The sequence below is a fragment of the Leucopleurus acutus genome, assembly GCF_964270905.1.
Source record: "Leucopleurus acutus genome assembly, chromosome: 21".
Lineage (NCBI taxonomy): Eukaryota > Metazoa > Chordata > Mammalia > Artiodactyla > Delphinidae > Leucopleurus > Leucopleurus acutus.
Window position 1 is genome coordinate 18,384,831 of NC_139163.1, and position 144,179 is coordinate 18,529,009.

A 144,179-nucleotide genomic window follows, 5' to 3' on the forward strand; every position below is an offset into this window, starting at 1 on the left:
CTTTATCTGCCCCAAAATGTTAGCAAACTAATTCAGCAACCCAATGACAAATAAAATAAATTGTTAGGAAAAAAATTTGGTTTCCTCTAGGATTGCAAGGTGTTTTTCATGAGAAAATGTATTAAAATAAATTACTCAAATTAAAAATTAAAGTGAAAAATCATATTATTATATCAATAGACCCAGTATAACAGCATTTAATACAATTCAATGCAATTATGATAAAGACTGTCAGTAAACTAGATGCAGAGTTGAATCTCCTTAATCATCAAAGATATCTACCAAGATGCAGAGAAAATGTAACTCAGAAATGTTAGAAGCATTCTCTTTAATATCAGAAACAAGTAAGGATGCCCCCTATGAATACTTATATTCAACCTTGCACTTGTAGACATTGGCAGCCTCCAAAACAGGATAAATGTCTATATTCTAAAATATTTTAAAAGAAGTAACAAAATTGTCATTATTCACAGCTAATAAGCTTTTATATAGAAAACCGAGAGAATCAGCAAGAGAATTTAGTAAATCATTGGTTACAAATCCAATATATAAAAACTAAATTCATTTCTACACACAGGAAACAATTATAAATGCTATACTAAAGGTTGTATTTGCAGTAACAAAAACTCCAGTATGTTACCTATGAATAACTCTAATGAGAGTATGCATCATCTATGGAGAAAATGAAAACTTGACTTAAGAACATTGTCCTAAGTAAATAAATGGAGAAACATACAATAGTTATTGATAGGAAGGCATAGAATTTTCAAGATGTCAGTTGTGCACAACTGGATCTATAGATTTAATGATATTCTAGTTAAAGTACTAATAGATGTTTTTGGTAGAATTTATCTCTAAAATTTATATCAGTGAGTAAAGAGCCAAGCAGAACTATAATATTCCTAAACATGGATGAAACTCAAAATAATTACTCTGAGTAAAAGAAGCCTTAAAAAACAAAAAGAACAGTACTATATGATTCCATTTATATAAAATTCTAGAAAATGTAGCCAAGTTTATTGACAGAAAGTAGATCTCTATTGCCTGGTTAACAAGAAAAATGTGGAAAATGGCAGGAGGGAAGAATTACAAAGTGGCATGAGGACATTCTAAAGGATAATAGATAATAGATAGGTTTTTTATCCTAATTGTGGTGATGTTTTCAAGGCTGGATGCAGGTCAAACATATCACATTTTATACTTTATATATTGATAGTTTATTGTATGTAAATTATACCTCATTAACATTTTAAAAATAAGTAATCACAAATTTTTTTTAAAAGTAGATGCCCTTGTTTGTTTGATCTTTTTCTATACAAGATAAACGGCCAGGGAAGTATGCAAGCAATGCAAAATTTTAGAAAGGCACAGTAAAGCTGCATCCCGCTATCATCCTCAGAAGTGCAAAATGATGACTAACAGCGCTTTTGTTTGTCAACAAGACCATGAGAAACTAAAAGCAGCTACAGATGCTCAGTGGAGCCAGTCTGGACCATAGCTAGCAGGTGGAATGCACTGCCCTGTTGCCTGCAGCTGTGTGAATATTTATGGGTCTTGACTGGAATCCATTCTCATTCTTATTTTAGATTTGCATGCCTAGTAACTGAAGGAAAGTTCTAACTTTCTGAGAGACATATCACAGAAACTGTTATTCACTTTGAATCCTCTGCTTATATATTATCCGATCACAGAAACAGTTTTACTGTAGGTGCAATATTACAGTGGTCTAAGAAGCATCATATACAATGGGCTTATCGTATACCTATATATGTGAAAAGAAGAGGATTGATTAAAAATCAGAATAGTTGTTGAAATACCTACTTACTAAACCATCAGGATAAGAAAAGACTGAAGGGATGGCTTGCACAATTAAATGAAAGTGTGTTAAAATTTAATATGCATGGAAATAAGGAGGGATCATCATTGGTTAGATTGTTGAAATATCGTGGGAAGATAGGGAAGAAGTGATAAGAGATGACACAAGAACTTACCAACACATAAATTTCTTGCCTCCTCCTATTTTTTCTTCTCTTCCTAATCCTGTAGCACCAGGATCTGGATTGTATTTATAAGCTCCGGATGAAGGATTGGTTTCTAAATATTACCCATGGCATTTCCTCAAAATTTTACTATCCCAGTTATTAAGCATGTGATAGCATGGGTTGTTTCCCTCACCTGCCTAAGCTGAGATCAGTGATTTCTGCCTCTCTCCCATGTAGGAGATGAGCTAGTCCTACAAGTTTGTACTTAATCCAGATTAACCAGATTCATATTGCTGCCAACTCCGTGCATCAGTCCTTTGATGGAACCTGATGGTCCTCCCCACAGGCTCTGGTGAAAATTAATGCTAAATGGCAGGAAGCGGCAGTGACTGCTCTGAGAAAGGAAGCCCAGAAGTAACCATTCAAAAAGGTAATGCCTGTATTCACTTGGTGCCTTTTGAGAGGCTGAAAACAAGATTATTCTCTCTTAGCTATATTTGTTAATGCCCGAAAGACTTGGGCTATTTGCTCACAGAAACCGCCTCATTTGTTTTGAGCCAAAAGTCTAGTGTGGAGATTTAAGCTGATTTAAGTCGCATGCAACCTGGAGTCGCCCATATGCTATGTGTCAATGACACTAACAACACCTTGTGAAGAAACACTGGGAGTAATTCTAATGCTACTTCATCTGTTCAAGGGTAATGGCCTGGGATCATGACAGTAGAAGCACAGGGAATGATTTTATAAGAGATTTATTGTCCCTCTAGCCTATGAGAATTCATAATTGGACAGTGTAATTTTCATAGGTGCTTTCTAACTGCCAAGGTCCACTTATAAACAAAAACCATATGCACTCAGCAGTGCGATCAAGTTATTAAACTTGACTAGGATTTTTACCAGTGAGGAGAAATGGGCATTAATTAAAGATTAGACCCAGTGAGAAACCATATTAGTACAACTTTATGGCATGAAACAAGGCATATGTCTACACCCATAAGTGATCTAGAATCCAGAATTAGCTGAAATTTACTTTTGATTTAGACCCTAATTCCTGACAACATTTCTTATATGGATAAGGGCTCCTTTGAAAAGGCTGGGATAATGCTATTATATTTAAAACTGACTAATGTTGTAAATGATCTTTTTCTAACTCATAATGGGACTGCTTTTAATCCTAATATTGGTGTAGTTGGTGCAATTAAATTGGATTGATAATACTGATATTGATATCAAATGGAATGGGAGATTGAATTAAAACCTTCACAAAATATTCTTCTGTTGGAAGCTGATTGGAGAGAGTAACTAGCTTTAGTTAATAATTGAATAATTATTAATTAGTTGATCTATTGATAGCATTCCCAAAGTTCAAATTTTGGTAGTGAAAGGAAGTAAAAGAGTTGTCAAGTTTTGCATGATTACAAACAAGTAGGGCTGGAATATTTGGAAATGGACATGTTTCTCTGAAGCAGTATACATTTCATTGAATGATACAAGTAATTATCATTTTTGTTATTGTTCTTTGCTTTTACTGTTTTGTAAGTGGTGCAAAAGTTACAGAAATGTGATGATGAACAGTTTATAATTTTAAAAATGTGAACATGAGTCAGAAGTGGGGAATGTATAAGGTAAAGGAATCCTGCAGCTGGATTGGGGCGGCTCTATGCTCATGTTTGGAGATGCCTGGAATTCTGGTACTGTCCCTAGGCCAAAATTAGGATGAGATGCGCGAACTAGTGATTGATGATGTGCTGTTTAAAGTTCAAAACTGTCCTTCAGACACCAGGGGCTAGCCTTTTTTGTCTTATTTTAGGATATATGGAATGATGACTTAGACCTGGTCATACAAGTTTTACAGCCTGGCTTGGCTATGTGACCAGTTGGGCATGAAAGATCCCACTGGAAACTTTTGCTGAGGCTCCCCTGGAGCTAAGATTTCTGAGGCATATCTTGGTGTTTTGCAACCTGAAGATGAAACACCTCCTGTGCTCCCAAGAAAGGCCCCTGTGGGGCTGAGCCTGAAAATCTCTCTAATTACAGTGCTGCCTGCGCTCACTTTCTCCTCTTCTCCTCTATCCTTTTGTCTTTATTAAGAGCCTGATGTGACTCAATGGGCACTAAGAAGTCTGTGATTATCCCCAACCGGTGTAAGTGACACATTTCAGTACAATTTTATCTCTATGAAATTTGTTTTTGTGCTACATACAGTTACATCTATCAACAGTTTTATGGTTTCAGATTTTGCTAATATTAGTAGTAGCTAATATTTAGTTGAATGCTTATTATGTGTCAGACACTGTTCTAGATACTTTTTAAAATATTAATTCATTGCTCCTCAAAACAACATTGCATGCAGGTTAAAAAAAAAAAGAGGAAACTGAAGGGCTGAAATCCTAGGAGTAGATTCTTCCAGGTCTCTCTTATTAAGATACCAGCCAAAGCAGCTGGGTCTGCGTAATTCCCTTCCATTCTTTGCTGCCTAATATGGTATCATGGTATCAGGCTTAGAAAGCTTTTTCTCAACCCCAAATTATAAAAATATTTGCATATATTTTTTCTGCTGTCCTCATTTCTTTCATACTCAATTATTTGCAGTTTCTTAAACATTTAATAGTTTCTTATTTTGTTCGTTTTTCTCTTTACACAGAAGACCTTTTTCTGTGCCAAAGCCCCCTTTTATTTAATTCTGCTTGTTAGTTATGACTCTCCCCACCACAGCAGTCCAAGCTCAGTGCCCCTATGAAATGTCCCTGTGACAAACTCTGAACTCAGGTGCTATAAGGACTCTTAATGCTAGATTTTAACCTTTTTTTCCTGATGTGCATATATTTTCCTAATGTGTATTTTAACCTCAAAATGGAAGCTTCTGAGATCAGAATTATGCCTTAATTTTTGCATCTGCAGGGCTCAACACAATTTCTGAGACATAGTAGTTGTTAACGAAATACGTGTTAGCTAAGCGTGCCAAGGTTTATATTTTTGTTTAAAACAATTCTGTCCGTTTGACAAGTTTTTACCATTTACCTTTATTATTTGGTCATTTACTTTCCCCTGCTTTCTATTCAATCAAATACCACTGGTTTACTTAGGTTTTTCTTTATGGGGATTGCAACCACTGAACCATCAACATTCACTTTACTTTTTTTGGTTGAAACAAATGGAGTGTGCAATAATATATAAAAATGATTATCTTAAGACATAAGCAAAATATAGCAAAACATAAATTGATATTTGTAGCAGAACATAAATTGATATTTATATATGTTAAAGTTATAATTTTCTAAGAGGAAAAAAACAGATACTACAGGTCCTACTTTGGGGGAAATGCTGAGTTTCCTGTTCTGTTCTAAACTCTAAAATCTCTTTCAGCTCATTCCAAGAATATGTACCATGAATTTCCTAAAGAATATTGTCAATTATTTCTTCTTTAAGAAAGGTGAAATGAGAATCTCAGTGAATATAATTAGGTTCATTTATTAGGTATGCTTGAGTTAGAATGCTAGGTCTTGAATTAATGAGTTGGAGACAACTTTGGACTGGTTTTAATCAATCAGGAAACTAAAGCAATTCTGATCTTGTTTAAGAGTCAATAAATCAGTGAGATTTCAGACCTGCATCTTATGTAACATCCTTTCAGTAGATTGCAGTTCTTAGCTTACAACATTCATTCTGTTTGGATACGACCCAATCCTACCCACTTATAATGGAAGCCACAGATTGGCCAAGAGAGCACAGCCAAGTCATATCCAAGGTAAGCCATTAGCATCACACTTGTCACCATTCTCATTTGGGTCAATATGAATAAGTACTTCAGTTAGAAGAGTTTCCTGCCCTACTTCAGGTGAGAGAATAATGCCATCTCTTATTCTTTGTATTCATAGGAGACCCCTTTGCTTTTTATTTCTACTTATTTATTTTTTAATCTTGATTTTTTTTCTTAATAAGTATTTAACTATTGTAGGGACCATCCTTAGCAATTGGTAACTTCATTTTAAAAATATTTCTCACTTTTTATAATCTCTTTCACTCTCCTTTCCTAAGACTCAGTGTCTATCCTGAAATCAATGAGGCTTCTCTGGACATACACATGGGGATTTCTCTAAGCTGTGTCAGGATGCCTGCTGTCTCTTATGGGAGGGAGACAGACACATCTTTAAATATCCCTGTTCATGGGATCTAGCAGCATTGGAGCTACTTTCCTCAGTAAATACAGGATCCCATGACACAGCTTAACTATCACCTGCAAAACTTCCATTTTAAAGTTGGGCTTCTTTTCTCCTATGATCCAAGTGCTTTTGTCCTTAAATCCCTTCTCCTGAAATATTTGTAAAGTGTGGAACTTTGCTGGTTTCACCTTTACTCTCACTTCCACCCATCTGTCAGTGAACCACTCTCTCAAGAGCAGTTCCTCTCTCTGCCAGAGGTCTGGGTCTTTGACTCTTGGTCTCTCTCTGCAACTCATCCAGCCAGGCTGTCCCCTGGTACCATTATCAAAACAATGTGGTCATGCTCATATCAAGATCCTCAGGGGCAACAAACAAAATCTGCCCTGTAAGCCAGTTCGCGTTATTATTCCCCTTTCTGTGCTCCTCTGGCCTCACACGGCAGGAACATATTTTCCTGGAGTGGCTTGAGATGCTCCTTGGACTCATTCATTTCTAGATGGAGGAATTGTAAGAAGGTCTAGTGGCCTTTTTTCTCTGGTCTGGTTATCACTCTTAAGTACCCTCACAGGATATCTAAAAGTGTGAGTCTAAGGAAAATGCCATTACCTAGGAAAGAGCACAGCTTCAGACCAGCTGAGAATTGAATTTAATTGTTCAAATATATTTCTCTGTAACTTAACCAGCCTTTGGCCTCATACACAGGAGGGGAGCCTTAATCTTTCATTGCATTTCGAATGCAAGATGTGAACACAAAGGAAGCGTCACTAAAATTCCCACAGCAATTCAGAAGTTAATGACTTGTAATAAGGTCTGGAGCCACCAATCCCCTGTTCCCCAAGCCAGGCTGTGATCTATGGGATCCTTTATGAAGTACATCTAGGATGTCAGGGGGTCACAGTAGGAGCAAGGAAGATTCACCCTGATGAAATCTCATTCCCTGAAGTCTTTGTCACAATTCCAAAAAGAGAGTCCTGGAAAACTTGCTCTCCAATCTAGAGATTGGAATGAAATAAACTCAGTTCCCCTGTGATAGGAATGCATGTAAGTTTATTCATGCTTGCTTTGTCTTTTCTTTCCCACAACAGCAGGCTTTTGTAAAGATTTTCTGCATCCAGGAACTGTGCCAAGCCCTCTACAGGCAAGGTTCTAAAGGACTCCGCCAGTACCCTATGGACTGACATTGTTAACACTTCTGTTTTAAAGATGAGGAAAATGATGCTTATAGAGGTAGTGTCTCCATTTTTTCAAATTCTTATTTAGAGTTCAAAATGATCATCATCAAGAAGTTAGAAGTAGACTTTATAATAATTTTTTTTTCCCATTAGGGCACTTCAAAGTGCTACATTAGATGAGAAAAATAATATATGTGCTTGTGTACGTATGTATATATGTGTGTGTGTGTATATATATATGTCGTTATAATAGCATTCAGAATCATAAAGTAAGTTTCAGTTTGTGCTTACCCTTTTTTAGCTCCTGTCCTAGCAAATATAACTGGCTTCCAGTGAACAGACTTAAAAAGGATTTTGTAGGGGCTTCCCTGGTGGTGCAGTGGTTGAGAGTCCGCCTACTGATGCAGGGGACACGGGTTCGTGCCCCGGTCCGGGAGGATCCCACATGCCGCAGAGCGGCTGGGCCCGTGAGCCATGGCCTCTGGGCCTGTGCGTCCGGGGCCTGTGCTCTGCAACAGGAGAGGCCACAACAGTGAGAGGCCCGCGTACCGCAAAAAAAAAAAAAGGATTTTGTAAAATTTTACTTGATTAGTAAACTTGCCTAGGAAGGTATGGGAACAATTCTTTGCTTCAGTAATGATAAAAATTTAGGCAAAGAGGAAGGCAAGAGGCCTAGATTTATTGCCTACTCACGACTCTGGAATTTAATCACTGTTAATCCTGAAAGCTACCATATTTCCTGCTCCCTGTCCATGCCCGTCAGCTAGGAGAACCATTTGCTAAATCTTAGGGAGATTCAGCCCATGAGTGTCATCACCTCTGTTAGATGTGGCTGCATGGACCCAGCAGAAAATGCCATTGAGTGAAGTAAAAAGATTATGATTCTATTCTACTTACTGAAGTGTTCCACAGTGAGAAGTCCAGTGACTTGGAAACCCAGCCATCTCCTTGTTCCTTTGTTCAATTTTGTTTGTCTGTTTCATAGGCTGGCTTACATCACAACATGGACTCCCATATACTGGGAAAGACCTGGGCTTGGCTGGCTTACATCACAACATGGACTCCCATATACTGGGAAAGACCTGGGCTTTCCTCCTACCCTGAAGTGCCACTGAGGCCAAAATTTCCAGGCTAACTTACTAAGATAACTAGTTAGGTTTTTATTAACCTTGAAAAGTAGTCCTTATTTCAAATGCTGCCGTATCTTCTCTTAAATTTAGTGAGATTTATTTTCCTATTTCTTCTTCATTCACACAATCTAAAATATTTCCTCATCTTGATTTAATTCAGTTGAAATTCAGAATTCTATAGACAGAAAATGTGGACCAACTATCTGGCATCATTTAATGTGAGAAATGTATCCATTTGCTTAGATTTATTCTTAACATAAACTGTATTTTCTTAAAGCTAAAAATTTGGATAAATACCCAATTTTGAATCAGTTGATAAAATAATAGAAAGTAAAATTATGCTGCAAATTTTCACTTTAATAAAAGTATGAAGGAGCAAATCCAGATTTCTTTACTTCCTGGGATCAGTTCATTTTTCCAAATCAGTCCTCTTAATCACCAATTGCTTATTCTTGATGATAATGGGAAGGGAACATATAAAGTACATAACCCTATAAAAGATTGTCATTCTCTATGAACATGAAATAAAGTTATATTATGATTCACTTTTATCTGATTCTTTATATTTAGACCATCCCACTAATGGTTTTCACACAGAATCAATCAAAGAGCTAACAGGCATCCTAGCAACTATGTGAAGACATACTTTGGTCTAAATAACAGATTTTTATAAAAGTTTTGAAAGTTGCTCCTAGATTGTTCTTTACAGAAACTTACACAAATATGTTAAAAGCAGACACCCAAAAAAGGGAAGACTGCCATTCAGCAAAAGTTGGAGGCAGGTTTGTGCGATTCTAGGCCAAAGAAAATTTTAAGAGGGAATGATTAACGGGTCAAGGATGTGGCATTAAAGAGCAGGTCTCAACTATATTTAAATACAGAGTGAAGAACAAGCAACAGTAACAACTGCCTGGTCTCCTCACCCCACCGCCATTCCCTCCATCATCTGCTGAGTCCTTTACAGGTTCCACAATTTACAGGTTCTTCTGCTTTGGGTTAAATCATTCGTGCTCCTCCCTGCACTTCTGCCAGACAATAGGCCAGGGCAACCGGGCAACCAGGCAACCAGATTCCCCTCTCTCAGGGATCATTGTCTTGTGCTGCCTTGTGTCTATTATCTGAAAACTGTTTTCATGTATTTTATCTAGTTTTACAATTGTTTCAGGCAGGAGGAGAAATCTAGTCTCTATTACTCCATCATGACTGAAAGCAGAAGTTCTGTTTATTTTCCATCTTAGGAAAAAAAGAAGCAAGAGAAAATTAAAATTTACATCTGTGTTTTATATTCATATTGAAAGTGGCAGTTTCATTTAGTCCTTCTGTCACATGCTGTATCAGGGGTTATCTTGAGATAAAAATGTTTCTTAACGCAGGGGGTTGGTAGTGGCCTTATTTCCTTTTCAGAGTATTGAAATTAATATAACATTTCTGATTAAGAATATCAGGAGTTTCTGTTTTCTAGTTTTAACTACCATGAATGGCCTAGTATTTGAAAATATTCACCAAAACAAACCATATATTGAAGATCATTAAGGACAAGGGAATAATAAAAAAAAGTCTTTTGTTGTCATGTCTACGCTAAGTATGAACTCTTCATCAGCCTCATTATGAGGCAAAAACCTTGATGACCTAATAGAATATAAGAAGTTACAAAAAAAATAAATTATTGAGTGTTCTGAAATACAAAATTGCACATATTATTGTGAAAAATAAATTGGATTGTGAATGGATTCTGTGTTTGAGATATTTGCTAATAATACAATGAAAACTTCATGATTAGCAAGATATTTAAAGAGTACAACAAAAAGACCAATAAAACAGAACAAGAGCCCAGAAGCAAACCCATACACAGAGGGTCATTTGATCTGTGACACAGGTTACAATGCGGTGCTGTTGGGTAAAGAATATCTTTTAAATAAGTGGTACTAGGTTAATTAGATCTCTACATGGAAAAGACCAAATCAAATCTCTATTACACAAAATACAACAATCAGTTCCAGGTGTATTATACAGCTAATATTGCAATAAAATAATAAAGCTTTTAGGATAAAGCATAAGAGAATACCCTCAAGACCTTGATGCAGGCAAAGATTTCTTCCAAAAGCTACAAAGTTAAAGAAGAGTTAAAAGAAGAGTCAACTACTCTCCTGAAAGAAGATTATTTTCTATATATGTTTGACAAAGAACTTACATAAAACATAGAAAATCTCCTATAAATCTAAAAGGCAAAGTATCAACCCAGTAGAAAAACAGACTAAAAACTCAAATAGCATTTCACAGATGAGGATATCCGAAAGCCAATAAACATATAAAATGGTGCTCAAATTGATTAGTCATCAGAGAAAGGCAAATTAAAGTCACACATATAACAGAGTGTCTAAAATGAAAATGGCAGAAAATACCAAATTAATGAGAATGAAAAGCATCTGAAAACTAATTTCCTGATAGCATGGGTGCAAATTGGTACTAATAGTTTGGAAAATTGCTCATCATTACCTACTAAATCTGAATATTTGCATACTCTGTTATCTATAAATTTCACTCTTTCATATTCACACACACACAAAATTTTAGTGTTTGTAGATACTTTTTATCTCGAGATAACCCCTGATATAGCATGTGATAGAAAGACCAAATGATACTGCCAATTTCAATATGAATATAGATGTAAATTTTAATTTTCTCTTGTTTCTTTTTTTCCTAAGATGGAAAATAAATAGAACTTCTGCTTCCAGTCATGATGGTGGAACATACCAAACACATATACAATAATATTTATAGCAACATTATTTATATTAACCCCAAATGAAAAAAAAAAGTAAAAGTCAATTTAAAGAAAATTGTACAACAATTCAAATGATTTCATTCATTTAAAATTTGGTGTTCAAAATAGCAGAGGGAATCTTTCCATAGGCGAAGCGTTAGAGATCCTTCATGGGTACAACCAAGAAAAATAACTATCAAGCAGGGGCATCTGAGCTGAAGTTGAAAAACGTTATATGACAACGTGTGCTTGAAACAAAATGTTTTAAGAGAAACATATAATATTTTTAAATATTATAAATGTATTAGAATAGAAATGTGTAAGAAATAAAACTTTGTTTTTAACTTATATTGTGGTTAGTTAGAAATAGTTGAAGAGATGAGAAAATGAAAAGGCAAAATTAATGGTACATTTTCTCTGACATGGATTTCAAAACTAAAAATCTGACCCCTAACACCTATGGATTATATCCTACATTGAGTCTGATCATATGTAAACATGGAGTGAATAGAAAAGGGACCAGGCAACAGCAGTATGTCCAAATTTCTAGAGAAGAGCTAGATGGAAATGAGAAGTTTGGTGCTTCAAGTGTTCTGGTTTCTTGAGCAAACTGCCTGCTGTTAGTTCTGTTTTGAGTCAGAAAATAAAACAGCCTGGAGATGGGACAATTTACATGGAACCGTGGAACAAACTAAATTATTAGACTCCAGTGCTAATCTTTCCATCTAATATATTTGCTGTGATTCTTGCTAATAGAGAAATGGTCTGAGACCAGGGTCCCCCTCAACCTTGCCTCTTTTTTTCCATCTTCTGTACATGGGATGAGGAAGATTTGAGTGGGGAAGTTGTATAAAAATAGAATCAGGAGATACAAATCAGTAGTGAAGCTAAAAGGAGGAGTTCTAAAGATTAATTTGGAGAAAAATGACCCAGAGGCATTTGATCCACTTTAAAATACATCTATTTGTATGTGTATAAAAATACCTGAAATACAGGCAAAGTTCATTGCAATAGTATATTCTTAGTAGTTTTGTGGATAATTTAAATTCACTTGTTTATAACTTCTCTATTTTCCAAATTTTCATAAATGAAGAAAACAAGAAAGGTTACAAATGTTATTTTCTTTTCTCATCCATTTGTTGTATATGAAACCATAAAGACTTGGAGTGAGTATTAATATATACTTTCTTCACAGTAAGGCGAGTCAAGACAATTGTCTTGGGAATAAAATCTTGGTGTAGATATAGATATCTTATACATTTTGTATGATTTAGCATAAAATTTTTATTTATTTTTCATATTCTTTTCCATTATGGTTTATTACAGAATACTGAATATGGTTCCCTGTGCTATATAGTAGGACCTTGTTGTTTATCCATTCTATATGTAATAATTTGCATCTACTAACCCCAAACTCCCAATCCAACCCTCCCTCGCCCCCACCTTGGCAACCACAAGTCTGTTCTCTATGTCTGTGAGTATTTCATAGATAAGTTCGTTTGTGTCATTTCACATGTAAGTGATATCATGTGGTATTTGTCTTTCTGACTTACTTCACTTAGTATGATAATCTCTGGGTGCAAATAAATTTTTTATTGATTTTAATTTTTAAATTGTCACATTAAAGTACAGTTATGGTGTTTTAGGAATATTGAACCATAATAAGCTACAAATAAGCCAAAAGGTCAAGTATTTTACTTCCATCCTAAATTTTTAGGTAGACTTGGCCTCATTGTTCAAGTTATTGTTTTTAATATTTATTATTTTATTTATTTATTCATTTTGGTTATGCTGTGTCTTAGTTGTGGCTCTCATGCTCCTTAGTTGCAGCTCATGGGCTCCTTAGTTGTGGCCAGTCGGCTTCTTTAGTTGCAGCACATGTACTCCTTAGTTGCATCATGTGTACTCCTTAGTTGCAGCTTGTGGGATCCTTAGTTGCAGCTCGCCAGCTCCTTTAGTTGTGGCACATGAGTTCCTTAGTTGTGGCAGGTGGGCTTCTTCGTTGCGGCTTGCAGGCTACTTAGTTGTGTTTCACAAGCTCCTTAGTTGTGGCACGTGAACTCTTGGTTGTGGCATGCATGTGGGATCTAGTTCCCTGACCAGGGATCAAACCCAGGCCCCCTGCATTGGGAGCACGAGTCTTAACCACTGCACAACCAGGAAAGTCCCTGGTTACATTATTTTGAGATTAAAGATCCATCCCACTACATATACATATATATTTGCATAAAGCTATATGTTAATATGCATAAACACTCTAATATGGTGACTAATTCTGCATAAAGTTAAAAACTTTACAAATTTTCATTTAGTGATTCTTATTCATGATGTGGTAATGCTCATTCTTCCATCTAGGTGGAAACTTTCTTATTTATACCTTGCAGTTGCCATATAAGAGTTCATAAATTTAATATGACAATTTTGTCTGTACTAACATTTTAAGATACAGTTTCCTAATTGGTTACAATGTATTGCTGTCATGTTTCTAGAGTGACACTTAACCCCAAACAGTTATAGCCAATTACAGTAAAACCTATTGAAGCACATCTTGCAATCTTCAATAAAGAAGGAGGATAATGAGGGAAGAAGACACTCCATGTTCTTCTCAGAAATTTTCCTTCCACCTGGACTATCATTCAGTGGAGGAAGAAAAATTAATTTAGCTCCTTGCTGCCTGAGTGACTACCTAAGATTGAGTACAATTATTTTTTGATCCATTCATTCAAACATTTGTCATTAACATTTACTCTGGACTGTTCATAAAGAAAGGTGAAAGATTAAAAAGATATGGGCAATATAGCTGATAGTCTACTGTTCACCTTGAGACAAAGGACTTCCCTAGCTCAGCAAGTGAAGAACCAGTTGACACAGGCCAGATAAAAGTGCATGGAGGATTTGAAACAGTGGGAGAGGAGGGTACAGCAGGAGTTGTCTGGTGAGGAAAGATTTCAACTTGATAAATAGCTTGTGATCATTCTCATTCATTCTTTAGTTTCAGCTTCACCTCAGGCAGAGGAATAAAATGTGCACATACAGGGAGCAACTTAATGCCATTTACTTTATTTTAGCTGCCCTCCCCCACTCCCCATGCCCAAGGTAAACGTGATGCAAACGCTCATGTGCAAGCAGTTTTTTGTTTGTGTTTGTTTTAGTTTTAGGTTTTGGCTGATCCTAGGAAGAGACCTGGAAAGAGAAAAAAGGAAGGAGTTAAAAGAGTACAAGGATATTTTATCAGGTTGGCCAGTATTATAGCTATGTCTATGAGACTCAAGCCCAGGCCTGAAGAGACTTAAATGATGTGTCTCAGAGTAGTCTACCTGAAGAAAGGGAGAAGACCATTTAACTGCCAGTTTCTGTCCCTGTTGGTCAAGGCTAACCTTACTTCCTTAAAGAACCCTCCAAGGTTCCAGCTAATCCTTGTATCAGAGTGACATCATCAGCAAAACTCTGGGATACAAAGCAAGAGGTACCTGGTGAGGACTTTCGGCAAATCTGGAGGGGTGTCCAGTTTGTGGGTAAAGCCCACTGTGAGCTGGATGCTTCAGTAGCAGCCAGAGCAAAAATTGTGGCCCAGACTGTGCACTGGTGCAGAGGTATCTAATGAAAATTTCAAATATTGTACAATAAAGCATTACTTTTAAGAGCATACCTCTCTAGTAAAGGGAAGCCTAATAGAATATTATTTGAACTTAATATGAACTTAGTATGATTTTGTCAGTGTGCACATTAGGGTGGAGGAAGAAAGGGAACAAGCCCTACTTCCACCTCATAGTTTTCCAAAAATGTGCCTTATTATTTTCCAGAATGATTTCTAGACTAATTTAAATGTCCAAACTGGGGTTTAGAATGTTGAGTAAATCAGATGGTGCCACATGTCTTTGTTTCTCTTTAAATTTAGACAACATAATGTGCCATACACATTTAGAAACTGTAATAATTTCAACACAGAAATGCTAAACCAGTTATAATAAAGAAGCCTCAGATCTAGTCTACTCAAATTTATTTTCAAATTTTAATAGGAGTATAAGGAATGTGCAGTGAACCAGAGACTCAGATCACAGAAATGCTAAAAAGAGCTTTACAATTCTATGACATAAAAGCAGGCTGGGGACAAAGCAATCTCATAAGCTAGGGAATTAAAACTCACTTGTCTTTTAACCTGTGTGCACACATCTGCAAAATGCAGAGCAAATGCTATAGTGGCACCATGGGAAATTGTCAATATTGATATTGCTTATAGATAAAGGGAACTCACAATGTGAAAACAGCCTCAGCAAATCAACTTAACTATGTCACAGAATTCCAATTAAATCATTTTTGAGAACTGCTCCATTTGAATATTTACCATGCCTTTGATTAAATGTGTCATTAAACCTATATCAGTTTAATTTAATTATAAATTGTTTGATTTTAAAAATGGTAAGTTTGTATTTAGCTTCTTGATCACACTGTTTCAGATCACAACTCATAAAATGGTACCATCTTGCTGGCAGTGTTCAGCGAATCAGAGCAATGTGTTTAGATTGTTTTTTTCTGTCATTATGTCTGATATTTTAGAAGGAAATTGTCTACAAATAACATTTTTCTTCATGTAGACTATCATTATCATATCTTCTGTTATGTTTTCACAATATGTGCAAACTGTCAATTGGATAAAACACCATTTCACCATCTTATAAAAACAACCACTTAGGAATATAGACAGTGCTCACTTTGAATGGTAGTGTGGGACAGGGAAAGGACTGTGCCAGTTGAAAATGTTATCAGCAAATTTAGTTAATGAGAAAAGACACAAGAGTTCCATTAACTTTATGCTTTATTTATTTTTTTAAAATTCTGAATGTCAGCTATAATACTTGTTAACATTTTTGGAACTATTTCTTTATGAATTTTTTTTATTATTTTTACCCTCCCCTTCACCCATTTCTACCACCACCCACCACCCACCTCTGGCAACCACCAATCTGTTTGATGTATCTACATGCTTGTTTCTTTTGTTTTTTAATAGATTCCGTATGTAAGAGACCACAGTATTTTTCTTTCTTTGTCTGACTTACTTCACTCAGCATAATGACTTCGAAGTCCAGCCATGTTGTCATAAATGGTAAGATTTCATTCTTTTTATGGCTATATAATATTATATTCTCTATATATACCACATATTCTTTATCTATTCATACATTAATGGACACTTAAGTTGCTTCCATGTCTTGAAAATTGTAAATAATGCTGCAGTTAAAGCGGAGGTGCATATATCTTTTAAACTTAGTATTTTTGTTTTCTTTGGATAAAAACCCAGAAGTGGAATTGCTGGATGATATGGAAGTTCTCTTTTTAATTTTTTTAAGAACTTCCATTTTGTTTTCCGTAGTGGCTCCACCAATTTACATTCCCGCTAACAGTGCACAAGGGTTCCCTTTTCTCCATATCCTCACCAACACTTGTTATTTCTTGTCTTTTTGATAATAGCCATTCTAACAGGTGTGAGGTGATATCATACTGTGTTTTTGTTTTGCATTTCCCTGGTTATAAACAATTAGCATCTTTTCATGTACCTGTTGGCCATCTGTACATCTTCTTTGGAAAAATGTCTATCCAAATCACCTGCCCATTTTTTCATCGGATTGTTTTTTGCTGTTGAGTTGTATGAGTTCTTCATATATTTTTGGTTATTAGCCCCTTATCAGATTTATGATTTGAAAATATTTTCACCATTCGGTAAGTTGCCTTTTAATTTTGCTGATGGTTTCCTTTGCTGTGCAGAAGCTTTTTTACTTTGTTGTAATCCCAACTCATTTATTTTTGCTCTTATTACTTTTGCTTTTGGGGTTAGATTTAAAAAATCATCTCAAAGACCTATGTCTAGGAGATTACTGCCTATGTTTTCTTCTAGAAGTTTTATGGTTTCAGGCCTCATGTTTAAATCTTTAATCCATTTTGAGTTAATTTTTGTGTATGTTTTAAGAGAGTAGTCCAGTTTCATTCTTTTGTATGTAGCTGTAACTGTAGTACAGTTTTTCCAACACCATTTATTAAAAAGACTGTCCTTTCCCCATTGTATATTCTTAGCTCCTTTGTGGTAAATTAATTGACCATATATGTGTGAGTTTATTTCTGGGCTCTCTATTCTGTGGCATTGATCTATGTGTCTTTTTAATGCCAATACCATACTGTTTTGATTACTATAATTTTGAAGTATAGTTTGAAATCAGGGCACATGTTGCCTCCAGCTTTGTTCTCCTTTCCCAAGACTGCTTTGGCTGTGTGGGCCCTCTTGTGGTTCCACACAAACTTTAGTATTATTGTTCTATTTCTGTGAAAAATGTCATTGCAATTTTTATAAGGATTGGATTGAATCTGTAGATTGCTTTGGGTAGTATGGACATTTTAACAATATTGATTATTCCAATCCATGAGCGTACAATATCTTTCCATTTATTTATTTCATCTTTAATTTTTTTCATTACCATCTTATAGTTTTCAATGTATAGGTCTTTTACCTCCCTGATTAAATTTATCCCAAGGTATTTTATTCTTTTTGATGCAATTGAAATGGGATTGTTTTCTTAACTTCCTTTTCTAATAGTTTGCTATTAGTGTATAGAAATACAACAGTGTTTTGTGTATTGATTCTGTATCCTGTAATTTTACTGAATTTGTTTATTATTTCTAATCATTTTTTGATGGAGTCTTTATAATATCATGTCATCTGCAAACAGTAGTAGTTTTTTTTTTTAACTCTTTATTTTATATTGGAGTATAGCCGATTAACAATGTTGTGATGGTTTCAGGTACACAGCAGAGAAACTCAGGCATACATATACATGTATCCATTCTCCCCAAAACAGTAGTAGTTTTACTTCTTCCTTTTCAATTCGGATGCCTTTTTATTTTCTTGCCTAATTGCTCTAGCTAGGACTTCTAATAATATGTTAAACAAAATTGGTGGGCTTCACTGGTGGCACAGTGGTTCAGAATCCACCTGCCAATGCAGGGGACACGGGTTGGAGCCCTGGTCTGGGAAGATCCCACATGCCGCAGAGCAACTAAGCCTGTGTACCACAACTACTGAGCCTGCACCCTAGAGCCCGCGTGCCACAACTACTGAAGCCCATGAGCCTAGAGCCTGTGCTCTGCAACAAGAGAAGCCACCACGATGCGAAGCCTGTGCACTGCAATGAAGAGTAGTCCCTGCTCACCGCAACTAGAGAAAAGCCCACACGCAGCAACGAAGACCCAACGCAGCCAAAAATAAATAAATAAATACATTTAAAAAAACAAAAAAAAAACCCCAAAAGTGGTGAGAGTGGGCATCTTTGCCTTGTTTACTGGACATTTACCAATTGGTTAAAGCTGGATAACTTTCCTTACATGGAGCAAAGAGAAGTCTTGGAGCTGGGTGAGGTAACTTGTGCCGAGCAGGCAATTGCTGATTGGTTGGCATAGGACCTCCTTTTCTGTGACAGCTGAGCATAGAAAGTTAGTTAAATTTTGGTTTGCTAATGTGGGTCTTAGCATGAGTGACTTCATCTTGTTCCAATCTGGTTACTTTAACGATGATAACTAGAAATCATATCAGAATCATTCAAAGTGAAGATGACCCATTCAAAGACACTAGTAGGTTAAAAGTTAAAGGATAGACAACAATATTCCATGTCAATACACACAGACACACACACATGCACACATGCACATGGACACTGGATATAATAATATCAAAAAAGTAAATTTTAAGAAATAGTAACAGGCTTAAGAGAAATTGTTCATAATAATATGGTCAATTCAGGACATAAAAAACATAAATATGTAAAATCTAAAAAAAGATACAAAATACATGAAGCAAAATCTCTTATATCTGGAAGAAGAAATAGATAAATCTATAAGCATAGAGATTTGAACATCACTTTCTCAATAATTCAAAAAAAATTGGTAGGAACATTTGAACAACAGACCTAGTTGACATTTATAGAATAATTCACCAAACAACAGGAGAATACATATTCTTTTAAAATGCACACAGATTATATACCCAGATAGATGATACTTGAGACCATAAAACAAGTCTCAATAAATTTATAAGTATTGAAACCATAAAAATATGTTCTCTGAGAGCAATAGAATAAAAAAAAAACAAAAAAGAATGTCACTAATATTCCCAACACTTGGAAATTAAACAGCATGCTGTTGCATAACTCATGGGTCAAAGAGAATATTAATGGAAAATTAGGAAATATTTGGAACTGGATAAAAATGGAAATACTACCATCAACAATTTGTAGAATGCAGCTAGACCACATCATTAGAAATAAATTTGTAGCAGTCAACATTGTATTAAAAAAGAAGGGCAAACTTAACCTAAAAAACAGGAAAGAAAAGACTAGAAATTAGTGAAATTGAAAACAGAAAAACAGTAGAGAAAAATCAGTCAAACTGAAAGTTTTTTCTTTGAGAAGGTGAATAAAAGAATAATCCTCTCACCAAACTAATCAGTATAAAAATGGAAAACACATTAAAAAGTTGGGTGAAGAGGGTTAAAGATACAAACTTCCACTTATAAAATAAATGTCATGGGAATGTAATGTACAGTATGATTAACAACACTGTATTGCATATTTGAAAGTTGCTAAGAAAGTAGATCTCAAAAGTACTCATTACAAGAAAAAAAATTGTAACTGTATGGGGATGCATGTTAATTAGACTTATGTGATGATAATTTTGAAATATATAGAAGTACTGAATCACTATGTTGTATACCTGAAACTAATATACTGTTATATGTCAATTATACCTCAATTTTTTTAAAAAAGTCACTGGATACCTAAAGAAAAGTACTTAATCCTAGTAACTTCATCAATCTTCCTTACCAAAAAAAAAACCAAAAAGGGAAAACACAAATTATTAATATCTATCACGATATCTAGCAGTCAGGGTCTAAAGACTTTAAAAAATAAGTGGGAAATAATATGAATATCTTTAAGACAATATATTTGAAAACTTAGAAAGAATAAATAAATATCATAAATGACACAAACTAACAAGCTTCACAGTGGAGAAAATAGATAACCTGAAAAGCTCTATAACTTTTTTAAAAAAAACTGAATATAGTTGATGTACAATATTATATGTTACAGGTAAACAATATAGTGATTCACAATTTTTAAAGGTTATACCCCATTTATAGTTATTATAAAATATCGGCTATATTCTCTATGTTGTACAATATACCCTTATAGCTTATTTTATACCTAATAGTTTGTACCTCTTAATACCCTACCCCTACATTGCCCCTCCCCACTTCCCTCTCCCCACTGGTAACCACTAGTTTGTTCTCTCTATCTGTGAGTCTGCTTCTTTTTTGTTATCTTCACTTGTTTGCTGTATTTCATAGATTCCACATATGTGATAACAAACAGTATTTGTCTCTCTCTGACTTATTTCACTTAGCCTGTAATATTTATCCTCTAATCAAATAATTTTAATAAGCATAATTGTTGCTTTTATTACATGATCAGGTGGATTCTCAATATTGGCTCACGGAAAGTCTGTCCATTCTACCCTTCTTCTAGATGAAGATATTGAAAGTAAAAAACAAAAAACTACATTTCACATTTTCCAGATTCCCTTGTAGATTGAGCCTGAGTAAAAATTATCCAGTAAGAATAACTCCTTTGCAAATTAGAAAGTACAATAGGTAGAGCCCATCTTCCTGGAGTCCTTGCCTTTTGCTTCTGAGAAGCAAATACATGGGTCTGTACAACTTTCCTGCAGCAAAGTTCTGGAGAATGGTATTCATTATTCAGCTCTTTGGATGAGAAGCAGTTGAAGAGGCAGAGTCCTGGGTCCTCTTCTTTGGGCCCAGATCCCTCCTTTGGATACCTCAGAGGTAGTAGGTACCCTGAGAGTTCACTCCTAAATTGTCTGGGAGACATTCCAAGAGCCCCAGCCTAGATTTGGCCCCTTCAAACCTTTCAACAATTTTGTAGATATCTTATTCCCTGAATTAAATACCTTTCTGCTTAAAACTCCTAAATACTTTAAAGATCATTAGGTCTCTCTTTTGGTGCACTGAACTCCTGAGTGAAATTCAAAATATTTAAAAATGAATAAATTAATAGAAATTCTTTATAAGCAGGGGCTAGCAAACTTTCTCATATAGGGTCAAATAGTAAATAATTTAGGCTTTGTGGGATATGCACTCGCTGTCACAAATGCCTAATTCTGAAGTTGTAGCAAAAGCAGCCATAGACAATATGTAAACAAATGGACATGACTGCATTCCAATAAAACTTTATTTATAAAAACAGACCATAGTTTACTATAAGGATAACTCAGGTTTTAATAAATATTTGATTCAAATGTCTTGAAAAACAAGTCTATTTTTTAAATGACATTATTTTATTAAATTCCATGACTCAAAATAGATGCACATACATTTCAACAATTTTCCTTTTGTTTTAGTAAATAACAGAAAATAGGATTTGAGTTCTTGTGATTCATGAATAAAATGTCATTCTTTTTTGCAGAATCTGTGAATATCACGAAACTGATTCCATTCTAAAGATGTCAAAACATTTCTGAGAGTTCTATTAAATTCATTTTGTTTGGAATTTTATAAACTATTCTTAATTACGTTTTGTGAAATTCTCTAAAATTAAGGTGTTTTATTTTCTTTGAAAAGAGACAAAGTTATTAATCTAACAAACAAATTATCATACTAAGAAATAGTATTTTCAATACTAATTTAAGTATGTTATGTTTTGTGCATGTTATGGCATGTTATTTTTGGTGTCATGTCATTTTCTTTATAATGTGTAATTTGATATTGAATAATCTTTACGATCTTAAGATTCCATTATGCCTTTCTGCTTGAACTTGCACTTTTCATTGCCTTAGCCCCAAAGTGACTCATATTACTCTGTTCGTATTTTTTCAGCCATAGCAGTCACATGACCCCAAAAGTGGGCTGGAAAGTTTGATCTCCCAAACACCCAGGAAGGAAAGGAGAACTCACTGTTGATGAGTCCTAGCATGCCTTCCACATGCCCCTTCTAGATTCTAAACCCAAGCACAATGAGTGTTTTATTGTTATATTTATTCCACCTACGTGTCTGTCAAAGCAGCTAACTCATAACAGATCCTCAATAAACATTTTTTTGAAATATTGACAATGTCAAAGAAATTGACATCCACAAAAAATTACAGAAAGTATGTATTTCACGGGTCCAAAAATGGACACAAAAATTAAAATATAACGATGTCACAAGAACTATTATAACAATACCAATTATAACTGGTATTAGAATAATACCAATGAATACTTATGATTACCTGCTCTGTGAAAGCACAGCTATATAAACTTATTCAATTTTCACCATAAAATAAGAGATAACGTTCTCTTTCATCCTGTTTTAGAGATGAGGAAGACTGGCACAGTGAGGTTAAATAACTTGCCCCAAATCACGTAGCTAAATAGAGTAGATCTGGAATTTGAAGCCAGGTAGTTTGGCTCTAGAATGTGTGACTTTTTTCCCATGTTGTCAAAATGCTAGAATTCATGAGCAAATCAACCATGATGGTATACATAACAAGAATCTTTCCAACCATTTTAAGGTTTAAATGGTTCATTTAAATTGCTGAATTTTCAAGGACAAAAATAATTCAGGAGAGAAGTAAATAAGAATATAGAAAATATAACAATCCATCTTGCTGACATCGAAGTGTACTCAGGTGAATGTACTAGGTAAAATAGCATGCCAATATTACACATGAGTTATCAGAGATGAAAGAAATTTGCTAGTCAGTTAGTCTTTCCTAAGAGATTGCTGTTTTAAGAAAAAGTATTGTAATATTAATGAAGAAGATTCAATGTTGGTTTTACATTTTCCAATTCTAACCTTTTAATTTACTGTATACAATGTAACAATGTACTCACAGAGGACATACCAGATGCCAAGCACTGTTATACGTGCTTTACAACTATGAACTTATTCAATTCTAATAGATCTTTTTGAAAATCAGCTTACAGATGAAAAACTGAGATAAAATAACACGCCTGATGTCACAGTTAGCAAGTACCAGAGGCAGGATTCAGAATCTTGGCAGCCATTCTTATTTTTATTTATTTTTTTGCAGTACGCGGGCCTCTCACTGTTGTGGCCTCTCCCATTGCGGAGCACAGGCTCCGGACGCGCAGGCTCAGCGGCCATGGCTCACGGGCCCAGCCGCTCCGCGGCATATGGGATCTTCCCGGACTGGAGCACGAACCCGTGTCCCCTGCCTCGGCAGGCGAACTCTCAACCACTGTGCCACCAAGGAAGCCCTTGAATAGCTTTTTACTAGCTGATTTATACTCTATCTTTGAAGACCTCATCTTGCTTGTTTTTTCCTATGTTGTATGAATATAGCAAGTGATTTGGATGCAAAGAGTTTATTTTGAGACATAATAATCTCAGTAACCAATTTTCTAACAATTCTCCTTAATCTGTCTCAGCTAAGTAGGTATTTTGAAATGTAAGAAATACAGTGTTTGGGGTATAGGTTTTGGAGACAGGCTGGAATATTTGATATGCCACTGTCTCCCACAGTAAAAACAAAATGAAATGAACAAATAAACAAAATCTCTTCCATCTGATGTAAAAGCAGCCAGGGAAGACTATTCCCTTTGGTTAAATCAGTGCAATGTGAAGTCTGTGTAAACTTGTTGTAAGCATTATGACAGATGGGAAAGAACTCATTTAAATTTAAAAAACCTTTTGCCTTGCAAAGGAATTTTCTTAAGATAATTTGTATTCACATCTAAATAGTAGGAGCCTGAAGATTAAGCATTGCAATTGCCATTTATATTACAGAGAAAAATGCAATCTTGAGCAGGTTATATGAATTCCATTTCTTCGTTTTTCTGAATCATCCTCTTCTTTGAACTATTATTTGGAAGATGGTGTTGCTTTTTGTCTTTTATGGGGTTTCTTCACTTTGGTTGATGATAAAAAGTTGCCATTTCCTTTCATCCTCATCATGTTCATTGTTCTCCTTAGTTGGGTGCTTTTTGGATGTTCTTGTCCTGCAGAGAGCTGCAGGACTCCCTCAGATCTGTTCAGGCATCAGAGCCCAATTAACAACGTTCTAACTATTCTTTTCATCTTAGATATGGGTAAATTAAGGTGTTTACCTCTAAGTAGCTAAGGATTGAGTGCATATTTTTAAGTGGGTCTTTACTAAAGATCACAAAGCCTATCTCCATATTACATATCTAATGAAGAGAAATAGAATATGACCAATTTTTATGTAAGAATTCATTTATTCATACTGCCCATGATTCAGTAGAGACAGCATTCCATTTATAAAGTTACCATTGAAATCATGTAAACTATTAAACTTTGAACTCTTAACAACTGAACTGGGGAAAAGAAAAAAGTCCTAGACAATGGTGATTAGCCAGAGAAGAATATGTATTCTTGAGACCATCTGGTTTCTCTACATCGGCTTCTATTTGGTTATCATCATCATTGTAGTAGTAAGAACTCTGGCTAATGTAAGCAGCAAAAAAAAGGACTTAAAGACTCTCTGGTCCCTCTGATCCAATTAGTGGGAAGATTGGAGAGTCCAGCTTGAGAAGTAAAGTGGGCTAAGCACGCAGGCCCAAAGCCACCTTCAGTTAAGGATGTTACTCATAGCATCACCCACACGGGATCCTTGATAAGAAACTTTTCTCTGGACTCTCATTCCCACCGTTGCTATGAATTGTTTCCTACCTATCCTAAAGTCTTTGTCTTATTTTCTCATCACTCAGAATTCAGGCAGGATTGAGTCACTGGCCTGGCCTCCAGTTTTCAAGGAGCAGGAAGAGAAACCTTCTTGAACTTGCAGCTTTGTGGACCCTGGCTCCCCAGAAGATATATACTCACAGTGGGGGATTTACTAGCAACCAAAAGTGTTTCTAATGCTCTTTAGCCAACCTCTTTGGACCCATTTCAGTCATCATTATCATATTCACAGGTAGTACAGTATTGCAAAGAATGATCAGTTAACAAACAATTTGGGTTCTAATTCAGTCATTTACCATCCTGATAGTTTTGGCTAAGGAAGTTATCTTCTCTGAGCCTTTGTTTTCTCAGTTTTAAACTGGGATAATACTATTCTGTCTAGAATGTAAGGTCATTGTAAGGAATGATATGAGATAACCTGTGTAATATTTCTTTCGATTTTTGTCCATTCAAAAAAAGTATTAAGGGCCTACTAGGTGTGAGACCGAAAAAAAAAAGTAACAATATGTGTCCTAAAGAATATATTATTGTGGGAGTTCCCTGGGAGGCCAGAGCTTAGGACTCCACACTTCCACTGCAGGGGCATGGGTTCAATCCCTGGTCAGGAAACTAAGATCCCACATATCGTGCAGCACAGCCAAAAAATAATAATAAAATAAAATAAAATAAAAGTTAATCAACATTAAAAAAAAGAAAGTATTATTGTAAGGTATTTTAATTAACATTTTAATTAAAAATATATTGAGAATATGCATGTTCTTATTCTGTTTGAAAAATGGGACAAATAGGTGAAAAGTCAAACAACACTATGATAAATAAGAAATTTAAGAGAACAGAAAATTATTGCTAGGATATTCCTCCACCACCAATGCCTCTTCTGAGACATATTTCTTATCCTAATCCAACCACTTTATTTGTGAGAGAGCTGGCATTCTTATAAAACCCCACCTCTAGGGGAAAATGAATGGTCAAATGTAACCAATCAGAACCCATTCCTGAAGCCTTTGAAGTTGGAACCATTTATAAAATATGTGCCTTGGTCAGAAAAAATCTTGTGTAGAATACATCAGTGTTGAATAAGGGATTCAGTGTATCTGTTAACTGGTGCTGGGGAAAGCACTGAAAGCAGGAAAGGCAAATCCACATCCTAAGCAAGTGTTTATTCCAGTGAGGATTAAACATTCTTCCCTGGAAGAAGCCAGATTAGGTTTTAGCATGAGCCTCTGCTGTTGAAATATTGGAAGCTCATTTGCAATATGCAGATCATCCTTCTTGAGAGGAAGCCCATGTTGTTCAGCTCAGGAGCCACTTTCATCTCTTTTGCAATATGACTTATACGTGTACTAACTGGGGGGAAAAACTGGCTGGCTTTCACCAGAGAAAGTCATTTTGTCAGTCAGATTATTCAGTCCCGCAGTGGGTGCCCTCTACTGGACATTTACACCGGAAATGAGTGTTTTCACGTTTCATTCATATATCATTTCCCCAGAATCACAGCTTTGCGACATTAATATTTGATTGTGCCCTGATCTCAAGAGTTTTCCTAGTGATGCAGGAAAGCTTTTGGATGACTATCCTGATAGGGAGGGGAAGTTTCATTAGCTGCTATTTGACCCTTTCCACCGTAAGAGGTTTTGCCCAATAGATCAAGGAACCAATGTGCATTCGTCCAATTGTTAAATATATCTATTCTCAATACACATTTATGACTGGAGAAATAACCATAGGATGGGTCTGTAGTCCCTTAGGATCCACTGTGAAATGGACTTGGGCCAAGAATGGCATGAGCTCTAAGTCTCTATTTAACAGACACCAGTAAATCACCTTGGTTTATTGCCTTAGCAACCTCTGGAGAGGGCATCAAAGGAGGTTTACGATACAGTTTTTGTTAATAAATGGAATCGTGTTCTCCCCAAATTCATATACTGAAGTCCTAACCCCTAGTACCTGAGAATGTGGCTGTATTTGGAAATAGGGCCTTGAAAATGGTGATTAAGGTAAAATGAGGCCTTAATCCAATATGACTAGTGTCCTTATAAGAAGAAGAAACTTGAATGATAGACACCAGGGGAATGTGAGCATCAAGGGACAACCATGTGAAGGAGAAGCAAAAGGGCAGCCATGTGTAAGCCAAGGAGAGAGGCCTCAGGGGAAACCAAACCTGCTGACACCCTGATCTTGGACCTCAGCCTCCAGAGCTGTGAAAAATAAATTTCTATTGTTTGAGCCACCCTGTCTATCTAACTCGGTGTTTTGTTATGGCAGCTCAAACAAACAAAGAGTCCTGGGTTAGTTTTCTACTGCTTCAATAACATATTAACAAATTTAGTGGCTAAAAAGAATACAAGTTTATTTTCTTACAGTCCTCTAGGTTCGATGTCCAAAATGAATCTCACTGGGCTAAAATTAAGTTGTCTTCAGGGCTGCATTACTTTCTCAACACTTTAAGGGAACATCTATGTTCTTGCCTTTTACAGCCTCTAGAGGGCACTCACAGGCTTTAGCCTGTGGCCTTTTTCCTCCGTCATCAAAACTGGAAACTTCCTCTGACCCTCTTCTTCTGCCTCCCTCTCCTACTTTTATGGATCCTGGTTATTACCTTGGACCCACTCAGATAATTCCAGAATAATTTTCCTAAGTCAGCTGATTAGCAACCTTAAATCCATGTATAAACTTAATTCCCCTTTGCCTTGTAACATAACATTCTTCTGGGAATTAGGATGTGGATAGCTTTCTGGGGGAGGACATTATTCTGCCAACCCTAAGTCCTATCACCAGCCATTGGTTATTCTTAAAAGGTAGTGGATATTTTAGCTATCACAGTTCTGGAAATGGGTATGATACTGAAATCTCCACAGTAACAAGAGGTTTCTGCCTAACAGAAATTTTCTGCTTATATAGGTCAAGTAGCCCTTAAGAGGCCACCAACATTCCCAGGTAATAAGTATTTATTTCATTTCTAGACAATTAACATGAAGAACCAACTCTCCTTCCTTTCACAAATCTCCTGCTGGGCTGCCATTTGCCAGACCTCATCGGAAGCCAGAGATCAAGAGAGCTGTGTGTTTCAGCCCAAAAAGTCAAGCTCTTGGGGAAAATAGAAGGGTAGAGAAAGGTGGAGAGTGGATCTGGCGTAGTAAATGAGAACAATTTAAGCCCACCATCTCTCACCATCAAATCCATTATCAAGTCCCATTAAATTCGCCTTTTAATATCTTTCTCCACTTCTCCCCTTTACCACTGACACCACCCAAGTCCAAGCTGCCATCAACTTTCCCAGACACCATTGCAGTAATTTCCTAACTAGTCGACTTGTGCTCAACCACACTGCCCACATCCAATTTGTTCTCCATGTTGCGTTCAGTCAACTTTTAAAACCCAAATATGGCTCATTCATCCCACTTCAAAATCATTAATGTCTTTCCACTGCTGTTTTTGTTTTTTTTTTTAATTTATGTTTTTTGGCTGCGTTGGGTCTTCATTGCTGCGTGCGGGCTTTCTCTAGTTGGGGCGAGCAGGGGCTACTCCTCGATGTGGTGCGTGGGCTTCTTATTGCGCTGGCTTCTCTTGTTGCAGAGCATGGGCTCTAGGGCATGTGGGCTTCAGTAGTTGTGGCATGTGGGCTCAGTAGTTGTAGCTCACGGACACTAGAGTGCAGGCTCAGTAGTTGTGGGACGTGGACTCAGTAGTTGTAGCTTGTGGGCTCTAGAGTGCAGGCTCAGTAGTTGTGGTACACGGGCTTAGTTGCTGTGCGGCATGTGGGATCTTCCCGGACCAGGGCTCGAACCCGTGTCCCCTGCATTGGCAGGCAGATTCTTAGCCACTACACCACCAGGGAAGTCCCTCCACTGCTCTTAAGATAAAGAAAAACTCCTCAGTTCATGGCCACCTACCCAACGCTCAGCCTTAGCTGGAACCTTGCTTGCCATTTTTTCCGTTTTTACCCCGGCCACATTGGCCTTGCTCTGGTCTTTGACACTCTTCATGTTCCTGTCTTTTTCAGGCATTTGGATGACTGTTTTTTGCACCCAAGGCAGTCTTTCCCCCTTTTCAGCAATTCAGTATCCACTCCCTCTTTGGATGGTAAGTGTCCTTTTCTGAGTTGTCAGACTACATAGACATCCACTATTGCTTTTTGCCTCACTACACTTTTACTATCTTTCCTGTGCCCAACGGGAGATGCCAGGAACTACATTGCTCAGAATCACCTTCCCCATACGATTCCTGGTTAGAATCGGCTAAGGAGTAGTGTTTTCAAGAGATCTGGAAGTCAAAGAGAGAGCCCTTTATTCTCTGAAAGCTAATGGAGGCAGATCAAACAGGAAAAGACAGATCTGAGCTTTGGAAGCACTCCTGGAAATCATCAGCCATAGCTTCTGAAGATATGGGAGAAAATGGAGATGTAGAGATTAGTAATTATGTGTGTTCATGAAAACTAAGGATCCAAGTGGCATAGTGGAAAGAACATCATAGAATATAGATTCTAGTTCATGCTCTGTCACTGGCCAGGTGTCCCTAGATAAATTTTTTGAAGAGTCTTTAAGTTCTCTCATTTTAAAATGAAGAATTTTTTTGCTGTGAGTAGGAAAGAATGTGGCACATGTGAAGTTGCTATAAAGTGAGTGATACTCAGTTTGCTGCCATCCTCTTAGCTGTGGTAGAAAGTTCTGTTCTCTTTTGAGCCCCTAGCCTGACATCTCATAATGATTCCAGGAGACTTCTGGATAAGAATTTGCTTAAGGAGGGAATTCCCTGGTGGTCCAGTGGTTAGGACTCCAGGCTCTCACTGCTGAGGGTCCAGGTTTCATCCCTGGTAACTAAAATTCCACCAGTCGTGTGGTATGGCAAAAAAAAAAAAAAGAAAGAAAGAAAAAGAGGAAGAATTTGCTTAATGAATTTTGCTCAAGCTTAAATTGACACTTTTACCACATTTAAGCTTATTTAAACTACATGGGTCTGTCCCTCTGAAGCCAAACTTCCCTAAATTCAGGGCATTCATGTTTTAAAAGTATCACTTAAAAATATCACAATCACTTTTTTCTTAACTGGCATTTTTGTGTCTCACGAGGAAGGGGTGATTTGTTAATGTTGCTTGAGGGAAATTAGTCACTAGTATTTTGTACATACTCTACCCACCCTTACCCCTCACCACTTCCCTAACTATCCAAGGAACCTGTGACTTTTAGGGCCGTCACACACTTTCTTGACTTGCAGCATGTCTTTTGTTGAAAACTGGAGTTGATACGTCAGGTCAGGTATAGGAACTGAGGTGAACAGAATGTTAGTGTGAAGTTTTATGGGAACCTCACTAGGAGTTGGGCTGTGTTTAATATTTGCTGGAGCTGTAGCTGTCAGAGGCTAAAATTTCCTCCAGTGTCTGTTTCTGTCTCCTCTGTAGTTTGGGGGTTTCCCTACAAACTTCCCTTAAAAAAGAACCTTTTGCAGGTCTTTCCGCTCTAATCCACTCTTATCCTACTGGAGCCCAAGAGGCGGTAAGGTATGGGGGAGGGGAAGTGTTCTATAACTGATTAAATCCCAGTCTTTCACGGGACATTTAAAAATGCTTACTTTCCCCTCCCTCTTCCAGAGGCGCCAATTGAGGTTTTGAGTTTTCTTGGCTCTTCACTGTAAGAACCTGGTGGGGTTCCTGGGGATAGAGCCCAGGAAGTTTGGGGTCCCCCCGAGACTGCAGCCCCAGGAGTCCCTCACTCTCACACTGGCCCTCACTCAGCCTCCAGCAATTGGTCCAAATTACAATTTAAGTGTTCTCGCTGGTTTAGGATTCTAGCGGCTCTGCTCCAAGTAAGCGGAACTCAGCTGTGAGTTTGCACTGTTCCTGCATGCTCTCTACCAGGCATGTTATCTCCTGGGGGCAGGTAGTGTTCTGTGGTGCCCATGGGCAAGGCAAGGTCATTTTGACCATCTTTTGGTAGAAAGTAGATCCCTCCCTGTTTGGAGCACCAAGAAGTATCCATGGAATATAAATTAAACACCTTCCCCCAAAAGAATCGATCTAAAAATTAGCTCATTCGTGTAATGTTGTGTGTTTTTTATTATACGTGTCCTACTGGAACTTGAAGTGATTAAATAAATGAGATTAAAAGTGTAAAACTCTGACAGGGGTAGAAGATGAAGGTCATTCCTTTGCTCTGATTCTATGCCTGAGACCCCTTTCCTCTATTATACTCTTGGGGAAATAAGTAACTTTTTAGGTGCTCGAAAGAGATCGATAGATAATGCTAACATCACTATAGACAGAGCTGAAGTGAGTAGTATGGGATTACTACTTTTACTTCGTAGGAATCCTTTCCTCCTGTGTTTTGTGTTTGAAGCTAGAGATAAGGGATATAGGGAAAAGGATTAAGAAAAACAAATCACTTAAACATAGAGTCTTCCCTCAAGGTTATATAGTACGAAAGAGATCATGAGAATTAGTGGAAGATAATGAGATTAACAGAAGATAAATAATAATGAGAATGTTATAGAAGGCAGACATATCTTATTAAAAGGAAAAGATCAGTCTGCCATACATTACGTACCCTGTTACATTAACTCCATTTCTTTTTCATTTTACTTCTCTTTTTCTTCTGTGAAGTCCTAGATGGGAAGAGGAATGAGTTATCTGACAAATTTAGATTTTGCAAACTTGTGCACTGAGGAGAGTACTATTGAAATACATTGTTAAGAAAGATTTCCAACATACAAATGTGTCATTTCCTTTTTCATGTGGCCTGCTGAAATATTATGTGGTAAAGGTTTTAGGTTTCAATTGTTAAGAGAGGGAAGTGGATAAATCAGTGCTGCCGTCTTTAGGACACGGTAAAAGAAGTTTACTTATGCTTTTCCCAAATTGCTTCTATTGAGCGTATGTGTCTACTCTGTGTGTTTGTGTGTGTCTAAGCGTATGCGTGTATGTGATATGTGAGAGATATATACATATGGGATCAATAATTTGTGGTCGAATTTTTTTATCGTATCCCTAATTATTTGATTTGATTGTTTCAGTGATAGATATTTCTGCTAGATTTTCTGTGGGTGAAAAATGTATATGTGTGCTGAACTAGCAAGAGATTTTTGGCATATAATTTTGCATATTTTATTACAAATTATTGACTTTATTCAAAATATGACTAAATATATTTTAATTAGTCTCATCTGCTTAGTTTTTACATGATACTTTTGACTTTGTACTTCATATCGTCTTTACTGCTCGTATAGCAAATCTTGGTTGGGCATCTATTATGTGCACTTCCCTGAACTAGATATAGGGAAAGGACACGAAAAATAAAATATAGTCTCTGTCTTCAAGAAGATCATGACCTAAGGCAAATTGGCATAATATAATTTGAGCACTGTAAGTGGTGTGAAAGTGCTCTATATAACTACTGTGGGGGTACAGGAGGGCCAAACCTACTTCAAGAGGAGAAAGAAAAATCTTCATGGAGGTGTTAGAATTTAAGTTCACCTTGAAGAATGATTAAGATTTACACGACATAAAAAATGGGGGTTAGGCGTCTCATTGGCAATGTGAGAATAGTGATAGAAAAGTCATAAAAGTGAGATTATAAATGTTTTACACAGGGTTTAGGAGCCATTGTTCTGGTAGTACACTGCCGACCTTCAGGCCCTAGCTCCCCCTCTCCCTAGCTGTGTTACGTTAACTAGGTCCTTCAGTGTTTTAGCTCTTGGTTTCCCAACCTGTAAAATAGAGAAAATACCTCATGGTGCTGCTGTGAGGATAAAATAAGAAAAGTTCATGTTAAAAAAAAAAATTGGTGTTTTAAAATAATGGTGATTCATTTATTGGTTGTTCTCTGTGTACTAGACAATTTACAAAAGTTATTTTTAATTCTCATAATCTTTAAATTGATATTATAACCATATAAATGGTTATATATATAGTCATGTGTATATATATATATATATATATATATGTATATATATAAAGAATCTGCAATCAAATAAATTAAAATATTTGCCAAAGATCACATGGCAAGGAAAGGACACAGCCAGCATTCAAATCTAGATCTCACATTAAAGAATTGATGCTCTTTCTCCTTCACTGCAGAGGATGAATATGGGTAGCATCAGGGACAACATGGATGTTTCCAGGCCTTACCTTAATCCCTCTTATGGATGTGTCTGTAAGTGTAGAGCCACTGGTTTCACAAACATGTTAATTTTATGTTCACTTCATGTGGGTTTTTAACTGTTCATAAAATCAGAGTTTTTGTTTTTAAATAATAAGATTACAAAGTTATTATTTACCCCAAATCTTAACAGTGAAATTAACATTGAGAGTTTGAAGATAAATTCAAATAAGACATAGTCTTAGAAAAAAAGAATGTGCATTAAATTATATTACGTAAAGAAAGTTTTTTTTCATATCTATGTAAAGAAAGATACCCTGGGGAATGTATGAGCAATTGATATGAATAAACAAAAACTCAAGAAGAAAAATAAATAGTAAAAAATTACATGGAAATAGCCTTTCTACACTAAAAGTAAAAAAATGCAAATGAAAGCCACCTTAAGGTATCATTTAACTCTTACTAAAATCTAATTCTAAAATAAACATTGTTACTGAATAGTGGTGAATTTGGTTTAAAACATAAGTGACTGGAATCTTTGTAAATGTGTACGATCTTTTTAAAGAGCAGTAAGACAGTAGATACTAAGAAGTTTGAGATAGTCTTCCTGTCACCTGGTAGTTCAACATATAGTGAATTATCCTAAAGAAACATTTCAAAAGAAGAAAGCTAAGTTATAAAAATATTTACAGCATCATCATCTATATTAGTTAAACATTGCCCTCCAAAGAACAGGGAACATTTTTTTAAAAAGAATTATAGGAAAATGACTGCATAAATAAGATACATATATTTGATGAATTATTATATAGCCCATCATTTTAAACTTGAAAAAATAGTTCAAAGTATAAAGTTATTGATATGATTTTAAGGGAAATGCATAAGACCAAATGATAATGTACACTATGGTATCAATTTGTAACATGTATACACTCAATGTTTTTCTTCTGTTAGGGTGATGGGATGATAGAAGTTTTGTCCCAACTTATCTTTAATAGTGTTACAGTGTTTTTGTAATAAAAACAGGAAAAAAGAAGAGTGTGTTTTCAAACAGAAAAATACTGAAATTCTTTCATTGTTTTTCCTGTTGTAGCTTCTCTAAACTTTTCACCCATTTCATGAAAAGCTGATATTGCAGAGATGTGTTTCACTTCTCATGAGAACATGATTTCAGTAGATTATACAAACTCAAACGATTTCATAATTCTTTATCAGTGCATTGACATTTGTTAGGAATAAATTTATGTGAAGTTACTTTTCTTCTTAACTTCGGAAAAGGCACTTAAAGGCACACGTAGATTATGTGAATTGTTCACTGGCTGATAACAAGGCCTCACATGTGTGTATTCTCTAACATTACTAAAAATGTATACTATGGAGTAAGGAACTGGAGGAATCTGGTGAGTCTCACGAATGTCTTTGAGGCAAAAGTGGGAACCTTGGGGGTGAGATTTTTTGTTTCAGTTTCCTATTTACACACAATTCAGAGAAAAACCTTTTATTTCCCAAAGTGTAGCAGAAGAATTTTTTATATTTCTGCATTAGTGAAATGCAGACTTTTCTTGAGGCATAACCCCAGGTCTAAAATCCAGTCATCTTGCAAAATATTTTGTCTTTCATTTATTTATGGAATTTCTCCTAGTGATGAACACATGCTAAGTGGCAGGAACTCTCTAGTCATTGAACCAAAGAGATAAAAACTCCTGAGTCATGGATCTAACTTGTGCAAAAAGAGACAGACAATAGACAAGATAAACAAGGGAAATGTATTTCATGTTAGACGGTGGTAAGTTTGGGGCTGGGAGTCAAGGCAGGAAGGAGAAGAGGAAGTGAAAGAGGTAGGCTGCCATTTTAAATCTGATGCTGGAGAATGGTCTGTCTGAGCTAGTGAGCTTTTAGTCAGGACCCACGCGAGATCGGAGAGTGTTCACATGTTTTGAACAGAGGAGTGATATGATCTGACTTACTTTTTTCAGAGGAACGTTCTAGAGGCTGTGTGGAAAGTAAAGTGGAGGGAACTGAATGAAGCTGAGAGACCACATAGGGAGCTATTAAAATCGTCCAGGTGAGAAAGATGATGGGGCTTAAGCCAGGATGGCAGGAGGGGAGGTGACGAGAAGCAGTCAGTTTCTGCTTAGGGTTTGAAATCAGACCAGCAAGATCTGATGGTAGATTGGATGTGGAGGATGACAGAAAGTGAGTGACAAGGAGACCCCTAGGTTTGGGCCATATTAGAAATCCAGATGGTGGTGTTGTTAGGGAGATGCATATCCAGGTCTGGAGTTAAAAGGAGTGGCCTGGGTGGGAGATGAAGATGGAGAGTCATCAGCCGTATAGATTGTATTTAAAGCAATGAGACTAGTGAGCTCACCGAGGGAGTGAATAAAGGTAAAAAGAGGACAAGAACTGAGACCAGGCACACTCCAGTGTCAGTAGTTTGGGAGATGAGAAGAACAAGCAGGAAAAAATAACGCTGTCCTCAGTGTACTACCTCAGTACTATCTTCAGCATCTCTTCTCAACGGAAAAGCAAGAACATGACTAGATTTCCAGTATACACTCAAGGCATTTCATTTTTATACATTTGCTGCTTCTTGATTTCTCAGCATCTGCTTCTGCCCCTACCATATGAGTAATACAGCTCAAATTCCGTGTGGCAGGTTATGGGTGACCTGCATGTCTTGACATTCTTTTCTTCTTTCCCTGACCCTGACTTCCTGTTCTACCGTAGTGTCAGAGTTTCTTCCTTATTTTTAGTACTGCCATTCTTTCTTTACTAGCCTACTAAATATGTTTGTTTGTATCTGCCATATTTTTTCCCTGAAAAATAATTTCTACTCTTTGATTTTTTTCTCCTAGTCTTTGTTAAAGTGCTACATTTTGATGCTTGTTCATCAATTCTTTTGAATTTCCTCCTCCTTCTTAATGCCTCTTGGATTCGCCCCTCAATTGCCTACCCCACTGCTACTATCTAAGATGCCTGGCTGGGTAGATAAAAATGAACTGAAATCTAAAAATTGGGATCGAGTGGAAGGAATGGCTTTGAGGAAGTGAGGAGTTGCTATGCTACCAGATACGGGTCTTTGGGTGAGAGTGATCTAGAATGAAGTCCTGGCCTCTGGTTTGAATGACCATGCTTTTCTAGCACTGCCATATTAATTTTGTATTGCCACACACCTGATTATGTCATGTATGCCTTGCTACACAAAAAATAGTAAAAAGTAGTAAAAAAAAAAAAAGAATGATTATAATAATAAACAGGTGATATAAATGGGTGGCATGCCAACATTAAAAATCCTGGAAAAAGAAAAGTTAGGTTGATGTGGAAAGTACACCATTGTAGCTAGCTGTATTATTAAAAAAAAAAAATCTGATTCTGAGACATGAGATCTGAGCTGGATATATTGTCTGGTCAGGACGCAGGTAGTGGTTCTGCCATGTAAATAGATGAGATTCTCAGCGAGTATGGATACTAAGAATAAAAGAAAGAAAGAACAGAAAATGCCAGCAATGTTATGACAACGTCATCTATGATTAACTTAATCTATTTTTTAATAGAAAAAAGTATACTGATATTTAATACAGATCATGATTAACCCTTGTTTTACACTGCTCCAAAAAACAAACAGAACTCATGGTGCGCCCAGAGTAGCCAAAGGGAAGTATTTTTCATTCATCATGCCACTCAACAGATTTTCGTGTTCATCTCCCTTTCAGCCCTCTATACCTCTATAGCCCAGATATTTATTTATTTATTTGTTGGCTGCACCACCCAGCATGTGAGATCTTAGTTCCCTGACCAGGGATCTAACCCATGCCCTCTGGAGTGGAAGTGTGGGGTCTCTTCTCTTACTGCGCAGTGCGGGCTCTAGGCACGCGGGCTTCAGTAGTTGTGGCGTACGGGCTCTAGAGTGCAGACTCAGTAGTTGTGGCGCACGGGCTTAGCTGTTCCATGGCGTGTGGGATCTTCCTGGACCAGGGCTCGAACCCGTGCCCCTGCATTGGCAGGTGGATTCTTAACCACTGCACCACCAGGCAGGTCCCCCAGTTGCTTTGAACTGTAGTTTTAAAATGCATTTAGCTAAGTTTTATTGTCGTCTCATTTTAAAAACTTACTTGTTTGTTCATTTGTTTTCCATGGCAAGTAAAAAACTGTCATCCAAATCAAATAATAGAGTGAATTAAAAGGGGGGAAATGGCAGGAGAGTCTGGACCTGAATTAATCAATTTGGTTTCCTATAATAGTGAATGTTCCCAGATAATCGTTTATTTAGCTTCACCTCTGCCTAAGAAAAGAGAATGTAGGTTCTATAAATTCCCCCTCTGCCTGCTTCCTCCAGAGTGGCTGAAGCATTTAAAGAACACACTCCTTGGTCAGATCAATAGGATTTACAAAAAACTAAGATCAGGTTACGGAATGATACAGGTACAAACTGCAAAATAAAGAATCTCCTTGGTAATATTTTTAAAAATATATTGACAGGAGTTGAGTCACATCCTTACTTGTCAAAACCTCTTCCCAAAGTAGGATGAACGTTTGCATATGAATGATTGTCCTTCAGTTTCTGGAGGAGACATGAGTTTGATGTCCTGGAGCTGCCAGTGCACTCAGTTACAACTTCAGCTGTGCTAAATCCATAACTCATCATTAGAGAAAATAAATAATAATCAGAAGATGTTGGCTGTAGGCTAAATTTATCAATCAAATGAACTGAACTGTTTCCAAGAAAAAGTCATACAATTTCTCTTCATGGGAAATGTTCTTAAAATGCAGTCCTCAGATGGGCAGCAACAGCATCACTAGAAAACTTGTTGGGTTTGCAAATTCTTTACCCCTACCCTAAATATCAGAAACCCTGGGGGTGGGGCCCCTCAATGTGTTTTAAAGGAAGCCCTTCAAATGATTCTGATGCACCTTAAAGAGACATAGACATAGACTGAGTCATAAAATATAATAGATTGTGCTCAAAAAGTTACAAGCACATATTTGAGATGCTGCCAATGTATATAGTGAAGGAAACCCTGAAAGAAAAATATGTGAGAAAGAAAAGAAAAAAAGTAAGTGAAGGGAAGGGAAGCGAAGGGAAGGAAAGGAAGACAAAGGAAAAGAAAAAAGCCGGCTCCTAATCTGTGACTAGACTTTGTTAAATCTTTCTAAAGGAATAAAGCTGATGCCTTGGCAAAAGAAAACTTGGCTCATGAAGCTCTGATAAAAGATCACAGGAAACATTTGTTCCAAATTTTGCATAACTGTTTGCTCTATCTGGAACCTCTGATAAAAGATCACAAGAAATATTTCCTTCAACTTTTCAGCTACTGTTTGTTCTAAAGGAAATGCTTTTTTTTCTTTTCGGCTAAATGGTTGTTTTCTGCCAGTTGGGTTTTTTTTGTTTTTTGTTTTGGCTAAGAGAGCAAAGTTACCTCTCACTCTAAAAAAACACACATCTACAATCACAGGTACACATTTGTACATAGAAAGATACATGAGTGGATTCATGTAAATCTGTCCTTTAATGTTAAAATTAAAACTTATGGGTAAGTATAATATGTTGCTATATAGGGCAGATATGTAAATTTAACTAACTAATTATACTTGTTCCCTTGCTAAAATTAGATTTTAATTATAAATGTCAATTTGAAACTTTTTGCCAAAGGGCCCTAGCAATTCCATGTGTATTTATCATATTTCTCCACGTGTTTGATAGAAGTATGGAACCGTGGGAGAGCTTTCCCAATCAACAGGAGGACACTAATAGCTGTACAGAATCTGTGAAGTTTGATGCTCACTCAATGACTGCTTTGCTTCCTCCGAGTAAGTAGAATAAGAGTGGGGTGCTCGTGGAGATTGTCCTTAGAGTTAGTGACACTATGTAAAATTATGGTCTTGAGACTTACCCTAAATGTGTACGTTCCATCTGCCAGGTTGGATTTCAAATTTAGTCACCTGACAGATGGAATATCCCATCTTGCTTATAGTGTGGCTGCTTCTTCTCTTTTTAAAAATTTATTTATTCATCTATTTATTTATTCATCCATTTTTGGCCGCGTTGGGTCTTCCTTGTTGCGCATGGGCTTTCTCCAGTTGCGGCGAGCAGGGGCCACTCTTTGATGTGGTGTGCAGGCTTCTCATTGTGGTGGCTTCTCTTGTTGTGGAGCATGGGCTCTAGGCATGCAGGCTTTAGTAGTTGTGGCTCGCAGGCTCAGTAGTTGTGGCCCACAGGCTTAGTTGCTCTGCGGCATGTGGGATCCTCCTGGACCAGGGCTTGAACCCATGTCCCCTGCATTGGCAGGCGGACTCTCAACCACTGCGCCACCAGGGAAGCCCTGCTCCTTCTCTTTTTTCCTTCAATTTTCCCCCTTTTCTTTATTGTTTTCTTCTCTTTACTTAATTCTTTTCTCCTTTTTTGTTCAATCCCTCATAGAACGTTATTGAACAATGTCTAAACTTTTGTTTTAATTTAGGAGTTTACAACCTGAAAACAAAATTTCCTTCTTTTTGATTAAACAATAAAAACAATGGCCATAGGAAAGAAATTTGTATTCACTTAATCAGAGAAATGTCTTCCTTTGCTAGTAAGTTTCCCCTCTACATTGAGTTATCTTTTCTACAGTTAGCATCCCATTATGTGAATTGGTGTTCCATATAAACAAATAATACTAAAATATTACTATGTTCTGAAATATCCAGAGAATGGGCTTCATTGATCCATTCCAAAGTTTAATCAAAATGTGAGTCATTTTATTTCTTTTTTTTCACATTATATTCAAATCATAAGAAGCATCCAGATACAAAACTATTGAGATGGAATTAGGAGAGACAATTTGCATAATTATCATTGACAATAATGTTTCTCTTATCTCACTTAAAATCTGAAAAAATGGTATAATTACATAGTTGCATGAAGAATTTTATTTTCACCCAGAATATATTCCCATGTGAAATAGAAGAATGAAATTTAGGTTTGCATGTATGTTGGTATGGTATCAATACTAAAGTTTTCCAGCTAGTGCCCCCAAATGAGATAAGTACAACTTGCAGAGAATAGTAACTTTGTCCTGGATGTTTAGTTAATGGATAAGACAATCAAATGTCCATACTGATACCTGTATTGGCTTCTTCTGTGACTGTCCCTTTTGCTTTGTACTGAATAAATAAGAACCTATTTTTTTGTTCCCTTTTTATTCTAATAGGTTTGATACTAGCAATGTAATTGGAGATTTCAAAAATTTTAAGTAAGAAGAGTAAGTTTTCTAACAGTAGGTTGGGCTTTTGTTTTTCAGATCCTAAAAATGGCCTAACTCTTCAAGAGAAAATGAAGTCTTTCAAAGCTGCACTGATTGCCCTTTATCTCCTTGTGTTTGTAGTTCTTGTACCTATCATCGGAATAGTGGCAGGTACAGTATTCTAGAGTTCTGAAACTCAGCAACTCATCCTGTGAATTAATTATTGCAGGAGCAAAAAGAAGCATTCAGTCTTTTGTATATGGGAGATTCATAAGGGTGACTTCACATCACAAAGTGTTCCTCAGAGTTATTTCATGAAAAAATAGATTCTGCAAAGTTATTAAGTAAAAAAAAGTGTTTTTAAATAGCATAGAAAATGGAAGTTTGAGATAAAAATATAGATATGGAAAGGTAAGATGGAAAGAATTAGACCATTTCAAAAATATTACCCCCTGAAGTCCTATATATTTCTAATGATGCATCATAAATTTCATGGTAAGTATTCTAGTTGCCAATGTGAGGATATAAACATGATCATTTGCATTAATGATGCCTAAAATATAAAAATAAGCCAGTTTTCAAGAAATACACTTCTACTCCTAGTATTGAGAGCAGAAAGTATTCCTGTGAGTCTTCAAACAGAGGAAACCTCGTAAAATAATGGCCTATCCCTCAGTAATATTTGTACAGTTTATATGGCCACATATTTCATAAGGGTATTATTTAAAACATCTCTAAAAATAACCTGCCAGCATCCTTTCAAAGAAAAATAAAAATAGAACACTTTGCTTGGGTTCTACATGATGTTTTTCAGGTACATTTTTTTTTTTTTTTTGGAGAGTTTGGCTTGAATTGGGGATAAATTTGAGGATTTCTACAGAGGTGGATGGCTTGCATATAACTCAAGCAAATCTGTAAATATTGTTTTCCTCAGGAGCATTTTTGAGGGATTTGATTGGCATTTGAATTTATATACCTTGTAGCTCTCCTCTTTGTGAGTGGCAAAATGGACATATGCTCGAACAAGAGATAGGCTGGGAGGAAGATATATTTTTATGTGCATACTAATCAGATTAATAAGAAAATTCTCCTAATAAAGGCCAAACCTCCTCCACCAAGAGACAACCTAAAGAATATTCCAAGAGAAAGCCAAAAATTCTACTAAGAAAGAAATGATAATGAAAACAACAATAACTGTAACATTTTTGTAATGCTTCTGAGCATGTACTATGTTCAGGCACTAGGCTATATGTTTTCCACAGATTATCTCAATACACCTTAAGTTACCCTTGAGCAGATGTATGCTTACCCTTATCATCCACAAAAGGAAACTGATCAGCAATGGAGTTGGAGTTCCCACCCATGGCTCCTGACTCCTAACTTCTGGGGTCTATTATCTCCCAGTGCAATCGGGGTTTTAGAACAAAATATGGTTGGCCAATAAAAAAACAAAACAGAGTTGTCATAATTTTAGGCAGGAAAATATTTTCCATATGTAAAAATCAACTCCTATTGAAACAAAAACATTAGCCAACCACAACAAACGGAACCAATCAGCCATCTAAGTAAAAGAACCTGATATGTTTGTCATTAAACAACTAACTTCCTGATGAACTGAGATTATCTGTGTGCTGTTCATGTATATGCTTATCTGTAGTTTGAAATGCATAACTGAAAGATGTGTCATTGTTAGGGATCATTAGCTAACAGCCAGTTAGAATTTGGTACATTTCATCACTTTTATACAAACCGTGGCCTACAGAGCCAACCTCAGGGAGTGCAACTTCTTTCTACTAGGCCCAGGCAGAATACGAACTGAAGTCTGGAAAGACTTCAGGGTTCTAACCAAGTTCAAAAATCTCTGGGCTGTTAGAAAATACTACCAAGTCAACACATTTTTTCTAGGGTTGACAATGATTGATTTGAAGTAGCTTTGTTTCCTAAAGCTGTAGCATGTACCTATTACGACTGACAAAAAGCTAAAAATGTTCAAATCTTATAAGTTCACATTAGCACCCAAATTCACCAGAATTTGAAACAGATCTCCCTATGTCTATCATACTTGAATAATAAACACTGACAATCCATTTACAGCTGTAAGTTGTAGGTCAGAATATTTTCCAAAAGAAAACTAAAATGCAATACATATCTCTACTTGATATCCAAAACTTTCAAATATAGACAAAATGTATCCCTGAAATGATAGAAATTACTCTGTTTTGGCAAATATAAATCAGTAGATAAAATAAAGTGTTATACATGAAAACTCTATTTAAAGTCTTATACATTGAAAGATATTTCTTAATTATAAAATCTCCTCCATGCGCTACCTTTTCTTCAAGAAGCTACTAGATCACTATCACAGTACAGTGACATAGAATAATGTCTCTGAAGAATAAGGTATAATCTAAGATTAATGTATATAAATTGTTACTGATGCATTGAAGATCCTTTAGCTCAAAATAATATAAATTTTTGGTAGAAGAAGGTTTTGCCAACATGAAAGAGCAAATGTGATCTGTAAAATCAAATATAACTCTCTCCCTAGGTCTTTGCACAAGCCATAAAATTTGTCTCCTTTCAAATGTAAAATAGAAAAGTCACAAAATGTCATCTCTCTGATGATAATGAAAGAAATGAACATTTGAAAATATGAACTCTGTCATTCTTTACCTAGATTTCTGATACAGTATTAAATTTTTTAAAGAAAGTAAGGATTAAATTAGTTTTCATTCAAGATTTGGGAAAATAAGCAATATTGTGTTTTTAAGTCTATAAGCAAAAAATAGCCTTTATTGTCAGTTCATGTTGAACTTGGTATTAAAGAAAAATCCTTGGTTACATGACATTTTGTTAAGTCAAATCTTCCCCTTCTATACTGTGAAGAAGTTTTGCTTTACCCATATGAAATAAAAAGTATTTCCAGTGAAAATAAAAATTATATGGTTGAGTAATTAGATCAATATGTCTGTTAAAGCACATATGTGCATTAATATATGATATTTGTTTTTCTCTTTTGGGATTGACATATATATACTACTATGTATAAAATAGATAACTAATGAGAACCTACAGTATAGCATAGGGAACTCTACCCAGTGCTCTATGGTGACCTAAATGGGAAGGAAATCCAAAAAAGAGGGGATATATGTATACGTATGGCTGATTCACTTTGCTGTACAGCAGAAACTGACACAGCAGTGTAAAGCAACTATACTCCAATAAAAAATAAATAAAGCACAGATACTACCTTTCTCATAGAATACTCAATGTCCTCCCAATTTTTTTATATTACACATTAATTCCCCTTGTTATCAGTATTGGCCATACAGATATTGAATCTGAAATATTAATAATAATTAAAATATTGAAAAGTATCAAATGTGTATTATGTGCCAGGAAAAGATCTAAGCACTTTGCATATATCAGCTCATTTAATTATTTAAACACTGACTATTAGTATCCCATTTATACAGATAGTGAAATGGAAGCATGGACCAATTAATTTGCTCAAAGGCACAGCTTATAAAGGAAAAAGCAAGAATCACTAATCCAGGCAGCTGTCCTCCAGAACTTAGATTATTAACTGCTACCTAAAAAAGCAGTAATTATCACAAAAGAAAAATTTTTAAGGGACAAGTTTGAGATAATTTTGCAAATATTGTTAGTTTAGATTTCTTATTGTTAAAGTCAAAGTCCATTCCCAGTCATTTTCTATTCCCAGAGTCGCTCAAGCGGTGCTTTATATATAGTAGGTGCTTAATAAATAAATCATAGAATTGATGACTCCATGAATGAGGCTGTCAATCCAAAACTTGCTCCCTACACTTAATTTAATAAATGTGATGAGATCCAAGTAAGAAGTATACTATTTTGTATAATTTATTGATATATTTAGAAATGTAAAATAATGTACATGCAATATGGTCTCGGTTGTGGATTATATCAAAATGTAGTTACATATTTTATTAATACAAATAAGCTAATTTTAAAGAGAATGTAACTAGGAAAATATGATATAATGTGTTTTATTTTTAATTGGGATTTAATTGCATATATAGTTTAATACTTAATATAATCATAGGTACAATGACAACCATCATCAAACAGCTTCTTTAAGTAAAGGTGGTGAAGACTCTGTAACTAAGATAATATCTTTCAAGGATAAGGCACCTTAATTTGTGTAGAGTTTTCACACGTGCCATCTGTGTGCTACTTGATTTACATGGCCTATCACATTCATCCTCAGCACCACTGTAAGATAATTACTTTTAGATCACTGGGGAAACCTAATCAAGGAAAAGATAAATAATTTTCTCAGAGTAATCCAGCTAGTAATGGAGGAATGGAACTAGATTCCAGAACCAGGCAGCTTGTTCATGTGCAAATATCAAGCTCTCATTTGTGTAACAGGTACCCTGAGCTCAGGGTGGAATATAATGTTTTTCATGTGTAATCTCATTTAAGTCTCAAAAACCTATGAAGCTGATACTATTGCCATATCATTTTATTAAGAAAACTGACAGATCAGATATCACTGTTTATGTAGATATACTTTTAAGCAATATTAAGTTACTCTTTATTACTCAGAAATGGTCAAATATGGAAAATCTTATGCACTCAAATTAATATGGATCAGACTGATATATACATAGCTAAAAGGTATAAACAATATAGATATATAAAGAGAGATGAAAAAAACAATAAAATCTTAACTGCCACTGATTATATAAAATGGTGTTTAACATTTTCTTCATTGTGTATAATTGTATATTATTTTTATCTGCAAAAGTAATGTTTATGCTTTTCAGTTTTTGAAACTATAAACGTATTTCTCTAGACCCTTTCAGAAGGATAATTAGCTTGTTTAAAGAACATATGCCCATTTGGAAATATATATCAGCACTTCCATATGCCTCCAAATTACCATTTAGTAGAATTTTTTAATTCAGGAAATAATTACTTATAAGATTGTTCATCGAAGTGTTCAATATATTAGTAGAAACAGAGGCAAAGTAAATGTTGGAGTTTTGTTAAATAAATCTGGTAGAATCACACATAGAATACAATGTAGTTATTCTAACTATTTTTGTAAAACAATATTAAATAATATGCAAAAGTCTATGATAGAGCACTAATTAAAAGCTAGTTTCCAGATTGTATATAAAATCTTGCTTTTGTGATGATAATATGATAGTGGGAACAGAAATTTGATAGGCATATACCAAAATGTTAGCACTTAATTCAGGACAGTGAGACTAATGGTAAATTATTTTTCCTTATTCCTTGTCTTTTCTAAATTTTCTGCTATTATTATATGCTTTATAATAAGTAAAGAGGAGTCTTATAAAAACAATATTTTTTAAAGTTAAAAAAACTTCTTTTATCCAGTTTCCTGCTCTACCAACAGTAAATTAGTTCTGTGGAAACTGAAAATGATAACTCTCTGCTAGCTTAGTGACAGGATGAGGAAGATGAGCCAACACTTTGTTCGTACAGTGGATAACACTAATATTTCTACCTTTATTGATACTACGTATTGTTTCTGTCACATTATCATTTGTCTTCATAATAACTAACCTACTCAACATGTTTACTTCAGACACTGTGTTAAGCATTATCTCGTTTTACTCTAACAGCACACCTGAGGACCAGCATACAGTGTACTTCATGATCTCTAGAATTTACTCTTACTCTCAGAGCCGTGTGCCATGACCCAGAAGATTCATCTAAGCAGCAGTTCAGAAAGAGTGACTTAACTGTGGGATAAACTCTAATGTAAAGTGGGAAAAGGAGACAGTTTCCCTCTCAGCAGTATGCCTACCTTAGTTCATACTTTGTATATTTAAAATACATACCTGATTTAGGATAGTGTTCAGAACGTTAGAATGGGATGAAGTGTTGTGGAATGGAATGGTGGATGCATTGAAGGTTACGGGGCATGACTCTTTTTTTTTTACTTAAATACGCAGCTCAACTCCTGAAATGGGAAATGAAGAATTGCACAGGTGGTTCAGTTAATGCAAATGATATATCTCCAAGTCTCGCAGGAAAAGGAAATGACAGTGAAGATGCAATGAGATTTCGAGAAGTCGTTATGGAACACATGAGCAACGTGGAGAAGAGAATCCAATATCTTTCAGATAATGAAGCCAATCTCATAGATGCCAAGAATTTCCAAAATTTCAGTGTAACAACCGATCAAAGGTTTAATGACGTTCTTTTCCAGCTAAGTTCCTTACTTTCCTTCATCCAGGGACATGGAAATGTAATAGGTGAAGTCTCCAAGTCATTAATAAGTCTGAACACCACACTGCTTGATTTGCAGCTCAGTATTGCAACACTGAATGCCAAAGTCCAAGAGAATGCATTTAAACAACAAGAGGTAAGAGGTTTGTATTGGAAGGTCATACCTGGGATTGAATCCATCTAGATCCTATCTCCTCAGGTAGTCCAGGGAAGAGAAAAAGTTGCAAACCCTGTTTCAACATCATTCTACTTAACCCTGATTCCTCTTGCAATCTTACCAGAAAGTTTCAAATGGATTTACCCACTGCCTTTTCCAGATTCCCAGCAAAAGGGGAAATTTGTTTGTTTGTTTGTTTTTCATTGAATATAGACTCTCATAGTGTATTTTAATTTTATAAATACTGTTAGAATGCCTCTTGAGACTCTTGAAACCAGTTCTAGTTGTTAGATTATCTTAGCCGATTTGGAAAGATAGATACTCTGCATTTGCAAATTTTATACGAAACCCAAACTTTCTTCACCATCAAAGGAATGAAAACCTTATTTACATGGGCGAAGTACAAAATCTAAATTTTAAAATAGTCTGTCACTCCCAAGAAGCATCCATAAGTTTTTATGTGTAAAGGTAACTATAATTAAAGAATTAAAGTTTGAATAATGTATACAACATCTTATTACCATCACAGGATCAAGACAATACACAAGACAAGAGAGCAAAGCATCTTCCAGACCAGTTGCTAGCAAAAGTTTCTTTTCAAAGGCCCAGGTACAACCCTTAGGCTTTGGGGACCATATGGTCTCTTTTGCAACTTCTTAACTCTGCCACTGTAGCACAAAAGCAGTCATAGACAACACATGGACAGATGAGTGAAAATGTGATCCAATAAATGTTTCTTTTCAGAAAAAGACTTTGACCCATGAATCATAATTTTCTTACCTTTGCTCTAAACTATTCTGTGGCCAACTCTCTGGGTCACTTTGTTTTGATGAGAAAGAAATTAAGAAGCAAGTTGTTTAGTTCAATATTGAATTATTTTTTGTTGTTGGGTAATTATAATTGTTCCATTCCATGAAAAAATAAGCATATGGATAAAACTTCATTACTCATGTAAAAAAATAATCTTCATACTACTACAATCTTCAGTACTAAAATCTATAAATTTTCCACCATTAGCTCAGCAAGGCTGGCGTCTTTGTAGTAGATTTTACTTGAATAGACCACTTCTTAATGAGGTTGTTTTCTGTATAGATACAGTGTTATGCCATAGTGATTGTTAAAAATGGATGTCCCTTATAGAGAGCAAAGAGAAGCCTCTGAAGTTGTAACATCAGGTGGCAACCAACTAAATTATTGACTAGAGAATAGACTAAACAGGTTAAGAAAGAACACCCTACATGTTTAGTTTTTGTAAAATGCAGTCACTGAGAAGACAGTGACATTGCTATTTAAATATGGAGACTGTTGGTGAACCTCATCCTAACACCAACCTTAATATTCTCTCTCTGATCCTTGTCACATCTTCCAAAATCTGACTGTTAGTGTTTCCCACACGGTTAATAAGTACCCAAGCATATCAATGCTATTGGAATATCAAGGACTCAAGCTATGGAGGAGTTAGAGAAAATTCTCAAAGAAGCAACTGTCTCCAGGACTGAGGAACAGAGGAAAGTAAAATGTCAGCTATGGGAGTAGAAACTGATTAAATTGGAAGGAAAGAGGAAGGGAGAAGAAATATTACTTTGTGTGGAAACAGGATCAGAGGAACAGTGAGACAGGGTGTGGAGAAAACGAAGATGGACACGATGAAAAAATAATATATTTGATATTAGTAATATCCCCAACTCATTAGAGGTTATAGAATATCTGTGAACCCATGTAAATGAGGAATTGAAACCAAAGTGGAAACCATTTGGAAGGCAGTAGAAGTCCTGAACCTGTTTGAAGTGATACTTAATAGAAATAACCAAACTCTGGTGATCAGTGAGCTATTCGGACAGATTGCACTTACATTTTGGAAGGGGTCACAGTATTAGATGTGGAGGTACAAGGGAAAGGAGGAACTTCCAAAGTTAATTATTTTTTCAAAGCTTTCTTTTTTTTGAGACAGTAGTCATCTGTGGAGATTTGGAATCTAGGTCAGTGCTAGTGTGTGCGCGCGTGTGCTTACTCACTGAAAACAATATTTGGAATCTCATTCTCATTGCTTAAAACAACTGTATTCATCTTTGAATCTTTAGCCCAATGCAGGAATAAGTAAATTAAATGAATGCCTCAATCAGTAAATGCTGTTTGAGGAAAAGGCTTATAAGTAATAGCAACGTAATGTTTAGCAAGGACAGATCAAGCATTAATTTGAAAGAAAAGAGAACACTGACACAAAATCAAAGAGAGACGTGGGATTTATCCTCTCCATTGTACGTACAAAGGACTGTAAGAATGCAAAAATAAATGCCTGTTTCTAGCAGTGCCACTGGTGATAGACTGTGGACGGTGTGTGTAGGTGCTGTATAGCACTTTAAAAAAGATATCAAATGCATTTTCTCTCTTCCTAATAAAACTTATTTCAAGTGAAATATGGTTAATGTGAGCACCACATGCAGTTTTCAAAGAAGGAAAAAAAAGGCAGCCGCAGCATTAGGTATGAAAAACATCGGCGGCTCCCAGGGCTTAGGTAGCAAGATCACCAGCTAGTCCCCTGACTTTTGCTCTGTGGATATCAGGAACTACCTGACAGCTGGAGCAATTTGCAGCCACCTAAATGACATCGAGCATATTTACCATGTTGCTGCACTCTGCAAACATCCACGTTCACTATCCCACCTTTATACCATAGTGTACGGAAAATGCCAAATAGGGAGGGAGGCGGTAGAGGGTAGAGAAATTCTAATCTAGAACAAGGTTTTGGATGGGGAAAGCCATTGGAGCAGTAAAAATGGATGTCTCTCTGCTTGAGTACGCTGCTATTGTAGAGGCAGATCTGGTACATGTTCACTTCTTTCCAAAGGTTTTACTTGACTCTCTTGATCCTCTCACTTCAACTTGTCCAGTCCAGTGAAGGGAGGTGAAATTTTCTCTTCATACCTGGATTAATTAACAATAAACCACTGGTTTATTTCTTTGTGCAAATGGGAGATGAGAATCTATCAACAGTTAAACCTAAAAGTCCTTAGAAAAGTATAGAGCATACCATGGAAACAGAGGATGCAATAAAAGAACAGAGAGACAGAAAACATTACCAGGATAGATGAGAAGGTTAGGTACATTGGAAAGAGAAAGCCCAGCGCCCAAAGGAAAACCAAGCAAAAGACTTGAAAGGAAAAGCAATAAAGGAAAACATTGTCAAAAACTTTATGACTAGATACTTAATTTGAAAAACAAATTAAACAAGGTTTTATTATGTTTACTCTTACTCTACAAAGTTAAATATATTGATGAATACCTAGGATTTGAGTGCAAAAGTAAGCATTCATGTACACTGAGAAAGGTTTAAAAAATGGTCCCATATATTTGGAGGGTGGTGTGGCAGTAGTGAACAAAATTTTAATATTTAGTCCCTTTGATCAGATCCACTTCCAGGAAGCTGTCCTATAGAAGTGCTTGTATAAATATGTAGATATATATAAAATGGTGTTCATTTCAGCATTATTTATGTGCAGCTCAAAACTCTATCAATAGATATCAAATAAATTATGAAAAATACATGCAATACAATTCCACTAAATTATAGAAAATAAGGCAGTCTCTAAGTATTTTAATAGGTAAATATTCTTATATTATTGAGTGAAAAATAAAAGCATAATCCAGAATGTAGTACAATCTGTCTTGCTCAGTCTCCAGATATGCACGCATGTATGTAAATACGCACAAAATATATATGCATTTGAAACCGTAAAATAATAATGAAATCTCAATGCAGAGGCAATAAAAAAGCTGAACATAAGGTATTGTTAATGCTAGTTGAGATTTTATTGAATCTGAAAAGCTATTCTTAATGTTCATTACCACTGAGAATTATGACATTAAACTTCGTTATTGCTATAAAACAGTTTAACATACAAATCTATTTAATTTAAGGAACTGTAATTACGTACAGTGTAAAGAATTTCACTTCAGATAAATTAAAAAACATATGACAAGTTTTTAATTTTATTTTTAGCATTTTGACATGTATATATTTGGGCTTAGAAGCATACCTTAGATATATATTTAACCAATTTTTTTCTGGCAGAGGGTGTGAAAATTCAGCCATTCAGTTAAAAGAGGAATGCTTCAAAACCAAAGAATTACTATTTTAAAATTGTTCTCTAATTTCTATATTCTTATTCCATAATATTACTGTAATATTTTACATATTTTAAAAACCTAACTTGTAGAGCTTCTTAAACTTATATATTTGATAATTATGTGTGTAACAAAAATTGCGGACGTTTGCTTATGTTTCACAGGAGATGAGTAAATTAGAGGAGCGTGTGTACAATACATCAGCAGAAATTAAGTCTCTGGAAGAAAAACAAGTGCATTTGGAACAGGAAATAAAAGGAGAAGTGAAACTGTTGAATAACATCACTAATGATCTCAGGCTGAAGGATTGGGAACATTCTCAGACACTGAAAAATATCACTTTAATTCAAGGTAAAATATCGTCTCATTCTCCAGATGATGATGTACTAAAATGCACTGATACATGCAGAAATTTGATATGGGAAACTCTCTGGTTTTAAAATAGTTTACTACAAATTTTACCACAAAGATCCAGAGGAAGGAGCCTTGAGATCATATCAAGACATGTTAAGATGACAGTATCTTGGTATCCTTTAAATGGTGATTTTAAAAAAAGCAAAAAACAAATGAAATTGCTCTTACGGTTTAATGAATTATTGTTCAGAATTTCTCATATGTACAAATACAAGTTTTCTGTGAGGCACAAAATTCTCTACCTGTCTGTAAATCAAGCTTGTTAATTCTATTTTTCTAAACTTACAGAGTTTTTCTTCTTACCTGATCAATTGTATTATTACTTAGAAAGATCTTCTGAATTCTCCAAAAAAACAATGAGTTTGTCAATTTCTTCTTTAGCTCCTGTGAGTAAAACAAGGTGAATTGAATCTTACTGACTTCTAAATTAGTATATATATCGTATATATTTCTATACTAGGTTTTAGTCATTATTTACATTTTAACTTTTTTTTTCATATTTTACTTTCAACCTTTGTTATCCTTTGTATTAGGCTTGTCTCTTGTAAAGAATAGTTCTTAAAATTTGCTATGCAATCTGGCCATCTCTTTTCACCATATTTATTTCTACTGTCATTTTATGCTCCATTTCTGTCCAGTCCCATGTTCCTTTTGCTTTCCTTCCATGTCAACTTTAGTATTGTTTGAAATTTTTCTCATTAAACTTTTCTCTCTATCAAGGGCACCAAAAAGATTTTGGAAACCTTATATTTATTTTTATTTTGCTGATAGTCATCCTTAAAATTTATCTTAAAGTCACAAGTTGATCAGTATCTTCACCTTCATCCTCAAATATACAAGGAAATTAAAACGCTCTGATGACCCTCTTCCCTGGTTTCCTGCTGTCTTTTTTTTTTTAATTTATTTATTCATTTATTTATTTTTGGCTGTGTTGGGTCTTCGTTTCTGTGTGAGGACTTTCTCTAGTTGTGGCAAGCAGGGGCCACTCTTCATCGCGGTGCACGGGCCTCTCACTGTCGCGGCCTCTCTTGCTGTGGAGCACAGGCTCCAGACGCACAGAGCTCAGTATTTGTGGCTCACGGGCCCAGTTGCTCCGTGGCACGTGGGATCTTCCCAGACCAGGGCTCGAACCCGTGTCCCCTGCATTGGCAGGCAGACTCTCAACCACTGCGCCACCAGGGAAGCCCCCTGCTGTCTTTGAGTATAGCTCATTTCTATTTTATGTATTTTTTAAACCAAGAATTAAGTCAAGATTGCTTTTCTTACATGATACAGACAATATTTATATAGATTAGCCCATGAGTTTGCCAGTTTTTCCTCCTCCTAAATGTATCTGTGACATCTCTTCTGGGATCATTTTTTTCTTCCTGAAGTATTATTTGGAGATTTGTTTAGTGAAAGTCCATTGGTGGTGAGATGTTTCGATTTCATTTTTTCTATTTTGTCCTTGATCTTTAAAATTGTTTTACCACATACATATTTCTTAGGGTAACAGTTATTATTTTTATTCGTATTTTCTTCTGGTTTATGGCCTTTCTTATTGCTTTTAAAATGATTATGACCACATTGCTTGCCATTATCTTTGTCTTTAATACCTACAATTTCATTAGTCTGTGTTTTTTATGTCGACAGTTTTTCCATGTGGCATTTGTTTTACTTCATTTTCTTCCTAAATCCACTTATATTTGTGGATTAAGTCTATCATAAATTTGGGAACGTTATCAGCTTCAGTCTTTGAATATTGCCTCTTCACAATTCTCTCTATCCTTTCCTCTGTAACACTAGTTAAATTCATGGTGGATCTTCTTATTCTAGCTACCATGTCTGTTAAGCTCTACTTTACACTTTCAATTGTTAATTCTTATTAGAATAAGAGAAACAGAAACCCATGTGATTTCATCTTACATAACACTAGTTTAGGATAATTAGGAACTCTTAATATCCAAATTTTTACAAGAAAAGAAAAATTAAAAAAATAAGTCCCAGAGACTATTTACAGTATGATTTTTGTTTCTAATGCTCATGATTTAGTAAAAGTAAATAATGTATATTTACACATACACATTTAATGAGAATGGTTGTTTTTAAAATGTAAGAAAATGAGAAACACAAAATTCAGGTTAATGATCGTTTTTGAAAAGGAAGAAGATGAGCGAGATGGGAAAGCGGCTAAATAGATAGCTGTTTGTTGGGTTGTGATGTTGCAGGTATATTTATTATTATGTTTATAGCTAACTGGTATAGAATATATTGCATGTATTCTTTTTTTTATAAATTTCTTTCTTTCTCTCTTTCTTTCTTTCTCTTTTTTTCTCTTTCTTTCTGTCTTTCCTTCTTTCTTTCTTTCTCTCTCTCTCTTTCTTTCTTTCTTTTAGTTGGGTCTTTGTTGCTGCATGCAGGCTTTCTCTAGTTGCGGCTAGCGGGGCTACTCTTCTTTGCGGTACATGGCCTTCTCATTGCATTGGCTTCTCTTGTTGTGGAGCACAGGCTCTAGGCGTGCGGGCTTCAGTAGTTGTGGCACACGGGCTCAGTAGTTGTGGCTCGCAGGCTCTAGAGGGCAGGCTCAGTAGTTGTGGCGCATGGGCTTAGTTGCTGTGCGGCATGTGGGATCTTCCCGGACCAGGGCTTGAACCCTTGTCCCCTGCATTGGCAGTCGGATTCTTAACCACTGCACCACCAGGGAAGCCTCTACTGCATGTTTTCTTTAAGTATTACATTGAAACCAATGATAAAGAAAAATTGAATTAATCAGCTTTCACTCTAACAGTTAGACATTCCACTTGGGATTTCGAATTCCACTTGGGATTTCAATTAAATATCCCCAACTTTACAAATCCACCCTCCCCCCTCCCCCTCCCCCTCCCCCTCCCCCTCCCCCTCTCCCTCTCCCTCTCTTTTTTTTTTGGCCATGCCACACGGCATGTGGGATCTTAGTTCCCTGACCAGGGATCGAACCTGCACCAAGCCCTTAGTTCTTGAGAGCACCTACCCTCATCCACCCCTCAAATCTGTTGGTTCTCTAGTCTTATCTGTCAATTGAGTCCTTGTCCAACTAGTAACTCACTCCAAGGTCTTGGAAGCAAGCTTTGATTTCTCTCTTTCTCTCACTCCCTGTATCCAATCCATATATGAGTCCTGTTAACTCTTCTTCCATATGATAAAACTCCTTCTCACTGTCTCCTCTGCTATGACTCTAATTCAAGCAACTGTATTACAGCCTGGTGTACTACATCAGCTTCCCAATTGTTCTCCCTGATTCTACTCTTAATCCATTCTACAGAGAGCAAAAGAGTGTTATTGAAATAATAATATTAATAACATATGATTAGATCTTTTATCTCTTAAAACCCTCCAATATCTTCCCATTGAGCTTGGAATAAAATCTGAACTCCTACCTGATCTGGCACCCATCTCCTTATCTGCCCTCTTTTCTAATTTTCCCTCTGTCTAGCTTGGAAGAGCTGGAAGAATGAAAGTGCCATTGAATAGTATAAGTTAACAAGCAGGAAGTGCTGGTTTCACTTCTTGCTGTCATAATGTGCACTAGAGAGCTCTCTCCCTTTAAATGTTCTCTTAGCTTTCTGTTCTCCTTAGATCCACTCAAAGTTACCTTTCTAGTGATAATTTCTCCCTCCCCATTCTTATTATCTCTCTATATCATGGTGTGCTTTAACTTCCTCGTAGTATTTAAAACTACATGATACTGTTTCATATATACATTTGCTTATTTGTTTATCACAAATCTTCTCAAATAAAATGCGAATTCCATGAGGTTGGGTCTTGTCTCTCTTGTCTGTCTCTCCATACACAGCACCTGTTAGAGTGCCTGGTATATGGTGGGTGAGCAAATGTATATGCCTTACAGGAATAAGTGAAAGTAACACTTCCCTTTTATGAAGTTACACTTTGTTTTGTTTTGTTTTGTTTTTCTGAGAAGAATGAGTTTTAAAATCCTCTCAAGAGATCAACTTCCAACATGACAGTGGGAGGAGAAAAGGTGACCCACTCTCCAGTGAAATTAGTGAAAATTACTAAAACAAAACAAAAACCATTGAAAGCTTCTGGAAATGGTTCTAAGGACAAACAGCAACTGAAGAAACTTATATTCAAGACAATTTATGAAGATTCAGTAGGAAAGGCAAGAGTCTATGGTATTTGAACCGAAACTACTCCCGCTCTTCCCCTTCTCAGCTCAGGGAGGCAGAAACTCCACCCTAGACTGCTGTAGTTAAGAACCCAGGACTCCCTCACCCTCCAGCTCCCAGTCAGATGGCTTTCTTACTTGGAGGAAGAGGATGTCAAAGTTTTTTATCTGACCCCAAATACCCATTGCTGAGGCGAAGTACTGAGAAAATGCAGTTGAGACGTGGGGATTCCCTTCTACCCAGCAGAGAGCTATGGGAACTTACGAGCCAGAATCCACATCTATGTACTGCGGAACAGTACCAATAACGTTTAACGATGCATCCAACTGAGATTTCATTTCATTAATTTTTTCATTAAGTCCCTCCCATTCTTCAAGAAGCAGTTCAGGAAACTCCAGCAGGCTTTCCAACTTGAAAGAACAGAATTCAAGAGAACTAACCAAACTTGGAAGAATTTTAGAGATACCATTATCCCCACTTATTCTTATTTCAAATTCTTTGTAGAGTCTTCCTGTACTTTTCACAATTTCCTCCATGTGCTTCTGCTCTGGTGGTAACTTTCCCTCCATACTTTTATGGCGACTAAATATCCCAAGCCCAATATCTGCCCAACTTTCCTGTAAACGTTTAATAATCTTGAGACAATCATATTTTGACACTAGAAGATCCCCAGAAAATTTGTCTTTGTCTTCAGTCAACATCTTTTGCCACTGCTTGAAGTCTTGAACAACTGATTCAAATCTATTTTCTTTACTAGGGGATAGAATGTCTTTTCCAGTATTATTTCTGAAGAACTGCTGCCATTTGACGAGGCCATCCTTAACACTTTGCAATTTTTCTCTTGTAGACTCTTCATTTTGTTCCACTTCCTGTTTAAATTTATTCACTAAGTTTCTCCATTTCTCCGTCAACTTCTGCAACAGTGCAAGGTCTGCAGTGTCCTTAGTTGACAGCAGTATGATGAAATGCTTAGTATATTTATTCCAGCCTTTTTCATTGAGGTAAAGTCTTTTAGCCAACATGACTTTATTTCTTTCAATTACCTTTACGGACAATTCATATGTGGCTGAGCTCCAGATATCTCTTTCTGCCATTAACTGTTTAATATCACTCTCCATCCTTCCTCTTTGTAACGTATATAAGTCATGATATTCTTCTACAATTCTGGCATTCTTTTCAGCGTCTAAAAGAGCTTGTGCCAAAGCTCTGTGGGCCTTCTCTGCTTCCTTAGTTAATTTCATATCATGTGCCTGAACCAAACACAGCTCCCTGATCAGTTCCTCAATAACATTATTAAAATTGTACAGTTCTTCTAAAATGCACTGGTCCATCACTCGCTGAGTTACCATGTCTTTGTAGAAGTCAGTCATATGCCAGGCAATTTGATCAGGCATTTGCACATACCGCTCTCTGATTCTGGATAGTAGTTCTCCTCTATCTGCACAGTCCACACTGACTTGTTGAATAAGTTCATGAAATACTATATTATAAATGGTCTGTTCCTTCTTCAATATATGAAGTAGTTTGTGCATCTTGGTTGGCCCTGTATATGCCTGATTTTCCACACCAGCCCTCTCTAGCATAGCATCCATCACATCATTCAGCTGGACCACTTCTACTCTTTTATTAGGTTTCATGGATGGGAAGAGCAATAGTCTATTTTCACTATCTGTGAGGAGAGTAGTATATTTGTCATCATAACACTCCAAACCTGAAACTCCTGTATTTGACACAATATGAAATTCTTCAGGAATCAAAGTATCTGTTAGTTTCTTTGGCTTATGAGGCACAAGGACACCATCACGTGACTGTAATGAACAGTCCATTTGTGGGGGACAAACTGCGCTCTCCCTAGTCTCTCCTTTAACATATTTAACATCGTACAGAAAAGAAATATCCCTTCCAGCTCCCGTTAGGGAAACGGGATGGTCAATCAGATATTTGAACTTATTTCTTCGAATAGGGTTATGCCAAACGTGGTCAACAGGGCGTGGAAGAGTACCCTTTGGGGTTTTAATTTTCTTAGGAGGCAGTAAGTTTTCAGGACAAGGACCAGCATTGGCTGTATAGGTCAGAGAAAGTAGATCTTCCTGAGGGATGAACTCATTATGAAGGGAAGTAGGAAGGGGTTTCGACGGATCCACCAGACTTTTTTTCTCCCTTAGTTTAGGAAGTCCTGTAAACTGTGCTTCTCGCCAGACGTCTTGTAGCCGTATCTTTTCCTATGAAGTTACACTTTGTAATGGCAATGTCATTCTTCCAGATTTCCAAGGTAGAAATTTTAATTGTTGTTGTTATTTTCTCCCAGAATACCATTACTTCTTATGTTCCACATTCTCTAACCCCTTGTCACTCCTTTATATTCTGTGTAAACTATTCTTATCATTACTCTGCCAGACTATTGAAATAGTCTTGCAATCCTTTCCTGCCTCAGTATTTCAGACTACAATCCTTTCTACACTCTTGTTAGAATGCAGCCTTCCTAGAGGGACACCCTAGATTGCAAAGAGACTCTCTATCACCTCCTTATTACACATACACTTTTCTCTGCAGCGCTCAAGTTCTTCTGTAGTGCTTCTCTTAACTACTTTTGAATGCCTCATTCCCTGTCTTTTCCCTTTTTGACACCAAATATTTCAATTGATTTTACTGTGATTCTGACATGCCCAATACTTTTTACATCCTGCCTCATGGCTTTTCCTTCACTTGAAAGAATATCTTTCCTCTTCTATTTGTATCTGAAAATATCTTATCTATCATTAATGTCCATAGATGACATACATGCAACCTCTTCCATGAAGCTTTCTCTGGTCCCACTGTAGTAATACTTTTGCTGACATTTATATCTTGCTTACTTTTGAACATTAAGTATTCTTTCACAAGAGAATTCCTAATATGATTGTCATATCTAAAAATATCTCATACTGTCTTCTATCGAAATGTTGTCTCTTACTGGAAACAGTAAGTTCAATTAAAATTACGGGCTAGTTTTTATATCCTCTACAGCATTTAGTCATAATTTTTAATAAATATTTATTAAACTATAACCCAAGAGAGACATTGTATTAATTAATGAGTGCTTTATCTAATGTCGGTTGTAGGATCAGTGTCATTACTTGGTGTCCCTCCTCTTTTATGTTAGCAATTACTAAATATTTATGAAGATTAAAGAGGTAGAGATATTTTAATATATTTCTCAAGTAATTATAGCAATTAAAGTCTAAAGGACTAAATGAAATTTCATTGTTGAAATGAAATGGTGAAGCAGAATTTGGTGGGGAGTGGGGGATAACATGACTTTAAAAGACAAAGTTGTTAAACATTTGAGGAAGGAACTTAAGAGAAATAAAATATGACTCATTGCTGAAAGCAGTGGTTATGTGGAAAAATTTTAAGCATATTTTTTTTCCAGAAACTAAAAGCACCAAAAAGAGAAAAAAATGTATCAATTGATCAATTGTCATGATAAAGAAGAAGAAGTGATTGATAGAATTTGAATTTGGAGATTTGTGCAATTAATTATTGGGATTTAAGAAATGAATTGTGTCTTTAACCACTATGTAAAAGAAAAATTCATCTCAGGAATAATGAAAGAACAGATGCCCAAAATGAAATCACTTAATTTTGGAAAAGTATAGCCTAGAACATCAGGAAAGAAGTATTCTAGTTCTGATTTTACCCAACTGGCTTTAAGACCTTGGGAATTCACTCTCTCAGACCTCTATAATTATGTTTGACTAAGCAAGCTTTAAGGCTTCGTCCAGATTAAACACCTCTAAGTCAGTGAGCATGAAAACTGGAAGAAAAAAGAAAAAAAATAAAGAGGTTTAAATAGCAGCAGCCTAGAAGACTTGGCAGATTTTTATGGTGATCTACATGTGAGGCAAGATTGAGAACAAAGTAGGAAATTTATGATCGTAATGAACACGACATGGAGAAGCATAGCTCTGGAAATTTTGGCAGATATTATTAGTGCTATGTTATCATCTGAGGATTTTAAATGATGTGATGTTCCTGGGTTTTCTTTCCCAGTAAATTGGGTAATTTTGATCTATGATATTTTTAAATTACTGAGTATTTTAAATCAGTACATCTCTGTGGCTAAGTAGATATCTTAGTTTTCCTTAAAAACAAAAAATCATAGGGAGACAGCTAATAGCGGATTTGGTGGTGTGTTTTATAGAGGGAATTGTTCATGGCAAATTACTGCTATAGCATTTATGAATTATCCCTCTAACTTTGCAGTTAGATGGTACTAAAGATGATGAAAAATAGTGGAATTCATATTATGGCTTCTTGATCTAGGGCAGATCAGATGTTTTGAACAATATTAATCTAGTGTCCTTTGACATATGTTAGCAAGAGAGCTACCAGGAAGCATTGTGTCCATTATTGATGCACAGAGGTGGTTGTTGATGTGATTATGGGACAGAATTTTGGAAGGTTAAATAGTAACTCAGAACCAAGAAGGTGACTACAATAGACTCGAAGTCTCAGACTTAAAGTTCTTCGTTCTTTTTTTCCATAACATGGCAGAATAAATGGCTACATTTCTTTATGTAGAATGATACATAAAAACAAATGTCTGTTGATGCAGACATTTGTTTTTAAACTGAAATAAATGAATAGACAAAATATATTCACACCATATTTTAATAAAAAACCCTCTAGATTAGTCCAACTGCAGTATGATAAGGATGTGAGCAACAGCAGGATTGGAGAGACCAGTTTTGGAAGGTAGATGAGAGCATTACGTTGATAATGTTCTCAAAAGTTCTACATAAGAAGCTAAGAGAAAGTAGTATATGATCTGTGTACTTCTATCCCTCCAAACTATCAAAAAGACACTTAAACCATTGAGATTCTTTCCACATTTTGTTCTAGGCAGTAGAAGACACATAACAAATTACAGAATTTAAACAGAATGTAATGGGTGAGATTAATGTTACATGAAGACTAAGATAACAGTAAAAATGTAACATCCAACACACTCAGAACTCTTGAAGGAAAGACTTTACCTGGTTTTCTTACTCTGGGATTCAAGTACCTGGTATCAGCATTTTTATATAGAAATAGACAAAGAGGGATCTTTAACCCTGAATTTTATAAAATAGCATAGATGTATTTGTTATGATTGAGTTAATGCTCCAATATTTGAGCTGTGTACAGTTAGTATACATAGTTACATGCAAAATAATTGAAAAGATAGTGAGTTCCATTTCTTACTTATTAAAGAAATGGTGAAAACTCTTGATCTCAGAGGCTAAGAGCCCAGAGCTAATCTGTGTCCCTTGTTTCTTGTCTCACACCTTCTAGTTTTTCCTGGAATGTCTGTCTTGCTTTAGAGACCTAATCACTGAATCACAGTCTTTTCATGTGCAATTTTTTTTCAAAATGCCATCCTGGAGTACTGTGGATTTGCTTCCCTTTAATTTGCTCAGCAAAATTCAAGCTGCAAATTGAGTCTTTCTGTCCTGCTTGCCCCCTCCATTGTCACTGGGCAGAGATGAATGAACCACAGCTGTGTTCACGGTTGTGGGAATTAAAACCCCTTTGTTGGGAGAAACTACATTCTGCAGGAATAGAAGATGCGTAGATTCCCATTGATGTAGAACCATGACATCTCTTGTGGACACCTTAATATATGTTTCCAACATTAAGCTATAGCTTAGGAGAATTTGCTGGTTGTTACTACAACTACTTAATGCCCAGTAGTATGCAGTTTGCGTGATGATTATGTAAAAAACAAAAAATATACAACAAAAACAGAAAATAAATGTTAGTGATTATTCTCTTAAGATGATAGAATTATGTATTACATTTTCCTCATTTTTTCTAGGCTTTTATATTTCCTATAATATGTAGTTACTATTGTAATGAAAATGCAATAAAACCTTACAGCCCAATGGTGTGTATGAAGGGAAATGAATGATGTGCCATTGAGAAGAGCAACGATATCTGGAAAATTAAGTCACCAGGGAAGGAAGGTGCTAAAACCCAAGTTGGACCTTGAAAAATCAGAAACAGATCAGAAAAATGGAGAGAGGCAAGGGACAAGGATTTCAAAAGAAGCAAAGAAAATGGACAGAATATATTTACTCATAAGATTATCATTATTTATGGAGCCCCTTCTTAGAATCTTTCAAGTATCATATCACCCCACCCGATTAAAATTTGTAAACAAGTGCTCTCTAACCAGTGATGCTAAACATAGTTGTGTGTTATCCTTGCTGTCCTTGAACCACGGAAATTGAAAATGACTCTTTTAAAACATCACTATTTGACTATTCTATGGTATGTCCAGGTTCATTTCTTCCTTTTGGAATTGAAAAGAAATTGCTAAGTGTTCTGCTTTAAAGGAAAGGAATAACACTTGTCCTGTGGCACTCCATGTAGAAGAGGGACATACTCAGTGCCATCATTCTAAAGAGGTGATCACTAGATATCTGTTTTGCTGGGCACAGAAAATTCAAATGACTAAATCAGTGTTGATCAAACTCAGTACTAAGGGGACACCTTGGTAATTGCCATGCCAGGTAGTCAAAATTTTCCCTGCAACCTCTCCACCTTAATTTATAATGTCTATATCTATCTAGGGATTCTACCTAATATTTTACTTGAAAAGTTATTCCTTTACTCATTTTCACTTTCCTGCCATTCCCCGCATCTTTCCTACTTACCCAGCATTCTCTTTCTTCTCATTCTACCCATTCTTCAAAATCCCCTTCACATCCTACCTCCTCAATTAAGTCTTTTCAACCACTGTTCCTCTTGCTGATCTGCATCTTTCTAATATCCGAGGGTATCATTTTCAATGATAGGGTTTTTGGTTGTCTACTTTGTGTGGATTTTTGTTTCCCTTGAGGGTATCACACATGACTTGACTTATACATTTTCCACAGAGCATCTAAATTAATATAGTGAAATCTGCCTGGTGGTGAGGTAACAGGGTGATGTTCCCAGAAGCTTAATCATCAACCTTCTGGTTCCAACCAGTGTGGGGTCTACATACTAGTGGTCAGCGTGTAGTCACCATCCTCCACATGGGTGAAGGGCTTAGTTTCTACAGATCAACTCAAAGATATGTGTATATCACATATATACACATATATCAAAGATTGTTATGTATATCCATTGAGGAGGAACTAGGACTCCGAACTATCATTCTAGCTACCTTGCTTGACTGCTTCTCCTTTGTTTCTGCATCCCCTCACTTCTCTCATTGTTAACTCCTTGTGCCTGCTCTTTGGGGCTCAGGGAAGGCCTAGGAAACTAAAGCCTTTTTTCTGCAAACAAGAAACAGGGCACCTGGAGGGGTTTTGTACCCAGGAAGGCCCTGCAGGGTCCTGCTTGGTTTCAATCCCCCTTTTCTTTGATATTCCTCAGTCCTGAGGGGAACAGGGGTAGGTCAAGAAGGGGAATAAAATTTTGGATAGAGAGGTTAATCATAAACTTGGCAAGGGAGCTCAGTTTTAGGGGCACTGGGTTTCATACCCAGTAGGTACACAATACTAATGTGGATTTGCGCCATCATTGATTGACTCACTGTCTTTCTCTGCCCCCAGCATCTGAGAACCTAGTACACTGCTTGGCACACAGAAGTATTTAGTCCATAATTCGGTTGTCTAATTTAGAGCTATCTCATTGCACTACTCAGTAGCAGGGTATGCTTCCATTCAGGAAGGTTAGTCTCATTCATTCTGTGTAATTGTGCAACAAATAAAAGGCTTTGGATTTACCTACGTAACTGTCTTGACAAATGACAAATCTATTTTACCTGTGCTTTCAGCCTATGATCAGTAATTGTCATTTATTTTTTAAAGGTCCTCCTGGACCTCCAGGTGAAAAAGGAGATAGAGGTCCCACTGGAGAAGTTGGTCCACAAGGCATTCCAGGTCCAGTAGGTACGGTAACTACTCCATCATATACTGCAGGGCTAGGTAATGTACATCTGTGTATGTGTGTAGGGGGAATCAGTTATTTGACTGGTTCCCTGTGTGGCGTGTGTGTGTGTGTCCCCGCATGTGTATGTTTGTGTGTGTTGAGGGCATATCAAATGATATCAAATGATAATCACTATCATGTTCTGAATGGTAAGCAGTGACTCTTGATTTTTAAAGAAAGTTAAGTGCTTTAACAACATGGGGTTGTTCATAAGTCTAGAGAGTGCTCTCCATATCACTGACTGCAAACAGTATTTGGCCGACCTAGTTTTAGGTCACATGTGAAGGAAAATATGAAAACCATCTTCACATTGAATATATTTGGAGGTTACCTGGTTTTTAAGATACAAAAAAAAAAAAAACAACTAATGTAAATCAAAGGCAAATTGGATTATACTCCTTATATGGTCCTTAACTGGAATTTATCTGCTTAAACCTATGCAATCTCAATGTAAATATTGACTAGAATACAGATGACTTTTCCCTTTGCTGTCAGCCACTCTCTGTATCTTACTTAGAGCAAAATTGTTTCAAATTATTTTCTTCTGTAATCTTAAAAGCAATATTTTGAAAGACAATAATAGAAGACAGAAAAAGAGAAAGAGGATGAACTTTCTTTGCTTTCAAAAAAATAAAGATAATAACAGTAACATGATCATCATGTTATTCATGGCTAGAAATCAAATACCTGCATGCTTTTTGAAGGTGGGGAGTATACTGCTCCGTCTAATGATAACTAGAATAGTTTGTGCTGCTAAAGAAATGTCTAAATACCAGGGACTTGATCTTAATTTTCTGTGTTTTGATTATATAAACTGTTCTTCTTTCTGATCAATGTATCAACCAGCCCAGGTTACATCAGAAAAACAATTTTTAAAAATGAAAAGCATGAATTTGACACATGCCAGCCCTTTACATCATAGTGCTTAAAAAGCCAATATATAAAGTTTACCATAAAAAAAAAAAGCTTTTAGAATTATATATATATATATATATGTATGTATGTATATATATGTATATATGTATGTATATATATGTATATACATATATATATGTATCTCAATTGTTGGTTTGCCTTTGAAAGTAATACCAGGTAAGATTCTTTGTTCAGAAAAGTCTTTCTACTTGACTGGCACCCAGCAGATCTTAGCAATGGTGCATTAATGTCATAAGCAGGGGAAGTAACCAGTGTTATATTATCTGCCAGAGCAGCTATTGTCAAAGGTCTGTCAACTCCTCCATTACAAATTGCAATTATCAAAGCTTTATAACTCAACCATAAAAGTTCAGTCTGGGCTACAACTTGCCTTCCAAAGCTTCATCTTGGGAACATCTTTTGTAGCTGTTTCGGAATCAAATAGAAAGAGGGATTTAAAAGTTTCAGCTTTTGTTACCACCCTAGACAGATACCGTTGCAAAGCTGCTTTGATTCTTTAAGTGAGGGTTTAGTCTGCTGCTGTTGGTATTGCTCATATACACAAATAGGCATTATCTGGCCCCTCAAAAAAGAGAGGTAGATTTCATTGTTGGAGTGATAAATTGACTCTTTTAGATTTTTAGGTTGCCATTTGAGTTGGTGCACTGCAGCAAAAATATTCAAGTTACTAGGCATCTTTCCTACCTGATTGCTGCAATCTGTTTTTTTCTTTGCCAGATTGCCTATTTGCCCCATGTTTGGTAGGGAATCAGGAAGTTAAAAGTATATGATGGACTGTCTTGATAATTCTACTTCCTGATTTAAGCAGGCTTACTAAAATCCCACCTATAGGGACTTCCCTGGTGGTCCAGTGGCTAAGACTCCGTGCCCCCAATGCAGGGGGCCCAGGTTTGATCACTGGTCACGGAACTAGATCCCACATGCTGCAACTAAGAGTTCACGTGCCTCAACTAAAGATCCCACATGCCACAACTAAAAGATCCCATGTGCCGCAAGTAAGACCTGGTGCAGCCAAACAAATAAATAAATAAATATTACAATGGGAGTGTTTAAAGAAAAGACAAAAGAAACCCTGTACCAACAAAACAAAACAAAAACAAACAAACAAAAAATACCTATACATGCAAATGAGCCCACTAAACTCAGCTTGACTCGAAACCATGATATGAAAATCTGAGAAGATATACGTGCTTAGTAGTATTAAATAATCAGTACATTAAATATATTACAGTTGTTACTCATGTACTGGGGTGGATATTATGTTAAACTGTGCTTTATCTCAAAATAATATAATAGAAATTCATTTCAGCATGCCATTTCCTTGGAAGCATGCCAAGGAGAATTACCTATAACCTTTTACTTTAAAAAAATGTTTACTGAATACTTTCCCTGTGCCTGGGACACACACACACACACACACACACACACACACACACACACACACACGGCTACATTATTGTTTGGGATTACAATGGAGTATGTAAAAACAAGAGCATGAGAGATAGAGTAATATATTCCTGCACTAGGGCCTCAGTATTTTTTTTATAAATATTCTTTGATACTTCTCATTGCTTGACTTGTGATTTTTCTGGGACAAATCTTAAAAGTCCAATTTTTAGCTTACATTTCAAAGTTATCATTTCAGCTATAGCAAAATTCTGCCATTTGAAGATTCCTGATTAGACTATATAAGGCTTCCAGTTAAAACGCTAAGATTTTTTTTTCTTGTGTGTTTTTATTTTTAGTGACAATCTGTTACATATTGAATATCTACAGTGTACTAAATGCACTAGTGTTTCTACTTACTGTTACTGTTATCTATCAATTTTTACACATGAAAGTTTAGGAAAGACATTGTTCCTCCATTTGGAGATTCACCTCCTTCATATCCATTAGTGAAATTAGATTGTTTCATTATTCTCTCAAATCTTCATGCAAAATGAATTATTACCACTGTTTTGGGTTTTTTTTTTTTTTCTTCATTTACCATATAGGTCCTCCAGGTCTTAAAGGTGATCGAGGATCCATTGGTTTTCCTGGAAGTCGAGGATTCCCAGGATCAGCGGGGAAGACCGGGAGGCCAGGTATTATGATAATGCATATTTTCTTCACAGAATATGTAAAATAAACACCAGATCATAGATATTCCTTTCAACTTCTTAGATAACAAAAACAATGGTCATCATAGTATGAAAAGCAGCACTCACATGCAGTTTATTTTCTGATCTGAAACATTTTGAAACTGATTTCTGTCCACCTGAGGAAAGTTTCTATGTCCAAAAGGAAAACAGTTCCATATAAAATCACAACAGAGGATCTGTCAACTCCACACCACTATAAATCACCATGAAGAATGGTATCTATCTTAGAATAAAGAGAGTGGAAAGACTGGTAGAGAAAAGCAAACAAAGTATTAACACCCCTTTAACCAAAACCACCAAACCCTGTTAAGTTACAGTTAGCAAAATACAGGCAGACCTGAAATCCTATCCTTTACAAGATAACCTGCCTGCTACTGTATATTAGTACTTAATAATCACCATGTTCGGGCCCTTTACAATTTACATACATGATGATATTATTTCTACTCCTTATGCCGCTAGCCTAAGCTTGAATTGTGAACTGTACACAGAAATTTTAGAAGAGAGCAGGGGACAGAAAAATGCAGAACCAGTTAGCTGTATTACCAAGTGGTAAGTAATAAAACATTTGTAAAGTGGGACAAAACTAATGGTAGCTGGAAGCTGTGGAAGTAGAAAGTAGAGTGATTAACTCTGTACAGCAAGACAAGATGTTACAAAGAAAGTCGTGTTAGAGCTGGCCTAAAGATGCACAGAATTCCTTTACATCTGTGGTTCTCAAACCTGAGCAGACATTAGGATTACCTACAGGGCCTGTTAAAACAGCTGACTGGGCTCCACCTCCGGAGGACTTTCTGATACAATAGGTTAGGGATTGGGCTCCCTGGGGAATGTTTACTCCTCACAAGTTTCCAGGTGACAGTGATGATGCTGATCAGGGACCACACTTTGAGAACCACATCTTCCGGTGAAGAAAACTGGAGAAAGAGAGACTGTAAAAATGAAAGCAGGGGTAGAGGTAATAAATCCCTTGACAAAAGATATTCTCCGGATATTACTTCCTTATTAAAAGACTCAAATTTGGTAGAAATATGAGCAGCAGTGCCTGGTACTAGTTTAGTTATACTGCAAATTAAAGCAGTGAATGCATTCTTCCTCTACAAGAGTCCAAAGAGGGTAACAAAATTAGAAATAAAATCTACTAATTGTCATTTTCTAATTAATGACACAGCCTGGACTATCCGAGTAATATCAACGCAAAGTGATTTCAAAGCAAAAAGATTAAGAAAGAGCAGCCCTATTTATTTTCTATTTTCTCTCCTGCTCTCCTTTTCTTCCCCACCCTGCCCTCTTCCTTCCACATGTATTAAGTACTCAATATATATATACAAGGGACAATGCTTGGTACAGGGAAATGAGAAGTAAAGAAGACACAGTCCTTAACTGATAAAGTATACAAATATAAGAAGAGATAGGGAAGACTTTCTTCTTGATCCATGGCAGATCTATAGAGCATTTACCATCTGACAGATTTACTGCAGAGAGCTCGGAGGATTTAATTGAAGTGTAACCTTACATATCTTCAAAATCCCTAGAGTACTCTGAACAGAACCTCATTAAATGAACTAGGTTTTCCAGCAATGTAAATAATGTGCTTCTCTCCAGTTAGACTCTTGGAGTCCATTCAAAGTCTGATTCTAAGGGTGAGTTATGGTCTTTCTTAGGAATGTCTAAAATTATAGACCACAATGAATTCCTTTATTTATTTGACAAACAGCTATTGAACACTCTGTGCCATTCATGGAGATATTTATAGTCGAATATATGGGTTTGGAACTCAGAGGGGAAGCCAGAGGTAGAAAGACAAAGTTGTAGCTATGCTCATATAAATGTTCACTGAAGTCAATGAATTTTAATAATCATTGATTTTAGTAATATTTTATGGGTAGGCAACAGTGAGAAGAGAAAGGGCCTAGGATAAAGCCTTGAGTGGTTCCAGACGTACAGACTGAGCAGAAAGAGCAAAGCAGCCGGAGTGAAGAAGAAAACCCAGAGAAGGTGGTGTGAAAAAAAACCAAAGGAGTTCCAAAAGTTGGTCAAGTGAGAGGCAGTCAACAGAAAGCTTTTTCCGTTTGTTGCTGTGAGGATGTTGCCTTTACTGAGAGCAGTTTTGGTGGGGCTGGGTGGAGTGGGGTGGAAGCCAGATTGGGGAATGCCCAGGGGTGCCTGGTGATGAGGCTGGTAGACAGCGGGGTAGAGCAGTCTGGCTCTTCAGAGGGGGAGGAAGAGATCGGTTTTTTCATTTGATTTTGTTTTTTCTTTGAAAGTGAATTTGAATACTATTTAAATGCTGACAGCAAGGTAAAATAGAGAAGTTGTTGAAGATACAGAGGAAAGAAGGGTTAAAAAGATTGTGGAAGGTTAAGAAGAAGGTTGAAGGTGAAGAATTCAGGAAATAGAAAGAAGCATTAGGCAGAGGAGGGAAGATGTCACATCTGAAGTAGGTGAAAAGAGCTGGGCTGGGCTAAGTGTGCCTGTGTGTGAAAATGAGGAACCCAGTGCCTAGCTCATGGCAGGGGCTCTGAAAATGCTTGAAGTCACAATGATGCTATTGAAAATACCTCCTCTTATATTGATATTTAAAGTTAGAGTGGCGGTATATTACATACCATTTACTTCTTACTTTTCAGTGGCTTTCAGAAATATTAGTTCTTTATTTTTGACAGAAGAGTGACAAATCTGACAGGAGGTGGTTAACTCCAGGTTTTGACAAAGCCCTTGGGCTCGTTTTTAGCCTAAGATGTCATTATAAAGGAGGGAGGAATCCCTGTTCTCTAGAAAGGATGTTTTTAATGTGTTCAAGTGTGAGAAAAGATTTCCAAGTGTCGTCTGTGAGGAAATCTCTGAATCATGCTAAAATGACATAAAACATTTTTTTTTTTATAAGAAGAAAAGTGGGTCATTTGTTCAGCTCTCTGGCTTGAACAGAGATCAAGGTATCGTTAAAATACCTAAGACAGGGACTTCCCTGGTGGCGCAGTGGTTAAGAATCCGCCTGCCAATGCAGGGGACACGGGTTCGAGCCCTGGTCCGGGAAGATCCCACATGCTGTGGAGCAACTAAGCCCATGCGCCACAACTACTGAGCCTGTGCTCTAGAGCCCAAGAGCCACAACTACCGAGCCCACGTGCCACAACTACTGAAGCCCACATGCCTAGAGCCCATGCACCGCAACAAGAGAAGCCACCACAATGAGAAGCCCATGCACCGCAACAAAGAGTAGACCCTGCTCGCCGCAACTAGAGGAAGCCTGCACGCAGCAACAAAGACCCAACTCAGCCAAAAAATAAATAAATAAATTTATTTAAAAAATAAAATACCCAAGACAAACTACAACATGAAAAGACTTCCCAGAGTAATTTTACAATTATTTTCTAATTCTGAAAATAACGCTAGAATGATAAAATTAAGCTTGTTTATTATATTATCTTCTCTGAAAAGAATTAGAACTGATCAGTTACACCATTTTAACCCCCCTCCCCCAATTTTTGTTTAATATCTTAGATTTTTCCTCTTGAGGAAATCTAAAACTTTGGTATTATATCTTATAAAAGCCTACCGTCCAAAAAAAAAAAAAAATAGGAAAGGTTTTAGATACTTTGTGCTAAATTAATGATTCTTGTCAATTTAATATTACCTGAAATGACTGAATCACAATTAAAAAATGAATTTAATGATGTACAGTGTAATCATATATGCAAAGCAATTAGAGACTATTATACCATGATAAGGAATGGTTGGCATTTCAAAATAAAATTTTAATTAGAAATAGCTTCAGTTTTTAAGTGCTAAATCTCAATTTTCATGTTACTCATCACACGTTATTTTGTATTTTTTTTAATGTGGTAAATTAGAGATCAAAAAAGTCTTCTCTAAGAGGTGAATAAGGACAAATGTTCAAAAACAAAGCATGGATGAGGCAAAGTAAGCTAGAGAAACAGACCAAAAAAAACAACAAAATAATGATTAAAACTGCAAAATAAAATGTAAAATAATTGTGCCATAAAAAAGTGAAATGAAATGAAAAAATCCTCTCATTCACTGAAAATAAAATTAGCTAAGTTATGTTGTAAAACAAATAAGAGCTACCATCTCTTACATGCATCTCTTAAGAGCAAGGCCCTTTATAAACATTGCTGCTAATTTTCAAGGCAGGTTTGCAATGGAGGGTACTATTTTTTCATTTGAAAGAAGAAAAAACTTCAGCTCAGAAAGGTTTAAAGACTTGTTCTGAGCCACATACCTAATAAGTGGCAGAGCAAAATAATTCAACACAAGAGAATCTAAAATTATTGTTACTATTCCAAAGCTCATGATCTTTGAACGATGCCCTTTGAGCTCTTGGATGAAAAGAGAACAGTCCTTGATTTTGCCGGAGGAAATCAAGAACATTAATGAAGATTTTGACTTAGAGATAGATGGCTCTATGGTCAGTCCTGCATTTATGCCAGGAAGGTGATTACTTACAAGACATATCTGACGACTCTTGGAAGAAGAATCGATATGTGAGAACAGTACCCCTCTAGTGAGATGCAATTGTCATCGTTGAATTTTCTTGTTGGTACTAAGGGCTTAACCTCTGGATATAGCTTTGGGAACCTTAGGTGAAATAGCAACCCATTAGCAAAGAGCAGGGTCTTAACAATGTTTCCATATAAGGTCCTGACCCTTATTAGCACAGGGTCTGTAGCACACCTCTAAAGTATGTGAATGAGGTTTCTCGAAGCCAAAAGTAACTATCTAGAGGTTTAGACACCCCTCAGACCTTCCCAGCTTCCCTCAAGACTGAGGTAATTGGGATCTCACCACTCCCAGAAATTCATTCACAGCTCCATCTTTGCTAGGCTTCACATAAAAGAAATAGAAAACAAGACAGACAAATTGTAATGGGAGCAGAAAAACAAGGTTTGGGATGAGATGGAGGATACCAGGCTTTCTGGGAGAGGGAGGAATACACAAAGAAGGAGGAGGAAAAGGAGTGTGAATAATCCCAAACAAACTGCTTACACCTCAGTTTTGCCTACTTTAGGAAAATGGAACATTTAGTGTCCTGGTAAGTAATCTGAGATAATGTATGCAAAGGACCTACCCATAAAATACTAAGTTCATAAGAGGGTTTCTAAAATGATAGCTATTAGTATTATCACCATCATCGTCATCAACATTATTATGTCTGAAAATCTGTAGATTGTTATACGTTGTTATTCTAGATGACCTTGTGTTGCTGTCTCCATTTCAAGCACTGTGAATTGCCTAAATTTAAAAAAGTTTTTTCTTTTTATTTATTTTTATTTTTTTAAAGGAAATTCTGGACAAAAAGGCCAGAAGGGGGAAAAAGGGAGTGGAAGCATGCTAAGTAAGTTTATGGTTTCTTGGTTTTTTTGTGTGTGCCTTTGTAATAAACAAGCTTGTGATAGTGGTGGTCTGGGCTTGAGGCAAAGGTTGAGAACTTCAGCATTGATCCATGGGGATTCTCTGGAAGTCAGCCACAGCTTTCTACAAATAAACTGTGCTAACTGGTGTAAAACAAATAGATTAAATTATACTACTCTAAATCTCATTACCCATTTGTATTTAGTTTTTGTGATGAGTGTAATTTTCTAAAAATTTCACATAGAAAATTGTTCAATTTTCAAGCCAATTTCAATCTGCTGAAAGAGAATCAAGCTTATGAATAGAAACAATACAGCCTCCCTACCTACTAACTGAAATAACTGAAATGTTACATATAGGAATTTGAACAATCTAAGAACGGGCTAATTCTCTGACAGCTGGGGTATTTTTGTGTGTTTTGTTTTGTTTTGATAAAAACTTGAGAAGTGGTATTCGATATCCCAGACCTTCAAAACTGCAACGGAATAGATTTCACAACAGGGATCTCTGTGGGTGGAATGCTGACCTCATGTTCCAATGTAGAGAATCTGTACATTGGATCTTGAAAACTAGATATTAGATAAGATATCTTCAGTAGTCACAGTGCCATAAGTCAATGGTTGTGTGTCTAGGCCAAATCTACCAGATATAATGAAAGGATTTTGAAAGGGAATGAGGAATCCACACTTGATTTCTCAGAAACCAAGGGCTCCTCCTCTGTGTTCCTAGTTGGAGCTGCATGTAGTGTGTGTGTGTGTGTGTGTGTGTGTGTGAGAGAGAGAGAGAGAGAGAGAGAGAGAGAGAGAATAAGTGATACACACACAGCTATCATAATCTTAACCCATCAAGGGTCTGTTTTAGGCAGATTTTCACAAATCCTTTAATGGATCCCCAAATCTAGCAGTTTTCAGTTGTAATTATTGTTTAAAAAATGCAGTCCCAGTTTCTCTTAGTAAAAATAATTATTTTTACCTCATACACTGTGTTGATGCCACATTTAGGCAACTTAGGGTAACCATTGTGAATGCCAGCCATTTAAGTGTGGTATAACCACATGATGCTTTCTACAGTTGTTTTCATAATTGTTTGCATTGTTGAAGTGTGTTTGCCCCTAAATTGAACAACACTGAGTATTGTGTGTCTCCTCAAAGTGCTTTAGTGTTAGTCAATGATTATTATTGTTGTAATTATTATATTAAGATAATAGAAACTATAGGAAAAATTCTCCTTTGTGTCCATTTATTCTTTGATGTGATCACTTTGATCTGTTGTTTTACTTTTTATTCCATTTCTTCTCCTTTCTCCTTGTCACTCCATTTATTTTCACTGAACTCCTGTGTAACTCTTCCCTATCTGCATGTTTATTTCTATCTTTATCTCTACCTTTATCTTTGATTCTTCTTTATCTCCTTTTCCTGAGACTTTCTCTGAGCTTCTTAACCTTGACTCTGGTTAAGCTTGGCAAATAAGGGACACCTTTATTTTGTAGCCTGTTAATCTAACACCCACACTGTCTTTTGTTACCTGAGGTTATCAAATGCTTTGAATTTTTTTTTTCAGATACGTTCAGATATGTTTTCAGTTACAGATATTTTCATGGCTGTTTTGAAGTTTACGTGCTTGCTTTCTTTGAGGAAGTATTAAGAGAGATTTCTGTGTATAAATGTGTGTGTGTGTACATAGCCTCCAGATTCCTCTCCACATACCCAGCCCCTCATGGAGAGTATATAATTCCTTAATGTTTCAAAAAGACAGAAAGAATCAAATACAGAAACATCTATACAGTGTGTTCTGTTTTCTCCTTATTTAAGTTAATGTGCCAATCATCTGCTATGGCAGTGTATGTGGCTCTTTTCTCTCAGTGGCTACACACTATTCCATTATATAGCGCTACCATAATTAGCATAATGTATCATTCAGTTCCCTAGTCATGAACACTTGATGATTTTTCTTTGCTTTAGCTTGGCTTTAAGAAACAGTGCTACATTCAGCACTCTTTTACATGATCTTGTGAGAATAGTTTTTAATAGAGAATTTGCTAGCAGTAGAATCAATAGTTCAAACGTGACGTGCATTTTACAATTTGATGGATTCTTACAAATGGCTTCCAAAAGGTTGTACCAATTTGTTCCCTGTGAAAGTGCGTGATTCCCCACATATTCAATTAATTCTGGTATATGAAAATTTATATTGAATTATTTTGCTGTACTTTTAGAAAATATTTTTCAAGCATGATTTAAATATAACAAAAATAATCATTGATTTCCTCTTTTATTTGTTTTTTGGTTCAGCTTTTTAAAATTAATTTTTATTAGAGTGTAGTTGATTTACAATATTGTATTGGTTTCTGCTGTATAGCAAAGTGAACTAGTTATACATATAGATATATCCACTCTTTTTTAGATTCTATTCCCATATAGGTCATTACAGAGTACTGAGTAGAGTTCCCTGTGCTATACAGTAAGTTATTATTAGTTATCTATTTTATATATAATAGCGTGTATATGTCAATCCCAATCTTGAAATTTATATCCCCCCTTCCCCCTTGGTAACCACAACTTTGTTTTCTACATCTCTGACTCTATTTCTGTTTTGTAAATAGGTTCATTTGTACCATTTTTTAAGATTCCACATATAAGCAATATCATATGGTCTTTGTCTTTCTCTGTCTGACTTACTTCACTCAGTATGACAATCTCTAGGTCAGTCCATGTCACTGCAAATGGCATTATTTCATTCTTTTTTATGGCTGACTAATATTTTATTGTATATATATACCACACCTTCTTTATCCATTCCTTTGTTGGTGGACCTTTAGGTTGCTTCTGTGTCCTGGCTATTGTAAATAGTGCTGCAATGAACATCGGGGTACATGTATCTTTTCGAATTATGGTTTTCTCTGGATATATGCCCAGGAGTGGGATTGCTGGATCATATGGTAGCTCTATTTTTAGTTTTTAAAGGAACCTCCATACTGTTCTCCATAGTGGCTGTACAAATTTACATTCCTACCAACAGTATAGGAGGGTTCCCTTTCTCCACACCCTCTACAGCATTTATTGTTTGTAGATTTTTTAATGATGGCCATTCTGACTGGTGTGAGGTGATACCTCATTATAGTTTTGATTTGCATTTCTCTAATAATTAGCGATGTTGAGCAGCTTTTCATGTGCCTCTTGGCCATCTGTATGTCCTCTTTGGAGAAATGTTTATTTAGATCTTCCACCCATTTTTTGATTGGGTTGTTTGTTTTTTTGATATTGAGCTGCATGAGCTGTTTGTATATTTTGGAGATTAATCCCTTGTTGGTCACTTCGTTTGCAAATATTTTCTCCCATTCTGTGGGTTTTCTTTTCATTTTGTTATGGGTGCCTTTGCTGTGCAAAAGCTTTTAAGTTTAATTAGGTCCCATTTGTTTATTTTTGTTTTTATTTTCATTACTCTGGGAGGTGGGTCAGAAAAGATCTATCACATCTGGCTGTGATTTATGTCAGAGAGTGTTCTCCCTGTGATTTCCTCTAAGAGTTTTATAGTATCTAGTCTTACATTTAGGTCTTTAATCCATTTTGAGTTTATTTTTGTGTATGGTGTTAGAGAATGTTCTAATTTCATTCTTATTTCCTCTTTTACATATGTGTCAGGACCAGCATAACTCCCTGATCATATTAGGGCAGGCCCCTTTGAAGATCAGGTGGGTTGGGCGGGACACCCTGTGCTACCATCTCACTAAAAGGACCTTCACCTCTGGACAAGTCACAGCACAACTGATTCCAAGATCCCTTTGTGGCTCCTCCAAACAACCTTGGTTCCCGAATGGTGCCCGGCTTCCGCATGCCTTCCTCTCCTGGTCCTTGGTACTGTTTGGGTCTCTGCTCCCTTGCTCATACCTCTACCCACTCTAGCACCCCACCATCACCACCGTCCTGAGCTGGGACGCCTCTCAGGTACTGAATGGCGGGCTGTTCCTACCTTCCTCAGAGCTAGGCCAGGAGCCCTCTGCCACCCACTCATCTAGTGTCTTCTGAACCCATCGGGTTCCAGGAGAAATCTCATGGATACCGATTATATATGCATTCTCTACCCTCAAAAATACCAGTCTCAACCAGAGATAGGGATGCCCTAAAAGAATCCATTTGTTCATTCAGCATATGTTTATTGTGTACCTCCTGGAGCTGGACTAAACTGCTTATAAGATAGCCATTGTCCCTGGACTTCCTGAACTAATTGTCCCAGGAACACATAGACGTGGAAACAGGCAGTTATATAATAGAGCAGAGGTGTATGGTGGGAAGGAACAGGGCTCCATAGGTGTTCAGAGTAGGTCAAGATTTTTTAATTCCTTAGAATTTTAGAAAGGTAAATTGACTTTGATTTGCTTAGTTTGCATTTATGTCTTCTTATTCTCCAATTTATGGCATATTTGTTTTCAAGTTTTATAGTGAGGTCTAGTGGAGCTGGGGCAGTTCATTCAACATTTTTGAACCAAAAAACAAAACTTGTTTCCTTAAAATACCGAGCTGTTTCAAGCAACAATATTTTGATCATAAAAAAAATTGCTGAAAAAAAAAGATGAAATTGTTTTAGTCTAAAAAGGTCTTTTCACCAGCCTGCTGCATTTAGTATCCTTGGTAAAAGCACATGTAAAAAACAAAGTTCCTAAGTGTGCTAGTTACGTTATTGAATAAAAACTGTAAAAAAAAATTTTTTTTTAAACACAACTCATTGTACTTCATGCTTCAAATATCCAGTATAGATCCTGGAGAAAAATAAATATTTCAGTAGAACTGGAGATACTTTGTGTAGGTGAAGAAAGGGCTGACAGTGAGAAAGGAGAAAAGGCAAACTAAAAAAAGGAAAAATGTGGGATTCCATGTTAGTTTTGAATGTCTCTCTATTAATCAACAGATTGAATTTTGTCAACTCTCCTTTCCTTCAAGGTTTAACACATAGTCCCAGGATTCACAACATTAATGTTCTAGTAGAATTCTCAGTAGTGTCCCTATGTGTGTCTCCCCACTTCCATTCATTCCCCAGTGAAATGGGCATCGTATTGCCTACCTCACTGGATTGTTGTGAGGGTCACATAAGATATTGTGTGTATGCAGATGCTCTGTAATACTATAAAGTGCTTTACACTCATAAGGCATAGTTCTCAGTGGTCATGGTCTCTCTGAACTGGAGCTGCTCTTCCTCGCTGGTATAATGCAGACATTTAAAATCTGTAATCAGGACAGGAGTGAGAGCCAAATGAAAATGCAAGAAGCTAAATAAATGCCATGGACAAAAAGAGGTGCTGGAGAATCAGATAAGATTTTACATTAGATAGAGCAACGCAAGTATGACCAGATCACAAGTCAATGAGTTTGAGCCGAGCGAAAGAGCATAAGTTATAAATAAAAGGAGTGACTAAACAGAGTGCACGCCAGCGGCCAGAAGCTGTCAACAGAGGCCAGAACAAAATGTCAGGCTAATAAAACGGGCGTTCCAGGCTCTGAGGAACAAAGCGTGAGCACAAGACGCTGCTGATGAAAAAGCTCCGAGAAGTGTTGAAACAAATTAGAGTTGTCAGTGGTACTCTGGGTCTGTGCTGGCTTGACACCAAAGTCTCCAGGAAAAAAAGGGGCAGAGAGGAATCAGATCATCCTCAGTAGTAGCAAACTGGCAACGATGACGAGCCAGTTAAAGCAAACATCTGAAGATGAGTTGTATCTCTTTGCCTGTGGTTTAATTGGGTAGGCCTTCCTACCCCATTCTGTACCGGGGAACAGGCAGCACCTGGGAGCCCTCTTCTTCTGCAGCAGTACTTGGTCCACACTTGCCACTGACGGCCCTGATCCCAGGGACCCTGGGGGACAATGCCAGGGGGTTCGGTTCACCAGTTATCTGACACCCCAGACTGCAGAGGGATTCTTAAGTGTGTCAAATACGAACCTGAACTTTCCAAATTAGGGGAAAAAGGCTTTTTTCTTTAGACAGAAGTAGAGGCTGAAATGCCCAGTTCAAATGCACAAATTACACCAAATTTAATAACATATAATAAAAAGAAAACAAGTCTGCACCAAGTTCTAAAGCTTGTCCTAATAGTTTGCTGTGTTCTCACCCTAACTTGAAAGTGTATGTGTTTCAAGCAAACAGAATTCCAGCCATACAATGAAACACTTTGTGTGAGGTTCTGTCCTCAATATACCAATTACTAATGTGTCATTTGTTAGTGTTTTCTACTGTGCTTTTTACCCAATAAGACTGTAATTAGGATGTGAATTTAGAGTAAATGTCTTATTTTGAAACTCATACAATGATACGAAATATCTGTGTGTCTTTCATTTAATTTCTGCTGAGGGCTCAGCACAACCTTAAATGAATTCTGGTCTTTCTCTAAGCATTCAGTTGACCAAAGTAAAGGCTTCTCTTCCAAACATGAAATAAGTATAATAATGAGCTTTTAGAAAATATTTACTCTCTAATGCAGGGACTTTAATGCGTTATCTCATCTGATCTTCAGAAGAGCCTTTGAGGTAAGTCCTATCATCATTTCCATTTTATAGATTAGAAACTGAAGCTCACCACTAAGTGGTAGAACAGAATCACAAAGCCTGGTGTATTGATCTCCAAAGTCCCTATTTGTAACTGTGACTCCATTCAACACTCCCACAACTAGCTTTATATATTTTATATATATAAATACCACAAATATGTCATACGGAAGGTGTGGAGAGAGAAAGAAGGAAGGGAGAGAAAGAGATTTGTAAAGAGCAATTTGGTTTTCTAGAATGAGCCTGATCATTGAAAGACCTTAACGTAAGAGTTCTTACAATATGAACTCCATTAGGTCAAATTCCCCAAAAATATTCTCAATTAATCTCTGTTAGTTTATGTTTCTTCCTTCATATCCCATTCCAGCCATTGCCTCCAGTCTCTTCCCCCAAGTATATTAACTCAGAAACATAGTCTTTCTAGAATGCTTACCTAGCCTCCATTATTGTATTGAGAATTACTCATATGCACAAGGGGAAGAAGCTACCTGCTAATATTCTATCTTTATTTCAGTAACTGGCTCAATTTGAACATTTTTTTCAATATAATGTGATTGCTTTGATGTCCTCTTTTATTGTGTCTCTTGTTTAACTGCACTGTCCTTTTCTCAGTAGCCCAGCTAGGCTTCAGCAGAGCAGAGTGTGCCTGAGCAGTGTTGTCTCCAGCTAACTTAGACAAATGCTGCTCATTCTTGACAGTTACGTGGTGTTTCAAGCTTTATATGATTCCATAAATGGGCACTAAAAACATATAGTATTCCATTAACACAGTACATGTGTTCCTTTGTAGTACGTATAACTAATATGTCTTGTAAATTGAAATAGAGGTTTAAATCAGCAGTGAATCCAGTGATTAGCACTGGTCCTGTTTAGGAGTTATCTCAGCTGACTTACAGCCTGATTCTCACAAGAGCTAATGAGACGGAAGAAAAACAAAACAACATCAATACGATTCCAGCCAGGTCTTTTGCATTAGCAAAATTAGAAATTCCTTCAGTTATGTGCCGGAATTCAGATAGAGTAGAGAGACCCAACACGCCACTCCCCGTGCCTCCACAACCTCAGAGGACCAAATGGCTTTTTCCAGAGAACCAGGTCCTGGCTTCCTGTTCTGCAGTACATGTAGTCTTACACTAATACAAGATTGTTTCTTTTGTTCCAATTCAAGCACTTTCCGAACATAGGTTATAGGTTCCAGCCTTTTTTTTGGCCGCACCAGGTGACTTGTGGGACTTTAGTCCCCTGACCAGGGATTGAACCCGGGCCCTCGGCAGTGAGTGCATGGAGTCCTAACCACTGGACCACCGAAGTATTCCCGGTTCACAACCTATCATTTGCTCCCTTAACCTGGCTTCTCTGGCCATGCATTGCCCTACAATGTGAGTCTCAAGACGAGATTCCCTAGAACAGCAGTTACTTGCTTGCCCATGAAGTGTCCCAGAAATATCTCCCACTGTGGCTTAACCTACAGGTCCTGACCCTTTCCTGGGGTACTACAGTTATTTTCATCCCCTGCTTCACCTGAATTGTCACTCATATCCTGCTTAACCCACTGCGAAGTAAGAACTTTTAAGTTATAATAGATTTACTCAATATCATCTGAGGTTTAGTACAGTTTATTTTGACGCAGCACATTCTCAGTCTTTTAATTATTCAGTCGCTGAACTATGGGTGTTCAGTGTCATCATGGTTAACTTTGCTAAGTCACTAATTTCCAGTGTAACCAAATGTCTACTACCCAGCTATTCTGCAGTCCTCAAATCTTGGGGGTCAGTTCTTTAATATTGAAATAAAATTGTTTGAGCACCAACCTCACATTCTAAGGCAATTCCAGTGCCTCCTGTCTGAGGTAGATTGACGAAAATATGGAAAAATTATATTCCCCATGTCTCCTCATTCAAATCCCTGCCACGGCTGTGATAGTGGGTTTAGTAGGGTTTCTAGAAATTCAAGTGCTCCTGAAACCTCAGGATGTGACCTTATTTGGAAGTAGGGTCTTTGCAGATGTAGTTAGGCTAAGATGAGGTCATTTTGGATTCAGGTGGGCCCTAAAGCTAACAACTGGCGTTTTTATAAAAGGAGGCCACAGAGACATGGTGAAAAGCTGGAGACAGAGGCAGGGATTAGAGTGATTCGGTTACAAGCCAAAGAACACTGAGACTGGCCGGAGTCATGAGAACCTAAGACAAGGCAAGGAAGGATTTCTCCCCAGAGCCTTCAAAGAGAAAACAGCCCTGCGGACATCTTGATTTCAGACTTCTGATCTCCAGAACTGTGAGAATAAATTTCTGTTGTTTTAATTTGCTGCACAAATTGTGACCATTTAATATCGTAGCCCTAGGAAACTCACATGCCTATGCATCTGTGATCGCTCCTTTCCCTCCACGTCACTCATTCCAACACAGCACCACACCTCTCCTTTCATTTGAGGATGTTCCCTAGCTCCACCTGGGGATTTAAGAGAATTTTACTGAAGACTTATTCACAACAGGAAAATGTGAGCAGAAGAGTCTACAACTTTCAAGTTGAACCTTAGACTTTACTGTGTCGAAATTCCTGGCTAGATTAGACTCCATATTTTCCTCACTGGCCACTCTCCTTGGTCTCTCCCCTGCCATCAAAATACTTTGCATACTCGTGCTCCACTGACATCTTCTCCCTCTGGTTTCTCCTCTTTACCCTGTTTGGGGGCTTCCAGAATACGTGTTTTCTTTGCTGGAGTAAGATTCAAAATCTGTTAAATTATTTTTCCAAGAAATTCAGCCTATTTCTCCAAACATCTGATATCCAGTGTAAAAAAATAATAATAATCAGTCAATCTAAGAAAGAAATGGAAACTTTTATTCGGGCCAAATTTGAGGATTATAACTCAGCAAGAGCATCTCAGGTCTGAGAACTGTTCCGCCCATTAGAAGTCAAGGCACAGTTATATAAGTTTTTTGAGGCAGAGGGCTGTACATCAAATGATGTATTATTGACAGTTTACATAATCCAGATCTAAGGGTCATCGTGGTAAGTCATGTGATCCCGTACATGATCAAGAAGGAATGTTATCTTTGAAGGAGTTGTCTTGCTAATGCTAGGAGAATGTTGTTCTTTATGGTTGAGCAGGTATTTCTGCTGATGGGGGAGGTCTGGTCGATGCATAAGTCAGACACACAATGCACAGTAGAAGAGCGAGTGGAATCCAAAGGGCAGAGAAAATTTTTTTATGTTTAAATTTTTCTTGTCTTGCCATAAAATGAGTTTTATTTCACACCAGGGTGTTCCTTTCATAGTTAAATACCTCATTAAGCTAATTATCTTAAATTAAAAAATCAGTTCCCTTTCTAGAGGAATTTTGCCATATTGCAAGGACTTCTGGGTCAACTTGCAACCAGACTTTTTAAAAAAATGTTTGTTACATTTGAAACTCAAATATAATAATTACTATTGAGTAATAAATTTAACCCTAAATCCTAATTCCAATAAATGATACAAAAAAAAGAAAGCATGACCATGAGGTAAACAATATGATAATAATTGAAATGAAATGGCTACACTCCTCAAAAGTCATTTTACATTTTAACCTCAGTTCTTTACTTCCACTCAAGTAGCAGTGATGGACACAATGCAAAGACACCCCATAGTCCACATTCTTCCTGACTTCGCTTTTCAAATTAAAATTTCGTCTACTAGAGCTTGTTGCAAGAAAGAAAGTGGGGCACGAGAGGATGGTCACGTCCCAGGTCTCGCGTGAGTCCGTGGGACTACCACCAAGTTTGGGTTCTTGGCTTTGCACAGGAAAGAATGCAAGAGCAAGCCATAGTAAAGTAAAAGGAGTTTTATTCAGGGAGATACACACTTCATAGACAGGGTATGGGGCATCTCAGAAGGCAAGAGCCCCCAAAATATAGGTGGTTAGTTTTTATAGGGCAATTTCATAGGCTAATGAGTGGGAGGATTATTCCAACTGTTTTGGGGACGGAGCGGAGATTCCCAGGAATTGGGTCATCGCCTACTTTTTGGACTTTTATGGTTGGCCTTTTATGGTTGGCCTCAGAACCGTCATGGTGCCTGTGGGTATGTCATTTAGTATGCTGATGGATTACAATGAGGGTATAATGAGGCTCAAGGTCTAGTAGAAGTCAACTTGTCCGCCATCTTGGACCTAGTTGTTCTAACCAGTTTGTTGTGTCTTCAATGGCTATGTCATTCTTTTAAGGGTTGTGCCCTGACCCCTTCCTGTCTCAAACATAGTAGATTCATAATAGTTTTTCCTAACTTTCCAGAAAAGACTTGTATGCGAAGCATTTTTATAATTTATTTTGGGCTCATATATGGCTCCATCAGTGTCCCCATGAACATGGGACTTTAAATAAAATAGATTTCTTCTTAAAATAAAATAGATTTCAAATATAAAGAAAAGAAGGAAGAACATTTACAACAAATAGCTAATACATAGTCATGTACACACCACCCGCATTTTAGAGGTGTTGTCCTTTTACCATACGGACGACACATATTTCTCTTTTAAGAAATATCATGTTAACTAGCACAGATGAAGCCCCATTTATACCTGCCTCCCTTGCTTTTCCAGGTTAAACTTCTGTCATGGAGTTTACATGTGTCTTTCTTTTCGTGTTTTTATATATTTACTACATATGTATGTTTGCATAAATGATAGATGGTATTATTTTCTGTGTTTTATATAAAGGACATTATACTATATCTCTCATTCTGAGCTTGTTCTTTCCCTCAATTTTATGAATTTCAGCTTAACTTGAATCATAGACCCTTTAAAACAGTAAGGACATCAGTGACTATCTGGCCACCACTTATTTTAATTAAATTAATCTTAGTTTTAAAAATAATATAATTTCAGAAAATAAGAAAAAGATTTTATATTCAATTTCTGTCCCCTGTACAAAATTACTGTCAATATGCTTGGATACTTCCTTCTAATCTTTTTATATATCAATTTTTTTGGCATATTAAAATGAAACATTAATGTTAATATAGTCACTTAAATTTTATATTATCATTTTTCTCTATTTTCTGTATGATTCTTTTGACAGGAATGTTTAATGAGTCTAAAACTATCCATCTAATGTATACTATAATTAATTTAGCTATTCCTCTATTCTGAGATATTTAATATATGTTTTATATTTTATATAAAATATATATTTATATTTATATATCATATATATTTAATATATGTTTTACTTCCTCTAAAAATAAGCCTTCAATAAACAAAACAATAATAACTAGTGAACTTGTTAACTTTCACTATATTTGAAGTTATTTTCTCAGATTAGATTAGAAAACCTTTGTAAATTATCTACTCTATTATTTATTTTTTGTCTGGTATCTTATAAAAATATGAATGAGCTATTTGTGTAATAAATATTTTATATATTTTAATATTACACACAGGCTTTTAAAAATATATAGAAATTATCAGTACTCTACACTTTCCTCCAAATCTAGGGAATAAGAGTAAGATTGCCTTTAGAAAGTTAAACTGCAGTGAATCAGAGCAGAGATATGTCAAACCACCTAACTTGATGGAATATATTAACATATAAAGAAAAATGTGTTAAGCAAAGAGCACTGGCCAAACCCAGAGGCAAAATCTCATAGCTATGTCTCATTGTAAGTTAATAAATTAATTAAACGAATAATTCACTGATTGTGATTTGACTTCTTGTGCAGATTGCCCACAGAGAGAAAATGGCCGTGTCAAGTAGTTAAAAATATTCCCGTTTTTGAGGCAACTACCTTTCTGGTTGTAAGTTGAATTGACATTTAGTCCTGAGAGTCTGTTTAACATTAGTCTGCCACTAAGAGATAAATCCTCTAAACCTACAAATAATCAGGTTTTGGAATATGTGAGGTTTCTGATCAGACCCTGCCACCAGACCGGTCCACCTTGGAGGGCTCTTCGTGGACAGCCACATAGTTTTTTCCTATAATAGACTCATGTTTAAATCAACCTCTCCTTCGCAATTTCCTTTACTGCTTCTACACATAGAAACTGTATTCTCTCTAGAGACTGGTGACATACTAAATTCTACTTCTTTCAGTGTTTGATATTTGAAGCATTTGCCAATTTAATCCACTCAGGAATAGAGATGGCGTATCAAGAAGAGGTCAAAATTCATTCATTCACACCATAAACTCTTCATCACGTGACTTCATCAAGTGATATTTGGTCAGGTATTGAAAAGATAACGGGAAGGTCCTCAGCCTGGGAGAGAAAATTACCTAGTTCACGGTGCCTTGCAGGGCAGTAGTGCTATGCGAGCCTGAGAAGGGATACCAATCCAAACTGGGGGCTGAGGGTGAAGAAATGGGAGGTGCCAGTGGTGGGGAGGGGAGGAAAGGGTGGGGGGGATTGAGGAACGAAAGCCCCAGAAATAAAGGAGAGCAAGGCTTATTTGGGAATGTGAGTAATTATATAATTGAACTAAAGGGAGCAAGGAGAGGGGGTGGAGAGGTTTTCAAAGGGTTAAACTGGAGAAGTAAGTAGAGATTAATCATGACCTTATTTGTTCCAGGGGTCACACGGCAGGATTTTCCCTACTGAAATCCTCTATCATACTAGTCTTGTGTTTTCAATTATATCAGGGGTTGGCAAGCTTTTTCAGAAAAGGACCAGCTAGTAAATATTTTTGGTTTGCATGCCAGAAGGTGTCTGTCACACTATTCAACTCTTCTGTGTAGCCTGAAAGCAGCCCTACACAGTATGTAAACTAATGGGCATGGCTGCATTCCACCAAAACTTTATTTACAAAATAGACAGCAAGCTGAGATTGGCTTAAGGCCATAGTTTACTCATTACTGGTCTCCAAGAGTCTCTTCAAGATTTATCATGTTTGGAAATAACAAAGGTCAAATACACTCACATCTGAAACCATAGGGTAGGTTTTGTCTATCTGTAAAATGTCATCCTACTTGGTTAAGATCTCCTCTTTGAGAAGGATAAGTATTAAATAGGAAAGTAGTTAAAAAAATAATAAGGTGATTAATATCAAGATAATATATTCATTCTAATGCTTTCTCCACAAAATGTAAACCTCAAAATTTTCAAAACTTATAAAAGTAAAACCTTTACATTTGTACTTCATTTTAAAGAATGAACTATTTAACCTTCAAAATAACCTCAGAAATACTTGAATCTTGAGGGCAGGATACATGCTTTATTCAAATAATTTCTGAAACCAAGGAAAATGCCTGGCACAGAGAAGTTGTGTTTAGATGCTTTAACTAAGAGCAAATATCATTTTCTCTTTTTAACAGTTGGAAAATTTGGTCCTAGAGAGATTGAATAGTTTAATAAGCTCACATAAACAATGTCAGAGGAGTAAGTAAAATCCAGATTATCTAACTCGTGGATTTTTAATTTCAGTTATATTCTACAGTCAGGGATATTAAAAGAACACCAGGCTAAACATATAGTATAATGAATATTCATAAATACACGAAGATTATTAAAATGTCTGATGAACCGGGCTTACTGTCCTTGCTCAAAACTCACCTTCAACAAGGAAATGCCTCTCCCCTCCCCCCATTCCAGGAATGGCACGTGAATGTAACTGACCCTGTCTTTGGCCCAAGCTGTTTAGTCCATAGATGGGCATCTCGCCCAAACTAGGTCATAGGAGGACTTCCTTGGATATTTTAGAACTGTCTCTGAGAAAGAGACTGTAAAATACAAATTTAGGACTTGTTAATAGACATGTTCACTGGGGAACAAAGACGTCCAGCTTGCAATCAAAGGAAAGAATGAAGCAGCTTAACAGAGAGGCTCTTGGATAACATTTGGAGAGAGAATCCTGAGCAGATTCAAGTGATGATTCAGCTGTTCCAGGTGACTAACTTAAACCGTGTATCTCAGATTGGGACTTGAACCCACAGTCTTTTAACTGATACCACACACCTGGTCTCAGAACTTAATGAAGCTCAGGTTCTTGATGTCTCATCACAGAAAGAATTCTGTGAGAGATAAAGTGATAGGTAAGAAGTGGATTTATTTAGAGAGAAACGCACTCCACAGACAGGGTGTGGGCCATCTCAGAAGGTGAGAAAGGCACCAGGGTACAGCGTTGTCAGTTTTTATGGGGGGGGGGTGTAATTTCTTAGGCTAATGAGTGGGAGGAGTATTCCAGCTATTTTGGGGAAGGGGTGGAGATTTCCAGGAACTGGGCCACCACCCACTTGTTGACCTTTTATGGTCCGCCTTGGAACTGCCGTGGAGCCTGTGGGTGTGTCATTTAGCATGCTGATGTGTTACAGTGAGCATATACAGAAGCTCAAGGTCTAGTGGAAGTCTCGTCCCCATCTCAGACCTAGTTGGTTCTAACCAGTTTATGGCATGTCCTATGGCTATGTCATTCTTTTAAAGGTTGTGTCCTCTATTTACAATAGCCAGGACATGGAACCAACCTAAATGTCCATCAACAGATGAATGCATAAAGAAGATGTGGCACATATATACAATGGGATATTACTCAGCCATAAAAAGAAACGAAATTGAGTTATTTGTAGTGAGGTGGATGGACCTAGAGTCTGTCATACAGAGTAAAGTAAGTCAGAAAGAGAAAAATACTGTATGCTAACGCATATATGTGGAATCTAAAAAAAAAAATGGTTCTGAAGAACCTAGGGGCAGGACAGGAATAAAGAGGTAGGCATAGAAAATGGACTTGAGGATATGGGGTGGGAGGGCGAAGCTGGGGCAAAGTGAGAGTAGCATCCACATATATACACTACCGAACGTAAAATAGTTGGCTGATGGAAAGTGGCAGCATAGCACAGGGAGATTTATTTTTGACTTATGTAAAATAATTGGGAGTGGCACTAGTTACTATTACATGACTGTAATGTTTTAAAACTACACAATCTATTCCTGGATTATTATTTCCTGTTTTCTTAGGCATTTACAGTGAATGATTGGGTCACCCAGGTATTTTACTTAGTAATTGGAAGTTTGAATACTGCGATAGCAAATTATTTTCCTTTCTAAAAATGTTTTTAATGTTTGTAACTCATGTTTATTAAGTGAGGAAGGGCTTATGCACCTGGACATTATTACATTAATTCAGTATTTAGCACTGAATTATATTTTGAATGAATCAAGAAAGTAATTATAATTGTAATACTACATGTTAATGTTTGCTTTTCATGTTTCTGAGTGGCTCAGTCAGGCTTGTAGGAAATTGTTTATTTTGTTTACATATTGTTGGATTACTGTTCCAACAAAATTTGCTCAAATTAGAAAACAAAAGTTACTATTTCTTTAGTTAACTGAGTTCTGAAAACCCATACACTAAAACTCCATTTTCACATTACAGAGATATTTCTGTTGTAAGAATTGCATCTTGCTTTTTTATATTATGGTGTTCTTCAAACTCATATTTGAAAAGATATATTTAAATAGAACTGTATTTATTCATTGGCTTTTCTAATTATTAGAGAATATTTTTATTTTATTTAGCACTAAGTAAATTTTAAAAATTATTTTCTGTCTTTGCCTTTTTCTGTTCTTCAGCCAAATGATTTTTTAACAAATACTTACTAGAATAGTTCAGGCTGTTTAAAGAAATTTTCTAACTCTAAGTGAAATTTTTTGTGATACTATTTACACACTTTATCTGTTCTTAGGTTCAAAATGTGTATGTTGGTTTTAAAAATGGGAAAGAGACATTTCATATTTATGTAAATCACTGCACATGATCAAAGTTTTATAAAAGTTTACTGTATATATGGCAATTTTGATTACGTAGGCATTGCAGAACAAAGTTACTTTGTTGTAAACATGGTATATTTCTTCCCAAAGTTTACTGATTTAGCGATTTCTCAAAATAAACGAAACTTGTCTGATTTCTATCTCATTAATCCTTTTTCAAAACAAGAAAAACACTTTGGGGCAAAATCCAGGGGGCTTATATCAAGGAATATCTTTGCTATTTCTGAATTGATTTTGTCATTATAGTTACCTTGTTTTTCTTGGTAAAGAACAGGACGTTTGGTCTATTTTTATGTTTATGATATTATAAAATATCTTCTCCTCAACCTCCTGTATCACGGAAAGTCACTGGATGTATGTTCCAGTTTGTGTGTTAGTGCGTCAAGAAAGCAATCACTTTGTTAAAATTTTAAAAAATAGTATGAAAAATCTCTATAACATTCACAGACTTGTAGCTGTAAAATTTTAAAGTCACTGGAACAAAATCATTGCAGTGTTTTCATAGATGTAACTTATAAAAAAGCAAGAGTAGATTTACTCTTCAGATCTGACCAATATGTACAATGTTTGCAATTAAACTCTTTACCAATAGGTGGTGCTAGAAAGTTTAATATTTATTCCAATAATTGAACTTGCTGGAAAAATGTGCTCAAATGCTTTTTTTTTTTTTAAAGCATAAAGCAATATGTACATATATGTAAAATTAAGCCCTGCTTGTTTCTGTGACAGCACCGTCTAAGACAGTTCGACTGGTTGGTGGTAGCGGCCCTCACGAAGGCAGAGTGGAAATTTTCCATGATGGCCAGTGGGGTACAGTTTGTGACGACCGCTGGGAATTGCGTGGAGGACAGGTCATCTGTAGGAGTTTGGGATACCAAGGTGCTCGAAATGTGCATAAGGGAGCTTATTTTGGACAAGGTAATTTTTTTTTTTTAATGAAATGTAGGCATTCTCCAGTACATACAATCAAGTAGAGACAGGAACATGTAGAATAGGAAGCAGGATTCTTTTCTTAAGGCCTTTCCTAGAAAGTAGAAATGAAAAGATAGAAATTAAAAAAAAAGATGCTCTCAGACAACATTTAATGTCTAAATTTCGTTTAGACTCAATCAGTTAGTTGGACAATAGAGGAAAATATGGAAAATTCCTGGTAAAGCAGATGAACAGGAACCAGTGAATTATATAGACAAGGCATGACTTCCTGGGAAACTCATTTACATATCTGGGTCTTGCGGGCAGCTGGGCAAGTCCACATGCTCCCCCATTCTCTCTTCTGTGGAACTGGAGGGTGGGTGGTGGGTACCAGCTTCTGCATTTACTTCCCAAAGCTTAGTCCATGATGGAGCACCTCTATTCTGAAAGGACAGTGAAAAACCATGAAAGAGAAAGAGGCGATTTTACGGGTTCCCTATGCCTACTAATTGTGACTTCTCCTTTAAGGAACTTGATGAGAAATAAGGGAAGAGAAAGGTTACGTTCCCCTCTACTTGAGGTCGAATTGAATAATGTTTTTGCTGCATGTATATCTGCATATTTTCATCTGGATGACTCAGTAACTTGTTCTGTGAATGTATTGAAAGAGCTAGGAAGAAAATTTGCTGGGGACAAAATGTTTGAATGTTTACCCATGATATTTTTATTACCTCATTTTTTTTTCTAAATTGGCACCTAATAATAGGCTTTATGTATAATTAAACATATATAAGTGCTTCAATTCTGAAGGACAGATTAGAAAAAAATAGCCATATGTAGGTAAACTAGAATTTTATAGTCAATATTTCCTCTTTATTTATTCTACTGTCCATATGTGATAGATAATTGGTATCTCTGAAGTTCATGTTGACCAAGAAAAAAAAAAAAAAAGATTTGACCATCTTGATTTTGTGTTATTCTCCTAGATAGATATGGGCAATAGGAAATTGTATGCAAAATAATAGAGATAAAACAGCAGTATTACCAGATAATCTTGTGTATGATGATAAAATAGTGGAGTATGTCCAATTATCGGGTCAAAAGACCAAACAAGATAGACTTCTTAAATTCATAAAATAGATAGTTAAGTACTATTATGCTACAGTTTACTGAGTAATAACTATGTGTCAGGCATTGTGCTAAACAAGTAAATAGTATTAATAATAAGATAAGATAATAGTAAGATCACAATTATATCCTTTATTCCTTTACGAAAAGAATTCATTTTATCAAATTTAAGAGGTGAATTTTAGCAGGGATCCAGGTTGTAAAGTCTTTAGAGACCAGAAACTTGATTTAATTTCATAAAGAGGCTAAGCACAAGACGGAAGAGAGTGATGATGTTGAAAGTTTCTGCACCAGGTTCAAGCCTCCGGCTGTCAGTTTTTACTTTGTGCATTAGAGTTTTGAATAGAAGAAACAAAGGAAATAGAAAATATCCATAATTTGCCATCATCCAATAGATCTTTGGAATTTCCAAATTTTCTAGTTCTACTACACTTTCAGAACTTCTTCCCCATCTTGAAAAGTGTCAGACCAAAATCATCTTTGCACCTGTAAAATTTACCTCCTAAATGAATTGTTTTAAACAGCAATAAGCTGGATTTTTTTTTCCCCCACAGAAGGGGAAAAGAAAAAAATCCCTAATTCTTTGTCACTAGAAAATCAAATGAATCAGTGAATTGCTTAGGAAGACTAAACTGCCAATCTGGGTTTCTACAATGTTCTGTGAGGAAAAAATCCATTTCTATGGTAACTAAGATCCATAGCATGAAAGGCTATTTATTTAAAATACATAATTGTATAAAACATTTCAAATACAATCTGTGGTGGGAAAGTGAATAAGACGTTCTATGCCAGCTCTGTTCTTTTTACGAATATGAAGCCTTGCCATAGATTTTAAAGCTGTTCTTCAATTGAGGTTCTAAACCTAGATGGTAAACACACAATTGGAGACTATTATCTTAAGATTCCATTAACTTGCAGGCCTAGTCTCACAAGTAAAATATTCTTTTCCCCACAGCTTTTATTCATTCTTGCTTATACCTCTAGGGATTTCTAGTCTAAAGCACTGGTAAGAAAGGAATAAAATACATATTCTGAAGTACTGGCCAAAAAGAAGAAAGTTCATTATTTATATAAGAAACAATAGAGTTTAGTCTCCTGTGAAATGAGTCATTTGGCTATATGGAGACGATTCTCTCAAGCTTTCTTCAGGTAACTGACTGTTTCTCTAAGCTGAGCATCCATTTTCAGTGAGGCTTTGTATTTATGGTAGCTGGTGACCCTATACATTAAACTAGAGCTTTATTATAATAAAACAATGAGATATATCAGAATTTTGTTTTTCCTCTCACATTCTCAAATACCTACCAAACTGAACTGGAAAGACTAAAAGTTTTATAATATAAACTAAGGAGATAGGACTTGAAACCTTAGCTCTGATACATCTCAGACTTTCAGTTTCCTTTCCAATAAAATGAGAATAATAATAACAACCCAGCAGATTTATTTTAATCTGAAATGAGCTGCGTATAGAAAGTGCCCATTACGAAGCCGGACTCATAGCATTGCTCAAGAGTGACAGAGATCACTGGTAGCAGCACTGCCAACTGTATAATTACAAGTTTATTTGCAATCCTTGTTGAATGGTAGAAAAGTCAGATCCATGTTATACTGTAGAGCGATGTTCCAGGGGTGGTAAAGTTGAATGTGGTTTTTCCCACAGTACAGAGGTGTGATTTAAGAAGCATTCTGTGTAACTTTCTGTTCTAATCTTCCCACTCTGCTCCACACACATCCAGCTCTGTTTCAGCTCTCTGCATATTCAGTCCCCCAAAATTGAAGAATGATGATGAGAATTTTAAAATAATAAAGCAAGATGAGCTGGGAGAAAGAATAGAACTGAGGTGATTTGTTCTGGAGAAAAAGAATCTAAAAAATAAATTTCATGATCTGCTTCATTGTACAATGTATTTTAAGAAACAGGCTTGCATCGTAAACTGATGTTGGATTAGTCATGGTAAACCACCTTTTCATGTAAAGCTGTTTCAACGCCTCCTTTTTCCACTCCTCCACCTTAAATTTGCAGTTTTACTCAGGAGGAAAAGAAAAAGTAATCTTGAATGCAGAACAGAGACTGGAAAGGAAACTTAGAAATATGAGTGGAGGGGTAGAGAGAGGAGGAGGAATGCACTAGAGTTTTAATTATGTGTCATTCTTATAGGAAAGTAAGAAGAATCAGATTAATACTATATTTTGCATTATTATCAAAACTGAAACAAGAAGATAAAAGTTTAAATTTATCTCCTTTGTATCTCTCCTCCCATTAAGGAAAGAATACAATTTTCTGGACACAGTTTCCCCCTCTCCTTTTTTTTTCTTTCTTCTTTCTTCTCATTTTAAAATAGCAAACCTGGCTTACCAGAGATAATCCTTATTAGCTTTAAGAACAATGAGTTTTGCAGTTACAAAGAAAATGATTTATAGGAACAAAGCTTAAAGCACATTCCTTTAAATGGGTTCTTTCATCTGGTTGCACCATTTGCATAAAGTGGAATGTTCTTTCTTTTTCCTGTGTACACAAAAAGGTTAAATTAAGGAAGCACTGAGAAGCTTCTGGTGCTTGCCATTGCACGGGGCAGGGAAGGGGGAGGGAGGCTCTTCTCTCCCTATGCAAGCTTTCCAATCTCTCATCCTGGTGGTCTCCCTGTAGCAAACTTGGATGAGCTTTGTCAGAGGACAGTGGTAGTCCGGGAGTTTGTTCCAGGCATATCTGAGCCTGTCAGCTGATGCAGGAAGTAAGAGCTCCATCTGGAGCAGCTATCTCATCTTCTCCTAAATTTAAAGGAGTTGGTGCTGAAGCTCTGAACTTAAAAGCAGAAACAAAAGAAAATTCTAAACAGAAATGCTATCTTTTATTCATTACCCCCTTCACATTCCATAATCAATTTTCTGAGTGGAATTTTAAAAAAATTACAAGAATAAACTGAAGGAGATCAAGAATATAACTCTGCATCTCTGAACTATCCATTAGTGATTGGAAGTAAAAACAATCTCAAAGATGAATAAAATGTATCAATAGGTCAGAACTCTAATTCTTATGTACTGCTCCCTGCGCACTGAAAGTTTTAAAACGTAAATGTTTAGATGTTGGGTATTATGGAACCTGATATAGAGCCATTATAATAGGGTTCTTAACATGTCTGTTCTGTTACTTACAGTAACAAAGGCAATAAATACTAAGTATGGAATAATACTGTTTATCAGGTGTTTACTACATGATCTCATTCAGTGCTTACAGTGCCTGGGAGAAATAGGTATTACAGCCCCACTTTTCATGTAAAATTAAGTAAAGCTGACAGAACTGTCACAAAACATGCCCCATTTACATAGCTATTGTGGCAGTCGTGGGGAGAACACTCAACATCCATCCCTCACCCTGTCTCTTCACTAGGCAGACTGTCCTAAGTTCTTTAACCTTAAAAACTTCATTTCTAAAGAGTTTGCTTCTTCAGAATCTTAGGATCACAGAATTTTAAAGGGAGATGAAATCTTAGAGCTCTTTCGACCCCCCACCTCTCTATTCTGCATATATAATAAAACAGGGAAAATGAGTGGCTTCTCCAGAACCACAAAACTAGAATCCAGAACTATAGTATAAGTTTACCCATTCTCTATTCTGATTCCCATTTCATTTTTTTTTTCTTTTTTTTGCGGTACGTGGGCCTCTCACTGTTGTGGCCTCTCCTGTTGCGGAGCACAGGCTCCGGACGCGCAGGCTCAGCGGCCATGGCTCACGGGCCCAGCCGCTCCGCGGCATGTGGGATCTTCCCGGACCGGGGCACGAACCCGTGTCCCCTGCATCGGCAGGCAGACTCTCAACCACTGCGCCACCAGGGAAGCCCCCCCATTTCATTTTTAACATTGATCCAAAAACAAAAACCCAGAATGCTTTTCTCAAAGAAGAAACTGTTGACAAAGCACTTCCCAACTAGAAGTCTTAAAGTGACATAAGTGCATGTCACCCAGGCTGACTGGATGTAATTAAAATTCATTCAGAGACTTTAACCATTAGTGATTTTTGCTTCCCCACTTATCCATTCAGGAGCTAATCTCAAATCTCATCGTGTCACTGTATATCTGGCTGATGTTTGAAATATGATTACTTTTTTAAATAAAAGCAGTGTTACCGAAGATTAAGGAAACTCAAATCCCTCAAAGAAATATCAATATTTGTCTTTTTAAAAGAGAGATTAAGAGGAAATGGTATCAGCTGTCAAGCATACTCTTAAGCATCACAAACCAAGCTCATAAAATTCCAGAAGCCATGGACAACACGGTTATTGTTGTCTGCTTTTGGAAACACAAAATTGGTCAATCTGTCTTCCTTATGCAGCCTTCAAATTGTAAAGGGAATTGTAGATATGTAGATGGTTAGGTAGATAGATAAATAGATGATAAACAGGACTAGAGAATAAAAACATTTCTAAAATATATACATCGATTTTGCATAGGTTTCCACTAGTAGAAACGATAACTCAGAGGCAAAAACTAACAATGACAGCAGCAAGAAAAAATATCCTTGAGTAACAGTTATTACCTAAAGAAATAAAAACAGATGTCTTTTTTAATCTTTGAGGTGCACATGAAGATTAAATTTTAGGCATTTTATGCTGCCTTGGCATTAATTTTTAATGCAGAAAACAATTTGGAAGGAGATGGGACATGAGTATTAAATAATTTTTTCCTTAGGCTTGATAGTCCCAAATATATTAATATAAAAATAAAACAGCATATCCTTGAAAATTATTTTTATAACTATCTGGGCTTCTTTGTAGTCAATGAATAGCTCTAAGTTTTAAATGTCATCATGTTCTGTTGCTTGGCTCTATTCTCTCTGTTGTTTTGAGAAAGTCATGCATCCTTTCTGAGTCTCAGTTTATTTACCTGTGAAATGGAAATAATTGCCAATATTTTACAAAGTTATTAGAAGTAAATTTTTAAAATTATATGTGAAAAGACCTAGCATGTTCACTGTGTCTGAATCTTTTCCACATAGCATAAGACCAGAGTTACTGAATAATACAATATGTTTATCACATCCATATGTTCTTGGTGAGAAAAGCACTGAAATATGAGTTAGGGGTTCTAAATACAAGAATCAGCTTTGCCACTAATTACACATGTGACCTCAGTTGCTGCATTTACCTAAAACAGAAGCCTTCACTAGAAGGTCAGTCCAAGAGAGAATGGATTCTGATTTTTGTTCAGTCACATAGGCACTCAAAAGAGATTTGTTAAATGACCAAATCTAATAATGCAGGGGATTGCAGTAAATCTTTGATTAAAGGCACTGACATTAGGCAGACCCATGGTGGGAATACTGGCTCCATTAGGCATTAGCTATGTGACCTTGGGTGGAGTTACTTTTTCTCTCTGATTTTCACTTTCCTCAACAGTAAAACGACATTATAATAGCATTTATTAACTTTTTAAGGTTGCTTGAGAATTCAGTGAGATAACAACTCAAAAGTACTTTGAATATTTTCTGCCCAGTAAATTCTTAAAAAAGTGGGCTTAAATGTTCATTGTTATTACTACAGCTTTGGTATTCTAATATTCATGGTTTCCTCTACTATGGTTTCTAAAAACTTGTGCTCACATGTCAGCACATTGACTGAATAATATCTATCTTGTGCTTCCCCTATGGGGATGCCCTCTGGATACTTCAGACATTGAGAGGATTGTCACCCTTAATTCTCTTTTCCTGGATTGTAAAAATTCCGCACTGCTGAGACATAAATCTGGTGACTAGATCTACAAAATGTAGAGTGAAAGCATCACTGTCCCCTGGGTACAGAAACCATGAAACCATACTGTTCTCATGCTCCCAAACACAACAGAACCATGGCTTTCACCAAAAGTTTTATTTATGTTTATTTATACAATTTATAAATGTTCATAAATGCAATAAATATAATACATAAATGTCCCACTGTTTTGGTTCCTTTACATGTTAAAATGGAAGTAGTTTTATTATTTGTGCAATTGTTATTGTTTGCCTATGTTTTTTGATGAAGGTTTTACTTATTTATTTATTTATTTAGCTGTGTTGGGTCTTCATTGCTGTGCGCAGGCTTTCTCTAGTTGTGGTGAGTAGGGACTGCTCTTCATTGTGGTACACAGGCTTCTCACTGCGGTGGCTTCTCTTGTTGTGGAGCACAGGCTCTAGGCATGCAGGCTAAAGTAGTTGTGGCACATGGGCTCAGTAGTTGTGATTCGTGGGCTCTAGAGTGCAGAGTCAGTAGGTGTGGCACACAGGCTTAGTTGCTCTGCAGCATGTGGGATTTTCCCGGACCAGGGCTCAAACCCATGTCTCCTGCATTGGCAGGTGGATTCTTAACCATGGAGCCACCAGGGAAGTCCTTGCCTATGTTTTTTGAATAGCCCTTTGGAGCAACTTCCAAAAAGTTCAGATAGACTTTATATATTTAAAATAAACACACATTCACAAACATGCTCATACATACAAACACAAACAGAAAAGGGACCATGATATGCCTAGTAAGAGCAATTTGGAAACCAAAAAGTATTCCTGGCAAGTTTTCTGACTTTGAGATCATATTCTCCTAATCTTTTCCTTTTTATCTGCCTTAAAATTTCAAGTTGAAAAGTCTTAATACTCTTATAAAAACATTTCAGAAAACACTTGAGCTGTCCAAGTTACTACTCTTATAATTGGTCAGCCCAGGAAAACCTTTGCTTGTCTAATAGAAACATTGTTTGGATTCTATTGATTTAATTACTATTATATGAAATGAAAACTACAATATTTCCAGTTACCTTGATAATGTAAACCTAAATATAACTTGTATTTGGATATTTCTGGTGAAGGTACAAATTATTCAAAAACTAAGTGAATGAACCTATTTATTTTCTATGTGGAAATCAAAATTTCCTAGTTCTAAGGGTAAATAAAAACATGTCTTCACAGAAAATATCTATATAAACATCCTATTAACTGTTCTTTTATATTATAGATTTTTTCTTCTTCAATCCAGCTTCCACATTTCTGCCAAACATACAATTCTAAAATATAGTTTGATGATATTTTTTTGGTGACTCACAACATAAAATTCAAAAATGTTTATAGCATGGTCCCAGCTCTCTATCCAACCTTCCCAAAGAGTCCTCCTCCCCTCATTAATATACTTTGTGTTTTAGATGCCAGGAGGCCATTAACTGTTCTAATACATCAAGCATTTTCATGCTGCCCCCACTATATGGAATGACTTCTTTTCCATATGCAGAAAACCTCCATTTTTTAGGGTTCAGTCAAATGTTATCCACATTGTGATTACAAAATTTCCAATATCTTGGAAATTTATTCATATATTATAGGCACATACTGCTATACAATTATGCACATTATTAACCATGCACATGTTGTTAATTTTTATTTCTTGAACTGACATAATATTTGAAAAATCAGTTACGAGTAATGTAATTATATGTGCCATTATTTATGCCTCTGTGAAAAACAAGTGTTCATTTAACTTTTAGAACTACACAAAGGTATGTTTCTAAGTCTTGAAGACATTTCCAAATATGCTTTATATAGCTCTTGTGACTGAAAGAGAACCTTTTAACATATTGATTCAAATGGAAAAAATGCATTGTTGATTATGCTTACAGTATTAAGATATTTACTTACCATCCACCAGTTTTGCAAAGGTGTTTATTGAAATTTTGCTGCTAAATCATCAGTTTCTTGACAACATGAAATGTTCTTGAAAATTCATTAGGAGGTTTGCAATATTATATGTTTAACAAAACCCAATGAAATCATTCATTTAGAAGTTTTTCAAAGGTTCTGCTCCCAAATGTCTTAAGTATAAAAGAACAAACTTTTATAGTGATACACTTAAAAAATTTTTAGAGAATATCAGAAAAACATTTCCAAACATTCATTTTAAAGTTATCTTTTCCTGCCATGAATTCTTTTCAGAAAAACAGTTGTTTTCTTATTCATTGATAAAATAATGTCCTTATCTTGAAAGTGGTGGTTACGTTCATTTAGTTAATTGTCTTCTAGGTAGCCTATGCTGACAGGTCATTTTTCCTTCTAATGTGTCTGAGGAAGAATTCGGACAAAAAGAATAAGTGTTAGCTGTGCCATTTTCTTGTTGTTTGCTTGTGTTTGCACTTAATAATCTATGGTGTTCTTGCAGGATATTTTATAAGCCCTTTGCTGATCATATTACTCTTGGTTTAATTAAAAATAGATAACATGTCTGGTAAACCAGACACATGCAAACTGAAATACACTGGAACCTAAGAAAAGAACTCCAGGATTGCTTATGTTCTAGATATGCCTTGTACAGATACATATAGATCATTAAATCATTGTATGTATCCATTATTATTAAAGTTTATTTCCTTCCTTATTTTTAAAAATAAAACTATTAAATCATTAGAGGAAACCAATAGTTCTTCAATCTACGATTTCATAGAACTCTGTATGCACCTTTGTTACACCTCTTATTACTTAGTATTTTAGTTGGTTACACAGTGACAGAAACTAAAATTTTCTGGGGCAGGGGGTTAATTTTTGAATCTTAATACAGAGCACAGAACTTGTATATGGATAATGATCAACACATTTTTTTTTGTTAAATTGGTGAATAAATTAATGGCTCTTTCCCACTCAAACATAACCACTAAACTATACTTATTAATACAGTTGTATCTGATTTTTGCAGGTACTGGTCCAATATGGCTGAATGAAGTATTTTGTTTTGGGAGAGAATCATCTATTGAAGAGTGTAAAATTAGACAATGGGGTGTGAGAGTCTGTTCACATGCTGAAGATGCCGGGGTCACTTGCAATACATAATGCACCATATTTTCATTCACATTTATGAAATTGCTGCAAAATGATTTTTATTACTTTGCTTCATTAAAATCAGCTTAATGAATATTTAAGAGATTAAGAATTTTGTCCACGGAAAAGGAATATTTAAAAATCAGTGGATAAACATATAAAATACCTTCATAATTACTATATGTCTATATCTGAACCATTCTAACTTCTCTTAAGTTTTCAAATGGAATTTTCTAATATAATGACTTATGTATTGAATATATTGAAGTTTAAAACTTCTAGATTACAAATGCCAGTGATAATGGAAACACATCCCCATCACTGGCTACAATTTATATCTTCACAAGATTACAATTTTTGTCTCCTTTGTAATCTATTTAGTTCATTTTAATGTAATTACTTTCTGAATAATGAGAGGGTTGGAAAGTTTTCTTTTGTGCCAAGGTGGCAAAATCTCCAATCCATACACATTTCTAAAGGAAGAATCTTATCCAGCTCTCAAGATCTCTGTGCAGTAACTTAGCTGTTAGATAGCAATGTTCATGATATGTTTGGGCCATGATGAAAAACTCATCATGTTTTACATGCTCATATATTGAGATGGTCATTAATAACGTGGCTAATAGCATGGTCATTAACAATAACATGTTTATTTGACATGGTCATGTATTGACAGGTTGTTTTTTTTTTAACTGCACTATAAAGTTAGTTGAAAGCAGGACATATGAGAAAAGGCACAGGCCCACCATTGCTATATGTGTCCAGCTAATTAGTGGATCAAAAATATCATTTTCAGCATGGAGCTCAGTTTGCTATGCATTTTAAATTAATATGAGTAATTACTTTGTTACAACTTAGGACACTGTGTTTAAACAGTAAATATATTTACTTATTCCATTTTAACTAACAGCATGCAATGCCTTGAGTGCAGAAGGAGGTTTCAACAACCCTCCTCTCTAGTCTTTCATGAAGTGAGTCAATATTTACAACCAGAGAGAGAGAGGCATCTTTAACCCTAAAGGGTTGATGACCCTGAGCATGCCAAAATAGTGCCAAGTTCACCCTGGAACCCGGTGATTGTGCCCTGCTGTCTAGGTTTACAGGCAGAAAGATCAGTGATTGCTATTGAAATTCAACTAAATCTAATCTCAGCCCTGAAAAATATAATTTTCAAGTTTCGTAAGCCCAACTCAGAGAAACTCGTGATTAGAAAATAGTACTAGTACAGAATGGCTCTACTGTTCTTTCTTTAATGGTGATGAGCAAAAGCATGGGCTTAAGCATTTTTTCATGCCCTGAAATCTCAGCTCAAGATAGTAACCAGATTATAGACTCCCTGCCCTCTCACTTGCAAAGGCAAAATTGTTACCTTGGAATTGGGACTATTGGAAATGGTCTGCTGAAAATGCATTTATTGTGGTACATTCTTCTACTTGTTGAACGTAGGTGATTTTCTCCAGTGGTGTATTTTTGTGATTAAGTGTTGAAGGAGTGCCTCAGCACAGAGCCAATCTGCAAATGCTGGGAGAGGTGGGTTTTGTTGTTATTGTTGTTGTTTTTGTTTGGGTATGTTTGGGTTTTTTTGTAGGGTTCTGTTTGTTTGTTGTTTTAGCTCCTAACATTCAAAAACACTAGCTGAACACAAGCTAAAGAACAGAGTCTTCAGTGACTACCCACAACAAGGAACATAGTCTTTGCAAAATTGTTCAGGGAAGTAACTTTACAAATAGACTCTACAGCCTTCAGCAAACAAATAAACAAACAGAAAAATCCCCAGCAAATCTTTGGGAAGGGGGAGAATCTGCTTTTCACAATTACTGCATTATAATATTCTTATGTCCAGTGTCCAACAACAGCAGTTAAGAAAAAAATCACAAGGCATATAAAGAAACAGGGAAGTATGACCCATTGAAAGGAACAATATAACTTGACAGGAAAAGTCACTGAGGAAGTTTAGGTGTTGGGCTTACTTGACAAAGTCTTTAAAACAACTGCTAAAGTATGCTAAAAAAAAAAGACAAAGGAAACTGAAAACAGTGTACTAACAAAATCAGAATATCAGTAAAGAGAAATTGTTTTACGAAGCCAAAGTGAAATTCTGGATCTGAAAATTACAATTACAAAAATGAAAACTTCACGTGAGGGATTTAACAGTACATTTAAAAAAAAAAGAAGAAGAATTAGCTAATTTGAAGATTGGACAATTGAAGTTATTGAGTCTGAGGATGAAGAAAACATGAAGAAAAGTAAAGTAAGGTACCTGTAGGTTGCCCAAATATGCATTATAGGAGTCCCAGAAATAGCAGAGAATGAGAGAGAGAGAAAGGAGAAGAAGGAGAAGGAGAAGGAGGAGAAAAGGAAGGGAGGGAGGGAGGGAGGAAGGAAGGAAGGAAGGAAAGGTGGGAGGGAGGGAGGAAGGAGAATATCTGAAGAAATAACGTGCAAAACTTCTCAAATTTGATGGAAGATCCAAATATACATATCCAAGAAATTCAACAATATCCAAGTAGGATAGATTCAAAGTACCCACAGCAAGATATATCATAATAGACTGTTGAAAGATAGAGAATCCTGAAAGCAGCAAGAGAGTAGCAACTTGTCACGTACAAGGGATCCTCAATAAGATTAACAGCCAATTTCTCATTAGAAACCATGAGGCCAGAAGACAAGGTTTAAAGTGTTGAAAGGAAAAACCCGTTAACCAAGAATTCTGTATCTGGCAAAACTGTCTTCAGAAATGAAGGAGAAAGTAAGACATTCCCACATAAACAAAAACTAAGGTAGTTTCTTACTACTGGACCTGCCCTATAAGAAAAACTAAAGAGGTGTCCTTCAGGTTGAAATGAAAGAACACTAGAAATTAACTCAAAGTCATAAGAAATAAAGCAGCAGGAGTAGGAAAGTAGCTCTTTTTTTTTTTTTTTTCCTAACCAGGAGATGCTCTACTAATCACTGATAATTGTGCTAGGAACTTTGAATTTCTTATACTAAACAAGTATTAGTTATATAACCAGACTTTTTAAAATTGAAAACTAATAATTTTAGAAATTATCTTGTGCATTATTTTCCCTTTTTTCAGATAGAACAATTTTTCAGATAGAACAAACAAAAAACAATTGTTTTTCAGATAGAACAGTAAGACAGATTAATTGCCAGAGATTACCCAGTTTTTACAGAGAAGTCATGCCAGGTTTCCCTATTCTCAAGGCATTGTTTTTTCAACTAAGCAGGAATGCTCTGACTCTCCCATAGGCTTGTAGGGGAGATACTGGGCAAATCACCTTCTACATAGATTTTGTTTCTTAAGTGCAATTCCACAGATCAGAAATTACAACAGTTGTATAAAAGGGGAAGAAAAATAAATAATCTCTATCTCTTTCACAAGAATACTATAGTAAAAAAAAAAAGACTTTAAGACAAAATAAAAAAGTGTCAAATCAGTGATATATGACAACAATAATTGGTGTGGTAGTATTACCCAACTTTCTCCTCCTCCAACTTACTAAAACACAAAACAAAAACAAACAGACAAAAACCCCTATACTAACTAGGCCAAATCCTTCCTGCTGCTGGATTTATATTGCATCGATGTAGCTATGGAAGAACTGCACTTTCCAGGATTCTTTCTCTCCTATGTTGTTCTGGTTTATCATGGCCCACAAAAGACATTTTTGCATGGGATTGGGAAACTGAGAGTTTAGCAGCAGCCATGGTCCTTTTTATGCTCAGAAAGTCACTGAGGGGCAGCAAGGCATGGACACAGCATACACAGATGGTGCTGTGCTGATGGCTGACTGGGTTTGCAGGACAGCAGAGCCTGTAGCTCCTGAACTTCCCCGTGGAGCCTCCTGCAGTTTCTCTCCCACCTGAGCCAGGTGCACATTGAGCTCTGTGATGAATTTACTACCTTCTCCTGCATGCCACCTGGGTCATCAAAGTTGGAGGAGCGAGAAACTAATGCAGGTTCCAGCTTATCTATAGGGGTTCCATTTTGTCCTCACTCTCTTTCCCAGTTCACACCCATCCTCCCTCCTAAACAGCCACCACCTGGCTTCAGACCCAGGACCAGGCACAAACACAACACACTTGCCTTGAAAGCTTAGTCATCAGCCGCAATCCACAACTGCATAAGATTGAGTCTCTTGAAGGGAACAAAGGAACAGTTGCTCTGGATCTTGAGACTGGTCTTAGGCAGAAAAGGGGACCGGAGATTAGAGGACATTTAATCATTGCAATGGGACTTCACCGGCAGTCCAGTGGTTAAGACTTTGCCTTCCAATGCATGGGGTGTGGGTTCGATCCCTGGTCGGGGAGCTAAGACCCCACATGCCTCATGGCCAAAAAACAAAACATAAAACAGAAGCAATATTTAACAAATTCAATATAGACTTTTAAAAAATGGTCACATCAAAAAAGAAATTTAGATTCTCTTCCGGTTTATAAAGCATACAAGTAAAACATGGAATTATTTTGAACTACTTTGGCTGTTGAACAAGCTTTCTGAAAGCAACACTACGTTGAAACTGAAACACATGGGCTCAGGTTTTAAAAGTGTTAAATAACGTATGAAACTGTTGTGCTGTAGGTTTTTCTACAAAAATGTCAAGCACCCAAAGAATTTTTAAAAGGGAAATTACTGTATTATTTTTAATAACTCTAGAATTGACTGTAACCCTAAAGCTCTTTGGAGTTCCCTGAATGAAAAACTTTAGAATTACATGCCTAGAGTAATTTTAGGTTAGGACGAAAAGAAAAAACAAAGATTGAAATACATTTGTTAATCATCCATTAAGAACCTCCCTAGGGCCAAGTCAGTTCAATCAAACCTACTGGAAGACATTTGAATTGTTTCAAAAAATGTCTTTGATGTTTCATGCTTACATCATTTCCCTAAAAAGACTGATAAAGTTAATGACATAAATTACTCATTTATTTTCTTTTATTAAATGGCATAACATTGTCCTACTGTAAAGGTTCAATGGCAGAATAAAGGGAAAACACAGCTGTTATTCTGAATAAGGGCCTATTCAAGAAGGCAAGGCTTGCTGACTTGGAGAACTATTATCTCATATCCAAGTCAGCTGCCAGAGTGATTATGGGGTAAAAGGGATAACCTGAGAGTTCAGTATAAAAGGAAGGAAGGATGGGAGGAGGGGCAGTAGGCGTGTAGGGCGGTAGGAGCGAAGGGAGGGAAGGAAAAAGGAAGGAAGAAAAAGAAGGGAGGAAAGAAGAAAAGAGATCCAAGGAATAGCAAGTCATACTAATCACCACTTCATTATACACCAAAACTTCTGAATTAGAAGGTAAGTCGGTTTGTGATATTTTTAAACTTCTTATGCTGAAGAAATGAGGTAACAATTTAATTGGAGAAAAAAGGCTCTTGGGACTATGGTAATATTAGACAATTATTTTTATCTTAATATTCAGATTCTAAAGTTGACTTCCTACCTAAAGACAGAGCTTCACTCCACATTGCAGGTAGTAAGGGAACCAAGAAATACAGGGGAGCAAATTTAGCATATAAAAACTTCCCACCAGTGGCCGTGGACTCCAATTACAATTGGAAGAAATCTCCACCCATAAACTTAGGTTCACAGTGTGACAACAGAACAAACATTTCCTACGCTAGAACACCATTTGTGGTATGTTTCATTTTTAAATAGAATTACCGTATATTGTCTTTTAATCCTTAACACTGAGAAAACATATGACATTAAGATGAAGCACAAATGCATAATGTTCTCTGTGGATTATGCGTTTCTCATAGGGGTGAAAAACTTAAGCAGTTCGTTGTAATTTACTAAGTGTTTTCTCCACCAACAAGGCATTTCATTTTCGTCGTTTCACGAAAAGGCTACTGTTTATTAGGAAGCCCTGTGATACGGTCAGTGTACAGGGAAAACCAGTCTTTCTCTCCTGGCTCTGCTTCCTGCTGGCTGTACGTTCTTTAGGGAAGTCATTTAACCTCTAAATTCTCAAACCTTAGTACATAAATGGGAGTAATTGTATGCGATTTACCTAAAACTCAGGGCGTGCTTGTGAGGAGTAGATGTGAACATGAATTACTGACAAGTGATTCAAGTACCCCTAATAATTACTAGCCCTCGCGCGTTTGATGGTGTGAATACTAGTAAAGAAATGGAATGATTTTGAAGTTTCTTTTGTTTTCTAGACTGTGCCCTTTTCATTGGGACGTGACCCTGAGACCCACACACACATAGTATCACTGGGGTTCAAAATGTGACAATGTTCTGTAAATTCGAATAGAAAGTTTACTGTGTATCTAGAACTTTGAATTGACCCAGATCATTTGGGAGGAGAAATGTTGTGGGAATAAGTTTAGTTTAACCTGGTAAAGGAATTACCTGGTAAACTGAAAAACATAATAAGGGGGACATTTCCAAGGCTGCCTAGGGGTACGTACCTTGTCCCCTACAGAAGCAGCTTCAGGCCTGCACAGGAGTCCAGAGAAAGAAGACAGGAGAGAGACAAAGAAATTTGCAGACTGATTCTGAGCCACAGCAGAAATCTCAGATGAAGAAGCCAAAACACTCCCCAGGTGAATCTCCTTCCCTCTGCCTTCCAAAATGTCAGTCCCTTTACTGAGTAGTTTTCTCTCCATATCATTTCTCTCTTATCTCTGCTGTTCCTTTCCTTTCCTCTCTCACCCTTGAAAAGGCCTGGGGTTTTATTGAAAAGCCACTAGACAAACACTGGCCTGTCCTAGAGAAGGCCTGCCAAGGTCTCCATCCAAACCACTTACTAAATTAAGTGAGTCAGCCAGCATCTGATACAGCACACAACCATCCGAGTCAGGCTGGGGAAAGTTACAGAGACTTAGGAAAACAAGAAAGAAAGAAGGAAGAAACTTGGGCCCTTCTTGGGAAGTGGTTATGGTCTAAAGAAGAAAAATGTGGTTTGGTACGGAAGAGGTTCTTACAAGCAGGGCCACGAAGGGGTAAAACTTTTAACAACCTGAGAAGAATGCTAAGAGCTGAAGGAAATTCCTAGAAGGAAAAGAACTCCAGCTCAGGAGTTTTTAATTGGATTTAAGAAGCATCTGGGACCCATTGTAAAGCTGTGGAAAGGAAAGTCGTATCTAATGATTGTGGCTAGAGAGAAGCTGGTTATCTGCAGGCTTGATGGGCTGGTGATGCAAAATACCAAACATCTGTTTAACTCAATAATGGGCACGTTCAAACTCAAAGTGATTCTGCTCTCTGCTACTCCACAGTCCCTGAGAGCAGCTCCCAAAACTGGATTGAGCTACACAAACCCCCTAACGAGTATTGTGAAATTAAACAGGGTGATGACACTTGTTATGCTTCACATTTATTCATCTTTAAAATAAGATATGTACACCTGCAACTCCTACTTTACAGTGCCACTGTCGCAATAATATTAGACTCATACGAAAGTATGGGTATGCTGTGTAAATGTTTTAATAACATTTAAATTAGCTTTATTATTATTGCTGTCTAGGAGGAGGAGGTGAGAGAGAGGCAGAGAAAATGTGCTTCTTTTTCACTCCCAAGGAGTGAGTCTGGCTTGGGATAATTCCAAGTATAGAATTATACGTGTGTAGGATGAATTTTTAACATATGATAATATAAGTTTCTTGGTAGTTCTGATGAATCATTTTGGCATATTTGCCCTGCTTTATTGTATAATTCATGTTATGACATTGCCAGGTGCCAGCATCGTTAGTAATAGCGATTCTGCTTTCGTTTCCATATTTTTCTTAAATGGCTTAAGCAAGGCCCACCTTTGGCCTATATAAGGCACAGTGCTATGTGGAAAGTTTTGGGGACAGATCGTGGTGGCTGGGCTCCTACCTCACTTACCGGTTCCTCCTGTTCTCTGATGGTCAGATGTGAGTTTGGTGCTGGTTCCCATATACAAGTTTAAACTACACAAACGTCAATCCCTGACTGTCAGTTTTCTCATATGTGTATATGGTGAAAATAAAAGTACTTGCAGACTTGTTAAAATCAATAAAATAATGTGAGGAACAACTGAGGATAATTTTTAAAGATTAGTATTATTTAAGAAGTCATTTAGAAAGAAGGATTTCTCAATGTCAAAAGACAGTGCTGAAGAGGACTTTATTAAAAGTAATGAGGACAAGGGACAGGGTTCTATAGATCCACTGTAATTCCTGGGTGTTGCAGTTCTAGCTCCGCACACCTAGAGTCTCAGATAGACTTTTAGGATATGAAAGTACACAGGAGGATGCTAATTTTAGAAATGCATTACCTTGAAAGATTGTAAACGTGTTTTTATAGTGATCAGAAGTTCTTTTAGATCTGAATATATGTATTTTTTTGGAATATATGTCTTTTTAAATGCCAAATGCATACTGAATTACAAACTGGAAAGATGAGTAGAGAATTTCTTTTTGCTTTTGTTGTCTGGAACTGAAAACTCCTGTAAAATTAAATCCAAACATTAAACAAATTGATTTCCCTCCCAACCAGCAAAGGGAGACTTAGGTCCCTCTCAGATTTACTGGAGGGAACCAATTAGAACTGATGCTTCACCTGGTCAACCTGGGATTCCCATGCCTGCTTCTTCTAAGTTAAGTTTAGGGTTCAGCTTAGTGTTTCAAGAGTACATTTCTTTTTCTGCATTGCCTCATTATGGACACCATTCGAATTCCTCTGTGTCCAAAATAAAACATACAAAAAGCCTGAGGATTCAAAGAATCAGATAAAATTCCCAATAATGTTAACAATACAGGACCAAATATTAAGCATCCCTGTTGTTGAAACCCCTACCATCGGGAATGTCTCATCGAACAATCTTACTTCCCCTTTGCTTCTCAGATACCTACCTGTTTCCTCAATTCTTTCCCATCCTTCTTAGGCTCTAACCCAGCATCCAATGCCTATTAATTGCTTGTGCATCACAGATCTTCATCTTACTTTTTCTCATTATATATGTCCTTGACTAAGGAGGCTTACTTTCCTCCCCTAAATCTACCGACAAACATTGACCTAATAGTTTTCCTTCTCTCTAAGAGGACCTGTTACAAGCTACTGAAACAATTTTCTTCCTTACCTTATAGGTTAGTTTCAAATAGAAAACACAACCATGCATTTTCTAAGAACTCAAACTAGGCAAGCATTTATCTAGCTACTATGGGGCCAAAAAATGAATAAAATATAATTGGTAAATAAGAGGTGGACAGGAAGAATTACCACATAGATGTACTGAGTTTATTATTCATAATTTGTAGAAGGCTGTAGCAAATAAACAGGCTCTGTTATTCAATACTTAATGACTCAGTCTGGCCGCTTCTTGCAATAAGACTGAACACATTGGAAACCCAGTTCCCACCAGCAGGTGTGATATCCGATGACAAGCATAGTCAGAATCCTGGTATCCATCCTGTTCCCTGAGAATGCTGAGTGTCCTTGTACCTCCAACGAGAGGCTTTCTTATTACTTCTACTGCATAAGCTGGCCAAATGACTGCATGTCTTTCTCAGTGCCTGATGATCACAGGGGTCTCCCACTGGCCTGGAGGACTACAGGGTCTCTGCTCTGCTTGCTGGGGTCTTATGGTCCCATTTAGTCCATGTCAGCACACTCTCCCTTTCAGTCAGCTGGGTTTTCTTGTCCTGTAAACCCTAATGTACCCCTGTGTATGTTAAGAGAGTCCATGAAAATCACAGCCCCATCCATCCTGATTTCTTTCTTATTCTGTGACTTACTATTTGGACCCAACTAAAATATCAACCCTCCACATATCCTAGTCAGCATTGGAAAGGGGTGGAGCTCCCCACCCAACTCCCTGTGTTTCCTGTACACCAAACTCATTGATCCCGTAGTATCTCTCCAGCTATCATTTGAAAATAGTTCAACTCTTCAATCCCTTTATTCTACTGACGACATCATTCCTAATATCACAGTCCGGTGCTTCTCAAAACTGCTCCATTTAGAAGCTAATGGGTGTAACTACTAGTTCAAGCACAGAACTGTTAATAGACCATAAGAAGGTATTTGTTCATGTAAAGTATCACTCATTGCTTTCCCATCATATCCTTTATCTAAGCACTGTGTTGATGGCTCTGCAGTAATAATTTTATTTTTGAACTTTGAAATAAGCCTTCAAATGACTTAAGCATCTCCTTAGCTGAGGCATAACCTTCCCTGAGTGTTGGTGTCAGTGCATATTCAACATCTTCTGACTTCTCATGGCATATTTTCATAAATTAAAGCTAATGGAAAGCAATTTACAACTTAGAAAATATAGTAAATTAGTTTAAAACTTTTTCTTTAGCTGAGTACTCTCTCAGATAATCTGGGATCTGAGAATCAGTAGCTTTTATCAATGGAAATAGATAGAAGGGATTAGAAATAAAAAAATTTTGTAATAGAAAAAATGATTTCTCAACATTTATAATTTCTGAGGATTTATCAATAAAGTAGAGTAGTAGGAGATGGTGAGGGGTAACACCTCTGTTTTCCCTGGACACAGTGAGACCCAGGGGGAACCCGACTGAGAGAGTTGTCAAGGCTTAATTACACACTTTGCACTGAGGCATCTAAAGAGATGCAATAAGATGACCCAGCCTGGAGATTGAACGCAGAGATGGGGAACTGAAGTGCATAGCACGGTAGGTGAAAATGCACCATGGAAAGGGCACAGAGTCCAAAGTCCAAGAATCCTGGGTTCAAATCCTAACTCTGCATTTTACAAGTTTACGTGTAACCTTAGGCAAAGTACTCAACCTTCCTTAGACTCACTTTCTTATCTCTCATAGTCATGTAATAAGAATTTTCATAAAGAACCATGGTCATCTTCTAGCTCATTGGAAGCCTCACTTAATGTTATCACTAGTCTGGCTCAGTCCTTGGGAAAGCAGACCAGTGATCGCCGTATTTGCTGGTAAATAATAGGATTGAGGCTTCCGGACCAAAAGGGAAACAAAAGGATAGGGTCTATTGAAACTCAAACTGATGTTAACAATGGAATGAAAACAGATGACTCTCCACCTAGGAGCCTGCCAAGTTGGGGCAGCATCCAAGTGGGATGAGTTTAATCACCCCAAGAAGGGCGCACAATTTGGGGTCCTAGCATTCAGCCGTGGGACATGATGAACTGCTGAACTCTGCAGCAAGAAGCACTGTAGGCAAAGTGCCCAAGGCAGCCAAGGATGTGGCCGTGTCCCAGCCTCACCTAACAGAGGAGCAGCTGAATTCTAAGAGAATTTTCTATTCTTCTGCCTGTAGGTTGTTTCAGAACATCCTGCCTCAAGGTTAGATTGGTTTTCAACTAAAGGCTGTTTTGTCAGAAGAGGAGATGACTCATTCTTGACATCTCTCCTGGATTTATGGATAAACTCATCCACTATTTATCAAGTCCTCAGCAAGTGATCTTCATTACTTAGGGGTCCATTGATAGGAGGTGCCTCCTGGGCTGTGTTACCCAGCAATGGTTTCTTGTCTAGGAAGCTGGGTATTGTTGAAGTACCACCTCCCAAATCTCAGAGATGGAAGCCATAGGACCTGTCTCACTATAACAACATCCCCAAACAGAGGTCGAGAAGCCAAGACTGGGTCTAGAACTCTGTTTTTCAGTTTCAGGTTTACAGAACCGTGTTCATGTGCTGTCCCTGAGCTCCGCTGCTCTGCGATTCCTTGTTCCTTAGTCTCTTTTTGCAGGCAGGGGTCAAGAATTCTGTTCTTTTCCCTTTATTATCCCTGCAACCTCAGTCTTAGCTATGAGGTAGAAGATGGCCAGTGTGGTTCCACAGATCTACAGGTTGCTGAACATGGTGTACTATTTCTGCTGCTTTTCTAAATCTTTTAGGTAGGGAATAGCATGAATTAGGCAAGTCCTCAAAGATATATGCTAGTCCCTATATTCAATCTCTCTACCCCCAATAGCAATCAAGAAGTATGATTTTTAAATCTTAAATGTTTATTTAAAAATCTCATAAAAGTCTGGAAATAACTTTGAAAATCTTTGAAAGAACTTTGAAAAAACTTTGAAAATGTGTTTGGGTGATTTGCAAGAGGCTGGGACCTAGATGTAATTAGCAATGAAATCGATTGATTAGAGGGAACATCTGGAGGATAAAGGGGAAAGAGAGTAAACCTTAGACTGTGATGTAGGTTTGATACTTGGGGAAGAAATGAGAGAAGGAAGGAGGCTTGGGTAGGAGAAGACCACAAAGCAGTTATAAGAAAGTTTCTGCCAAGCCAATGGGGAGTCCCTGAGTCAAAGTTACCTGTCAGAGGAGACGTGAATTAAGCAGGACTGGGCCTGAATTTAGTACCCTGTGTGCTCCATCACTGGCTGGGAGCAACCTTGAACAAGTGCAACGTCACCTGCCTGAACTTGATGATAGATCCAGAGAGATGTCAACCAGGGCCTTCATCCATCCACTACGCTTTCTACACTAAGAGACCAGAGAAGTGCATTTCCATAGTCACTACAACATTAAGAAAGCTACAAACAAGGAGCAAGGGATTCTATCTTCATGAATAGAAAGTTTGGCTATCATTTTTAAAATCCCCATTCTTCCCCAAATGACCTAGAGTCAACACAGTTCCAATTAAAATGGCAACGGGATTTTAAAATTTATTTCTTGTTTTTGTTGGTTTGTTTTTTCAGTAGAGCTCGACAGGCGACTCCACAATTCTGTGGAAGAGGAAAAGTGGGGGGAAAGACACCCTTGAAGAAAAAAGAACTGGATAGGAAAATTTGCTTCTCCAAGTCTCAAATATCATCACACTACACTAAGAAAGGATGGTATTGGTTCTGGAATAGACAAATAGCACAGTGTAATAGAATTTAGAGCCTGGAGTAGACCAACCCATATTTGGAAGTTTGATATGTGATAGAAAGTTGAAAAAGATGTTCTCTATGATGCTGTGAAAACAAGTCATCCATGTATAGTAAAAAATGAAATTCGGGCTTCCCTGGTGGCGCAGTGGTTGAGAGTCCGCCTGCCGATGCAGGGGACACGGGTTTGTACCCTGGTCTGGGAAGATCCCACATGCCGCGGGGCGGCTGGTCCCTGTGAGCCATGGCCGCTGAGCCTGCGCGTCCGGAGCCTGTGCTCCGCAACGGGAGAGGCCGCAGCAGTGAGAGGCCCACGTAATGCAAAAATAAAAAAAAATAAAAAAAAAAAAAATGAAATTCGTTTCTGACTAACACCAAGTACAAAAATTAATTCCTGGTTAATTAAAGATCTAAATGTTTAAAGCCACCTGTAAAATGAGGAGAAAAAAACACAGGAAGACATCTTGATGACTTCCTAGCAGGGAAATATATCTTGAATGGGACAAAAATTATAAGCTATAATGAAAAGATGGATGAATCTTACTACATTAAAAAAATACTTTATAGGAAACTAAATATATAAAATGGAGAAAGAAAAGACAAGCCAAAAACTGAGATAAAATATTTGCAATGCATATAATCATTTTTAAAAAATGGTTTACATGAAACTCCAGAGCATCTAAAGTCAATATAGAAAAATACAGACTCAGTAGAAAAGTGGATAAAAGATAGGAACAGCAACTGACAGAAAGCAAACCAAGTAGTGACTACAAAAAGCAAACTGAACCATGGTATCATTTAAATTTGGGGAAAACTTTAAAAATCTAACAGTTGTAAGTACTGGCAAGAGTGTGGACAAAGAATTCTCATAAGGTTCTGGTGGGAATTTAACTTACAACAGTGTATTTGTAAAGTTTCATTGTCTAGTAAATTCTAAAATGCACATTCCTTATAACCATCTATTACACTTTAGGTTTTTTAATATTAAAAAGGAATATTATAGCATCGTTCATAGTAGCATTGAAAACAGTTGATAGAGAAAATGGATTTTTAAAAATTGTGGGGAGAATTTAAACACAATTCCATCACGTGTTAAACAGTCCTTTTCTGCCCCATAGTTAAATAAAACTGAGCCATGTTAACAGTGGTCCTATGTTAAGCAGTATTGAGAAAAAGCAAAAGAAATTAGCTTGTTCCAAGAAATACTTGCTCCTGGAAATAAGCCTATGCACCATCCAAAATAACCTACTTTACAAACTAATAATTCTCCTATCATCTCAAGACTATCAGACTGAGCAAGGTGCTCGTCAAAACCCTTGTTCCAAAGACATAATGCCGTAAAGCCTGTTCAATCTCAAACTGTTTCCTTCCTCGTAAGGCCCACCTGAAAATCACCTAGCCCAGTACTTCAAAATGCATAAGTATTCGCCCTGGTTTGTCCCTTCTGAAATACTTTTAAAATTGTCAGTGTTGTTTCTGCTTTACTACAGTAGGTCTAATAAACTTTACTTGATTAGCAAGTTTTTCTGGTGGTCTTTTGGGCAGTCAGCAGTAGTAGATTTAAACAATGAATGTACTATAGAAAGAAGTGGTCTATAGCTATACAAAGCAATATGAATAAATCTGACAAACAACATTTAACTTAAAAAACAGTAACAGTAAAACAAGAACTGCTATAGATATAGTTTAGCTCCATTTATACAAAATTTAAATAAATGCAAATCAACAGAATAAATTATTTAAGGATACATACAAATGTGATCCAAGTTGAGAAAATGAAGATAGATGACATTGACCATATTGAGGGTTTGGGGAATGGAGAGAGAGAGAGAGAGAGGCTTGCAGTCAGGAAACACGTGGGAAGTTTGAACTGTATTTGTTATATTTTAATTTTCTTGAGTTAAGGTGGTGACCTCAGAGGTGTTCATCATAGTGTCATTTAAACTTTCTTTGCAATTTTCATTATTCCACAATTTTAAAGGAAAAAGTATTGTAAGGCACAATATTTGATGGTGATTGTTTTCAGAAAGAGGAGATGATAGTATCATGCTGCAGAGCATTTTAAAATGAAAAGCAGAAAGTGTCTTTAGGAGTTAAGAATCTAGCAAATCCTTGTTGACTTGGGGGCAGGGGAGAGAGGTGGTAGCAATGGAGATTGAGAAGAGGTTGGAATTTATGGAGGTGGAGACAGGGAGTATGGACAACTTTTATGAAAGAGATATTTACTCCAGTTGAACTGTTGTAAGATGGTCTGGCCACAGTTCAAAAGCAAACCTACCATGAAGAGATTTACCATGCATGCTTTTCTCTGCATATACCCTTGTCACACTTTAAACTAACAGACATTGTCATTAGTTCCTCTACTGAGAAGCATCAAAAGCACAGCAAGTGTTTATAGTCTTGCATTTTTCGAGAACTTAATTGCTTTGAGTGTAGGCCACTTTTGAAATGAGAAAGAGCCAGAAAAGGTCAACAGGATGGGGGCACTGGAGTAAAGTTACCTGAGTTTCCAGTTGTTGGCGCAGCTGTCGGGAGAGCTGGAGACAGATCCACGAATCAGGAAGAGACAAGAGAAAAACAGGAGAAATAAAATAGCATGAGAAGAGAGGATTAGGGAAAGCCTTCCTCAATTTGCAGTTACTGACCCATGAGAACACAGTTAATACTTCCTTTGCCTCCAATAAGTATATTCACAATTAAAAATGCATTATCTGTGCCTAACACATTGTAAAACTATGTGCTCACTTCTTGAAGCAGCCAAGCTCAAGTATGTAATGAAATGCTTACAAAGATGTTAATCCTGTGGCAATAATGTCCAGAAAAATTGTAAACCAAGTGAAGTCAGAAACAAATGATCACAAATGAAGGTTAGACCAGAACATCATACTCAAATGTGAAGAATACTCAGTAATGAGTAACTCAAAGGGGTGGTCAGAATCTGGACTCATAGCACCTAATGAAAGAACAATAAATTCGTGAAGTGACAAGGCAAAGGCAAAGGACTTCAAGTTTCTAAGGGTAGAACGTATTTTAATACATTGGATTTTTCTAAAACTTTCCTTGTTTTATTATTGTACTTGAATATTTCTATTTCCTCAGATTTCCTCAAAATAAACTATACTTGTAATCAGTACTTTGATTTTTACTGAATACAACCTATTAACATTTTTAACGTTTCTTTCTTAAGGCAAATAGCTTTCTTCTGATAAATAACAGTCTATTCTTTTCCCAGTGAGGTGTATATCATATTATTGATTATATTAAAGTACGATAGCTTCAGTCTTCCCAATATCACCAGAAGAAGTACAAGGTTTTGCAGTAAAACTGACATGGAACTTAGTCCTAGCTTCAGTACTTTCTGCTGTGTGATGTTATACAAGCCACTTCAGTTCTGACTTTCAATTTTAATTTTTGTAGAAGTGACCTAAATAGAACTAGAGTACTTCATAAGTTTGTTGTGAAAGTTAAAAAACACTAATACAAGCAAAGCACTTAACAGTGTCTGGCTCATTCTAAGTGCTTCTGGTAGCTCTTGTCAGTGGCGAGTCTTAAATCTGATCCTTTTTCTCAATTTTAGGAAGCACTGACTTTGATCACACAGGCGTTCACCATCATTTGGGATTCTTACACCTTCTCTGTAGAAGGGTGAGCACAGAGCACGTAGCAAAGTGGAAACGGTTGTCCTCAGGAAGATTTCCTGTGCCTGTCTCCATTCTTCCTCTTTGATTTTGCTGTCTTCTTCGTCTGTCTTAGCTGTTCGTTATCTTTATGTTGTTCCCCATTAGATGTGTCATAGGAGGATGGGGAAATTTTTTTCTTGGTAGAAGATCACTTTCCCAAGTATCCTACAAAACTTCTATCTTCAGACCTACTTTCTTGCAAACCCTACCTCTGCTAGCATTTGTATGAACGAATCTCTCTTACCTTGTCCATTGTGGCAGAGAAAAATAACATGTATCAAACCTATTTGCCTTCCTCCTGGGAATGCAGTTGTGGAAGTTATGGCCATGCTACTGAGTTCTGACTAAAGGAATATAGGAAGAAACTATATCTACCACTCACAGGCCTTGCCCATAATATCTCCTCCTCTCTTCTGTCCCTTCTCTCTCCCTCCCTCCCTCCCTTTTCAGTCTGGAACACACCCCCAAGATAACCTTCAAAACCATATTAAAAAGATAAGAACATCTGCCAACCTGGGTCCTACTCGATTGTGGGAAACTTACCAACCAGTAACATATCAGGGACTCTTATACAAGTGAGGAATGAGCAGTTATCGTTTATAAGTTGTTAGTGTTGAACCACTAATATTTGGGGGTTTATCTGTTAGAGTACTTAGTGAGCATTTCCTTAACTACTACACCCATACAACACATGATTTAACATGAGCTTTAAATTAACCACCCAGAAAAGACACCAATAAAATTTGGGACAAAACGATGGGATTTTGAGGTAAAGGATAATTTTAGATGACCTCCTTTGGTCATATCATCTAGTTAGATCTTTAATTCCATATTAGGCATATCTAGCCAGGCCGGGGGGTGGGGGGGAATTACACTCTTTCCTCCATGTCACAATCTAGCTGATATACTCATTGACATTTACACTATGCCCATGAACAGATACGTATCATCTCTGGGGAGGAGGTAAGGTCCAGGATGTTGTTGGTGGATCAGGAATGAAAGATGATAAATTACTGTACCCTATAGCATCTCTCCCCCCGACCCATTAGATTTAGGATGGGAGCCTAAAACTGAGAGGAACGGTTTATTAAAATCCTTATAAGCATCAAAATTTGTATGAATAAAATAAAATGAAGACTTGTATGAATAAAGTAATATGATTGTAGATCATATGAAGCAAGAGGACAGTTGACCTAATTAGTCAGGGACATCTCTGGGGTGTTTTCTCTGGGATCTGTGTCTATAGAAACAATCTGATTAAAAATGCATTAAAAATAACTGAGGTATAGTCTTTTATTGATAAGATTGAGAATAATATGTAGAAAAGAGGGACCCATTTACTTACTGTCCAATCTGTACATGTGACAACTCTTTCTAGATGTCCCCGATCCCATCCCATCTTCCTCTCTGAGCAGAATCCCAGTCCTTCCCTGTCGTCATTAGTGGGCTTGAGTGCATTCTGTTCTTTCCATCTGTCCCCTTCCAAGGACTTCTTTTCTAGTCCATGTGTCCAAAGTAGAAAATAACTTGACGCTTTACAGAATTTTAGAAGTTCTGTTAAACTTTTAAGTATATATCTCTGCAAATGGAAATTATAAAGTAAAAAGTTAAACACATATACATGTATATAGCCATAAGTTCATCTCTGTAAGAAGTCTAAGTTGATAGTAAAGAAAGGAATGAGTTTAAATAGTTACAGATAGGGTAAGGGCTGAAATAGTGATGAGAAAAAAATTATATTTAATATTATGGTAGAGCCATTTGTCACAGCATAGGGCTCGGAATCCTGAGAAGATGGGTAGGAATATTCTTCCAAGAGATTTGGAAGCGAGGATGATCTGGTAGCTGGGACTGATAGGCCAGGCTTCTAGCATGCATTTCTTTTGTCACAGCTGCCTTCAAATGAATGGGGAGAACTTTAATCAGGCCACCCAGGATAAATCAGTCTCTCAGACCACTACCACCTCAGTATTTCCTGAGGAGACCTCATACTATCTTTCATCTGCCTACAAGTCAGAAAAGTGCTTGGACCCAACTGTAATCCATATAGGGGCACACCTTTTGTCACCCAAGAGCAATCAGAAAGCCCTTTTGGCCCTCTTTCCTTTCCTGTACCTTCTTGTTCTCCAGGTAAAATTTGGTGAGAAGATGGGGGAAAGAATGATATCTTTTGTAGAAGTCCTCTGCCTTGGGTTTAGGATCATTCTTAGGAATATGTCAGGACAAAATTATCTTTTGTTGACAATTTAATAGAAGATGAAAAAACTAAACTTAGGATAAATGTCACTCAAAAAAGGACATTTTTTTTTTAGTTTCAGAATTAGATTTTAAAAAATAGGTCAAAGCCTAGGCTACATGCTATCAAAAATGTGGAGGTGCGAAGCATGGTGAAAAAGCGCCCTTCTCTGCAGACTCCTTATGTGTGGTGCACCCTTAAACTGCCTGCAAGGAGCATACAGACCTCAGGGAGGAAAAAAAAAAGCTATATTGAGTGGCTGCTGCAGGAGTGATTATGTGTGGACTGTAAACTCTGCTGACTCTGCTTGGTAGAATGGAAGTGAGAATACTAGTCAAATGGCTACAACATCTCTGTTCCAGGGGGCAAAGCAGGACCCATAGGGAAAGAAAAAACCATTCCTCTTTAGCTGAAAGTACAAAAGAACAGGAGAGTAGCCAAACATGGCAACTTCCTAGGGCTGCCACGTACCAAGTGCTTTCTCAGGAGAACATCATCCTCAGTAGATGGGAATAATGTTTTTTTCTAACGTTGTCAGCTATTTTCTTCCAGGAGGCAATTTATGGTTAAAAACTTTGAAATGGTTGATACTTTCTTTTTCTTTAATTACAAAGTTTTATTGAGATCTAATGAACCTATAACATTATATCGATTTCATATATACAACAAAATGATTTGACATTTGCCTGTGTATCTAAATCATCACCACAAGTCATTTACCTCCAACACCACACATAGTTAAAAATTGTTTCTTTTGATGGGAACTTTTAAGATCTATTGTCTTAGCAACTTTCAAATATACACTAGAGTATTATTAACTAGAATAGAATCGCCATGCTATACATTACATTCCTATGACTTACTTATTCTATAACTGACAGTTTGTACCTTTTGACTCCCTTCACCCATTTTGCCCACCCACACCCCACACCCCTGGCAACCACCAATCCATTCTCTGATTCTGTGAATTGCTTTTTGTTTTTTTCTTTAGATTCCACATATGAGTGAGACCATATAGTATTTACCTTTCTCTGTCTGACATAGTTTACTTAGCATAATACCCTAAATGTCCAACTATGTTATCATAAATGGCAAGAGTTCCTTCTTTTTTATGACTGAATAATATTCCATTGTATATATTTATACCCCATCTCCTTTATTCATCCATTGATGGACACATAGGTTGCTTACATGTCTTGGCTATTGTAAATAATGCTGCAGTGGACATTGGGCTGCAGATAGGTATCTTTTCAACTTAGTGTTTTTGTTTTCTGTGAATATGTACCCAGAAGTGGAATTTCTGGATTGTATGGTAGTATTTTTAGTTTTTTTTGGAACTTCCATACTGTTTTCCATAGTGGCTGTACCAATTTACTTTCCCACCAGCAGTGCACGACAGTTCCCTTTTCTCCAACACTTGTTAAGTCTTGTCTTTTTGATAATAGCTATTCTGACAGGCGTGAGGTGATATCTCATTGTGGTTTTGATTTGCATTTCCTTGATGATTAGTGATGTTGAGCATCTTTTTATGTGTCCGTTGGCCATCTGAATGTCTCTTTGGAAAAATAGCCATTCAGAGCCTCTGCCCATTTTTTATTTATTTATTTATTTTGTGGTACGCGGGCCTCTCACTGTTGTGGCCTCTCCCGTTGTGGAGCACAGGCTCCGGACGCGCAGGCTCAGCAGCCATGGCTCACGGGCCCAGCCGCTCTGCGGCATGTGGGATCTTCCCGGACCAGGGCATGAACCTGTGTCCCCTGCCCATTTTTAATTGAAATTTTTTTTGCTCTTGAGTTGCATGAGTTTGCTATATATTTTAGATATTAATCCCTTATCAGATACATGACTTGCAAATATTTTCTCCCATTCAGTAGGTTGCCTTTTCATTTTGTTGATGGTTTCCTTTGGTGTGCAGAAACTTTTTAGTTTGTTGTATTTCCACGTGCATACTTTGCTGTTGATAGATTTAATTGACTCTTCTCTACATATCATATTTTTAATTGAGAAATTATCTCTCTATAGGGGCAAATTCTGCTGGACAGAAAGTATATTCAATTCTATTTTTTGCATTAAAATATATAAATATTTTAGCTAAAGTATTTTCATAGGTACTTTTTTTTTTGCTTCTTTCGGAGGACCTTTCTACTATAAACATTTTTGTAAGATAAAAATAGTTTCTATTTGATACTTTTGAATGTTTTGTGAACTTTAGGTACTGTACAGTCATAGTGCTTCTTATTTCATACCAGTACAGAACTAAATATAAATATATCTAATTATTAAAAAAGAAAAGCACCTTCAAAATACTCTTTCCACATGTTAAGATATCCCTAAGCATACATATAATTTGAAAATTATATCTTTTGCACTAAGCTTACATCAATTAATTTGTTCATTTCCACCCTTGCTCTTGTTGGGATAACATTCAACATATTATTTGCAACCATTGTCTTCAAGACATTTTGGCATTTGTTGATATCTTTAGCCAATCGTTACAACAGCCTTCACAAAATCAGCTATTTCACCTTTGACAAGGAAAATCCTGAGTTATTGACATAAATGGTTATGGGAAGTACATCTTGAGAATACAGAATCATTCAAAATTATGAGGAAACAGCTGAAAAGAATAGCTATAAAACCTTCCCAGAGATCAGAAAAGGGTACATAATTTCCTATCCACCTATTTTCCATATACATTTAATATAGGTGCAGAAAAGAATTACTGACGTATTCATTCAAACTCAAATCATCTTCTCATTGCAGGCTTCTCATTGTGGTGGCTTCTCTTGTTGTGGAGCACATGCTCTATGTGTGTGGGTCTTCAGTAGTTGTGGCACGCAGGCTCAGTAGTTGTGGCTCGTGAGCTCTAGAGCGCAGGCTCAGTAGTTGTGGCGCATGGGCTTAGTTGCTTCCCGGCATGTGGGATCTTCCTGGACCAGAGCTCGAACCCGTGCCGCCTGCGCTATCTGGCGGATTCTTAACCACCACACCACCAGTGAAGTCCTTGTTTTTTGTTGTTGTTTTGACTTTTCTCTCAGGAGTAACATCAGCTCCTTTTCAATATATATTTTGTTTCACCTGTATAGTTTTCTTAGTTCTCTAATATCCCTGACTGATTTATAAGACATTATTCATAATTTATAAGTTCTAGTTTTTTAGCTCTAGGGTTAAGGTGACGATTTTTTCCTTACTATGACTACTTCCTTTAGAAGGAACATTTTGTTGGCATCTACTCTCTAAATGATCAAAGATCACTTTCAATTTCCTGCAGTTTGTTTCTAAACTTCTTTCCTATAAAAGTCAACCTTGAAGTCATTTCTTGCCAGAATGAATTATTTTCCTTTCTCTCTTTTCTTCTCTTTCTAGGCTCTTCTCCATTTTTAATAATAACCTTCACATCATCTCTCACTTACCTATGTTTCTGCCTATTTTTTTAATGTTTTATTTATTTTTAATTTATTAAAAAAATTTTATTGGCATATAGCTAATTTACAATGTTATGTTAGTTTCAGGTGCACAGCAAAGTGACTCAGTCATACGTATACATGTATCCACTGTTTTTTAGATTCTTTTCCCATATAGGTCATTACAGAGTATTGAGTAGAGTTCCCTGTGCTAGACAGCAGGTTCTTATGAGTTATCTATTTTATGTATAGTAGTGTGTTTGTGTCAATCCTAATCTCCCAATTTATTCCTCTCCCCCTTACCCCTGGTAACCATGTTTGTTTTCTGCATCTGTGACTCTCTTCCTGTTTTGTAAATAAGTTCATTTGTACCCTTGTTTATAGGTTCCACAAATAAGCGATAGTATATGATATTTGTCCTTCTCTGACTTACTTCACTCAGTGTGACCATCTCTAGGTCCATCCATGTTGCTGCAAGTTCTATCTATTTTTCTACACTGCATTACATCAGTTATTTAAAATTCATTATAGGTAACTCTTCAAGGCAGGTGACCCCCGTTTATGTATTGGAAAATATAATTTTTCCCTCAATCTACTTTCCCATTATTTGCGGGAGTAATTGTGCTCCTCTCTCACACAAAGTTGAAAAGTCTCAAAGCAAATGAGACTATGAACTATAAGAGAAAGGAAGGTAATAAGCAAATCTACTTTCTTGAGTTGTGTATTAAATGTACTAAAAGAGTAGAGGCAAATTTCTCCTCAAAATATTTAATCCTGATGGAACATTTTTAACGTAGAATATGCCAAGTAACATATGAGGTTTTCTGGGGGTTTGGGGAGCTAGAAGAAAATGGTGTACATTTCATACTTTCTGGGAGCTTACAGTTTACTTGTGGTAAGAATACTTATGACACAATATTTGGACAAGTAGACAAGAAAATAAGAGGTGATGCAAGGTCATATTTGATTGAGGCAAATAAGTAGACAAAACCATTACAATTCTAAGTCCAGAGAGGAGAAAGGAGTTTTATTACAAAAATCAGAGGCTTGATTCTATTGCATTATTAATTTTAAAAACTCTCAAATAATAGTTCAAACTTTCCTATACATTAAAAAGGTTTTTTTCTGTATACAAATATTGAAGCTAATAGTTCTTATTGATTAGTATAAACCAAACCTCTGTAGTTAATTTAAAAAGGAGGTCAGGTTGTCAGCAATAAAAAGGGAAACCATAAACAAGACCAAAAGACAGAATGGGAAGAAATATTTGCAAATGAAGCAACTGACAAAGGATTAATCTCCAAAATTTATAAGCAGCTCATGCAGCTCAATAACAAAAAAACAACCCAATACAAAAATGGGCAGAAGACCTAAATAGACACTTCTCCAGAGAAGATATACAGACTGCCAACAAACACATGAAAGAATGCTCAACATCATTAATCATTAGAGAAATGCAAATCAAAACTACAATGAGATATCATCTCACACCAGTCAGAATGGCCATCATCAAAAAATCTCGAAACAATAAATGCTGGAGAGGGTGTGGACAAAAGGGAACCCTCTTGCACTGCTGGTAGGAATGTGAATTGGTACAGCCACTATGGAGAACAGTATGGAGGTTCCTTAAAACACTACAAATTGAACTACCATATGACCCAGCAATGCCACTACTAGGCATATACCCTGAGAAAACCATAATTCAAAAAGAGTCATGTACCAAAATGTTCATTGCAGCTCTATTTACAATAGCCCGGAGATGGAAACAACCTAAGTGTCCATCATTGGATGAATGGATAAAGAAGATGTGGCCCATATATACAATGGAATATTACTCAGCCATAAAAAGAAATGAAATTGAGCTATTTGTAATGAGGTGGATGGACCTAGAGTCTGTCATACAGAGTGAAGTAAGTCAGAAAGAGAAAGACAAATACCATATGCTAACACATATTATGGAATTTAAGGGAAAAAAATGTCATGAAGAACCTAGGGCTAAGACAGGAATAAAGACACAGACCTACTAGAGAATGGACTTGAGGATATGGGGAGGGGGAAGGGTAAGCTGTGACAAAGCGAGAGAGGCATGGACATATATACACTACCAAACGTAAGGTAGATAGCTAGTGGGAAGCAGCCGCAGAGCACAGGGAGATCAGCTTGGTGCTTTGTGACCGCCTGGAGGGGTGGGATAGGGAGGGTGGGAGGGAGGGAGCCGCAAGAGGGAAGAGATATGGGAACATATGTATATGTATAACTGATTCACTTTGTTATAAAGCAGAAACTAACACACCATTGTAAAGCAATTATACTCTAATAAAGATGTAAAAAAGAAAAGTTTGGAATGTTTGCAGTTTAAACAAAGGAGAATAATCATAAAATACGTGCATAAACCGGCAGTCTTTAATAAGCACTCATCCCCATTTAGAGCTGGAGACCTGAATATGTAACTGCCCACGTGCCTGGTAATCAGGAATGAATATATGCTCCCTGCTGGGATGCCAGATGCAGGACGCAAGGGAGTCTTAACACAAGGGAGAAAATCGAAAGTGAAATTTAAACTAGTAGCTAAAACCATAGATTAAGTTAAATAAATGATAAATAGCAGGGTTTGAGATAGAGGTTGTCAGTAAGTGTGAACCATTTTAACTGCTTCTTTTTTTTAACAATTTTCTGCAATTTCCCACTCTTTCTGCTAAAGCTGTCAAAGAAGATGACCGCAATTTTGTAAGAGATGTTCCACAATTTTCTTACGGCATTGATCAGCACTCAATAGCAAATGTTTCGAGCTGCCCCCACGTGCACTTGAAAATGGATCACAATCACAACAAAATAACCAAAATCTTTCTCAAGAAGCAGCGGCATTTTGGGTGAATGGAAGAAGGCATTGAATGAATGAATACCTTTATTCTGATACTATGGTGGATCCCGTCTCCTCCTGCCATTTTAGATTTTGATAAATAGGATGCTCTCAAATTATATGCTGAAGGGAGTGGACTTGAGCTTTGAGAAACTCCTAGCTAGAGGTTCCAGAACAGCTGTGAGTGAATCTCACAGACCATGCATCTCCTCCTTGAGCAGCGCTGGGTACTGCAGCCTGACTTGGGAGGATCCAGTGAAACCATGGACACTCCCCCGGCAGGAGGTGCTCCTGGGTTCACAGTTCCAGGCTATTTGCTTATAAAATTACTTGGGAAGGGATCACAGATAAGAGATTTTTTGTTTATAAATTTCTTTGAAGAGTCTGTAATCCACTATATGAAAAAATGATTTTTTAAAGTAGAATGTCACTCTATTTACTATCTTGAAAACCCTTAAAGGAGTGAATTGCCTACAAGATCAAATTCACAGTGCCTACCACAAATTTAAACAAGATGTGGTATATATACACAATGGAATTTTAAAAAGAATGAAATAATGCCATTTTCAGTAACGTGGATGGACCAGAGATTATCAAACTAAGTGAAGCAAGTCAGACAAAGACAAATATCATATGATATTGATTATAGGTGGAGTCTAAAAAAATGATACAAATGAACTTATTTACAAACATAAATAGACTCACAGACATAGAAAAGAAACATGATTACCAAAGGGGAAGGGGAGGAGGGATAAATTAGGAGTTTGGGATTAAAATATACACACTACTATATATAAAATAAACAACAAGGATTTACTTATACCACAGGGAACTATACTCAGTATCTTATAATAACCTATAGCAGAAAAGAATCTGAAAAAATATATAGCTGAATCACTTTGCTGTACACCTGAAACTAACACATTATAAATTAACTATTTCAATAAAAATTTTTAAAAAACAAAATAAATCTTGCTTTACAACTAATGCTCCCCCTACTGCAAACACTACCACTTCCTCTCTGGCATGAGCTTGCCACGGCTACTCACAATTCCATAAACATCCTGTGTATTTTTATATCTTTGTACACTTGTTTATTTTTCCTTCTGCTTAAAATGTCCTCATTTCTTTGATAGACTCTTAAAAATTAGAAATTGAAAACATCTTCAATCATTCCACCCTATCCTTTGCCCCTTCAAGGAACTGCCCCTTCCTTTATCTTGGTTTTCCCACAGTACCCGGGACATAGTCCCTTCCATAATCCCCTGTTGTAACACTGTTTTAGTTTGAGCTCCTCAAGGATGGAACTGTGGTTGAATCAAGCATAGTGGCGGGCACATAGTAGAAAGTCATCACATAATTATAGAAAGAAAAAACAACAACAAAAAAAAGAATAATGGAAGGGTGGGAAAGAGAGAAAGAAGAGGTAGAGAACTGAGGAAAGGAGGGAAGAAAGAAGAGAGGGAATCGGGGCGGGGGCAGAGAGGTGAAGAAAAAGAATAAAAAGTAGAGGATGGAGGCATTAAATAATTAGAAAATAAGTCTCCAACCAGCTGAGTAAAATAAACATGTCCCTACTTATCAAAAATGAAAAATCAAAATGTGTTAACTTATGATATGCAGAACTAAGAAAGTAGTTAGCAAATCCCCATAAGAAATATGAGGGTAGGTGACACCTAGCCAATAGATATAAGATTGATTTTATAAAATTTTATTCCAAATTGTCCTGTACTTGAAGAGACTAATTAAGCTTTTGTCAACATTGGTCTACTTTTATTAGAATAAAAAAAAGAAGAAAATCAGTCAGCTGTCATGTAGAGGTAAAGAGAAAAGGTCAATTTATCTGACCCTGAAATAAACACTTTTTGAGAAACATCCTAACAACCTGTATCTCTGACCATCATATAAGGACTAATGACGTTTATTCTAAGCTAGCTACTTTTTAGAACTGGCAAGAGTAGAGTGATGATGATGGAAATAATAGGGTATGGAAAACAGAGGGAGAAGAGAAAAAAAGATACTTTACCCTAATAGATCCACTTCTATACCTTAAGTCTATTTAAAATACTTCATATAACAAACATGTATTGGCCCATCAGGAATGAAAAATATGTCAAGTGGAACACCGATTTGAAGAGATGCAAACAATTCGGTGTGGTGTGGTAGATCCCAAAGTTCTCTTGTATTTCAGTGGCTTTTATTTTAATTGTCTTGGTGAGGAGTTTATTGTGTCATATTAATGGAGGAAATCTATTTCCCTCTCTCCATACAGATGGTTACTTATAGATTAGTTTTGTTAAATTGGCTGTACTTTTTATCTCTTTCTAACCTGCAGCCCCCTTCTCAGTATTTGCCTAATATATCAATATAATCTTGATTTTTCCAGACTGTGCACTTCTTTATTTAACTTTCTGTCTGTGATGAATAGCGTATCTTAGTTCACACCCCTGTAATGGGTCTAGTCGTGTTTGCCCACTACACCGAAGTGTAGTGACGTTTTGCTCAACTGAGATCGGACTTAAGAGGGGAAAAAAGTGAAAGAGGAGTGATGTGCCTTTTTTCTTTCCATTGTTCATCTCTTTATTCAGTCTTTCAGTAGATTGGGTTGAGAACAGGAAAGACAGAGCCATCTGGATAAAAGATAGAAGAGAAGATTGACAGGCAGTCTGAATTACACAAGGGGAGGGAATTACCTCGAAAACACCTTGCTGCAATTTTCTGCCTGGCAAACATGAACTTCTGTTTAGAAGCACAGTTAGGGAACCACAGTTTCTTCCCAACATTTTCAAACAGTTGCTTTCTTCTTTCAAGACACTGGTAGTTAACGACTGGTTCTGGAAACTGTAATCACTTATGGCTGTCATTGGAATCACTGTTAGTGGAGCACCGGTGGAAGGTTCCAGACAGTTTCCAGAGACCAAACAAAGCATTAGCTTCAGTATTTTTTAAAAAGCTCTTGTGGATGTCTCTAAATTCAATTGTCTATTATTTGTGACACAGGTTCCAAACATTTCTATCAAATTATACTGTGAAAAAAACTTGTTCAGCACTGGCAAGGTCTCCTTGGGAATTCATTATTTTAACAACAAACTCATTTTGAAAGTTATGATCTGAAGTGAACTTGCAGAGTCTTCCATTAGAATCCAGTTACAAGCAGTGTGTACTTGAAATTGTTTTAATTTCATTCCTTCCTGCATTTACAGTTTTAAAAAATCTACTCATTCAATCCCGATGATAGTTTCTCTGTTCTTTTCCCATCTTAAACAAAAATATGGCTTAGTAGACCTTAGCCCTCCGATTGGCTGCATTTCCAGAATTTCTGATTTGCCTGAACCCACTCACTGTCCCATTAACTTAAAGCAAACAAATAATGATTTTAACATGAAAACAGTTCTGTATATTGGAGAAGGCTTTTGCAATCTTTAATATAAAAGAATAGAAAAACATAGGATCCAAGGCCAATCAGCACATGGCTGTGAGAAAGCTCCCACTTTATTAGTCACGGCAGTGAGGGGAGAGGGGAAGTTAGGCTGAATAGTTTATATCACCAAATAATCCAAGCTTCTCATTTTGTCATTACTCCCGACTGCCTCCTCACCATTCTGATTTATGGGCAACTAACAAATAGAAAAACTGATGGATTTGAATTCCATCTTTTTCATTTCCATATGCTCTCCTTCACGATACTAATATCCAGTGAAATGGTCCTCAGAGCACAGAGGTAGTGTAGGTGAGGGAGTGTTATTAAACCACAAGACTAGATAATTAGATCCTGAATAAATGGGCTTTCTGGAGATCTTGCAACCCCCTGGAGTTGAATTTAATGGGTTGATTGCACATTTCTTCTTGCCAGTAGTACAGCTAAAGACACGAAGAAGAAAATTCCTTTTGGATACAGCCTTAGCAGAAAGAGGACCTCACGGTATGGTGGGCTGCTCAGGGGGAAACGTTCCTTCTTGTTAAGAAGTGCCTGACTTATTAGGGACTCGAAATGAGTGATGAATAAATTAATGACAGGAGCAACGAGCAGGAATAAGAATTGAGTTCGTTCTTTGCACAGCCTCTTACTAGCTATGAACATGAGCACGCCATTTCACTTTTTCGCAAATCAGTTTTCTCATCTAAGAAGTGGTAACAGAAACAGGAGTTCTGGCTGTTTGAGTTATTCTGAGCTTCACATGACAGAATGAATGCGAAAGCACTTTTTAACTTAACCTGTTACTATTGGAACTTGAAAAATGATGTACCCTTTTCCTCAAGACCTGCTTACATGATTTATACATACAGTCCTCCCTTCATGATCCTTTCATTTATCTTGAGCCCACCAGCCAAGCTGGATTGGTTTGGTCCTTAATGGACCCATATTAAAGCTCTAGTAAAGCCAGATTGGGAACATCCTCACCGGGTCCTGATTTGCGTAGAGGTCTGTTAGACTTTGCCTGATGTGCCAGTTTCTCAGAATGTTGATGCCCCTGTCTCATCTCCCTCTGCTCTGTTCTTTAAAGCCCCCACATTTAATGGGCTCTAAACTTTTGGCAAATCTTTGACAAATAGCTTTTGGGTCCTGCCCTGGAGCTGGTCTATCTGTGGATCTTCCCTCAATCCTTGCCCTCAACTCTGATTCAAGTGTCAGACTTCTTTTCATCATATAACCTTGGACCAACCCCTACATACTGCATTAGTGCCCACAAATAGGCACCCCTGACCCTGGGTCTGAGCATCTGCTAATCCTATTACAGTAGAGAATACCACATCACAGAATCCATTCCCCCTTGGATTTGAGGTGGCTGACTTGGAAAGCCCTGGACTTCTGTTTCTTTTTTAAAATACATATCTACAAAATCAAAACCTTAGAATATATAATTAGATTTTTTTGTATATTTTTTGTGTATACTTCCCCATCCTCTAATATTTTTATTTGTCTTTACCTGTCCAGTGTTTCCCTTCAAATAGAAGCAAATAAAAAGCTACACACGCATATTATTTCTCCAACATCCTTACATGAAAGTGACATACTGCACACTTGTCTTCCCCAAGAGTTTTTACTCAACAATACATACCCATTAGTGTATAACAGTATATAGATAGCCTGTCTTCCCCAAGAGTTTTTACTCAGTAATACATACCCATTAGTGTATAACAGTATATAGGTAGCCTCCAAAATAGTTTTCAACTGCTTGATCTGCAGTTTCTGGAAAGCATAAGTTAAATTCTCAGAATACCTTTTGATCCATTTATTTTCCCCTGGGATTCTGTCAGGTGTTGCCTTTTATATCACGACTACATTTTCCTGGCCCAGATGTTTCTGATCAATTGTTTTTTGATGGAGTATCACCTTTATCTGTATATAACTTCCTCTTCATTCCTTATGAGTTTTTCCCCCTTAATTCTATTTGATCGGCTGTTGAATTACCTACCGTAGCTGCTGCTTGTTTCTATGTTTGCCTTTCATATAAATGTCCACTTACATTTATATGGACCCCAAGGAATCAGGATAGACATCAGCCCTGGTGCTAGAACAGGGTCCTGCATATCATCTCTGTGTCAGGAATTTGAGGAGCTCCCCAACGAGAGAACAGGGTGGCCAGAGTAGTGGCCTGTTATGTTATTTTCCTTTTTCACATCTGCTTTTAAATTATGTATCGTTTGGTTGGAAGTCTTTCTCTTATGGTATTATGCTTCTCAGATATTTAGATATTTAGTCCCTTAAACTCACATTCCCTTGGAAGAATTGGCTAATGCGTTGTTGGGGGAAGGGTAACTGAGGCGAGGTGAAAATCCGGGTCCTAGCGTTTGCCCTTTCTGTCTATGTGGAGATTGCGGTGGAATTTGCTTTAGGGTAGAGTTTATGACATTCGATATCGTTCTAACACTTCCCCATCACACTTTCCCTCCTACCAACCACTCTTATCTTTCGGGGAACCTCTTAATATCTCAACTATAGGTCCTGCTCTTTTCGAAAAACGACCCTGGGTGGATTCACCCACATGCGATAGATAAGGAAGAATCCATCGTGGCCACCCTATCCACACAATGTAGAATTTTATAGTCCCCTCATTAGCCAGCATGTCTTTCATGCTATTCTGGTAACTCCAGTCAGCACTGAACTGCTCCTGATGCTTTCCTGCCACCACATAGAGCTGGAACAAGAAATGATCCAACCAGGGCATAATCAGAAGAGCTGCTGAGGGGATCTATCCATTCCTTTCTACCCAGACTATTCTTTTCTGAACTTATATTAGGACCCAATCACCACCTAACTGGTCAGAATATTTAAATATTAGGTTCTGGGATAAATCAAATGTTCTCTTCTGTGACATCTACAGGGTGGTTTTGAGGGGTGGGAATCAGTAGTTATTAGTTCACTATCTTATCATGAATTAGACCTTTCATCACCCCCAGCCCCCAGTAAATGCATACTGCACAATTTACAACTAATTTCAGAGTATCTATCCTGGGATCATTGTAGAACATAAATGTTTTTCTTTTTAATTCTCTAAGCCTTTATTGCATCTCTATTTTATAAAGAATGCAAACACATAGGCTTCTTGAAAATTGAGATATATGATTATTGTATTTTTCCAAATACCTGCCAAAGTTCTTTGAGCACAATAAGTACACCAGAAAAGTTATCTGATTTAAGGGACATCTTCAACATAACTGAAATTCAGAAAGATAGCTTTCACACAAGGACAAAATGTATGGAAATTCATGCCACCTCAGATATGCCACCTAGGTTTTTTTTTGCCTATGAGAAAGATATTCTCTATCATGCGTTTTCTGAAGGAAATGTTTCCATGGCTATTATAGCTTGAATTATCTCCATTTTATTAGTTTTAAAAGCCCAGGGCTTCCCTGGTGGCGCAGTGGTTGAGAGTCCACCTGCCGATGCAGGGGACATGGGCTCGTGCCCCGGTCCGGGAAGATCCCACGTGCCGCGCAGCGGCTGGGCCCGTGAGCCATGGCCGCTGAGCCTGTGCTCCGCAACAGGAGAGGCCACAACAGTGAGAGGACCGCGTACCGCAAAAACAAAACAAAAACAAAAAGCCCAGTGTGGAAATCTAGTGTAAACTTCCTTCACTGCAATGTTGGAGAGTTATACTCTCCGATTCCTTTACGATCTAAAACAACCTCACCACATACTGAGCCCAGAAAATGCAGTCATAAACTCAGTTTTTGGAGAAGAGGTAATATTATCTAGGGTTTAGAGTTTTAAGACACGGGTTTTCTGTAATCACATTTTTGCTTTAAGAAAAACCAGTAGGGGAATTTCAAGATGTTAACCCAAGATAATGGACTAAAAATGGGATGTGAGAGGAAAAGTAGAGTCTAGGATAATTCAAAGATTTGGGCCATTTGTAAAATTAAATTAAAATTAATGATCACCCACATGCCTGGTGGAAAACTTACAGATTTTGTACTATACTGTATCAAATCAAACGTATGTATTTTTGTTGCTAGGATCTAGGTAGCTAAATACAACTAGAGACAATTATACGAGATAAATGGCTCCCATCATGAATGCACAATTATTGACTCTGAAAACTGCTTATTATACTTCTTTAGTTAAATCAGTTTTATGCTTCCTGCTATGACAATTAGGGCTAAGCATATTGGGGTATCTAGCCCCAGTTTGGGTCTTAGTTGTCGTGTAATCAGGATATGCTAAAGTCACTTTCGTAGTCTATTTTTACTTTGATTATGGCTTTTTACAGCTTAATTAAGATTTAACTTTATTTTTTATTACTCTTTAACACGCTTTTCGCCGTATGACCGCGGTGGCTGGCACGAAATTTACCAACCCTAATTAATATGGCTTAGTCGAACTTTCGTTTATGGCTTAATTTTTATCACTGCCGTCTCCCATGGGGGTGTGGTTGATCAAGATGCTCTGAGCTACTGGCATAGTGGCTCGATACCTGCTTCTTTTAATCTTAGTGATTTTGAGGGCATTCTCAGCAGAGTGTGGAAACTTGCACGTGTAATTCTATTAAAAATTAATAGAAAGGCTGGGACCAAACCTGTGTGTTTATGGGGCTAGTAAGCCCATCTAGGCATTTTCAGTGCCTTGCTTTAGAGGTTGTTTAAGCTACATCAACTTGCTGTGTACCGGTGGTATTTATATGGCTGTATTGTGCAGTTTGTGTCGGATTTAGTATTAAATTTTTGATAAAATGGCTAATGGATCTAGGGGAGATGTCAGTCTATATGGGTGGTGAATATCTAAGTAGTTTAGTGATATGATGGGGGTGTTTTTGAGGTTAATCTGTTTTTGTTTTTGTTTTGTTTTGTTTGCGGTATGCGGGCCTCTCACTGTTGTGGCCTCTCCCATCGCGGAGCACAGGCTCTGGACGCACAGCCTCAGTGGCCATGGCCCACGGGCCCAGCCGCCCCGTGGCATGCGGAATCCTCCCCGACTGGGGCACGAACCCGCGTCCCCTGCATCGGCAGGCGGACTCTCAACCACTGCGCCACCAGGGAAGCCCGAGGTTAATCTGTTTTGATGGGTGTTTGTTTTAGATGGGAGAGGGGAGACTGGAATGCTATGTCTATTTTACGTGTATACATGTATAATATTGTTATATCCTGTAACCACTGACTGAATTACACACCATGAATTGTTGATGCTGGTAAATAATTTTCAATTGAAGTCCAGCTACAATTTGCTTGACTGTGTTAAGACCTTTTAAGGTCATAGCTGTGTCCAAGTATCCCCCCTAAAAATTAAAAAATACCAAATGCATGAAATCACAGTTATTTGTGAGCCTGGGCTGATTAGTCATTAGTCCATCGAGATGTCTTATTTAAGGGGAAAGAGTGGGCGATTTTAGGTGAGATGGCCCTGAAGTAAAAACCAAGTGTCTGATGAAGTTCATCTATAGAAGCTCCCACAGGTTATGGGCCCGGAGCGAGACGAGGGGTACCTGCCAAGCAGCTTGATGGTTTTACGTGACCTGGTGATTAAGCTCGTGGTCTAATGGACAGGATATGCACATTGACTAGAATTGATTTGACTTAATGTACCATGTACGATTGATAATCTATATGTACTATGTAATACTAATAATACATACATGCTTATGAGCATGGGGTAGATAGTGTAATGTACAATTATACATATAATGTAATATGTACATATAAGATGTATGTACTTATTAATGTGGTAATAGAAGTATGCGTGATGTACATAGTCGTTTGTGATAAAATGGGCTGTTTTGGTACTGATATAGTACTTAACAATTCTGTAAATGTCTTATAATTTCAGGGAATAGTTTAAGTTGAATTTCAGCTTTGGGTGCTGGCAGCGAAGCTTAGGGCTTCTTCCTTGAGTCTTAGGGAGATGTGTTGTTCTCCTCTTCCAGTTTACAAGACCAGGGTCATATGATATACTACAAAGACTCTTCATTTCAGGAGATTGTTTTCAATGATGCTAGTTACTGGTATTAGTACTAGAATTAAAAGAAAGTATAAAATAGATGTGAGTTGGCTGACAATGATGAAGGAGTGTTCTACAGGTTGTTCTCCAATCCATGTTAGTGTTAGTAGGTCTGCCCCTAGCGCTCAAAATACGAATTGGCTAAGGGGTTGGAATGCTATGCTTCATTGTATGGATGTGTGGAGTATTGGGATAAATGCTAGAATTAGGATTGAGAGTAATAGGGCTAAGACTCCTCCTAGTTTGTTGGGGATTGATCGTAGAATTGCATATGCAAATAGAAAATATCACTCTGGTTTAATATGCAGTGGTGTGTTGAGTGGCTTTGCTGAGGTGTAGTTGTCAGGGTCTCCTAGCACGTCGGGTTAAAATAGGACTAGTATTAGGCTAGGATTAGTAGTAGAGTGCCTAGGATGTCTGATTGTGTGATAGGGGTGGAATGGAATTTTGTCTGTGTCAGATGGGATTCCTCTGGGGTTGTTGGATCCTGTTTCATGGAGAAATAGTAGGTGGACAGCTGCTAGCACTGTGATGATAAAGGGGAGGATAAAATGAAAAGCAAAGAATGGCGTGAGTGTTGCTTTGTCTACAGAAAAGCCACCGCAGATCCATTCGACAAGAGTGGTGCCAACATATGGGACTGCTGAGAGCAGGTTTGTAATGACTGTTGCCCCTCAGAATGACATTTGTCCTCATGGTAGTACATAGCCTATAAATGTAGTAGCTATAACTGAAAGTAGTAGAATAATTCCGATGTTTCATGTTTCTAGAAAGGCACAGGACCCATAATAAAGGCCACATCCTACGTGAATGTAAAGGTAGATAAAGAATACGGAAGCTCCGTTTGCACGTATATAACGAATGATTCACCCATAGTTAACATCTCGATAGATGTGTGCTACTGATAAGAAGGCAGTTGCTGTGTCTGGTGTGTAATGCATTGCTAGGAATAAGCCTGTTAGCATTTGCAGGATCAGGCAAATTCCTAGTAAGAGCCAAAATTTCATCATGATGAATTTTTTAAAATTTATTTATTTATTTTTGACTGTGCTGGGTCTTCGTTGCTGCGCGCGGGCTTTCTCTAGCTGTGGCGAGTGGGGCTACTCTTCATTGCAGTGCACGGGCTTCTCATTGCGGTGGCTTCTCTTGTTGCGGAGCACAGGCTCTAGGTGCACGGGCTTCAGTAGTTTTGGCACACAGGCTCAGTAGTTGTGGCACACGGGCTTAGTTGCTCCGTGGCATGTGGAATCTTCCCGGACCAGGGATCGAACCCGTGTCCCCTGCATTGGCAGGCAGATTCTTAACCACTTGCACCACCAGGGAAGGCCCATGATGAAATGTTTGATGGGGTTGGGAGGTCAATAAATGCATTGTTATTAGTGGGTGTGTTTTGGGGATGTTGGTCATTGGTATTCTTATAGCTGAATGAGAATGATGATTTCTCATGGAAATCCTCCTGAGATCCATGTGAGAATGATGATGACATATTTTGTATTTATTTTAAGTGTTATTTTTGTGATCAGTTTCACGGGGGTTTCTTCAAAACCTTCACCTGTTTATGGGGGCTCTGGGTTGATTGTGAGTGGTGGTGTTGGGTGGGATCGTGTTGAACTTTGGTTCATTTTTAGGTCTGATAGTGTTTTTGATTCAGTTGTGTGTGGGGGGGTGGATATTAGTTGTGTTTGGCTACAGCCACTGAGCAGTATCCTGAGGTTTGGGTTTCTCATAAGACTGTCTTGGGGGCGTTTCTTTCAGGGTTGACAATAGAGTTTTTGATGGTATTATATATTTTAAAGCATGAGGAGGTGGAAGTTGTGTTTAAGTTCAGTGGGTTGGGGGACTGAGTTCTTTATGATGCTGGTGACTAGCTTTTTTAGTGAGGAGGTTATGGCCTTTGTATAGTTACAAAGGCACTGTATAGTTATGGTACCTGGTTGGTGATTGTTACTGGCTGGTTGCTGCTTATTGGTGTTGTGGTTATTACGGAGATTACTCATGATAATGAAATAGAAGCACGCTAAGGGTGAGAGTGATGAGGAATGATAGGAAGTATAGCTTGATAAGGCCTGTTGGGCTTGAGATTGGTATGGAGAACTTTAGTTGAGTAAGGGATATGGTTTTTGGTAAAATGTTTTCTAGTCAGGTTAAGCCCAAAAGAGGATGCTGGTTTTTGGCTTATTGATAGGTTTAGGTAAGGAGGTAGATGATGCATGATGGTGGGGAAATAGCCTAAGAGACTAGAGAATTTAAGGGTATTTGAGGGGTGGATAAGTTTTACGTTTTGTGTGTTAAGGTTAATTTTGAGTGCCAATGCGAAACCTCGGATGGTTACTGCAAGGGCAGTTAGCAGTTAGTTCTAGATGTAAGGGTATGGTTATTAGGGGGACTGGCTGGGGGGATGTTGTTGGAGATAATGAATCCAGCAGACACTTCCAATTAGTAGGCGTTTGATGGAGTTAATTGAGAGGGGGTTGTTTTCACTGATAGAGGTTAGCGGGGGAGAAGCCAGGTTGTCCTAATAGAGCGAAGATAATGTGGGTACTATAGGCAGCTGTGAGGGAGGCCGCAATTAGACTCATTAACAGGGCTCAAGCGTTGGTATAAGACGTGTTAGCAGCTCCAATGATCAAGTCTTTAGAAGCCGGTGAGGAAAGGCATTCCTGTCAACGCCAAACACCCGATAATAAGGGCTGTTGTGGTGAAGGGTAAAGCCTTGAAAAGGCCTCCTGTGTTTCGAATATCTGGTTCGTCGTTCAGGCTGTGACTAATGGATCCAGAGCATAAGAATAGCATGGCCTTAAAAAAAAAAAAAAGTGTGCAGATGTGTAAGAATGCTACATAGGGTTGGTTGATTCCAATTGTTACCATTATTCAGCCTAATTGGCTTGAAGTGGAGAAAGCGATAATTTTTTTAATGTCATTTTGGGTGAGAGTGCATATAGCTGTGAATAGGGTGGTGAGGGCTCCTAAGCACAGCGATATTGCTGGAATAAGTTTGTTGTTTTCTCTTAAAGGGTAAAATCGAATAAGTAGGAAGACTCCTGCCACAATTATTGTGCTTGAGTGGAGCAGGGCTGATACAGGGGTGAGGCCCTCTATTGCTGAGGGGAGTCAAGCGTGGAGTCCAAATTGGGCTGATTTTCCGGCTGCAGCTAGTACAAGTCCTATAAGGGGGAGGTTTGAGGGATTTAGGTCGAGTATAAAATTTGTTGCAGGTCTCCTGTGTTTGAGTTAAACAGGAATCATGCTATTGATATAATGAACCCGATATCCCCAACGAGGTTATATAGGATTGCTTGGAGGGCAGCTGTGTTTGCGTCTGCTCGCCCAATTACTACCCAATAAGCAGGAAGGATATAATTCCAACCCCCTCCCATCCAATAAATAGTTGGAAGAGGTTATTGAAAGTAACAAGGATTAGCATGGTAATGAGGAAGTAGAGTAGGTGCTTGAAGAACCGGTTAATGTAAGGGTCTAAGTGTAGGTACCATATTGAGAACTCCATAATGGACCACGTAACAGAGAATGCTACTGGTGTGAATATTATTGAGAAGTTATCTATTTTGAAGCTAAGTGTTAATTTAAGGGTTTGGACAGTGATTCAGTGTCAGTTTGAAATAACTATTTCTTGGCCTGTGTGGAGGAATATTATTGTTGGAACTAGGCTGGTAATAAAAGCATATGAGATGGTATTTTTTTTACAAATGATGGATATTTCTCACTTTTGTAGAAATCTGTGTCAGTTATTATAATTGGGATGATTAGTATAAGTAGTGTGACCAGAGCAAAAAAGGAAAATAGGTTTATTACTTTTACTTGGAGTTGCACCAATTTTTTGGCTCCTAAGACCAATGGATAGCTACTATCCTTTAAAAGCCTGAAAAAGCCATACTGTTAGGCATGAGGACATGAATTAGCAGTTCTTGCAATACTTTCTCGGTAAATAAGAAGTCTCAGCCTTCTGTTACTAGATTCACAATCTATTGTGTTTTTTAAACTGTATTTACAAAACAGGGGGCCTAGGATGATTTTGGGATTTAGTGACAAGAGTAGGAAGGGTAGAATGGGGAGGGCTCTAAGGGTGTTTTCTCATGTAAAAAAGGGTGTAATGTTATTAATATGGGGTGTGTATTTACCATGTTGTGTCATAATTAGTATACATATAGAATATAGGGCTGTAATTACAATGTCAGTTCCTATTAAGATAATGGTAAAATTTGATCATGAGAAGGTTGCTATAACTACGAACAGTTCTCCGATTAGATTAATAGCTGGGGGTGGGGCTAAGTTTGCCAGGCTCTCCAGTAGCCCTCGAGTGGCTGTTAGTGGGAGGAGGGTTTGTAGGCCTCGGGCTAAGACTATAGTTCAGCTGTGGACTCGCTCACAGTTTGAGTTTGCTAGGCGAACTCAAATAATATAGATTTATATATAATAATATAGATGATGTGAGGCCGTGGGCAATTATTAAAGCGGTGGCTCCTATGTAACTTCATGGAGTCTGGATGAGAAGAGCTGCAATAACAAGTGCTATGTGGCTGACGGAAGAATATGTGATAGGACTTCCGGGAAGATGGCGGAAGAGTAAGACGCAGAGATCACCTTCCTCTCCACAGATACACCAGAAATACATCTACGCGTGGAACAACTCCTACGGAGCACCTACTGAACACTGGCAGAAGACCTCAGACCTCCCAAAAGGCAAGGAACCCCCCACGTACCTGGTTAGGGCAAAAGAAAAAACTAAACAGAGACAAAAGGATAGGGACGGGTCCTGCACCAGCGGGAGAGAGCTGTGAAGGAGGAAAAGTGTCCACACACTAGGAAGCCCCTTCGTGGGTGGAGACTTCGGGAGGCGGAGTGGGGGAGCTTGGGAGCCGCGGAGGAGAGCACAGCAACAGGGGTGCGGAGGGCAAAGCGGACAGATTCCAGCGCAGAGGATCGGGCCGACCGGCACTCACCAGCCGAGAGGCTTGTCTGCTCGCCCGCGGGGGGGCGGGACTGGGAGCTGAGGCTCCGGCTTTTGTCGGAGCGCCGGGAGAGGTTGGTGGCGTGAACACAGCCTGCAGGGCGTTGGTGCGCCGCGGCTGGCCGGGAGAGAGTCCGGGGAGGGGTCTGGACCTGCCGAAGAGGCAAGAGACTTTTACGTCCCTCTTTGTTTCCTGGTGCACGAGGAGAGGGGATTGAGAACGCTGCTTGAGAGAGCTCCAGGGACGGGCGCGAGCCGCGGCTAAGAGTGCGGAGCCCAGCGACGGACATGGGACGCTAAGGCCGCTGCTGCCGCCGCCAGGAGGCCTGTGTGCGAACACAGGTCACTAGCCACACGCCCTTCCGGGGAGCCTGTGCAGCCCGCCACTGCCAGGGTCCCGGGATCCAGGGACGGCTCCCCCGGGAGAACGCACGGCGCGCCTCAGGCTGCAACGTCACGCCGGCCTCTGCCGCCGCAGGCCCGCCCCGCACTCTGTGACCCTCCCTACCACCCGGCCTGGGTGAGCCAGAGCCTCCGAATCAGCGGCTCCTTTAACCCCGTCCTGTCTGAGCAAAGAACAGACGCCCTCCGGCGACCTACACGCACAGGCGGGGCCAAATCCAAAGCTGAGCCCCTGGGAGCTGTGAGAACAAAGAAGAGAAAGGGAAATCTCTCCCAGCAGCCTCAGAAGCAGCGGATTAAAGCTCCACAATCAACTTGATGTACCCTGCATCTGTGGAATACCTGAATAGACAACGAATCATCCCAAATTAAGGAGCCCTGTGGATGAAAGGCTCTTGGTGCTGCAGCCAGGAGTCAGTGCTGTGCCTCTGAGGTGGGAGAGCCAACTTCAGGACACTGGTCCACAAGAGGCCTCCCAGCTGCACATAATATCAAACAGCAAAAATCTCCGAGAGATCTCCATCTCAACGCCAGCACCCAGCTTCACTCAACGACCAACAAGCTACAGTGCTGGACATCCTATGCCAAACAACTAGCAAGACAGGAACACAACCCCACCCATTAGCAGAGAGGCTGCCCAAAATCATAATAAGTCTACAGACGCCCCAAAACACACCACCAGACGTGGACCTGCCCACCAGAAAGACAAGATCCAGCCTCATCCACCAGAACACAGGCACTAGGACCCTCCACCAGGAAGCCTACACAACCCACTGAACCAACCTTAGCCACTGGGGACAGACACAAAAAACAACAGGAACTACGAACCTTCAGCCTGCAAAAAAGGAGACCCCAAACACAGTAAGATAAGCAAAATGAAAAGACAGAAAAACACACAGCAGATGAAGGAGCAAGATAAAAACCCACCAGACCTAACAAATGAAGAGGAAATAGGCAGTCTACCTGAAAGAGAATTCAGAATAATGATAGTAAGGTTGATCCGAAATCTTGGAGATAGAATGGACAATAGAATGGACAAATTGCAAGAATCAGTTAACAAGGACCTAGAAGAACTAAAGATGAAACAAGCAACGATGAACAACACAATAAATGAAATTAAAAGTACTCTAGATGGGATCAATAGCAGAATAACTGAGGCAGAAGAATGGATAAGTGACCTGGAAGATAAAATAGTGGAAATAACTACTGCAAAGCAGAATAAAGAAAAAAGAATGAAAAGAACTGAGGACAGTCTCAGAGACCTCTGGGACAACATTAAACACACCAACATTCGAATTATAGGGGTTCCAGAAGAAGAAGAGAAAAAGAAAGGGACTGAGAAAATATTTGAAGAGATTATAGTTGAAAACTTCCCTAATATGGGAAAGGAAATAGTTAATCAAGTCCAGGAAGCACAGAGAGTCCCATACAGGATAAATCCAAGGAGAAATATGCCAAGACACATATTAATCAAACTGTCAAAAATTAAATACAAAGAAACCATGTTAAAAGCAGTAAGGGGAAAACAACAAATAACACACAAGGGAATCCCCATAAGGTTAACAGCTGATCTTTCAGCAGAAACTCTGCAAGCCAGTAGGGAGTGGCAGGACATATTGAAAGTGTTGAAGGAGAAAAACCTGCAACCAAGATTACTCTACCCAGCAAGGATCTCATTCAGATTTGATGGAGAAATTAAAACCTTTACAGACAAGCAAAAGCTGAGAGAGTTCAGCACCACCAAACCAGCTCTACAACAACTGCTAAAGGAACTTCTCTAGGCAAGAAACACAAAAGAAGGAAAGGACCTACAATAACGAACCCAAAACAATTAAGAAAATGGGAATAGGAACACACATATCGATAATTACCTTAAATGTAAATGGACTAAATGCTCCCACCAAAAGACACAGATTGGCTGAATGGATACAAAAACAAGACCCATATATTTGCTGTCTACAAGAGACCCACTTCAGACTCAGAGACACATACAGACTGAAAGTAAGGGGATGGAAAAAGGTATTTCATGCAAATGGAAACCAAAAGAAAGCTGGAGTAGCAATTCTCATATCAGACAAAATAGACTTTAAAACAAAGACTATTAGAAGAGACAAAGAAGGACACTACATAATGATCAAGGGATCGATCCAAGAGGAAGATATAACAATTGTAAATATTTATGCACCCAACATAGGTGCACCTCAATACATAAGGCAAATACTGACAACCATAAAAGGGGAAATCGACAGTAACACATTCATAGTAGGGGACTTTAACACCCCACTTTCACCAATGGACAAATCATCCAAAATGAAAATAAATAAGGAAACACAAGCTTTAAATGATACATTAAACGAGATGGAGTTAATTGATATTTATAGGACATTCCATCCAAAAACAACAGAATACACATTTTTCTCAAGTGCTCATGGAACATTCTCCAGGATAGATCATATCTTGGGTCACAAATCAAGCCTTGGTAAATTTAAGAAAATTGAAATTGTATCAAGTACCTTTTCTGACCACAACGCCATGAGACTAGATATCAATTACAGGAAAAGATCTGTAAAAAATACAAACACATGGAGGCTAAACAATACACTATTTAATAATGAAGTGATCACTGAAGAAATGAAAGAGGAAATAAAAAAATACCTAGAAACAAATGACAATGGAGACACAACGACCCAAAACCTGTGGGATGCAGCAAAAGCAGTTCTAAGGGGGAAGTTTATAGCAATACAAGCCCACCTTAAAGCAGGAAACATCTCGAATAAACAACCTAACCTTGCACCTCAAGCAATTAGAGAAAGAAGAACAAAAAAACCCCAAAGCTAGCAGAAGGAAAGAAATCATAAAAATCAGATCAGAAATAAATGAAAAAGAAATGAAGGAAACAATAGCAAAGATCAATAAAACTAAAAGCTGGTTCCTTGAGAAGATAAACAAAATAGATAAACCACTAGCCACTCATCAAGAAAAAAAGGGAGAAGACTCAAATCAATAGAATTAGAAATGAAAAAGGAGAGGTAACAACTGACACTGCAGAAATAAAAGAGATCATGAGAGATTACTACAAGCAACTCTATGCCAATAAAATGGACAATCTGGAAGAAATGGACAAATTCTTAGAAATGCACAACCTGCCAAGACTGAATCAGGAAGAAATAGAAAATATGAACAGACCAATCACAAGCACTGAAATTAAAACTGTGATTAAAAATCTTCCAACAAAGAAAAGCCCAGGACCAGCTGGCTTCACAGGTGAATTCTATCAAACATTTAGAGAAGAGCTAACACCTATCCTTCTCAAACTCTTCCAAAATATAGCAGAGGGAGGAACACTCCCAAACTCATTCTACGAGGCCACCATCACCTTGATACCAAAACCAGACAAAGATGTCACAAAGAAAGAAAACTACAGGCCAATATCACTGATGAACATAGATGCAAAAATCCTCAACAAAATACTAGCAAACAGAATCCAACAGCACATTAAAAGGATCATACACCATGATCAAGTGGGGTTTATTCCAGGAATGCAAGGATTCTTCAATATACGCAAATCTATCAATGTGATAAACCATATTAACAAACTGAAGGAGAAAAACCATATGATCATCTCAATAGATGCAGAGAAAGCTTTTGACAAAATTCAACACCCATTTATGATAAAAACCCTGCAGAAAGTAGGCATAGAGGGAACTTTCCTCAACATAATAAAGGCCATATATGACAAGCCCACAGCAAACATCATCCTCAATGGTGAAAAACTGAAAGCATTTCCACTAAGATCAGGAACAAGACAAGGTTGCCCACTCTCACCACTCTTATTCAACATAGTTTTGGAAGTTTTAGCCACAGCAATCAGAGAAGAAAAGGAAATAAAAGGAATCCAAATCGGAAAAGAAGAAGTAAAGCTGTCACTATTTGCAGATGACATGATCCTATACATAGAGAACCCTAAAGATGCTACCAGAAAACTACTAGAGCTAATCAATGAATTTGGTAAAGTGGCAGGATACAAAATTAATGCACAGAAATCTCTGGCATTCCTATATACTAATGATGAAAAATCTGAAAGTGAAATCAAGAAAACACTCCCATTTACCATTGCAACAAAAAGAATAAAATATCTAGGAATAAACCTACCTAAGGAGACAAAAGACCTGTATGCAGAAAAGTATAAGACACTGATGAAAGAAATTAAAGATGATACAAATAGATGGAGAGATATACCATGTTCTTGGATTGGAAGAATCAACATTGTGAAAATGACTCTACTACCCAAAGCAATCTATAGATTCAATGCAATCCCTATCAAACTACCACTGGCATTTTTCACAGAACTAGAACAAAAAATTTTGCAATTTGTATGGAAACACAAAAGACCCCGAATAGCCAAAGCAATCTTGAGAACGAAAGAAGGAACTGGAGGAATCAGGCTCCCTGACTTCAGACTATACTACAAAGCTACAGTTATCAAGACGGTATGGTACTGGCACAAAAACAGAAAGATAGATCAATGGAACAGGATAGAAAGCCCAGAGATAAACCCACGCACATATGGTCACCTTATCTTTGACAAAGGAGGCAGAAATGTACAGTGGAGAAAGGACAGCCTATTCAATAAGTGGTGCTGGGAAAACTGGACAGCTACATGTAAAAGTATGAGATTAGATCACTCCCTAACACCATACACAAAAATAAGCTCAAAATGGATTAAAGACCTAAATGTAAGGCCAGAAACTATCAAACTCTTAGAGGAAAACATAGGCAGAACACTCTATGACATAAATCACAGCAAGGTCCTTTTTGATCCACCTCCTAGAGAAATGGAAATAAAAACAAAAGTAAACAAATGGGACCTAATGAAACTTAAAAGCTTTTGCGCAGCAACGGAAACCATAAAGAAGACCAAAAGACAACCCTCAGAATGGGAGAAAATATTTGCAAATGAAGCAACTGACAAAGGATTAATCTCCAAAATTTATAAGCAACTCATGCAGCTTAATAACAAAAAAACAAACAACCCCATCCAAAAATGGGCAGAAGACCTAAATAGACATTTCTCCAAAGAAGATATACAGAGTGCCAACCTACACATGAAAGAATGCTCAACATCACTAATCATTAGAGAAATGCAAATCAAAACTACAATGAGATATCATCTCACACCAGTCAGAGTGGCCATCATCAAAAAATCTAGAAACAATAAATGCTGGAGAGGGTGTGGAGAAAAGGGAACCCTCTTACACTGTTGGTGGGAATGTAAATTGATACAGCCACTGTGGAGAACAGTATGGAGGTTCCTTAAAAAGCTACAAATAGAACTACCATATGACCCAGCAATCCCACTACTGGGCATATACCCTGAGAAAACCATAATTCAAAAAGAGTCATGTACCAAAATGTTCATTGCAGCTCTATTTACAATAGCCTGGAGATGGAAACAACCTAAGTGTCCATCATCGGATGAATGGATAAAGAAGATGTGGCACATAT

General features: G+C 37.2%; 2 protein-coding genes across 2 annotated transcripts; one reads left to right on the forward strand and one right to left on the reverse strand.

The window, feature by feature from the left end:
* Positions 1–38,772: 38,772 nt before the first annotated feature.
* MSR1 (macrophage scavenger receptor 1) lies at positions 38,773–98,907 on the forward strand (the record flags this gene model as incomplete). The annotated part of the gene is made up of 9 exons (XM_082863662.1): positions 38,773–38,875; positions 40,345–40,458; positions 46,260–46,672; positions 50,983–51,169; positions 63,201–63,281; positions 66,252–66,341; positions 71,701–71,754; positions 88,767–88,955; positions 98,774–98,907. The coding sequence occupies 9 exons, from the start codon at positions 38,773–38,775 to the stop codon at positions 98,905–98,907; spliced, it is 1,365 nt and encodes a 454-aa protein (XP_082719788.1).
* On the reverse strand, positions 55,638–57,980 carry LOC309977496 (axonemal dynein light chain domain-containing protein 1-like; the record flags this gene model as incomplete). The annotated part of the gene is made up of 2 exons (XM_082863613.1): positions 55,638–57,599; positions 57,900–57,980. The coding sequence occupies 2 exons, from the start codon at positions 57,978–57,980 to the stop codon at positions 55,638–55,640; spliced, it is 2,043 nt and encodes a 680-aa protein (XP_082719739.1).
* Positions 98,908–144,179: the final 45,272 nt, after the last annotated feature.